The sequence below is a fragment of the Myotis nattereri genome, assembly GCF_964212035.1.
Source record: "Myotis nattereri genome assembly, chromosome: 6".
In the NCBI taxonomy this organism is placed as follows: Eukaryota; Metazoa; Chordata; class Mammalia; order Chiroptera; family Vespertilionidae; genus Myotis; species Myotis nattereri.
In genome coordinates this window covers 2,112,441-2,253,905 of record NC_138081.1, presented here as the reverse complement: position 1 = coordinate 2,253,905, position 141,465 = coordinate 2,112,441, and the positions used below count along the sequence as shown (strand labels likewise).

General features: G+C 49.8%; 4 protein-coding genes across 9 annotated transcripts in view; 2 read left to right on the top strand and 2 right to left on the bottom strand.

The window, feature by feature from the left end:
* Positions 1-8,406, bottom strand: part of MOG (myelin oligodendrocyte glycoprotein) — a 12,940-nt gene extending 4,534 nt beyond the window's left edge. For all 3 annotated transcript variants that reach the window (XR_013996159.1, XM_081094272.1, XM_081094271.1), the window contains exons 1-2: positions 8,148-8,406; positions 6,778-7,125 (exon numbers count right to left, since the gene is read on the bottom strand). Coding sequence is in view for 2 of the 3 variants with exons in the window: in XM_081094272.1 (XP_080950398.1) it covers positions 6,778-7,125; positions 8,148-8,367 (568 nt within the window). In the remaining variant the exon portion in view is untranslated. The remainder of the gene's footprint in view (positions 1-6,777; positions 7,126-8,147) is intronic.
* Positions 8,407-39,595: 31,189 nt separating this feature from the next.
* Positions 39,596-63,841, top strand: GABBR1 (gamma-aminobutyric acid type B receptor subunit 1). 2 transcript variants are annotated; one of them, XM_081094064.1, is made up of 23 exons: positions 39,596-39,776; positions 40,055-40,151; positions 40,616-40,819; positions 41,522-41,707; positions 42,881-42,901; positions 44,063-44,223; positions 47,160-47,294; positions 47,610-47,780; positions 48,789-48,890; positions 49,194-49,259; positions 49,681-49,872; positions 55,567-55,809; positions 56,362-56,425; positions 58,048-58,125; positions 59,226-59,376; positions 59,764-59,896; positions 60,702-60,818; positions 60,892-60,999; positions 61,286-61,379; positions 61,840-61,967; positions 62,415-62,543; positions 62,692-62,835; positions 63,282-63,841. In XM_081094064.1, exons 2-23 carry the CDS (start codon positions 40,055-40,057, stop codon positions 63,453-63,455), a joined length of 2,898 nt encoding a protein of 965 aa, XP_080950190.1. In that variant the 5' UTR covers positions 39,596-39,776; the 3' UTR covers positions 63,456-63,841. The 2 variants fall into 2 exon arrangements, with proteins under 2 accessions (XP_080950190.1, XP_080950191.1); XM_081094065.1 differs by lacking the exon at positions 39,596-39,776 and having other exon boundaries at positions 39,862-40,151.
* Positions 63,842-87,378: 23,537 nt separating this feature from the next.
* LOC308520889 (ubiquitin D-like) lies at positions 87,379-89,940 on the bottom strand. 2 transcript variants are annotated; one of them, XM_081093585.1, is made up of 2 exons: positions 89,785-89,940; positions 87,379-88,384 (listed from the first exon to the last, which is right to left on the bottom strand). In XM_081093585.1, exons 1-2 carry the CDS (start codon positions 89,809-89,811, stop codon positions 87,914-87,916), a joined length of 498 nt encoding a protein of 165 aa, XP_080949711.1. In that variant the 5' UTR covers positions 89,812-89,940; the 3' UTR covers positions 87,379-87,913. The 2 variants fall into 2 exon arrangements, with proteins under 2 accessions (XP_080949711.1, XP_080949712.1); XM_081093586.1 differs by lacking the exon at positions 89,785-89,940 and adding an exon at positions 88,645-88,842.
* Positions 89,941-103,998: 14,058 nt separating this feature from the next.
* On the top strand, positions 103,999-106,560 carry LOC308520790 (ubiquitin D-like). 2 transcript variants are annotated; one of them, XM_081093518.1, is made up of 2 exons: positions 103,999-104,154; positions 105,555-106,560. In XM_081093518.1, the coding sequence occupies exons 1-2, from the start codon at positions 104,128-104,130 to the stop codon at positions 106,023-106,025; spliced, it is 498 nt and encodes a 165-aa protein (XP_080949644.1). In that variant the 5' UTR covers positions 103,999-104,127; the 3' UTR covers positions 106,026-106,560. The 2 variants fall into 2 exon arrangements, with proteins under 2 accessions (XP_080949644.1, XP_080949645.1); XM_081093519.1 differs by lacking the exon at positions 103,999-104,154 and adding an exon at positions 105,097-105,294.
* Positions 106,561-141,465: the final 34,905 nt, after the last annotated feature.

The following is a 141,465-nucleotide window of genomic DNA, read 5'->3' as shown; positions in this document are numbered from 1 at the left end:
GCGTGTGGAGGGGAGCGGAGTGAGGGAGGGACTCAGCGCTCCGGTTCCACCGCTTTCCCATTCTAGAGTCTGCTGGGCAGTGCCCACCCGCCGCCTGTCCAGGCTCCATGTGCCATGCTTCCGCCAGCCCGTACCTTGCTCTCTGCCTTAGAGGGCTGGATAAAGACACTGCCATTCTCGTTAGGAATTAAGTCACAACAAGCAACACTAAACTGGTCAGGAGGGCCCTGGCCCACTAGCCCATCCACATACACCAAGGTTGCGGGTTCGAGATCCGGTCAGGGCATATACAAGAAACAATCAATGAATGCATGACGCAGTGGAGCAACAAATCGATGTTTCTCTTTCTCTTCCTCTCTCTCAAATCAATAATAAAGAAGTTCATCTAAAAAATAAATAAATGGGTCAGGAGGGATTCGTAGGTATAAATACAACCGTAGAAGAAAATACAGCAAAGTCTACTTTGAAGTTCTTATCTGAGTACCGACAGAGCATGGTTGTCAAGCTCACAGTTCAGCGTTTTCTTTGTAACCAAGAGAGAGAACAGGAGGCCTATGGACCTTCTGATGGAAGCAGCAGGGACGGCGCTCCCAGGAGTGTGCCTGACAAGGCGACTGCGCATCTAACCCATCAGCCAACAGGAAGTGCAGGGGACGGAGCACCCTGCTACACAGCAAGGGACGAAATCGGCAAGATCTGGATCGAGGGAAACACTACAGCACAGACCCCATGTGTGGACCTTGTTTGGGTTCAAGTCACACAAACCAGCTGTACAATACACTTACAAAGCGACCAGGAAAATCTGAACACAGACTGGACATTGATGACTTTAAGGAATTTTTGTTAATTTTTAAAAATGTGATCATTGAATTTATTGGGGAGACATTGGTCAATAAAATATAGGTTTTCAGGTGTACAGCTCTCTAATACATCATGTGTATACTGCATTGTGGCTTCACCATCCAAAGTCAAGTCTCCTTCCATCACCATGTTAAAATGTATTGATCGATTTTAGAGAGAAAGGAAGGGAGGAGAGAAGTCCTGGTTTGCTGTTGCACTTGTCCATGCGTCACTGATTGCTTCTTGTATGTGCTCTGACCGGGGACCAAGCCCTTGGCCTTGGCACATCTGGACGACGCTCCAACCAGCTGAGCCACCGGGTCAGGGCTCCTCCCAGAACCGTTTGTCCCGCCTTTACTCTCTTCTACCTCCGCCACCTCCTCAAGCGTTCTTACACTTGAATGACACATCCTTAAGGATGTGAATGAAATGATACTGCACCCTAGGACTTGCCTCGGCCACTCAGTCGGAAGGGGGTAACGAGGGGTCAGGTGAAGCAATTTGCCTTTGGTCATAACTATTGCAGGTAGTGATGGGTCATTGGAGGCTCATTACCGTTATCCTCTCTACCTCTGCATACATTTTAAGGTTTCATAATGATGAGTTTAAAGAAAGGATGAGAGACAACTATTACTAAAATCACAGCAATGACAAGGAAAGAATAAGGTCAGAGAGACAACAAACTGTGGAGGAGGCGAGGGCATCTGAGACCTGCACTGGCATAGCACTGCCTGGAGCCCTAACCTCGCCCAGCTTCCTGGCTCCTGGACTAGGCGGGCGCTGGCTCAGCTGTGCAGACTCGGCAGGAGGAAGAGGTTGGAATGTGGAAACCAATCCAGAGGGAAGCTTCCTTCCCTGGCAGTTTTCATTTTGAGGTTACTTTTTTTTGTACAACAAATGCTGTCTGAAGACCATCCTGTGACACACAGCTATTTCCACCTCCTGCAGCCGCCCCTAGAATAGCGCTTTGTTATCCCGCACACAATGCCATCCCTGGTCCCGGCCTGCAGTGGGCTATTGTCTGGCGGGTTGGCTGGTGTTTCACCACAGGTGGGGAGGAGGAGGGGAGAAAGGAGGCTCCCACCCTCACAACATTTTTGTGCTTCGATTAAATAGCAATTAATTTTCTCCCTGGCCAGCAGCTCAGTGGTTAGAACATTGTCCAGCTACTCTAAGGTTGCAGATTTGATCCTTAGTCAGGAAACATACAAGAAGCAACCAATAAATGCAGAAATAAGTAGAACAACAAATCAATGTTTCTCTCTCCCTTCCTCTCTCTCTCTAAAGATCAATCAATTAAAAAAAAATAATTTTCAAAGCTTCCCTTTCATCCACTTCATCTTGCCCACATCTAACCATCCTGGGCTTTAAAAAAAAAAAAAAGAATGACTTGTCATTCATCACATAAAACATACTGAAAATGAAATTCTGGAGAAGGGAGTAGGGAAGTAAACACTCTAGGTGACATATTCAGACATTTGTTTTGTCGGTTTACTCACTTCAACTATGTTGAAATATATATTTTAACATTTTTATTGATTTCAGGAGGAAGGAAGAGGGGAGAGAAAGATAGAAACATCAATGATGCGAGAGAATCATTGATCAGCTGCCTCCTGCACGCTCCCCCTGGGGATCGAGCCTGCAACCTGGCCATGTGCCCTTGACTGGAATCAAACCCAGGACCCCTCAGTCCGCAGGTTGATGCTCTATCCACTGAGCCAAACCGGCCAGGGCTGGAATATATTTTTCAATAACGTTTCTCACCTAATAAAACACCACAAACACATCAACTTTTCATTGTAATAGGATTTGATCAATTTGACTCTTTTAGGAATGATCCCCTTGTTTATAACAAACAAACAGAAGATAATCCCAAAGCAACAACAAGAAGGAAAAAAGCCCTAACCTGTTTGGCTCAGTGGATAGAGCGTCGGCCTGCGATCTGAAGGGTCCCAGGTTCGATTCCGGTCAAGGGCATGTACCTTGGTTGCAGGCACATCCCCAGTGGGGAGTGTGCAGGAGGCAGCTGATCGATGTTTCTGACTCTCTATCCCTCTCCCTTCCCTCTCCCTTCTTCTCTGTAAAATAATCAATAAAATATATTTAAAAAAAAAAAAGAAGGAAAAAAGTCCCCTTGCACACTTTGATTAACTTTCAGATTATTCATATTATCTCCTAGTATAGTGGTTCTCAACCTTCCCAGTTCCTCATGTTGTGGTGACCCCCAATTTCATTGTTACAAATTGAACATAATTAAAGCATAGTGATTAATCACAAAAACAATATGTAATTATATATGTGTTTTCCGATGGTCTTAGGCGACCCCTGTAAAAGGGTCATTTAACCCCCAAAGGGGTCGCGACCCACAGGTTGAGAACTGCTGTTCTAGTAGCACAAACTAATCAGAAATTGATTATTTCAGATTTTATTGCTTCCATTGATCTCTTTTTTTCTATTTTGATTTTTGTTTCTTACATATCTGTTCTTTATATGTACACAAATGTACATGTTACATTACGTACACAAATGTACACGTACATGTGCTTTTACAGGAAGGTCACATGGGTAATTATGATCTTTTCTTTCATGCTCTGTGGTGGGTCACACCCCATTCTCCTCTCTGCGCCCCCAAAGTGAACCACACTAACTTTCTTACAGATCCCTTTTCATATTTTTCTGAGATATACATAATATATTCACAAACATAAGGTTTAGTTTTTGTTCTCTACATTGTGTCATTGTGTAGCTTGCTTTTTTTAAAAAAACCCTCACCTGAGGGTATTTTCTCCATTGATTTCTAGAGAGAGTGGGAGGGAGGAAGGAAGGGGAGAGAGAGAGAAACATTGTATGAGAGAGACTCATGAATTGGTTGCCGCCCACATGTGCCCCTGCCTAGGCTAGGAACCTGCAGGGAGGTACATGCCCTTGACCTGGGGTGGAACCGGAGAGCCTCTGGTCTGCAGGCCAACGCTCTAACCACTGTGCACCCGGCCAGGCAAGTGTAGCTTGCTTTCATCACTCAGCAGTACTTGTGGAATGCCTCCAAGCCATCTGCCATCGCCCAAACAGCCCTTCACTGGCCGCAGGTGCTCCCGGAGGAGGAGCACCGCTGAGCCAGGCACTTGCATGCTGTGGGCTGGCTGCCCTGAGGACCAGATGCACCTGTGGAAGCGACGCCCGGGAGGGCGAAGTGGGGTTGAAGGTGCTCATCTCTGGCCCGAGGATGAAGAAAGCCACAGGTCCCGGGCTCAACGGCTGAGCCTGGACCAAGGGTCAGGGTTGGATTCCGGTCAGGGCACAAGACAGTTCGGCCAGTGAGGGCACGCAGGAGGCAGCCGATCCACGATTCTCTCATCACGGATGTTTCTCTCTCTCTCCCTCTCCCTTCCTCTCTGACATCAGTGCAAATATATTTTAAAAAGAAAGAAAAGCCAGAGGAGAAACCAAGATGGCGGAATAGGTAAACACTGGAAATTGCTGCCTCACACAACCACTTCAAAAATACAACTAAAGACAAAATGGACATCATCCAGAACCACAGGAAGGCTGGCTGAGTGGAAATTTTACAACTAGAAGGAAAGAGAAAAGCATACCGAGACTCAGAGGAGGCGCGGAAGTAAAGTGCAGAGGTACAGAGGCGCACGTGGAAAGGGCTGGCAACTGAGGATGTGGTTGTCTTTTTCAATCGGGAGGGAGTCACAGGTTCCCGATGGCCCTGACTCCAGTTCCGGGTGAGTCTCTGGGGACCCAGACTCATACGGGGAGAAACTGCACTGTCTGGCATCAGTCAGAATTCCAGGGCGACTTTCTCTCAGAGGTGCTTGCAGTGATTACCGGGACACTGAGACGTGGGGCCTCTTAGGGCAGGTCTGAGGAACAGCCATAGCTGCTTGCTTCGCCCTGTTGATTCCCTGAGACCCTGCCCCACCCAAGCTGTGAGCAGAAGCTTTTGCATATGAAAGGACTGGCCCTTTGCAATCTGAAAATTACTTAACAAACTGCAGCTGGGTCAGAGAGATCCAGAACATCCAAAAGGAGGCCCAAGGCCCCACATCAGCTTGCATTGCTTCACATCTGGGCCTCATCTGGGCACCTCCAAATCCCAAACAAAGAAGAGGAATCTGCAGATATCTCCGTAGCTCCTACTGGGTAGCCTCAGGCAGAGGCTAAATTAGCACCTCCTTAGAGATCCAAGAGCCAGTGTACCCAGTGGTCAGAGTGGGACCATCCAGATTACAACTCCTCACATCAATAAGGGACACACACAGGAGGCAGACTCAGTGAGCACCAAAGCCCCACTGAAGCAAGTCTTGCCCCAGAAGGGTGTCTCCAGCACAGAAGTTCTCCCACTGCAGACACAGCTGATTCTCACAGCCGATTGGCCTGGAGGTCAATTCCTCCCCGTGATACCTACAACAATCAAGGATTAACTGCAACAAGACTGTGCACAAAGCCCACAAAGGGGTGCACTGAGAGTGTCCACCTCAGGTAATTGGGGAGGCTGAGCCACTGGGCCCTATAGGACACCTAGCACACACAGCCACTCTATCAACACAGGGAAGCATAAAAAATGCGGAGACAAAGAAACAGGTCACAAATGACAGAAATGGAGGAAAGCAAAGTACTGGATATAGAGTTCAAAACCACACTGATAAGGTTTGTCAAGAATTTTCTAGAAACCGTTGATAAATTTAGTAACTCCCTCAATAAGTCTAGTCAGACCGCTGATAAGTTTAGTAAGACTCTCAAGAAATCTAGTGAGACCCTTGAGGTTATGAACAAGGACCAACTAGAAATTAAGCATACACTGACTGAAATAAAGAATATTATACAGAGTTCCAACAGCAGACTAGAGGATCACAAGAATCAAGTCAAAGATTTGAAATACAAAGAAGCAAAAATCACCAAACCGGAAAAACAAAAAGAAAAAAGAATCCAAAAATGTGAAGATAGTGTAAGCAGCCTCTGGGACAACTTCAAGCGTACCAACATCCGAATTATGGGGGTGCCAGAAGAAGAGAGAGAGCAAGATATCGAAAACCTATTTGAAGAAATAATGACAGAAAACTTCCCCTACCTGGTGAAAGAAATAGACTTACAAGTCCAGGAAGCGCAGAGAACCCCAAACAAAAGGAATCCAAAGAGTACCACACCAAGACACATCATCATTAAAATGCCAAGTGCAAAAGACAAAGAGAGAATCTTAAAAGCAGCAAGAGAAAAACAGTCAGTTACCTACAAGGGAGTACCCATACGATTGTCAGCTGATTTCTCAACAGAAACTTTGCAGGCCAGAAGGGAGTGGCAAGAAATATTCAAAGTGATGAATACTAAGAACCTACAACCAAGATTACTTTATCCAGCAAAGCTATCATTCAGAATTGAAGGTCAGATAAAGAGCTTCACGGATAAGAATAAGCTAAAGGAGTTCATCACCACCAAACCAGTATTATATGAAATGCTGAAAGGTATCCTTTAGGAAGAGGATGAAGAAGAAAAAGGTAAAGATACAAATTATGAACAACAAATACACCATCTATCAATAAGTGAATCTAAATATCAAGTGAAGAAATAATCTGATGAACAGAATAAACTGATGAATATAATAGAATCAGGGGCATAAAAAGGGATTGGACTATTTTCAGAGCGGGGAAAGGGGTGTGGGAGATGCAGGAAGAGACTGGACAAAAATCGTGCACCTATGGATGAGGACAGTGGATGGGGAGTGAGGGCGGAGGGTGGGGTGGGAACCGGGTAAAGGGGAGCTATGGGGGGAAAAAGAGGAACAACTGTAATAATCTGAACAATAAAGATTTAATTTAAAAGAAAGAAAGAAAGAAAGAAAGAAAGAAAGAAAGAAAGAAAGAAAGAAAAGAAAGAAGGAAGGAAGGAAAAGCCGGAGGGCCCGCCAGGCAGGTGCGTGGCGGGGGCACCCACCTTCCACCTTCAGCTCCAGCGCCGCCTCCTCCTGCTGCCCGTGGTCTCGGAAGAAGCAGGTGAAGCCGCCCTCGTCGGAGAAGCGCACGCGGTGGATGCGCAGCGCCACCTTGCCCTCGGCCACGGCGCCCCGCAGCAGCTCGGTGCGGCCGCGGTACTCGGGCGCCTGCTCCTCCGCCTGGTCCTGGCCGCCGCGGTAGAGGTGCACCACCCGGGAGAACGGGGGCCGGTACCAGCCCACCTCCATGGCGCTGGCGTTCCTCGCGGGAACCAGGCGGCACGGCAGCTCCACGGGGTGCCCCACCAGGGCGCGCACGGGGCGCCCCGGGCCCTCCACTCGGAACGGTCCTGTGCGGGACACCAGCGCGTCAGGGCGGTGAGCCCGGCAGGACCGGCGCTCACAGGGGGTTTGACGGGCGTTTGAGTGGCGTCTGAAACAGGCACGCGCTCCCTTCTTCTTGGACATCCTGGGAGTGAGCGGCCCTGGCTGCGGAGCTGGCGAGGCCCGGCGGGCGGGCCCAGCCTGCGGCCTCAGGGCGGCTGTGTCCCGATCCTCAGCCCCGCCGTCAGCACCGCACTCCAGCTCTCCGTGGGCCTCCCGCTCGGACTGGGCCAGGCTCCCCGCGGGAGGCCCTGCCCGCCCTCCCCGCTGCTGCCGCTGCCCGCAGCCCCCACAGACCTGGCACCGCAGGTGCTGCTTCCAGTCTCCTCGGATCCCAACGGGTGTGGGGGGCGGGGGGCAGGGGGGCGGGCGCCTGGCCTGTTCCCACAGGAAGCGCGTCTCCCCGTTGGAATCGGAGCCGCTGGGAGGTGGGAGCCCTGTTCACGGCAAGGTTCCCGGGAGGACAAGGAGTGGGGCCTCCTGTTTCTTTTCTTTCTCCCCAGGACGTGAGCACAGGGCACCTCGACAGAAACTCACCAGCTCCTGGCCGTGGCGGAGCGCTCAAACCTGATACGATGCTACTCCCACCCGCACTGACCCCGCGATGCTACTCCCACCCGCACTGACTGACGGCGGTGTTTTGGGATCGGGACTACGAAGCTGTCATGGACCTCGTCTCACGCACGGACCCTGACAGCCACTCCAAGAGGCTGTTACTATCAGGTCCCTATTTGTTGGGTGAGAAACCAAAGCTAAGCAGCTGGTAAGCGTGAGGCCACGAGAGTCAGGGTGAAGTTCATGGCAAGGAGGCGGGGCTCTATTCCGAAAACTGTAGGAAAGCACAGATGTTTTCTGAGGAGGGGACCAATGTCGGACATCTGTGTTTCAGAAAGATAACAGTTACTGCGTAGTAACTTGAGGATGAGTGAAAGGCGGCTAGCCTCGGAAACCAGCCTTTCTCTCCGGCAGGGATCAAGATCAGCCTTACCTGCGTGGCTAGAAGGTGACTGGAGGAGCAGCAGGAAGAAGGGGAGGCGGCTGGACAGAGAGGAGCTCCAGAAACTTGCCATCTTCACTCTCCCGGGACACAGAGCCCCAGCAGGGACGGCCCAGCAGAGGCCCTGGCCTGTCCCACCGCTGAAGACGCCTGGGACAGAAGGAGGGCAGCGCTCCGCCTCCCCTCCTCCTGCAGCTGTGCCCCACGTCATCCTTGCCAGGCACTCACACAAAGGGCCACAGACCCAGGCGATGACAGGGTTGGCCTGCCCACCCCCTGAGCTACAGAGAGGAGGCTGCCTGGCACCAGCCTCCCTCCCAGTGACCCAGCCTTTGAAGGGGCTCCTAGGATCTGACCAGCTGGGGTCGGACCGCTCACTCCCTGGACCTCAGGGAGCGCCTTACCATGTCTCTCCTACCCCCTGTCCTCCCAGTATTAGCCAAGGGGGCGGGATCATTGTTGGCCTTTTAAAAAGGAAGGAACCTTGAGCCTTCGTTCCCTCGTTCTGATGCCTCGTGACTAACTGCCGCCGTCCTCCTCCCGGCTAACGTCCTTCCCTCCTCTGCAAACCCAGGTCCAGGCCCCCTGTCCCACGTGGAGCAGCCCCTCCGCTTAGTTAGCTTCCTGCCCCCGAAGGACGGTCAGGAAGGTCGGGACAGCGGTGGCCTTGCAGGGAGGGGACTTCCTCTGCCCCACGGTTCTTCCCACTGGCCCGATGGTCACATAGACATGAAAAGACAGCAAGAGAACATGGCCAACTTAATTACATATGTGTGCACGGGAACCCCGACACATGAGAGCCAGAGGGCCCCAGGCTGGAGGGGCTCAGGACAGAAAGGTAAAACGAGATGCTGCTGACATTCCAAGCTCGGGCTAGGGCTAGGGAGGCCGGGGCGTCCAGGGGTGTGGCAGGGGTCAGTAACTAGCAGCTTGCCCTGCCCTATAGGAAGGTGAAAGGGTTATCTTTGATAATCTGTTAGCATAGACATGGCCCCTAATTTAAAATCTTCTAGGCAGTTAATGAGGACAGAAGTTTCACGAGACCACAGGATCTTGGTTGCCTTTAGGTCAAAACAATCCACATACCACTTGAGGTGCCTCTTTCTGATCCCATGCAAGTTGAACGTCAGGAGTTGATAGCCACCTGTGCTCAGAGAGGCAAGCATGGGAGGTTAGCAAGGTTAGTAGGTGTCAGCATAGCCAAAGCCAGAACAGACACGTCCCACAGCCTGGCCCCCTCACGTGTCCCACAGCCTGGCTCCCTCTCTGAGTCCTCAGTGTCACAGGGAAAGAGATGTGGGATGGGAGTGTTTCCCTTACCCCCTGAGACCAGCCAGGATGAGTGTCAGCATATCGGTGGCACCCTGCGACCACAGGGCTGTGCACACGAGTTAACATGTGCCCCTGGTGAAGCTGCGAGCATGCAGTGAACGGTCGCTTGCGCAGGTGGCTGCCTGGCATCAGTGGTGTATAAGTGCTCCCGAGGCTATGTGAAATATATCACACACAAATGAGAGAGCTCCGTTGTACTCTTAACAATTGGTCCTTTTTTATTTCTTTGCACATTTGCTTGTTTCAAAATCTGAAGGTATAGAATAATATACTTTGAAACATTTCCCTCCCAGCCATGTGGAGCAATTTCGGTTTCCTCTGAACCCTGCACGTGTGTGCACTGGAGGGGCGACAGGAGGCCGTCCTGGGGTGAGAACTGGGACTGCCCCCACCCCTCCTTTTCTGTAAAAACATGGTAACAACATGCATGTTGGATATCTTCACGTATCAGTGTCTCGAGAACATATTTTATACAGCTACACAATCTTTTATTGCATGAATGTATCATACTTATTTAACTAGTTTTTCAAGATATTTAGGTGGTTTAAATTCTTTTAGAGGTTTTTTTTTTGTGTGTGTGTGTTTTTAATTAAATCTTTATTGTTCAGATTATTACAGTTGTTCCTCTTTTTTCCTCCCATAGCTCCCACCCACCTGGTTCCCACCCCACCCTCTGCCCTTACCCCTCCCCTCCCTGTCCTCATCCATAGGTGTACGATTTTTGTCTAGTCTCTTCCCGCATCCCCCAAACCCCTTCCCCCCCGCCCCCGAGAATAGTCAGTCTACTCCCTTTCTATGTCCCTGATTCTATTATATTCACCAGTTTATTCTGTTCATCAGATTATTTATTCACTTGATATTTAGATTCACTTGCTGATAGATGTGTATTTGTTGTTCATAATTTGTATCTTTACCTTTTTCTTCTTCTTCCTCTTCTTAAAGGATCCTTTCAGCATTTCATATAATACTGGTTTAGTGGTGATGAACTCCTTTAGCTTTTTCTTATCTGTGAAGCTCTTTATCTGACCTTCAATTCTGAATGATAGCTTTGCTGGATAAAGTAATCTTGGTTGTAGGTTCTTAGTATTCATCACTTTGAATATTTCTTGCCACTCCCTTCTGGCCTGCAAAGTTTCTGTTGAGAAATCAGCTGACAATCGTATGGGTACTCCCTTGTAGGTAACTGACTGTTTTTCTCTTGCTGCTTTTAAGATTCTCTCTTTGTCTTTTGCACTTGGCATTTTAATGATGATGTGTCTTGGTGTGGTCCTCTTTGGATTCCTTTTGTTTGGGGTTCTCTGCGCTTCCTGGACTTGTAAGTCTATTTCTTTCACCAGGTAGGGGAAGTTTTCTGTCATTATTTCCTCAAATAGGTTTTCGATATCTTGCTATCTCTCTTCTTCTGGCACCCCCATAATTCGGATGTTGGTACGCTTGAAGTTGTCCCAGAGGCTCCTTAAACTGTCTTCATATTTTTGGATTCTTTTTTCTTTTGTTTTTTTCTGGTTTGGTGATTTTTGCTTCTTTGTATTTCAAATCTTTGACTTGATTCTTGCGATCCTCTAGTCTGCTGTTGGAACTCTGTATAATATTCTTTATTTCAGTCAGTGTATGCTTAATTTCTAGTTGGTCCTTGTTCATAACCTCAAGGGTCTCACTAGATTTCTTGAGAGTCTTACTAAACTTATCAGCGGTCTGACTAGACTTATTGAGGGAGTTACTAAATTTATCAACGGTTTCTAGAAAATTCTTGACAAACCTTATCAGTGTGGTTTTGAACTCTATATCCAGTACTTTGCTTTCCTCCATTTCTGTCATTTGTGACCTGTTTCTTTGTCTCCGCATTTTTTATGCTTCCCTGTGTTGATAGAGTGGCTGTGTGTGCTAGGTGTCCTATAGGGCCCAGTGGCTCAGCCTCCCCAATTACCTGAGGTGGACACTCTCAGTGCACCCCTTTGTGGGCTTTGTGCACAGTCTTGTTGCAGTTAATCCTTGATTGTTGTAGGTATCACTGGGAGGAATTGACCTCCAGGCCAATCGGCTATGAGAATCAGCTGTGTCTGCAGTGGGAGAACTTCTGTGCTGGAGACACCCTTCTGGGGCAAGACTTGCTTCAGTGGGGCTTTGGTGCTCACTGAGTCTGCCTCCTGTGTGTGTCCCTTATTGATGTGAGGAGTTGTAATCTGGATGGTCCCACTCTCACCACTGGGTACACTGGCTCTTGGATCTCTAAGGAGGTGCTAATTTAGCCTCTGCCTGAGGCTACCCAGCAGGAGCTACGGAGATATCTGCAGATTCCTCTTCTTTGTTTGGGATTTGGAGGTGCCCAGATGAGGCCCAGCTGTGAAGCAATGCAAGCTGATGTGAGGCATTGGGCCTTCTTTTGGAAGTTCTGGGTCTCTCTGACCCAGCTACATTTTGTTAGGTAATTTTCAGATTGCAAAGGGCCAGGCTTTTCATATCCAAAAGCCTCTGCTCACAGCTTGGGTTGGGCAGGGTCTCAGGGGATCAACAGGGCAGAGCTAGCAGCTATGGCTGTTCCTCAGTCCTACCCTAAGAGGCCCCGGGTCTCAGTGTCCCGGTAATCACTGCAAGCACCTCTGAGAGAAAGCCACCCTCAAGTTTTGACTGATGCCAGACAGTCCAGTTTCTCCCCGTATGAGTCTGGGTCCCTAGAGACTCGCCTGGAACTGGAGATCAGAGCAGTTGGGAGCTTGAGACTCCCTCCCAATTGAAAAAGACAGCCATGTCCTCAGTTGCCAGCCCTTTCCACGTGCGCCTCTGTACCTCTGCACTTTACTTCCGCACCGCACCTCCCGAGTCTCAGTGTGCATTTCTCTTTCCTTCTAGTTGTAGAATGTCCACTCAGCCAGCCTTCCTGTGGTTCTGGATGATGTCTGTTTTGTCTTTTAGTTGTATTTTTGAAGTTGTTGTGCAAGGCAGCAATTTCCAGTTTTACCTATGCTGCCATCTTGGTTTCTCTTCTGTGTGTTTTTTTAAATATATTTTATTGATTTTTTACAGTGAGGAAGGGAGATGGGTAGAGAGTTAAAAACATCGATGAGAGAGGAACATCGATCAGCTGCCTCCTGCACACCCCCCACTGGGGATATGCCCGCAACCAAGGTACATGCTCCTGACTGGAATCGAACCCGGGACCCTTCGTTCCGCAGGCCAATGCTCTATCCACTGAGCCAAACCGGTCAGGGCTAGGTTGTTTAAATTTTTAGGAATCAATTTATTAGGTTGAAATACAAATGTATTCAATTAATTCATATTAATAAATACTTAACAGCAGATGCCATGTATCAAGCTCTACATTAGGCCTTGATTATAAAACCTGCAGCAAGACAGACCAAGCCCCTGCCTTGATGAAGGTAATTCCAGTCTCAGCCGTCCGTGCACCGAGAGCACAAGGGGGGTGGGGGGTGTCAGGACACCCTTTCCCACCTTCTGCCTCACGTGGAACTTGGCAGTGAGCATTGGGCTCCTGGTGGCTGCCTAATCCGAGGACCCAGCACAAAACGAAACGCTGCGCCAACCCCGGAAACAGCCCTCCTCCCCGCAGCAGCGCCACTCGCGGCGTGTCATGGCGACTTTGCTGTTGCTATTCACGTTGCACTTCTGTAGGCACAGCCATACTTAGGGGTGAACACTTGTCCACAGGGCAAGACAAGTGCGCATGCCTGACTGCTCCCGTCCCCACGGGGCCCACGTCCCTGCTGAGAGGCACCAGCAGAGAAGGTGGCATTGCTTCCTTTGTAAAGGGCGGGCAGTGGGGGGGGGGCAGCCTGGAGCCAGTCCAGGGGGCCTCAGAGGTGTGAGGCAAGACCACTCCCACCCTGGCTCCAGGCCCCGCACCTGTGCTACTATGCCACTGGACTTCACTTACAAAGCACTCATGGGAAAATAACGTTACTAAGAATTTCAAGGCTGTGACAAAGGTGATTGAGGACCCCAATACCTGTCTCCTTCTAAGCGTGGGCCCTGTGCACCTGCCTGGTGCGCCCGCCTGGTGAGCCTGCAAAGCTCACCCCGCCTCTACTCGGGAGGAAGGGTCACAAAGAGCATGCGCGCCTGTGGTTTTAACAAGTTCTGATAGATTGCCCTACACACAGTTTGGCACTTTGTGCAAAGACAGGCTCTAGGGAGCCAGGCTTTCTAGCCCCAGGGCTGGCACTTGTAAGGAGGCGCTCGCTCCGCTGGGGCGCTGGGCTGCAGCTCCTCTCTGAAGGGAGGGGCCGGCGCATTGGGCGAGAGTCTCCTGAGGGAGTGCGTGGAGGCTGCCTGTGCAGTGGCCACTCAGAGATGCTGTCATCTCCTCCACGCAGGGCTGTCTCCTGGGACTCCCTCTAGCGACACATTCACGAGGAATTGGACATTATCTTTTCCACCTTGTGGCCCTGTTTTCACAGCAGCTGTGTGTTTAAATGTGTCTGCATATCCCATGAAGACGCAGTGACTGACTGAAAGACGTTCTAGTTTATATCCACGTGGCCAATGTGGCATCAATGGGCTGGGCTGTGCACTCGTGGGCCAAGCCAGGAGAGCCAGGCAGCTCTTCAGGCCGCTGTCCTCATGTCAGTGACAGTGCAGACACCGAGGAACACAGCAGCCAATGACGCCTGCCAGAGGGTGAAGTTTTCCTGTCATTTTTGTACCTTCCTTGTTACTATCCTAAAATTTACCGATATTTTCATCTTTCATAAAGAAAAGCGCTCAGGGAACCAAGATGGTGGCGTAAGGTACAGACCTGTGCGTACTGCCTCCCACAACAACATTGAGACTACCAACTATAAGACAAATAGCTATCATTCAGAACCAGGGGAAAGCTGTCCCAGTGGAAGCTCTACAACTGGAAGGAAAGAAAGAAGAGCATTGAGACTGAGTAGGATGTGCAGAGGCGCCAAGAACGGAGGTACGGAGTCACGCACCAGGCGGGCTGCAACTGGGTACGCGGTTTTTTTCAATCGGAAGGGGCTACAAACTCTCGAATGCACTGAGCTTCTTTGGGGCGGGATTCTGAGGTCCCAGACCCCTACGGGGAGGCGGAACGGCCTTGCAACAGGCCAGAGAGCGAGGGTGGCTGTCTCCTGCAGCTGCTCGCTGGCACTCGTAGCCGAGAGGGGAGGAGTCACGGAGACGCCATTGCCCCTTGCTCCGCCCTGGTGATTCCTGGAGGCCCCGCCCTACTCAATTTACATCCCCACCCAAGCTGTGCAGTGGCACAAAAGGAACCACCTGCGCTTTTGCAGTCCAACCCAACAAACTGCAGATTTCAACTCCTCGCATGCATAAGGGACACACTCAAGAAGCAGAATCAGGTTCGGAGGAAGCCAGAGCCAGACACGACTGGGCCGGCGACATGGAACCGCTGTACCAGCAAATGCACAAGCAGGTCCACCAGATCCAGTCTCACATGGGATGCTGGGAGACGGCAGACAGGCAGTCTGTGCACTGAGTAGAAAATGAAATCCAAGCAAGCATACCAGATACTCAGCCACCAAGAACGCCTGTAGATTTTGTCCAGCAAGGAGCCGCCCAACAAAAGACAGAATGCCAAACTTCGTGTTGCTGAGATGGCCCCTGTGAGCCTGAGACGGCCCCGGGGAGGTTGAGACGGCCCCGGTGAGGTTGAGACGGCCCCGGTGAGGTTGAGACGGCCCCAGTGGGGTTGAGACGGCCCCTGTGGGGTTGAGATGGCCCCAGTGAGGCTGAGACAGCCCCTGGGAAGCCGAGAAAAATACCACATGATCTCACTCATTTATGGATAATAAGGACCATTATAGACTGATGAACAAAAATGGATACAGAGGCAGAGCAGCATTGAGAAGACTGTCAAACTACAGTGGGAAGCCTGGGGAGGGTTGGGGCGGGGGTAGGAGATCAACCGAAGGACTTGTATGCATGCATATGAAAATAACTAATGGACACAAGACACCCGGGGGTGTGGGAAGGCGGGGGAATGTCAAGGGGAGGGGGAAAGGAGACATGTGTAATACTCTTTGTAATACTTTAAGAAATAAAACAAAATTAAATTTAAAAAAAGAAAAGAAAAGCACTCAGGGTCTTGAGGAGAAGCGAGGCCCTGGGACCACAGCCTGGACTGAGGCCGATGTAAATCTGAAGGCCTCCCTCTCGCAATGCCCCCCTCATCGAAAAGATCAGCCTCCTTCGGCAGGCGTGTGACCACAAGCAGCTTCGGAAAGGAGCCAAAGAGGCCGCCAAAACCCTCAGAGGCACCACTGCGTTCCTTGTGATGGCTGCCCACGCAGAGCCCCAGACCCTGCCCCTCCCGCTGCTGCATGAAGACAAGAACGTGCTCTACATGTTGGTGCGCTCCAAGCAGGCGCTGGGGCGGCCTGTGGGGTCCCCAGGCCTGTCCTCACCTGCTCTGTCACCATCAAAGAAGGCTCCCCGCTGAGCAGCAGATCCAGCCCACCCAGCAGCCCACTGAAAGGCTCTGGCCTAACCCGCTGGCCTCTGCCCTGCCCCCGCCCCTGGGTGTGCATCAAATGGTCTGTGTCAGCATGTAGGGCTCCAGCTGCCTTCGATTGTAGTGGCACAGCTGGTTTTTATATTAAACAAACGCACTCAGCTTGTTGTGAATCGGGCACTTAGGTGTTTTTCTTTTTCTCTTCTTCTCGAAACAGGAATGAGCTACTCAGATTTGGACGAAATGCTGATGGTGGGGAGTGCAGTTAGTGCAGCCTCAGAGGCCAAGGTCAGCTCAACACAAGAAGTCTTCCTCCATCAGGGCTGCCCGCTGGCTTTGGAAGCAGCTCAGGCTGGATGTGGCTCCCCACTCACTAGGACGATGCAGGAATACAGTCTCCTTCCCCATCTTTCCCCGCTCTCCCCCACCCCTGTCCATGGCCCTGGCACCTTCACTTCTCGCCAGCATCCCCACAGGATCTTTTTGTTGTTAATCCTCACATGAGGATATTTTTCCATTGCTTGTGGGAGGGAGGGATGGAGGGAGAGAGATGGCAGGGGGCAGGGGAGGGGAGCAAACGCGTAACCCAGGTACGTGCCCTTGACTAGAAATCAAACCTGAGACCCTTTGGTGGGTCTGATGCTCTAACCACTGAGGGCACCCAGTCCCCCCCTGCCAGGGCCAGGAGGTGCTCCTGGTCTGCCCGCAGCCGCTGGCTGTCCTCTGCTTCCCCACTGAGAATTGGTTACCAAGGGCCTTTCCAGGTGGAGAAAAAGGCCGAGGCAACAAGTACGCAAAAGCGGGCACCCCCAATCGCTGGTCCCGCAGACAAATCCTTTCTTGCCATGTTCACTGCACACTCTGCACACTCACTGCTCACTGCTGTGTTCACTGCACACTCTGCACACTCACTGCTCACTGCTGTGTTCACTGCACACTCTGCACACTCAGTGCTCACTGCTGTGTTCACTGCACTCAATGCACACTCTGCCGTGTTCACTGCCGAACTCACTGCTGTGCTCACTGCTGTGTTCACTGCACACTCACTGCCACGCTCATTGCACACTCACTGTTGTGCTAGCTACACACTTTCTGCCATGTTCACCGCACACTCAGTGCACACGCACTGTTGCGCTCACTGCATGCTCATGCCCTGGTTACTTCTTTCCTCCACTGTTTGCCAGAACTATCACTGGGAGAAGGAGGCCCAGGCACTATTCTGCCCCAGGGCAGTCCGGGCGGCACTGCTGGGGGCCGGTAACTAAGTAACTGCTCAGACCGCAGGAAAACGCGGTGGTGGCCATTTTGGAAACAGCAGCTGTCTTTTGACACACCATTTGCGAGCCTGGCAATTAAAGTCTTCCTTCCTTCCTTCCTTCCTCCCTCCCTCCCTCCCTTCTTTCCTTCCTTCCTTCCTTCCTTCCTTCCTTCCTTCCTTCCTTCCTCCCTCCCTCCCTCCCTCCCTTCTTTCCTTCCTTCTTCCTTCCTTCTTCCTTCCTTCCTTCCTCCCTCCCTCCCTTCTTTCCTTTCCTTCCTCCCTCCCTCCCTTCTTTCCTTTCCTTCCTCCCTCCCTCCCTTCTTTCCTTCCTTCCTTCCTTCCTTCCTTCCTTCCTTCCTTCCTTCCTTCCTTCCTTCTCTTTCCCTAGCAGAGAACTCTGCATGGAGGGATAATGATGAGTCCAGAATTACTGGGGCTCTTTCAGGACTCCTAATATCCCTATTCCAAAATATGGAGGACCCTGCATCTTCACATATAAAGGAAGCTCAGATGCAAATTTCAGCTGCACCGCTGCCTGCTGCCCACAGCCTCCGGCTTACTGTCCTGGGGAGACCTGTGACCTTGGGCAGACAGCTTCAGCTTCTCCAACTGTAAACTGGGAGTTATACCACCCATGTCATGGGGTTGACAGAGAGTTACATGAAACAAGGTACCTAAAATGCTTAGGCCTGTTTCTGGCTTTCTCTCAAAATCCATAATAATACCTACTGTGCAGGGCCTGTGCATAGGAGGTCAGGCCCTGAGGGCAGGACTTTGTGCTGCTCTCCCAGTATCCTCCTCGGTGTGCAAAAGCAAGGGCTACATGATAGTATCACTTTGTTAAAAGAATGAGGGACAAAGTGGTACCCCATCTTTAGACCCCCAGCATTTATATAGCCCTCTCTTTCAGGCTGTTGGGTCCCCTATCAAGCACTTTCTTGCATTTCAGTCTCCCTAGGTAATATTTACACTTTCACTTGATCAACCAAATGTACTTCTTTGTTTATTTTTATTGATTTTAGAGAGGAAACCTCGATGAGAGAGAGATGTCCATCCATTGCCTCCTGTATGGGTCCCACCCTGGGATCCAACCCACCGCCCCTTGGTGCACAGGAGGATGCTCCAACCAGCCTGGCTCAACCACGTTAACTCAGGGTGAGAAGTTTGGACTTTTGGTTTGAAATCCTGTGTTAAGGACTTTTGTCCTGATGGGGACCTTCGGGTGCCTGCTGGCCGGGAGGGGCTGCTTGGGGAGTGGGGACGGCCTATGATAAATAGTGCTGATCACTGCTCTGGTTGTGTTTCAGGGCCACTGGTGGATCACCTGCAGCCAGGGTCTTCTCTCCTGTCCCCTCACCTTTCACTTCTCTTAATGTCATTCCACGGCCACTTCTGAGCTTCCACGATGCTCACAACACAGGCCCCAGCCCTTCTCTCTGTGTCGTGCCAGCCTCCCTCTTATCCAGTGAAGTTTTGCCCCAGTGGCAGTTCACCTTCGTGGACATGCCAAGGGACATTGGTGCTCCTGACCCACAGCCCCCGCCCGGCTGCCCAAGGACCCTCCGGTGCCAGATGAGGAAACCGAGGTCCAGAATTTAGAATAATGAGCCCAGCCTCGCCAGTGTGGCTGTCACGGAGCATCAGCTATGAACCAGGCGGTCATGGGGTGGTTGCGGTCTTGATCCCTAGTAGGTGGTGTGCAGGAGGCAGCCGCTTAGACTAGGATGCAATGCTTCTCTCTCATCATTAGCATTTCTATCTCTTCCTCCCTCTTCCTTCATCTCTGAAATCAATTAAAAGTATTTTTAAAAAGTAAACATAAAATGAGTGAATGAATGAATAAAATAAAATAATGAGCCAAATCAAGTTGAATCAAACTCAGGTTTTCTTGTTGAATATATTCTTTGACCAGAGTGTTTGGTTCCCATTTGCCCTTGGTTGTCAGCAGCATTATGAATGGTTGGTGTGGCCACGTCACCATATCCTATATAATAATAAAGGGTAATATGCAAATTGACTGACGGGTGGAATGACTGGTCACTATTACGCGCACTGACCAATGCAGGAGCTGCCCCCTGGTGGTCAGTGTGCTCCAACAGGGGGAGCTCTGCTCAGCCAGAAGCCCTGAGCCGGGCTCAGGCGGGCCTAAGCCATCAGTCAGACATCCCCCGAGGGGTCCTGGACTGCCAGAGGGCACAGGCTGGGCTGAGGGACCCCTCCCCAGTGCACGAATTTTGGGCACCCGGCCTCTAGTATGTATGTATAGTTTTGTTATCAGAGAGGTGCATGGGTGGTCTTTCTCTGTTGCTCCTGGGGTGCTGCTGGAATGAGCACTTCCACGGGAGGATGAGATGCGGTAGAAGCTTTATTTTCACCGAATTATATCCCCGGTTTCCAAGGTCCCGTTTCCCTCAGTCCCGCCTGGCAGCTGAGCGGCTGGGGCTGCAGCAGAGCTCGGAGCCCCGCCAGCGCCCAGAGCTTCTGTCCACCTTGGCACTGGGCGGCATAGTGGACATAGTTGAGCCCATCAGGCCCTTGCGTGGGCCCAAGAGCGCCCCTGCAGAGAGAGCCCCAAGGGTGCGAGAGCTGAGAGGCACCAGCAGCCCGCTCATTCATGGGGGAGATTGACCGGCAGATCTTCCCGCCCTCCCAGTGGCCGCACCTGATCTGGCCCATGGCCTGTTGCCTGGCCCATGGCCTATTGCCTGGCCCATGGCCTGTCCCCTGGCCCATGGCCTGTCGTCTGGCCCGTGGCCTGTCCCCTGGCCCATGGCCTGTCGTCTGGCCTGTGGCCTGTTCCCGGTGACTGACTTACAAGTACCTTCCTTGTCACCCGACTACGGGTGGGCCGGGGACTGCATCTGTGCTCCCCGCCGGTCCCTTCCCCAGTGCCTGTGGGGACCATCCTGGGGGTCACCCTGCAGCCTCCTGGGAAGCTGCTCAGATGGCTGCCCTGCTGTCGCCCCCCCCCCCCCGAGGCCATCCGTTACTCATAACCATCAAATGACAGCAGTATCGGTTCCATGCCAGAAAAATCGTGAGGAAGAAAAACTATTATATTAATACATTTGACTGTAAGCTTCTTAATATGCTTCTTGAAATGGTTAATTCGGTTACTGATTCACCAATACCAGCTCAAGTAGTGGGTTAACGCGATTTCCTCAGAGAAAACCAGGATTTTGGGAGGAGCCAGTAAGCTATACCCCGACGGCACTGCGGAGCTGTGCACATTCAGGGTGAGGGCGGCGTGGGCACAGCGGCTTTGCGGCTACCCCTCCAGGGTGGCCCTGAGACATTGTAGTGATTTCAACCAGCCCAGCAGGTGTGCGCTTGCACGTTAAATGGGCTACACGCTATTGCATTCCAATCAGGGCTAGGAAACCACCGGCAGGCTTCCCAGACACGGGATTCCCTTTTAATGTCATGTACTGTTTGCTATGTTTTCACAGGGAGCATATGGCCTTTATAATAATGATGTCTTACAAAGTTACAAAACAAACAAACCTGGAAAAGTTCCTTGGTCGGGAAAAGTGCTCAATTTCTGAAGGGACCTAAGCTCGCCTTGTCATTAGTGCCATCTAGTGGTCAAACTAAGTCACCGTTCGGCCGCTGAGCACAAAGCAAGGGCCGGGAGGACCAGGCTGGAGTCAGCAGGATGGTCAGAGCACGTGGTGGGGCATGCCACAGGCACTTGCCAAAGCTGCACAGAGTTCACACTCGCTGAACTAGTAATTCATCGCTGAATTCATTCAGGCAGGGTGGTGTGTACATACCAACACTGAATGCCAGTCAATGGAGGAAACACGACTTTTCAGTCATGTGGTGTTCTTAACCTCTTCAAAGTGTTTTCTACCATTGTATTTGTTCATCACAATAGTTAGCGGCATAAGAAGATCAAATAGCTTTAGTTTCTTTTTCAGATGACAAAGGCAAGGCCGGGGGGTGTGAGCAGCCCACGGTCAGCCAGATGAGCATTGTCTGGGCGAGACCTGGAACCCTGGACTGGAGTGACTGGCATTCCGTTCCTGCTGCAGCTGGGTGCGAGGGAATGCAAGCTTGATTTCACATTTAGCTATTTTATTAGAAACCATGACCTAGGGTTCTCTAAGGTTGCTCTACCATTTCTGTAGCTTGTGTTTTGTTTCCTAGCCCTTTTTATTATTTGCCCTACCATAACTCTGTTTGGAGAGCTGATTTTTAGCATCAGAGCTAAATTTATGTATCACTTCTTTTTTTCTTATTAATCAAACACATTTTAACTTCTTCCAGTCTCCTAGTCGCCACCATGTGTACATGTTGAATAATTCTACCCCAGAGTAAGAAAACTTGATATTCTTAAATGAGTGCTCATAACAAATATATGTATCTGTTTTTATATTTTAAACTATTGAAATTCGTGCATGGGGGTGTGTGTCCCTTAGCCCAGCCTGCACCCTCTCCCATCTGGGACCCCTAGAGAAATGTCTGACTGCCAGTGGGATAGGGCATTAACGGGCAGTTGGACATCCCTCTCACAATCCAGGACTGCTGGCTCCCAACCACTTGCCTGCCTGCCAACCTGATCACCCCTAACCACTCCCCCGCCAGCCTGATTGATGCCTAACTGCTCCCCTGCCAGCCCGATTGCCCCTAACTGCCCTCCCCTGCTGGCCTGGTCACCCCTAACTGCCCTCCCCTGCAGGCCTGGTCCCCCCCAACTGCCCTCCCCTGCAGGCCTGGTTCCCCCCAACTGCCCTTCCCTGCCGGCCATCTTGTGGTGGCCATCTTGTGTCCACATGGGGGCACCATCTTGTGTGTTGTAGTGATGGTCAATCTGCATATTACCTCTTTATTAGATAGGACTAGAGGCCTGGTGCACGGATTGTGCACCGGTGGGGTCCCTCGGCCTGGCCTGTGGGGATGGGCCAAAACCGGCTCTCTGACAACCCCTGAGGGGTCCCAGATTTTGAGAGGGTGCTGGCCAGGCTGAGGGACCCCCACCAGTGCACAATCACGGTCAGGGAGGGACTGTGGGAGGGCTCCAGGGCATGTCCGGCCCGTCTCACCCAGTCCCCATTGGCCTAGCAGCAAGCTAACTTACCGGTTGGAGCATCTGCCCCCTGGTGGTCAGTGCATGTCACAGTGATTGGTCGAATGGTCGGACACTTGGCATAGTAGGCTTTTATTATATAGGATAATAAAGCCAGAGCATGGGCTTATTCTGGATGCCAGTTCTTAACTCACCGGACCAGGCCTAAGGACTGTGAAGACTGACACCATGTCTCGGTCATGAGTGTGACCCCCAAGCGCCTGGCTTGTGCCTTACTACCCACAGGCTTACTGACTGAGTGAAAAAGGAAAACCTGTGGCCCAATGAGTTTTCTCTGTACCCTGGTGATGCTTCCAGTGGCAGTTGTAGAAGGTGAAATAAACCAATACTAGTATTTTTTATGAGCCCTTTATGACAATGTCAATACAAGGCAGAAAAACATGCTGAAATCTTTTGTTTTCTCTTTCTGAGCAGACTTCTTGACGATGTTCTTTTTTTTCGGGCACGGGTACCCATTTGCCTGTAGTTTGGTAATTTCTGGCAAAATAACAAATTCACACAGGATTTACCCAATTCTTCTAGGAAATCCTTCTTCACATAAATCCCTACATGTGGGAAAGGACATATGTATAAAGTTATTCAATGTAGCATGGTTTGTAATTGCAAAAGATTATAAACATCTTAAGCTCTATCAAAGGGGGCTTATTGCTGAGAAACAACAGCCATTTCATAGCTGAGAGAGTCCACATGACGACACCCTACTGTTCATGTGTCCTCATGTGTCTGTGTCGCCTCCAAGCAAGAAAACATAATGTTCCACTGTCTTTTTGCTCTTCTCCACCAAAACACACATGTGAAAAAGACTGCTTCTAAATAAACACAACAGCCTGTACGTGTACCTCGCAATATAAAATTAAGATGTTCTTATAAATTATGTTTCATGAATTAAATTTGGTCTAAATTGATTCTATTCTAAATCCTTTTGCAATAAGGTGATTCTATGTCTAATTTATATTTACTGAGCTCAAGCTAAGAAATATATATCCATCCCCTCTGCCCCCCAAATAAAAGGAAGCCAACATCCTGAAAAAAATCCCAGCCTTCTTATTCACTGAGGTTGAAATAACTACAAGACAGAATTTGGAGTGTGCGTGACCCAGAGGCAGTTACAGCCCAGAGGATGGCGGTGGCATGCAGCCTGTTCGAGCTGTGCCTCTATCCAGAGCCTTTTCTCCTCCTCCCTGACCAGGTCACCCGCCCTCAATCCCTCCACGTAAGCTGCCCGTTTACTTTATACGCATCCCTCCGGGGCTCCTGGAGTTGGAAGCCACATGACCTCAAACCGCCTTGGTAAAATGTGAGTGAGGAGCTAAAAGATTCAAGGGCACCTGCTTGGTACATTCCCCCTGCTATTTCCTTTCTTCTTTCTTCTCCCTCCTGCTATTTTATCTTTCCCCCACGATGGCTTCACGTGGGCTGGCGTAGGGACTGGGACGCCCACTGGGCCCTGGCTTCCGGAGAGAAAGCACAGGAGGAAGATGAAGGAAGACACCTGTTCTGCCTGCTGCCTGTTAACCAGCAACCAGGGACCATGGAGTCCCCAATCCTTTCTTAAAGCCTGTCCATCTGGTCTGGGTCTCCTTTTTTCCCGCCCCCTCGCCCATCCTACTTATAATTATCCAGACAAAATGAAAGTCTGTTCCAGGCACAGTTGGAAATTCTCCACTCTTGTCCCAGTTTCATAACAGGATTGTGGGGCAAGACCATGGAGGCTGATGCTTGGAGGGGCATCGCTTTCTTAAGGGAGAATAGCGACCACCTTCCTGGTGACATCTGCTGTAGGCTTGGCAGTGTGCTGTCCCATGGGGAGCACTGGTGCAGGCACTGGAGACGGTACCTGGAGTGTGGGCAGAGGGCCTGCCAGGCCTAACGCTGGAGAGGAAGCTGAAGCTTCAACTTTGCAACCCTAACAGCTACTTAAAAAAAAAAAAGCCAGAATTTATATTTCTATTTAAAAATGTTCAAGGGATTTGAATAAAAAGGCCCAAAGGCTCAAAGATGTCCAGTTTATGAAGATCGTCCTGAGGCGGCGTCTGCTGGCCCCTCCACTGCTACGGCCACACTCGATCCTGGTGTTCACACACTCCGGTAGTTTCTCTAGTTGAGCAGTGATGATTTTCTCGCTACCACAGTCTCTCATAATGACGAAAAATGCAATACCAGAAACAGTCATGGAACGTTTGCCGGGAGGAAAGGGCTCTGGGCACCCGGCACTGTGGATGGCGAAGCATCAGCACCTCAAACGAAGCCAGTGAGCGTAGATGCTGAACAAAGGGAACGCGTCCCTGGGGCTGCTCCATGCCAGGGGAGCCGACCCTAACAGGGATCTTACCACGTAGTGGCCACCCCTGTGGTTTTACCCGCAGCAGCAATGCTGACCCTCAGAGCACTCTCCATGGGTGCTCCCTACAGCTGGCCACCAGGCTGAGCAGGGGCTTGGCATCAGAGAGACAAATGTTCTCATCTTGGCTTATTATGTGGGAGACATTGGCAAATTATTACATTCATTTGAGTTTCAGCTTCTCCATTTACAAAATGGAAATAAAAATATCTACATCAGAGAATGTAATAAGGAGTGGACGAGATAATTAAGCAAATCATACTTCCCCAAACTGGTGGCAGTAAAGCAAACGCTATTACCACGCCACTGTGCTTCACAGGACAGCGGGTTCACGTTGTGGAGAGTGTGTCATGGTTAGGGCCGTGGAAGAGAGCCTCCCATTTCAGCAACACCCAGAAGGTCTTCAACAAACAACAGAGACCACCCAGCAGTGAACGGGCTCGGGAAGCCATGTGATAATTCTGCTCAGCACAGTGACAACCCACCTTCCTGTCAGATGTTCCTGTTTATCTTTTTTTTCTCAAGGTACAAAAATTCCCTTTCTTTCCTTCTTCCTTCCTTCCTTCCTCCCTCCCTCCCTCCCTCCCTCCCTCCCTCCCTCCCTCTCTCTCTCTCTCTCTCTCTTTCTTTCTTTCTTTCTTTCTTTCTTTCTTTCTTTCATTTTTAACTTTATTGTTGAGAGTATTACAGATGTCCTCTTCCCCCACACCATTGCCCTCCTCCAACAGAATCCTGCACCACCCCAGACCTTCACCACCCTATTTATTGTCTGGGTCCATGGGTAATGCATATCCTTTATAATAAAAGCCTAATATGCAAATCAACCAAATGGTACAACAACCGGTTGCTATGACACGCACTGACCACCAGGGGGAAGACGGTCAACACAGGAGCTGTCCCCAGCCAACAGGCCCCAGGCCAGCGCCCTCCCCCATCACCTTGCCAGTCGCCTCACAAAGGGAGGCAACCAGCGGTAGCAGCAGGGCAATTGGGGCTGGGGCCAGCCAGTGAGTGGGCGGCTCCGCTGCCCCAATCTCCCCGCCAGTCACCTCCAAGGCGAGTGCCAGTGGGGGTCCCTGATCGCCCTGCTAGTTGGCCCACAGATTGGCCCTGATCACCCGCCAGGCCTAGGGACCCTACCCATGCACAAATTTCATGCACCGGGCCTCTAGTATGCATATAAGTTCTTTGCTTAATCTCTTTCCTTTCCCTCTACCCCCTTCCCTCTGAGATTTGTCAGTCTGTTTCATGTTTCCATGCCTCTGGTTTTATTTGTTTATTAGATTCCTTGTTTGTTTACATTGATTTTTTTGTGAATGTCCCATGTCCCGTGTGGTTCAGGGTTCAGGCTCTGGAAGAGGGGCCGCACACAAATGAAAGAGATGAGACAAGAAATAATAATTTGGAAACTGGCGGGCCAGGTGAGAGCCCATCCCAAGAGGATGGACTCCACTTTTGCTCAGGCCTTGCCATAGTTTTATTTAGTTTGGGATACACCTATAGCCCTTAGGCAGGCAATTTCCAGTAACAGACAGACTATCTTATCAGTAAGGATTTATTTACATGACTATCTGGTGGGGAAGTTGCTTCAGTTACCATGGTCTGGACTAAATAGTGGGTGCATAGCTCTGACCTTTGCCAGGGCTCAAGGTTCACCAGCATTCTGGGCTCCTTGTCCACACCTCTCTGCTAGAGAAGACAATAGGCGGCTTCCCACAATCTTTAGATTCAATTGTTGATATGTATTTATTGCCATTTTAGTGTTCATATTTTGATCTTTTTCCTCCTCCTCCTCCTCCTCCTCCTCCTCCTCCTCCTCCTCCTTCTTCTCCTCCTTCTGTTCTTAAAGAATACCCTTCAACATGTCATGTAATACTAGTTTGGTGGTGATAAACTCCTTTAGCTTTTTCTTGTCTGGGAAGCTCTTTATCTGACCTTCAATTCTAAATAATAGCTTTGCTGGGTAGAGTAATCTTGGTTGTAGATCCTTGCTTTTCATCACTTTGACTATTTCTTGCCAATCCATTCTGGCCTGCAAAGTTTCTGTTGAGAAATCAGCTGACAGTCGTATGGGCGCTCCCTTATAAGTAACAGGAGGCTTTTCTCTTGCTGCTTTTAAGATTCTCTCTTTGTCTTTAACCTTTTGGCATTTTAATTATGATGTGTCTTGGTGTAGGCCTCTTTGGGTTCCTCTTGTTTGGGACGCTCTGTGCTTCCTCGGACTTGCATGTCTATTTCTTTCACCAGGTAGGGGACGTTTTCTGTCATTTTTTCAAGTAGGTTTTTAATTTATCTTCTCCTTCCAGCACCACCACTATGCAAATGTTGGTACACTTGAGGTTGTCCCAGAGGCTCCTTATACTATCTTCATATTTTTGGATTCTTTTTTCTTCTTGCATTTCTGATTGGGTGCTTTTTGTTTCTTTAAATTCCAAATCGCTGATTTGATTTTTGGCATCCTCTACTCTAATGTTGATTCCTGTATATTATTCTTCATTTCAGTTAGTGTATCCATCATTTCTAACTGCTCTTTTTTTATGTCATTGACATTCTCACTAAGGTTCTTGAAGTCCTCACTAAATTCCTTGAAGTTCTCTTTAAGTTCCTTAAGCATCCTTATAACCATTGTTTTGAATTGTGTATCTGATAGCTTGTTTGCTTCCATTTCATTAGTTCTTTTCTTCTGTTCTTTCATTTGTGACATGTTTGTCTTCACATATTGGTTGCTTCACTGTGTTTGTTTCTATGTATTAGATAGAGCTGCTATGTCTTCCAGTCTTGGCAGAGTGGCCTTGTGTAGTAGGTGTCCAGTAGGGCTCAGCAGCTGAGCCTCCCCAGTCACCTGAGCTGGGCACTCTAGGTGTAGGTTGTGTGCACTGTCCTGTTGCAGTTGAGCCTTGATTGCTGTTGGCATAATTGGGAAGGTTTGACCACCAGGCGAATTGGCTATGCAGACCAGCTGTGACTACAATGGAAGAGCTGTTGTGCAGGGGACCCCACTCCCCCCGAGGAGGACTTGCTTCTGTGGGGCTTTGGTACTTACTGAGTCTGCTCCTTGAGAACGTCATTCATGTACATGGTAGGGTTAGGGTTAGGGCCGGCACAAGCTACAGAGCAATCTGCAGCTTGCTGCTACTTGTGTTGGGTTTGGAGGTGCCCAGGAGAGGACAAGCTATGAACCAAGGCAGGTTGCTGCTAGTGCAGGGCCTGGGACTACTTAGTAAGAGGTATGGGACACACTGAGGCCAGCTGCTGCTTGTTTAAGAGATTTTAGAAAAGTCTGAAGCCTGAGCCAGAACAGGCTACTCATATGGAAAAGCCATTGCAAACAGCTTGGGTGGGGCTGCAAATTGGGTGGGGCGGGGTCTCAGGGAATCACCAGGGCTGGGTGAACAGTGTGGGACAGGTTGGTGGAGACCGAGATATAGCGACTCCCTGTCAGCACTGTGGCAGGGAGATCTTAGCAAGGAACAATGGCCTCTGTCAACACGTTTGTCTGGGAGAAAGCTGCCCCCAGTTCTTGCCCTGATTGCAGACCATTTAGTTCCTCCCCATATGTCCCTGGATCCTTCCAAGCTGCTGCCCCAGTGCTGGAGCTCAGAGGGAGTGAGTCTGAGTAAATCTGTGCACTGGTCCTTTAAGAGGAACTGCCTGGGTCTCCAGCAGCCTGTCATTCAGCCACAATCCCCACTGGTTTGTACAGCCCAAAGTTATGGGGACGTCTCTTCCCGGCTCTGGAACCCTGGGCTGAGGGGTTCAATGTGGGGCTGGGACCCCTTGCTCTTCACAGGGGGCCTCGGTAGCCAAGATATTCCTCCCGATTAAAAACGTGCCACATGTGGGTGTCGGACCAGCCTGTTCCTCACCTCTGCCCCTCCTACCAGTCTCAATGTGCTTCTTCTTTACTTCTCTAGTTGTAGGGCTTCCATTCAACTGGATTTCAGGTGATTCTGAATGATGGCTGTTCTGGGGTCTAGTTGTAATTTTGATGTTGTGGGAGGATGGGAGTATCAATTTACCTACACCACCACCGTGGCCCCTCCCCCTCTTTGGTGACCTTTTATTAAACTTCTCACTAGGTAGCAGGCACTGTTCAGCTCTTACACAGAGAATGCAATGAGCACCACAATAGGAGCCCTGTCTTTGCAGGGTTTAAGTTCTGGTCAGGAAGGCAGATATTAAATAAATAATTCCATAATTATTTTAACTGCCACTGAGTGATGAATACAAGGTGCTATGAGAGTCACCAGCAGGGTGAGGTGTGGGGTTTAGGCTGAGGAATTCAGGGAGGGCCTCCCTCAGGAGGTGACACTTAAGCTGCTAATGAGGTAAAGACGGCATGGGGTGAGGAGGCTGAGGGAGACACTTGCAGGCACAAAGAGCCTGGTGTTATTGGAATGGGACTTGAGAGTATGTGAGCAAGTTAAAGGAATGCCATCCAGCCAGCACGGCTGGACATTGAGTGAGACTTGCCCGTTCTCTTTGTTGGTTGTGTGGCCTCAGGCAGCTGCTTTAAGCCTCCTGAGCTGCAGTTTCCTCATGATGGAGTCATTACCACAGAAATAATTGAAAGCGTTAGGAGCGATGTTAGCTTTTTTGTGGTTACGCACCAATAAGTTCTTATGTTCTGTGCTGACCGAAGTGTGCTAATACTGAAAGCATCTGAAGGGCTCTGCTTGTCATGTTGGCTCCTAGCATTTCAGAATGGCTGCTGGGGAAGACAGGGCAGGAGTTAGGAGACACTTGTGGACTCTATATGCTAAGGAGCTTGCTTCCCGTCAGCTCGACTTACCCTTCTGCAGCAGCAGAATCGGATGTTGGGGCCCCTGGACCAGCTGACCCACTGGGATAGGGGCATGGTTTCCAGAGCGGCCTTTATGGGGGTTCTCGCTGGGGTTTCTATGCTATTTCTGAGTAGAATTTCTATTCTGTTGCCTCATATTTGTTCATTTGACTTCTAGAACATCTATTTGTAAATATTTTCTCATGTTTATACTTTCAGTTCCACACACCCAAAATCCACAATGTAACTCCAAAATCCACAATGCTCTGGAAATCAAAAATTTCGTTTCCAACTCATTTGGTGGAAAACCTGCCCTGATTTGCATTCATTTTGTGGCAAAATCAGATGTGAAGCTATAGTCTTTGTTTACTCCACCTGATGTTAATAATCATGCATTTTTCTGGAGAAACACAACTGTGCTCATTATGGGCATTAGACCTGCATATACATATGAAGTATTGGAGTCTTCAAGCTTCCTGTACTTTCTAATACAAAACTCTGGGAGATGTATTATTTGGGCAGTGTGCTATGTGCTTCGAATAAATGTACAATCATTACAGGTACCTGAATTTGACATAGTGGCAGAGCAATTCTATTGCAGCTAATAAACAGACTAAATCCCTACCAACCATTGCATACACATGTTATGATGCATATGCTTTTCACATTGGTATGAATAATTGTGTATAGATATTCAAATTCCATCTAAATATAGTTATCTATTTCCTTAAACCTAATACTTTATATTTGAAACCCTTTAGAATATAACTCTCCTGTAGTTGTAGGAGCAGAAATGCTCACTAAATTTGTTTGTGAGAACTGAGTCTTTCCTAAGTCTGTTATCCTGACCTCACATACCCTCTAGAGCAGCGGTTCTCAACCTGGGGGTCGAACGACCCTTTCACAGGGGTCGCCTAAGACTATAGGAAAACACATATATAATTACATATTGTTTTTGTGATTAATCACTATGCTTTAATTATGTTCAATTTGTAACAACGAAAATACATCCTGCATATCAGATATTTACATTAGGATTCATGACAGTAGCAACATTACAGTTATGAAGTAGCAATGACTGGTTCTCAACCTCCCTAATGCCGCGACCCTTTAATACAGTTCCTCATGTTGTGGTGACCCCCAACCATAAAATTATTTTCGTTGCTACTTCGTAACTGTAATGTTGCTACTGTTATGAATCGTAATGTAAATATCTGATATGCAGGAGGTATTTTCATTGTTCGCGACCCACAGGTTGAGAACTGCTGTTCTAGAAGAAGGGACAAACAAGCTTACTATTTTCCTTTTGTTGCCTGGTTAGCCTAGCATTTTAGTACACTGTGCTCGTCATTTATTGTAGAAGGGCAACTTTAATTATGGAGGCAACTCACAGAGCCCTTTGTAACCAGTCCTTGGCCTGAGCACCCTGAGCGTCCCTGTGGGGAGGAGGTAAGCCGTGGAGCAGGCATTGACACTGTGACCTTTTATTTCATTGGAATTCTGGGAATTCCAGGTTGGGTCCAATGTGGAGGCAAAACAGAAATAGCTTTGCAACTTTCCTGTTTCCTTTTCCTGGCACAAAGAATCAAGGCCAGAAGTGTCGAGAACGTACAGCTGAATTAGAATTGTGTTTGTGAAACAATTGAGAGGATTTGTTAAAGAGATCCTCCTGCCCTAGATGGTTTAGCATCTCAGTGAATAGTGACGGCCTGTGGACTGAAGGGTCCCGGGTTCGATTCCAGTCAAGGGCACATGCCCAGGTTGTGGGCTCGATCCCCAGTAGAGGCATGCAGGAGACAGACAATCAAAGATTCTCTCTCATCATTGATGTTTCTATCTCTTTCTACCGCTCTGTTCCACTCTGAAATCAATAAGAATATATAAAAAAGGAAAATACATATTAAAAAAAAAAGTAAGACAGAAAGGGTTCAAGCCGTTATTAAAAAGCCAGAGTGGCTGAAACCGGTTTGGCTCAGTGGATAGAGCGTCGGCCTGCGGACTGAAGGGTCCCAGGTTCGATTCCGATCAGGGGCATGTGCCTGGGGTTGCGGGCACGTCCCCAGTAGGAGATGTGCAGGAGGCAGCTGATCGATGTTTCTCTCTCATCGATGTTTCTAACTCTCTATCTCTCTCCCTTCCTCTCTGTAAAACATCAATAAAATATATTTAAAAAAACAAAACAAAGCCAGAGTGAAGCCCAGCATGTAAGTAATTTCACGTTTTAATTTTAAACCTTTGTTCCATACATGCTTCTTTTTTTTTTTTTTTTAGGATTTTGTGATCTCAACTGAAATTTTTAATACAAACCCAGTTTAAATTTAATTGATATTCTTTAAGATAATTATAAAAGGTATAAACAGCTAATGGGATTTCTGCTTGTCTGAATATAATGTTGGCCATCTATCTTTTAGGGATTTGGGTTTGCTCTTCCCTTGTTTATTGTGAGAATAAGGAAATCACCTTTTCTGTCAGAGAACAGTGGAGACAGCCACAACGTTGGGCTGCGTGGCTTGGCAGCCGCCATGTTGGCCACATGGCTCACCCGCCCCTGGGGCCGCCATCTTGGAACAACAAAGGCCCCGCCCTCTGGCTTAGCCAATCACAGAAGGAGTGTCCGCTCACTGAGGCAGGATGGGATTTCAGGGGTGGAGTTTTAAGGCGGAGTTTTACGCAGAAATGCGGATGGGGCAGGAAGTGTGCTTGCCTCTCGGGTTTATTTAATACTAATTTTAAGCTAATCTCTTAAATCTAGAAAACCCTGCTTTCCTTAAACTAAGGACAATTAAAGGTTATATGTTCCCTCCCTCAACAAAAGTTAAGTAGCTTATGTCAAAGTCTTTAAAAGGTTCTGATAACAGTAATACAATTTCTAAAGTGAAGTATGATAAAATTAAGTTGTCATGATATTCTTACATGGTATTATTCTACAAGTTTCATTAATATTTTTTGATGCTTTATCCCAAACTTATAAATTAATTCTTTGAATGTTTGGCAGCAACTTAAGGACATGAAAGGATTTATTCCCTTCCACTGTGTGGAAGGCCCCCTGGGAAGGCACTTAAGCATTCTGTATTGACCTCTCTTGACCTTTTTTTGCCAAGAGGATTCCATTGTCGACAGCTGTTATCTGAGCTCTCCGTTCAAGCTGAGATCATGAAAAGCTGGCACCATGGATCTGTTTCTTGCCCAATGGCATAGGCTGGGCTCTCTCTGGAGAAGAAACCTGGGTTCCCCATGAACAAGGCCGGGCATACATGTTTCTAAACAGCAAGAGCTATGCAGGACAAAGTCCTCCATGAGGACAAGACTTTTATCCCAACATAAAAAACATGCACAACCCTCACATACTGTCGACTGCATCAGACAGGGCAGGGCGTGGGTAGGGGGCGCGCTCGGCGGCTGAGAGGGGCACCCTGACATGAGGTCGGACTGCAGTACAAAGAACTGGGCTCACAGGCCAGAGGTCAAACACGGCTCATCAGTTTTACAGCTGGGCGGCCTCTGAGGTGCTTCTCACTGGCTCCACGTCACAGTTTATTCCGCTCCAAAATGAGGACAGTAATGTGCCCTTTCCTTGTCTGTGTGAGAATTAAAATAGAGAGGCCCTGAAAACACTAGCATCGAGCAGCTCATCATTCAGTTGATGTACTTTGGTGAATGTTTTCAGGGCGTGTGTGATGTTCAGTTCTGGGCTACAGGCTCTCAGGGTTGGGTAGAAGTTGAAGACAAGAGGAAAGAAAGTGGAAGTATGGGAAATAAAATGGACAAGAAAATTAGTAATTCTTTTTTTTAATTACTGGTAAAATATATTTCTATTGATTTTAGAAAGGAAGTGAAAGGAAGAGAGAGAAACATCAATGATGAGAGAACCATTGATCCGCTGCCTCTTGCATGCCCCCAACTGGGGACTGAGTCTGCAACCTGAGCATGTGCTCTGCACTATAATCGAACCCAGGACCCTTCAGTCCGCAGGCCGGCGCTCTCTCCACTGAGCCACGCCGGCCAAGGCAGACTGGTAATTCTTAGTAATCTGAGTAGGAACTCCAAAGCTCTGTGAAAACAGTCAGAAACTGCAAAAGGAGGTGGTGTCACCAAAGGCACAAAGGTTACGTGGGTGGGAGAGAGGCATGGGGTCCAGCACAGTGTTCTCTCAGAGTCCTTCGGGGAGAGGAGCTGTGTGTAAGGGGGAGAGGACTGTGTGTAAGGGGGAGAGGACCTGTATGTAAGGGGGAGAGGAGCTGTGTGTAAGGGGGAGAGGAGCTGTGTGTAAGGGGGAGAGGAGCTGTGTGTAAGGGGGAGAGGAGCTGTGTGTAGGGGGGAGAGGAGCTGTGTGTAGGGGGGAGAGGAGCTGTGTGTAAGGGGGAGAGGAGCTGTGTGTAAGGGGGAGAGGAGCTGTGTGTAGGGGGGAGAGGAGCTGTGTGTAAGGGGGAGAGGAGCTGTGTGTAAGGGGGAGAGGAGCTGTGTGTAAGGGGGGAGAGGAGCTGTGTGTAAGGGGGAGAGGAGCTGTGTGTAAGGGGGAGAGGAGCTGTGTGTAAGGGGGAGAGGACCTGTATGTAAGGGGGAGAGGAGCTGTGTGTAAGGGGGAGAGGAGCTGTGTGTAGGGGGGAGAGGAGCTGTGTGTAAGGGGGAGAGGAGCTGTGTGTAAGGGGGAGAGGAGCTGTGTGTAAGGGGGGAGAGGAGCTGTGTGTAAGGGGGAGAGGAGCTGTGTGTAAGGGGGAGAGGAGCTGTGTGTAAGGGGGAGAGGAGCTGTGTGTAAGGGGGAGAGGAGCTGTGTGTAAGGGGGAGAGGAGCTGTGTGTAGGGGGGAGAGGAGCTGTGTGTAGGGGGGAGAGGAGCTGTGTGTAGGGGGGAGAGGAGCTGTGTGTAAGGGGGAGAGGAGCTGTGTGTAGGGGGGAGAGGAGCTGTGTGTAAGGGGGAGAGGAGCTGTGTGTAAGGGGGAGAGGAGCTGTGTGTAAGGGGGAGAGGAGCTGTGTGTAAGGGGGAGAGGAGCTGTGTGTAGGGGGGAGAGGACCTGTATGTAAGGGGGAGAGGAGCTGTGTGTAAGGGGGAGAGGACCTGTGTGTAAGGGGGAGAGGAGCTGTGTGTAAGGGGGAGAGGACCTGTGTGTAAGGGGGAGAGGAGCTGTGTGTAAGGGGGAGAGGAGCTGTGTGTAAGGGGGAGAGGAGCTGTGTGTAAGGGGGGAGAGGCCCTGTGTGTAAGCGGGGAGAGGACCTGTGTGTAAGGGGGGAGAGGCCCTGTGTGTAAGGGGGAGAGGACCTGTGTGTAAGGGGGAGAGGCCCTGTGTGTAGGGGGGAGAGGCCCTGTGTGTAAGGGGAGAGGACCTGTGTGTAAGGGGAGAGGAGCTGTGTGTAAGGGGGGAGAGGCCCTGTGTGTAGGGGGGACAGGAGCTGTGTGTAAGGGGAGAGGACCTGTGTGTAAGGGGGGAGAGGCCCTGTGTGTAAGGGGAGAGGACCTGTGTGTAAGGGGAGAGGAGCTGTGTGTAAGGGGGGAGAGGCCCTGTGTGTAAGGGGAGAGGACCTGTGTGTAAGGGGAGAGGAGCTGTGTGTAGGGGGGAGAGGAGCTGTGTGCAAGGGGGGAGAGGACCTGTGTGTAAGGGGAAGAGGACCTGTGTGTAAGCGGGGAGTGGACCTTTGTGTAAGGGGAGAAGACCTGTGTGTAAGGGGGAGAGGACCTGTGTGTAGGGGGGAGAGGCCTTGTGTGTAAGGGGTGAGGACTTGTGTATGTAGGGGGGAGAGGCCTTGTGTAGGGGGGAGAGGAGCTGTGTGTAAGGGGAGAGGAGCTGTGTGTAAGGGTGGAGAGGAGCTGTGTGTAAGGGGGAAGAGGACCTGTGTGTAAGGGGGAGAGGACCTGTGTGTAAGGGGTGAGGACCTGTGTGTAGGGGGGAGAGGACCTGTGTGTAGGGGGGAGAGGCCTTGTGTGTAAGGGGTGAGGACTTGTGTATGTAGGGGGGAGAGGCCTTGTGTAGGGGGGAGAGGACCTGTGTGTAGGGGGGAGAGGACCTGTGTGTAGGGGGGAGAGGACCTGTGTGTAAGGGGTGAGGACTTGTGTATGTAGGGGGGAGAGGCCTTGTGTAGGGGGGAGAGGACCTGTGTGTAAGGGGGAGAGGATCTGTGTGTAGGGGGATAGGACCTTGTATGTAAGGGAGGGAATGGTGGGGTGATGATACTGTAACAGTTTTGGGGGAAGGACCTCATTAAATATCCCCGAGGAATATATCAGCCAGGTATCTGGAAAGTGACATTGGAGGATTAAGAGGTGAAAGAGGGAGCTGCAGCGACTGGTGGAGAAGCTGAACATTTGTGAGGTAAATATGATTCGAGCTTCTGTCCAGTGACAGGGGCTGGCATACGATCTCAACATCCTTCAGGGTTTCGGAACCCCAAACTAAAAACTAAAAAAAATAAAAAAAATAGTTGTAAAGGTAAAACTCATAAAACATTTGAACAAAAATTGAACCAATATGACAAAAGAAGTTGCACAATAATTCAGGCTGCAGAGGCAATCCTACTAACATTTTGATGTATTTTCTTCCAGCTTTTTAACTTATGTATGCCACAGCTGTATGAATCTTGAATTTTTTTATTCTCAAATTCTCTTTATTTAAATGTTAATATCATTGGAAGATACTTTTTAAAAAATTTATTTTTGTTACTCCTCGCCCAAGGATATTTTCCTATTGCTTTTCAATAGAGTGGATGGTGGCAGGGAGTAGGGGGGAGAGAGAGGAAGAGGGGGAGAAAGATACATCAATATGAGACACATTGATTTGTTGCTCCCCCCTAACCCCCGGCTGGGGAAGGAACCTGCAACCCAAGTACTTGCCCTTGACTGGGAATCAAACCCATGACCCTTTGGTGCGCTGGCTGACACTCTAACCACTGAGCACATCAGCCAGGGAAGGAAGATACTCTTTTAAACATCTTACCTAATAATAGACAAACATGCTAATTGACTGTACCTTTGCTGCATTCCCAAGCCACGCGCACCAGCCAGAGTGACTGTATACAAATTAACTGAACCAAGATGGCGGCCAGCAGCCACAGAGTTGGGGCAAGCAGGAGGCTTGGTTGCCCCGGCGATGGAAGAAATCAAGCTTCCTGGCCGGCTGCTTCCTCCTCTCAAGGCAACAAATTTTCAATTATAGAAGGTAAATAAACCCCAGATACCTGCTTTCAGTCACCGTGGCCACAGAGCTGGAGCGAATAAAAAAACAAAACAAAAAAAGGAAAGGCTGGGAGCTTCGGTCGCCGTGGGCTTGTTCAGCCTGAAAATGGCCCTCAGCCCCTCACCCAGGCTTGCCAGGAACCCCAGTGGGGACCCCCACCCTGAAGGGGGTGTGGGCAGCCTGAAAATGGCCCTCAGCCCCTCACCCAGGCTGGCCAGGCACCCCAGCGGGGACCCCTACCCTGAAGGGGCTGTGGCCAGCCTGCAAACAGCCATCAGCCCCTCACCCAGGCTGGCCAAACCCCCATGGGGTGAGGGTCCCCAGTGGGGGGCTTGACCAGCCTGCAAACAGCCATCAGACCCTCACCCAGGCTGGCCAGGCACCCCAGCAGGACCCCCACCCTGATCCGAGACACCCTTCAGGGCAAACCAGTCGGCCCTCACCTGTGCACCAGGCCTCTATCCTATATAATAAAAGGGTAATATGCAAACTGACCCTAACAGCAGAATGACTGGGAATGACCGGTCGCTATGACACACACTGACCACCAGGGGGCAGATGCTCAATGCAGGAGCTGCCCTCTGGTGGTCAGTGCGCTTTCACATGGGGAGCTCTGCTCAGCCACAATCCAGGCTGATGGCTGCCAGCACAGCGCTGGTGGCGGGAGCCTACTCTGCCTCCTCAGCAGCGCTAAGGATGTCCGACTGCAGCTTAGGTCTGCTCCCTGCTGGCAAGTGGACATCCCCTGAGGGCTGCCAGGGGATGTCTGCCAGCTTGGGCCCGATCCCCCAGGGAGCGGGCCTAAGCCAGCAGGTGGACATCCTCCAAGGGGTCCCAGATTGCAAGAGGGCATAGGCCGGGCTGAGGGGAACCCCCCCCCCCCCCCCGCTTCCCCGAGTGCACAAATTTTTGTGCACCGGGCCTCTAGTATTTTCATAACTATTCCTTTGAATAGATACATTCCAGTGTACTGAACCAGTGTCTGTGATTTGACAATTCAGGTTGTTTCCTTTTCTGGTGGTAATGAATATCACCAAGATAATTTTCAATTTCCTTGAATATAGTTCCCTCTTTTCTGGGGGCTTCCATCATCCCCTCCCCTCATTTCAGGCAGGAATGCAGGGAAGCCAGACGAGTTGCCAGAACGAAGCACCTTGGGAAGTTGTTTGTAGGCTCCCTGGAGAGCCCCGCTCAGATCTCCCCACAGGGAGGCCCTCTGGTCTGGGAAGGTGTCCCCTGGCACTCCGCCATGCCAGGCCCTGAAGGAGGGTGTCCACTGGCCAGGCCGCTGAGCTCGCCTGTGGACGGGGCACAGAGGCCACAGCCTAGGAAACCTCCCGTCCACAGGACATTCTCCTGGTGCACTTTGGTTCTGCCCTGCCAGGAGGCAGGCCGCTCAGTGACGAGGTGGGTGGTTAGAAACCCCGCCCCACTCTCTACTCCTTTTTTAAAAAATATTTTTTACTGATTTCAGAGAGGAAGGGAGAGGGAGAGCGGGATAGAGACATCAATGATGAGAGAATCATGGATGCACTGCTTCCTGTGTGTCCCCCACTGGGGATGGAGCTCACATTCTGGGCACGTGCCCTGACTGGGAACTGGACCGCCGCCTCCTGGTTCATAGGTGCATGCTCAACCCCTGAGCCACGTGCGGACTCCACTTCTCTTCTGCCCATTTTCTAGCTGAGTGGTCCTCACCCAGCCCCTAGGGAGCGTTTTATAACTGTGTGGGCTTTCCTTTTGTAACTGCAGCCACGGAGGGGTGCACCGGCCCCTGGCTATGGTGGGGTAAGATGTTCCGAGCAGCCTGCACAGGGAAGCACTGCCTGCCCAGGTCCTCAAACGTCCCCTGGGACATTCATGTAGGTGAAAACTGTTTAATTATCTGAGTCTAAAATTTAATACGGTTAAAAAACCGGTTTTAATACACAGTGAACTTTCTAGGAATGCAATTACAGCTGCGTGTGAATGTAGGGGAGGAGGCCGCTGGGAGTGCTCACCACCTCTCACATCTGGGCACCGAGGGGGCAGGCGGCGGCTCCCGTGGGCGGGCAGCAGCGCCACCCCCACTCCACGGAGCTCCACTCCCGCCGCTTCCAGTCAGGCCTCAGCACTCACACAGCAGAATACTGTGCGTGTTATTTTACTACAAATTACGTTTTTCCATCTCCCTTCCTGTTACAGCAGGGCCGCGGGTGGCTCTGACAGTGGTACGTATGGAGTTAGGCGACATTACCGATGGTTGCAGAGCCGCACAGGGACGTGGTCATCATGAAATGTTGGTTATGAAAAACGTGAAGCTTGAGCCCTGGGCGCTGATGGGCCGCACAGTGCTTGGTTCCCGCCCCTCGCGGGCCCATCCGACGCCGAATCCTCTCCCCAGCCCCGCGCAGGGCCCCCGAGGCGCGGCTCCTCTGCTCCCGAGCGGCCGGCGGTTCCTCCGCCGGGAAGCACCGATGGCCCCGCGGGACCCAGAAATGATTCGGGCTGCGGCCCTCCTCCGCAGACTCTTGTCTTTGCTTTTTAAGAACCTCCTGCTGCCTCCTCCCTCCCCTGGTAGCCCCCTCCCGTCTTTGGCTTCCAGTCCGAGCAGCACTGCGGCCCGAATGGCCCGGCTCTCAGTCCCCGCCCCCTCGCGCCCGCTCCGCCGCCGGACCCAGACGTCTTCGTTCCCTCCCCTCCGCCCGGCGCCTGCAGGCCCTTGGCTCTCTCCTCACCCAGCCCGAGCTGCCTCCCTTTGGGCACCACCTTCTCCGCGGCCCGGCTCCCCGGCTCCGCGCCAGCCCCGCTCCCGCGCGCAGGGCCCGCCAGGCGCGCGCCTCCCCGGGGGGGGGGGGGGGGCGGGGCGGGGCGGGGCGCCGGTCCCGGTCGGGCAGTGGGAGGGCCCTCGCCGCTCTCCCCTCTCTTCCCTCCGCCCGGCCTCCCTCCCTCCGAGCCCTCCCTCTTCCCTCCGCCCGAGCTTTCCCGGTCCCTGGCGCCGCCTCCTTCGCTCCGGGCTCCCCGCTCCCACGGCCGCCGCCGCGGGGAAACGGGGGTGGGGTCGGGAACAAGAAGAGGCCGAGAGCCAGGCCGGCGGCGCCCGGGTTCCAGGGCCGGAGGGTCGGGAGGAGGGGAAGGTGGAGAAGAGGAAGGGCGGGGACAGACGAGGGGAGCGGGGAGGAGCGGCCGGGCTGGGGCCTTGAGGCGGGGACCGCGGGGGAGCTGGGCCGCCGCCGAGGTAAGAGCCGGGCCGGGGCGGGGAGGCCGCCGGGGCCGGGCGCGCGGGGCGGGGCGGGGGCGGGGAGGTGGAGCCCCGCGAGGGCGGAGGCCCGGCGCGGGGGCTGCGGGCGGTGGGACGGCGTCCTCCCCTCGCCCCTGGCCACCAGCTCCGCCCCCGCCTCCTCGCGGGGAGCCTCCCGTTCCCGGCGCAGCGGGTCGGAGCCCGGAGGCTACGGGGAGGCCGGCCCGGCGCGCAGTGCCGGCCCCGCGGGGCTCACGCCGCCGCCTCTCGCTCAGATGCCGCCGCCGCCGCTGCTGCTGCTGCTGCTGGCGCCGCTCTTCCTCGGCCCGCAGGACGCGGGCGGGGCGCAGACCCCCAACGCCAGCGCGGAAGGTGCACCCCACCCCCAGCCCTCGGGGTCTTCGTTCCGGCCCCGCCAGCCTGCCCCCCTGTACTCCCGCTGCCCTTCGGCCACCCGGTCGCCCGCTGGGCCCCTCCCTGCGACCCGCGCGAGGCCTCAGCTCCGCCCGCTCCGGCCCCCGTCGCCACCCAGCCCTGCCCTTTCCTGGTCCTCCCAGCCCTCCCAGGTGGCCTCGTGAGAGCTTCTCACATCCTGATTCAACTAGATGTCCTCCCGGCTCACTCGCACATCACACCCCCACGATCTCTCCGTTACTTTTCTCCTTACCGACCGGCTCCTTCCCTCCCCACTTCTGGGTTCTATGAGCAGAGTTCTGCGGGGTACCCTCTCCCTCCCGCCTCCACCCCCATCCCCGTCCTCCCGGCCCGGGGACCGCGCCCTAGCCTCTCCACCCCGCGGCTGACTCGCCTCCCCCCCAACCCTCCACTCCCCTCAGGTTGCCAGATCATACACCCGCCCTGGGAAGGGGGCATCAGGTACCGGGGCCTGACTCGGGACCAGGTGAAGGCTATCAGCTTCCTGCCCGTGGACTACGAGATTGAGTACGTGTGCCGCGGAGAGCGCGAGGTGGTGGGGCCCAAGGTCCGCAAGTGCCTGGCCAACGGCTCCTGGACAGAGATGGACACCCCCAGCCGCTGTGGTGAGTAGCCTCCCAGTGCCCCTCATTGGTCAAGACCATTCCTCTTCCTGCCTCCGACTCTAGCGTTACCGTGGGTGAGCCGGCACCTGGACTCGTGCAACTAGTTCACAAACACTTGCGCTGCAGGAGGGACTTGCTGTGCGCAGTGAGAGGCAGCGGCTAGCAGCCTGCGCCGTGCCGGTCACCTTTCCTCCCCCAGGCCACCGCACATTGATCCCATAACCTGATTACTCATCTTGTGAGTTTATTCTCTTCAAGGACTATTAGTGGCAGATTATGCAAAAACATTCTAAAATGATTTATCACATTTCCGAATACCTGTCTCTAATGCAGAGACTGCACCCCCAAGAAACAGAGTCCCGTCTAGCATGAATACAAGCAGGTAAAACACGAAAGGCAAATGTGATTGCATCTAAAGTCACCTGCCTCCTCCCATCGCGCAGCCAGAACCGCCCACTGAAGAGCGCATTTTCCGTGCTTATAGCTCCACCTTGGGTCCCTACGTGGCAGTGCTTCTTCCTTTTCTCCCTGGGAATGTGTGGGTGCTTCAGGGCGAAGGGGGGCCTGGAAGCCGGAGACCGATCCCTTTTGCGCTGATTTCCTGCACTGTGCGATGCCTGTGGGCCCCAATCCACAGCTCAACCGCCTGCTCTCTAAGGGCAGGAGCCTTTTCACCCTGCCTCTGTTCATGTCTCTCCACAGTCCGAATCTGCTCCAAGTCTTATTTGATGCTGGAAAATGGGAAGGTGTACCTGACGGGCGGGGACCTCCCAGCCCTGGACGGAGCCCGGGTGGATTTTCGGTGTGACCCTGACTTCCACCTGGCGGGGGTGTCCCGCAGCACGTGTAGTCAGGGCCAGTGGAGCAGCCCCAAGCCCCACTGCCAGGGTGAGGGGGCCGCTGCCTGCCTGCCGCCTGAGCTGGGAGTGGGTGGGGGGAAGGAGGGCTCTGGGGAGGCCGAGGCCGAGGCCCAGCTTCTTCCTCACCCACGGGTGCCGGCCCCTCCCGCAGCAGCCGCTCCCCGGGAGCCGGAGTTGGGTGGAGCTTCCTTTATGCACCTTCCTCTTCTGTCTCCTGCTCCCAGTGCTTGGCCTCACCTTTTCTCTTCTCCATTGTGAGCCTCACCCTCCATCACCCTCCTTAAGGTTTAAATACCCCAGTTTTCCTAGCTCCAGTCCCTTTTTCTAAACTTTGAACTTTCTATGCATAAACCTCGTCTAGAACCAACCCCTCCCCATTTATTGCATAACTGGATTATTGTACAGACTCAGAAATAAATCATGTCATACTTAGAGAAGTTGGTAAGATTGGGAAGAATATCTGGGTGGAAAGTTATCAGGATAAAATTAAAAAGGCTTAAAACTGGGGGCAGAACTGTCAGAGCACAAGGAGGAGCCTCTGCCCGGCCCAGACAGCCTCCCGCCCTCGCTCCGGGCACCCTCCTAGCCCTTCCCCGCCCAGGCCTGCAGGCCTCCCCGCATCCCACCTCCCCCGCAGCCTCCTCCCTGGCGGGCAGGCACACCTTCGCTTCCCCTACACTTTCGACTCTTTTCGGATCCTCAGGTTCTCACTCCATTATTCTGCTTGCAGTTTGTCATTCCATTCTGGCAAGTAGGAGTCCCCGAGGCTGGATTAACCACGAAGCGAATGAGGCAAGCTTCGGGATCCTTGTGCTCTAACAATGTGTCCGCATGGCCATAGGTGTTTTGTAAAATGCATAGGATATTTTAACAGCAATGGCTTAAAAGCAACTGTATTTGTAATTGTTTTCTCTTAAAGAGAGACCCCCACAATTTATAATATTTAGGCTCCACCAATCAGGATCTGCCCATGTCTTAGCTGTAGGCATTTCTGTCTCAAATTCTGTCGTCCTACGAAAAATAAAAAAAGCCCAAGTCCTGACCCACAGTCCGCCTCGCTCTCCTCCCCAGGCACCTCCCCTGAGAGGCGGGCTCCCGCTCCCCGCCCCCGGCCCGGACAGGTGTGGGGGGCTGGGGGTGAGGCCGGGGAAGCCGGGCGCCCGTGGTAACTCTTCTCTGATCCCGTCTCTCCCGCTGCCAGTGACCCGACCGCCGCACTCAGGTGAGAGGAAACCCCACGCGCCCACCCCGCCCCCCACCCGCGGCCGGCGGCTTCTGCCGGGACGGGATCCGGGTCCTCCCCCGCCCCCACCGTCCGCAGCCCCTCGTCGCCTACCGGGTCCCGCCTCCAGTCCCGGTTTTCTGCGCGGCCGCCTCCCGCTTGGCTGCACCTCCCGGGCGCCGCCTCCTCCCAGACTGCGCCGCCCGGCAGGGGGCGCGGAGACCCGTCCCGTCCTCCTCGGCTCCCCGGTCCCAGCACCTTCCTGCCCTGCCCTGCCCGCCCTTCCCCGGGATTCACCTGAGGACGCCCGCCCGGCCTCCCCAACCCCCTCCCCGCATCTCGGCGCCTCCCGGCACCTTCACGGCCTTCCCCCCCTCCCCCTCCCCCTCCCCCTCCTTCCCTCCCCACCCCCGCCGCCACTGTCTCGTTTCTTCCCGGCGCGCTCCCTCCCCTCCCCCACAGGCTCCCAGCACCCCCACTCTGTGGCCGGCCCCTTCCAACCCCCTCCTTCCCTCCTCCCCTCCCCTCCCCTCCGCGCTCCTGCCTCCCGGCACCCTCCGCCCTCCTGCACGGCACGCTGCTCCCCTCTTTCCTGCCCCCCACGTCCCCACGTCCGTTTCCTCCTCCCAGGGGGTCTCCTTCTCCCTCCGGCCCCCCCTCCGCTCCGGGGTCCTTCCGTTCGCAGAGCCCGCCTCCTTCCCCGCCCCCTTCTTCCCACCTCACCCCCCCCCCCGCCCCCAGCTCCGTGACGTCAGAGCCCCTCCCAGCCGCGTCCCCCCCGCCCGGGTCGGTCGGTCAGTCAGTCCGCGAGGAGAGTCGGCGGCGGCGGGAGCGGAGCTGGAGCCGGGGGCGTGGGGAGCCCATCTTCCCTGCCTCCCCGAGGCCCTAGTCCCCTCCGCCCCACGCAGCCAGGGATGGAGGCGCCTCCGCGGCACCCCCTCCGCAGCCCTCCCCAGGACCAGGGTCCCCCCTGAGCGCGCTCCCCAGCCGCTGCCTGCCGCCCCCTCCCCGCCATGGGTCCGGGGGGCGCCTCTCCCCGGGCTCGGTGGCCGCTGCCGCTCCTGGTGGCGATGGCGGTGGGGGTGGCTCCGGCGGTGTGGGCCTCCCACTCGCCCCACCTCCCGCGGCCTCATCCGCGGGTCCCCCCGCGCCCCTCCGCAGAACGGCGCGCAGTGTACATCGGGGCGCTGTTTCCCATGAGCGGGGGCTGGCCCGGGGGCCAGGCCTGCCAGCCGGCCGTGGAGATGGCGCTGGAGGACGTGAACAGCCGCAGGGACATCCTGCCGGACTATGAGCTCAAGCTCATCCACCACGACAGCCAGGTAGCCCCGGGCCTGGGGGGCAGGGGTCTGGGGGCCTCAGTCCCGACCACTTGGTTCCGGGCCGACCCCTCCCACGTGACCAGCAAGAGAAGGGCTGGGAGTGCAGCGGCGTGGGAGTCCCGGGGGCTGGGGGTTCAGGATGAGGGTTTAGGGGTTCACAGTAGTTAGCCCTGTTGCAAGGCAGACCCTTCTGCTCCCAGAGACCCACGGACGTGCTTGGGCTTGGGGAAGCTGGACGGATTTAGGGGACCAGCTGATCCAGGTCCTCTGGGGAGTGAGCTGACCCTGGGATGGGCGGGGGGGGGGCGGGGGGGGGGTCGTCAGAGGTAGGAACTGGATGGGGCTCACATTTACCCCGGAAGCAAGGTCCATCTTGGCATCAGGTCGGAGCTGGAAGGAATAGGAACCAAACGAAGAACATTTTGAGGGACTTGGGCTCTGGTGTTCCATTATCACAAAACCCAGAAGGGTCGCTGTGAGTCCCATCTGACTTCCTCCAAGCCCGCCGTGCAGGACTCCCGGGCTGCGGGGCTGAGGAATGTGTGGCTGGGAAGGCTCATTGGTGGTCAGAGGCGCTGGGAGAATGAACTGGATTAGAGGCCCACAAGGGAGCCCCCGCAGTGGCGGGGGTGGGGGGCTGGGGAGCAGGGCACAGCAGCACACAGGGGCTGGCAGGGGGTGGGGGGCGGCCTGAGCGGGGGGCAGGGAGGAGGCGGGGCAGGGAGAGCTGGCAGGTCCTGGGAGCTTGGGTCTGGAGCTAGTCTTCACAGCTTCACAGCATGTGGCTCTAAGATGTGAGCCGGGAAAGGGGATGTGGGGTAAGAGGTGAGGAGAGGGAGCAGGGAAGGGAAGGAAATCTGGGTCCAGGTGTGGTAGGGGTGGCCCTCAGAGACTCAACGGCTGTGGCCCGGGGAGGAGGGAAGCTTGGCGGCTCACACTGATCTCTGACCTGTGCCGGGAGTGAGACAGAGCCCAGAGGGGAGGGTTGGCGACCTCGCCCTGGGGTGTGCTGAGGGTTTCTGTTCCTGCCGTAATCTACACCCAGGCACAGGTAAGTGAGCGAGGAGGGCAGAGTGGGGAGAGCGCAAGGGCTGTCCGCAGCTTGGAGCCAGAACCTGAGGTCCTCTGACAGTGACCCTCCAACTTCAGTATCCGTAAGGATCACCACAGGGCGCGGCTCAATGTGCAGTCTAACTCCTGGGTTAGGGATGAACCCAAGGACCTGCATTTTTACCAAGAAACCCTGCCCTTGCGGGGCCTGTGCAGCGAAGCCCCGATGTGCGTGGGAAGAGCAACAGGGCACAGGGAGAGAGTGCGTGTTGGACTGGGAGCCGCAGGGCGGGAAGAGGGTCAGCTGATGGGAAGGCCCAGCTTCGGAGGACAAGAGAAGCACTTTGCTGTGGGCGGTGGGAGCCCAGGAAGGGTGGGTGTGGGCTTTATGGTAGGGCGCACGGGGAGTGCAGATGCATCCACCAGACCAGCTGAGGCCCTGGAGGTGGGGAGACCTGAGAGAAGGGAGGTGGAGGAGAAAGTAGCAGAGGCAGCAGGGGGAGATGGACAGGCAGACACACGGGTGTATCTGGGTCCTGGCAAGAGCAGAGCAGAGGAGCTGGGTGGGAGGTGTGCTGGGAGGAAGCCTGCGGGCTGCTTTGGGTGTGGAAGGGAGAGGGTGTGAGAAGCAGCAGGGAGGGATGTGGGCACCAAGGAAGAGACATTGAGGAGCACGCGTCGCCCTCTTTGTATGTATCTTCCGTGTTGTATGTCCTCGTTCCTAACCACCTTCCTTCAGACGGGGAGGGGCATGGGGAGGCTGGGGCAGGGGCAGGAGTGACAGCTCCTGGGAGACCCAGTGGGAGGGAAGAAGCTGCTTCAAAAATCAGCCACTGAGTGGACACTGAGCACTGCCCTTGGCATGGGGGCAGGTGGCGCTTCAGACTCTGCCAGCCCCCCACCCCACCCCCCGCCCTGCAGCTCCCACAGTGTCCCCGAGGTCAGGCCTCAGTGGGGAGTGAGCAAGCTTTAGGGGGCCTTTATTTCCTTGCACCTTGCTCCCCATTTCACCCTCCTCTGTCCCCTGAGCCTCCAGTCTGTGTCCCTCTGGCCTGCCTCCCCACTGGCTTCCCTGGGGCTCCAGCAGCTTTTGAAAGGTCATCTGTCAGCAGGAGGCAGCGGGCAGAGAGGCCCCCCCTGCGTTCTTTTCTTTGCAGGCTTTCTGCGTGCTTACTTCCCCATCCCCATGCCCCTCCTCAGGCACCCCTAAAAGTCATCTCGTTGCTTGAGAGTCATTCTATTTATTCTCCCCAGTTCTTCCTCCTCTTTGTTTCTTCCCCCATGGCTGCCCCGAGTGTGTCTTTTTCCGATGGACCCATGAAAGGTCAGGCCCAGCAGGAGGGCTGGATGCTGAGCTGGCCCCCCAGTGCGCCTGCTTCTGCTCTCTGTGTCACTAGCCCAGTGAAGAGAAGAGGGAGGAAAAAGGAAGGTGGAGAGAGGGAGTTTGCAGATGTGAGGGAGGGATTTTCATAAAATGGCTTTGAGGAGGCTGCCTGGGACGCGGGGAGAGTTTATTCATATTCCTTCGGACTCTTCTACGCATACATGTTTGGAGCGTAGAAACGTGGTAGGAAGCAGGAGTGCTGGAGGGAAGGTGGCCAGGGTCTGGGTGAGCTGGAGGAGGGAAGGGGTTTGGACATGGCACTGCAGGTGGAGGAGGGTATAGGTAAGCAGCCGCTGGAAGGCAGCTATTTAACGGGTGAGGGAAACCGAGAAGATAGGAGACTCCGCTCAGAGGGAGAAGAACATGGCAATAATGACAAAAGGGTTTCAGCAGAGGAGTGGGTAGTTGGGGGAAGTAACTCGGTTTTGGGGGGAAATGGAGTAGGAGTTACAGGGATGGAGGATGCTAGGGGAGCCAACCCTCACGGTCTCCCCCCATTTAGTGTGACCCAGGCCAGGCCACCAAGTACCTGTATGAGCTGCTCTACAACGACCCCATCAAGATCATCCTCATGCCGGGCTGCAGCTCCGTCTCCACGCTGGTGGCAGAGGCCGCCAGGATGTGGAATCTCATTGTGGTGAGTGGGGGCGGGCCAGAGGCCAGCCGTTTTTTTGGGTGTATTTGAGAGGATGGCTTCCAAGATTCAGAGCCCTTTGCAGACCTGAACTAATCGGCCTCCTAGCACCAGGCCTGACCCTCCGCAGCCACTAGAAGGCGCTGGCGTCAGACGGTGAGGGTGTGCAGGCCTTTGACCATGGCATTCCTAGGGCGGGGCAGAGGTGCTTGGAGAGAGTGGGCAGGGTTGGAGACGCTCTGGGCAGCTGTTGGCGGAGCCCATGGATGACGTCCCTGTTGAATGACGTCCCTGTCGCCCTATTCCTGTCCCTCGTAGCTTTCCTATGGCTCCAGCTCACCAGCCCTGTCGAACCGGCAGCGCTTCCCTACGTTCTTTCGAACTCACCCGTCAGCCACCTTGCACAATCCTACGCGTGTGAAGCTTTTTGAGAAGTGGGGCTGGAAGAAGATCGCCACCATCCAGCAGACCACCGAAGTCTTCACATCGGTGAGGGGTTACTGGGCAGCGGGCGCCTGCTCCAGCTCCGGGCGGAAAGGGGTGACCTGGGACTCATTCTGGGAGAGACCTGGATTCTTTATCACAAGAGAACACATTCCCGGGGGTTGAATGCATGTACTTTCTATGCCAGAGGAATGAGCACCTTGAATTTTCAGGATCCTTCAACTTTGTGGTTTTAGGGCTCCCCCCTTTGATGCCTTGTTCCCCAGACAGGTAGTCCCCAAGTGACCCCGTTCTACCAAAGTAGGTTCATTCCAAAGTCGGGACATAATAAGGAGAACATGTGCGGTAGGAACCCTGGGAGGCAGCAGGGTCCGCGCACTCCAAGGGCTGGTGTGTGTGTGTGAATGGGAGCAGAGGGTGGAGCTATGAAGATGGCACAGGCACAGTGAGGGAGAGGGAGGGAGAGAAGGATGGAGACAGGGACAGAGAGAGAAGTATGAACATGGGTCAGGTAGCTGACTCAGGGATGCTGACGAGGCCAGGTGGAGTGGAGGGGAGCTCTGAGGGAGAGAAGACAGTCGGTTTCTTCTCCGTTATTATGTTCTTTGAATCCTCTCTTTACTCTCACTTTCATGGCCCTTTACCCCCCTCCCCCCCCCCGCCACCCCCATCTCTTAGTGATTCAGGACGCTCCTTTCTGTCCTTTGACTGTCTGCTCACGTGCCTCTTGAGGTTGACATCGTCCCGCCTGTCCAGGCCCTGCCTTGTCTTTTATGGCTCCTGTTTCCTTCCCCCATGTTTGCTGTCAGTGGTGAGAGGGCGGAGTGGGGTGATCTGTCAGACACAGAGGTGCAGGGGGGCTCGCTGTGCACCTCCTTGCTTGGAAGATCCCTCCTGAGGCTCCAGGGGCCGTCCTCTGACCACTCCCGCCCAGGGCAGAGGATGTTGGCGGGGAAGGTTCACACGCTGTTCCCTGTGGGGTGTGGGATCCCAGCCAGATCTCTGGTCTTCACCTCCTGTGCACCTGTGTTTCTGTTCTCATTCCTGCTGAAGACTCTGGATGATCTGGAGGAGCGCGTGAAGGAGGCTGGAATTGAGATTACTTTCCGCCAGAGTTTCTTCTCAGACCCAGCTGTGCCCGTCAAGAACCTGAAGGTGGGGTGGCCGAGAATGGCCAGGGGCACAGTTTGGGTTGGTGAGAAGAACCGGGTGGGGGGATGTTGGGTTTTTGTTTTTACATTGAGATGTAGCTGACATTGACGGGTGTGAGCCTAAGGTGCCCAGCATGTGGATTTGATACACGTAGAGATTGCAATAGGTGCCCCCGGGCCTTGGCTGACGCCTCCGTCAGGCACCTCACCTCGGTTCTGTGAGACGGGAGCCTCTCCTGGAAGCTTGTCTCCACGCTCCAGGTGACACTCACCCGCTCAGAACTCTGTTTCTCCCTCCTTCCTGCAGCGCCAGGACGCCCGCATCATCGTGGGACTTTTCTATGAGACTGAAGCCCGCAAAGTGTTCTGTGAGGTGGAGTTGGAGTCTGGAGAGGGAGGGCCTGGGCGGGCTCTGGCCCTGGGCATGGCTCTGCTGAAGTTGACAGCAGATGGTCTGAGGTGATGGTTCACGTGATGTCCCCGGCGGTTGGCTCTGACTCCATTTTTGGCTTCTCACACACATGACACTCTCCAGCTCTCATTTTTCCACCACTTCCTGTTTCGGGGGGGGGGGGGGGGGGTCTGTAGCTCCAGTCCTTCCTACGGGCTGGGAGATGCCAGAGACTGGGAGGAGCTTAGGAGGAGGAGGCGAGCCTCTCCTACTCCCCGCCCCAAACCTGTAGATTTCTCTCTTCATTTCTCGGCCCTTCTCTGATTCCCCAGAGGCTGGATAGTGACATACGAGATAGGACCAGAAAACAGTGACAGACCCAGCCCTCCTCCTCTGCATCCAGGTGTACAAGGAGCGGCTCTTCGGGAAGAAGTATGTGTGGTTCCTCATTGGCTGGTACGCGGACAATTGGTTCAAGACCTATGACCCGTCCATCAACTGCACAGTGGACGAGATGACCGAGGCGGTGGAGGGCCACATCACCACTGAGATTGTCATGCTGAACCCTGCCAACACCCGCAGCATTTCCAACATGGTGAGAGTGTGGGGACTTAGCGGCCGGACCTGGGCAGGTGGGGAGCCCCGAGGGAGCCTTGAAGGGGAGGGGAGCAGGTGTGGAGTTTGGAGATACAGGGGCGCAGGGCGCCTGTGCCCACCTTGAACTTGTTTATATCGTTTCCTCTGGATTCCACTTCTGCTCTGACTTCCTTGGGCAAGAAAGAGAGGCAGTGGGGTGGTTCAATGAGGGTGGTCTGATGAGTGGAAGGGCTGTTACCATGGAAACGAGTTGTTGGCAAGAAATGAGATGAGGACTGAACCGGTTTGGCTCAGTGGATGGAGCGTCGGCCTGCAGACTCAAGGGTCCCGGGTTTGATTCCGGTCAAGGGCATGTGCCTTGGTTGTGGGCACGTCCCCACTGGGGGGCGTGCAGGAGGCAGCTGATCAATCTCTCATCGATGTTTCTGACTTTCTATCCCTCTCCCTTCTTCTCTGTAAAAAAATCAATGAAATATATTTAAAAGAAAAAAAAAAGAAGTGAGATGAGGGAGAGGTGTTAATAATAACAGGTGTTGCACATGCAAGCACACCTCTAAGGAGCACCATTCTAGGCGTGAATATAGTTTATTTTCTTGGTGACTTCAAAGCTTTTTCCAGCTGGTGCTCAATTAGCAGTGCTCCTGGTGCTGCTCTGGATAATCCTCCTAGAATTGCAGGTGCAAAGGGGACTTTTGAAGTCACTTAGCCCCAACCCTGCAGGTGAGGGCCACAGGTGAGGGTGTGAGGACAAGAGTCACTACATCTTTTTTTTTTTTTTTTTTAATTTTACTTATTTCAGAGAGGAAGGGAGAGGGGGAGAGAGAGATGGAAACATCAATGATGAGAGAGAATCATTGATCAGCTGCCTCCTGCACATCCCTTACTGGGGATTCCAGGCATGTGCCCTTGACTGGAATTGAACCCGGGATCCTTTAGTCCGCAGGCCAACGCTCTGTCCACTGAGCCACACCAGCCAGGGCAAGGCACTACAGCATAAGGAATACAGAGTCTTGGGTGAGCTGGATAGGACTACCTAAGTGTCTGCTTATTGTGCCCAGGGCGATCCCAGGTCTGGAATGCCTGCTTTGGGCAGCAAGCTGAGGGTGAGTTAATGGTTATAAAACCCCCAAATATCTCATTAAAACAAAGTTCTGGTAGTAATTGCTTTTGTGTAGTAAACCAGGAGCTTGATACATAATTTTAGTGATCCTCACGGCAGTACTCTGATGTTAGTTTTTCATTTCCATTTTATAGGCCAAGAAACTGAGGCTCACAGAGGGTAGTGACATACTTGTCTCAGGTCATGTAACTGTTGGTGGGCAGGCTCGCTCCAAACCCGTGTCCCCATCACCTTCCAGGGAACCAGGAAGTCTGACTAAAAAATTCCTACTTTGATTGGCTAACACTCTTTTTGAGTGAGAGCGAAAGAAGATTCGAGAAGTTTATTCTGGCCGTGGATTGTGCTGAAGGGCCAGTTGTCGTGTGGACTCTGCTATGGACACTGTCCTGGGACAGTCTGAGGGATTCTGTGTGTAAGGCATCTTGGTTGAAAAGTTCCCTGGAAAAATTCTGAAAGGTCACTTGACTGGTGCGTTGTCCATTGGATGGAGGTCTTCTTTCTCTTGTTCTCCAGAGAAAGGTGCTGCCTGCCTTCGAGCTCCCAGGGCTGTAGGGACAGCAGGCCTGCTCCGCAGCCCGCAGCGCCAGGGGAGAAGCAGCCGTAATGCCTGACTAGGGAGGGGATTATAGGCGAGTTAAATGGACAAGGCAGGTGGATCAGAAGCAAGGGTTGGTCTTCGGGGCCCAGAGTCACGGCGACTTAGAAAAGGAGTCGAGTGGGTGGCCTTGAATCTAGGTGAACAGTCCTGAAACGAGCTCCCAGAACCACCTGGAAACTGGTTAGCATGCAGATTATCGGCCTCTTCCCTTGGAAGTTTCTGTTCCGGAGGTCTGGGCAGGCTGCCGGATTTACACCTCTGACAAATCCCCGGGGTGTTGATGCTTCTGGCGTGGGGACGTATTTTGAGTACCATTGGTTAGAGATGTGGTTTTCAACCAGAGGTTGCAATATCTAGGGGTGATTTTGGTTGTCACAACTGCTGTCTAGTGGACAAGCCAGGGATGCTTCCAAAACACCCTACCATGTGCCAGACAGTCCCCTGCAACAAAGAGCTATCCTGCTGCAAAGGCCAGTCGTGCGGCACCGAGAAGCCCCGGCTTCGGAGCCAGCCGTGCGCGGTGGGTGAGAGCGGTTCTGGAGAATGGTGATGGCTCTGGGCTAGAGGGGCAAGTAGGCGGTGGGAGCAAGATTGTGAGTAAAATGAGTAAATTTTTTGTTGTTGTTAACCCTCACCTGAGGATATTTTTCCATTGATTTTTACTGAGAGTGGAAGGGATGTGGGGAGACACAGAGAGAGAAACATCGATGTGAGAGAGACACGTTGATTGGTTGTCTCCCTCACCCACCCTGACCCGGGCCGGGGATCGAGCCTGCAACTGAGGTACACGCCCTTGACAGAAATTGAACCCGGGACCCTTCAATCTGTGGGTGGAGGCTTTATCCACTGAGCCAAAGAGGCTGGGGCTAAATGAGTAAATTCTGACAGCGATAGAGGTGCCATCAGATCTGGAGAAAATACAAAATAAAACTTATCTCATTATATGCATTTTAGGTCACTGTTGAGCATCCACTCTTACATATAGAAACTGCCAGACAGGGCTGTTAGAAAATTAGTTTCATAAATTTGCACTTGGTTACTTCACTAATTTCTATGCGTTATGGAACTTTTGTTCTGTTTTCCTTGAGCTGCCTAGTAACATTTTTATTTGAAAAGTGGCAGCCATACCTTTGCTGGCCCAAGAGGGGCTGTTTCTGGTAACTAGTTATGTGGGCTCAGGGGTGCCAGCAGCGGCGAGCCAGTGGGGGGTGGGGGTGGGGCGAGGGGGCCAGGGCTTGGGCAGGGGCACAGCATGCAGAGCGGGGGGAGTCCCCGCCTGTTGGGGTGACTTTCTGACATAGTGATTACTGTGAACTGCAGATTGGATAGACCTGGAGGCAGAAGGACAGGTTGGAGCTTGTCCCGATACGTAGGCTGTGGGTTCATCTCCGCTCAGGGCACAGGAAGAAGCATCCAAGGACGCATATACAAGTGGAACAGCAGTTGATGTTTCTCTCTCTTGCTCGCTCTGAAAAATCAATTACAATTATTTTTAAAAGCCTCAGCCGCTGTCGTCCTCTCAGCGGCGCTCTGCGAGGCCTGGGCGCCCGGGCAGCACAGGGCTCAGGGACTCGGCACAGGCGCCGGCTGTGGGTCCTGCTGCCACGCACTAGCCGTGCACCTTCAGGCAGCTGAACTTTTCTGTGCCAGTTTCCTTATTTCTAAAAGGGCCACACCTCATTTAAAGGCTAAGTAAGTGACACATGTACCTTAGGAAGGTGCCTGTTACAGACAATGTAAACGTTAGCTATTGTTATTACTATTAACAGTGCTCTGTGTAGGAATGCATGGGAATAATGACACATTTCAACAAAAGAATTAAGAAATTTGGTGATTTGAAGGAGTCTAAGGTGATTTTAAGGATTCAATCTTATGTGCTGAGAAGTGTTAGGGAGTGAGGAAAATTGAGCTTTTAGTCTTAGGTATTATTTTTTTATAGTTTTTTAAAGAAAATATTTTTATTGATTTCAGAGTGGAAGGGAGAGGGAGAGAGAGAGAAACATCAACCATGACAGAGAATCATTGATTGGCTGCCTTTTGCACGTCCCCTACTAGGGATCGAGCCCACAACCAGGGCATGTGCCCTGACCAGTAATCGAACCCTGACCTCCTGGTTCACAGGTCGATGCTCAACCACTGAGCCACACCAGCTGGGCAACAAATACTTTTTCTTTTAAAGCTATTCACTGAGCAGTATCTTTTTTAGAAAAATATATTTTTATTGATTTCAAAGAGGAAGGGAGAGGGAGAGAAAGATAGAAACATCAGTGATGTGAGAGAATCATTGATCGGCCGTCTCTTGCATGTCCTCTACTAGGGATCAAGCCCAAAACCTGGACATGTGCCCTTGACTGGACTCAAACCTAAGACCCTTCAGTCCGCAGGCCGACGCTCTATCTACCGAGCCAAACCAGCTAGGGCCTAACTTTATTTCTTAAAGCAGCTCAAGTTCACAGCAAGATTAGTGGCAGGAGCAGAGATTTTCCACATGTCCCTGCCCTCACACGTGGAACCCTCACTGTCAGCATGCCCGAGTGGTCACTGATGCACCTACATTGACACATCGTTTTCACCCAAAGTCCATAGTTTTATGAGGGCTCACTCTTGGAGTTGTGCATTCTGTATTTCATGCACACACACCCCTCATGAAATCATACAGAGCGTTTTCAGTGCCCTAATTCAGTGGACATCCATCTGGGAGGGCACAGTGCTGGGTTCTGAGGAAGGAGAGAGGGGTGGCGCCTGGTCCTGTCCTCAAGGGCAGGAGAGCCAGCCTGTCTGTCTGCAAAGCCAGGCTGTTCCCACTGCACCACACTGCCTGGCCTTTCTACTCCTTTGTGTCCAGAAAGTTGAATAGAAAGAAAAGTGGGCACCGCATGGGGAATGAAGACTTTTTTTTTAAAATATATTTTATTGATTTTTTACAGAGAGGAAAGGAGGGGGGTAGAGAGTTAGAAATATCGATGAGAGAGAAACATCGATCAGCTGCCTCCTTCACACCTCTTACTGGGGTGGGCAAACTACGGCCCGCGGGCCGGATCTGGCCCGTTTGAAATGAGTAAAACTAAAAAAAAAAAAAAGACCGTACCCTTTTATGTAATGATGTTTACTTTGAATTTATGTTAGTTCACACAAACACTCCATCCATGCTTTTGTTCCGGCCCTCCGGTCCAGTTTAAGAACCCATTGTGGCCCTGGAGTCAAAAAGTTTGCCCACCCCTGGAACCTGTGTCTTGCTCAGAAGTCACCACTGAGTGTGGTTTTAGGAGGTAGGGAAGGGCAGGTGTGATTTTCTCCTTTATGTGGAAGCCATCTCCAAACCCTACGGGAATTCACCTCTGGTCATCTAGCTAAGTGACTGCCAGGTATGGAAACTCAGGTTTCTGACCCATTTCACAACAGAGGTAAAAGAACTGTCATTCTGTTACTTAGCTTTCTTGGAAAAAGATTTCCAAGAAAAAGAGGGCTGGAAGGGTGTGGGTAGGGGTTGAATAATAGACCTTGAAGCTTAGGGGATGTCTGCGAGTCCGTGAACTGCAAGACTGCGGGGCAGGAGTCCGGCCCTGAGAAGGCGCCCTGGGACAGGCCGCGTGAGGAAGCTGGATGCCTCCGCCGCTGGGGCTTTGGGCGTCGGAGGGGCTGTGTGGCCGGGGAGCTCTGTTGGGAAGGTTGGAGCTGAGAGCACAGCCATTCTCTTGCTTTGCCCTCCACATTCTAACCTTCACCATTTATCGTGCGGTGTCAGCTCTGTGTGTCGTTCTGAGCAGCTGTGCACATGAAGGTGTTGGTCCCAGCTGCTCCCTGCCCTAGTCTAGTGGCTTCAGGTGTAAAACAGACACGGGTGTAGCTCAAGGTTTTATGTATACATTTGCTCGACCTGACAACGTGAACGTAAACCATCTCTTCAAGTCGAGATGGAGGAACCAGAAGCGGTGTTACCCCGGCCTCCCATCCTCCAACCCCTTCCTCCCTAGACATCCCAGGAATTTGTGGAAAAACTGACCAAGAGACTGAAAAGACACCCCGAGGAGACGGGGGGCTTCCAGGAGGCCCCGCTGGCTTACGATGCCATCTGGGCCTTGGCCCTGGCCCTGAACAAGACCTCGGGAGGGGGTGGCCGCGCGGGCGTGCGCCTGGAAGACTTCAACTACAACAACCAGACCATCACCGACCAGATCTACCGGGCGATGAACTCCTCGTCCTTCGAGGGCGTCTCCGTGAGTGCCAGTGGCCCCCCACACGCGTGCTCCTGGGAGCCCCTCTGGAAACGCCGCCTCTCGGCTGCCCCCCTGCAGCAGCTGGTCTCAGTCCAAGGAGTAGGGACCCCAAACCCACCTGAGACTAGAAGGGGGAAGGCCGTCCCATTGCTTCAGCCCTCCCCTCATTCCTTTCAGCCCAGATATGTCTGTCAGATAAGAACGATAGGGCTTTGAAAGAGGAAAGAGGTCATTTGCTTATTCCATTAAAGTGGGGAAACCACCCAGGGACTCAGCGACCTGCTCAGGCCCCACACCCAGAAGCCAGGCTCCTGGTGCTCTGTGGGGATTCTTCCATCCAGATCTCATGGTGAAGCTTCTCAAAAGAATAATGTTTCTGAAATCCAGGGTATGGGTATCTGGGGTATGTCCTATATGCAGGCAAATGCCATAAATAGAATTCATTCAGAACCTCAATTAGCTTCAAAAACACCAGGATTCAAAGCCTGAGTCCCGAGATCTCTCACACTTGCTTTTATCATCCTTGTGCCTCTGCCTGTTCCTCTCCCTCAGGGCCACGTGGTGTTTGATGCCAGCGGCTCTCGGATGGCATGGACGCTTATTGAGCAGCTCCAGGGTGAGCCTGGGGGCGGGGGCGGGGAAGCGAGGGGCAGGTGGGCTGGGCTAGGAAACCAGGAGACATCACAAGATGGCCTTGGTGCCTCTCTACCTTCTCTTTTAACTGTTTGTCAAGCTTTTAACTAATACTAGTAACAGTAATAGTGAAAGCAGCTTGTGTGTGGGTGAGTGTCTCTGAGCTGCAGTGGTCGTGTTCTTCAGGGGGTGTGCGCTGTTTCCACGTCGGCTTCCGTTCTGATTTCAGGAGTTTCCCTTTGTTGGCTTGGGGTGAGAAGTTGACCTGTCATTTGCATACCCATGGACTCAAGGATTAAGCTGAATCTAGGAAACGCTATTTTTTTTTCAGCGTTAATTTCATGAGCATATTTTTAAAATTGGTTTTTAGAGAGAGAAAGAGCGAGAGAGAGAGACAGCGATGCGAGGGTCAAACATTGATTGGTTGCCTCCTGCACGCCTCCATTGAACCAGAAATCAAACCCATGAACCTTTGGTCCAAGGGCCGATGCTCTAACCACTGAGCAACTGGCCAGGGCAGAAACCTATTGTTTTTAAAGGGAACTTATAGAATTTTCTTCCTACATACATAAGTAAACATTCTTTTTTGTTGTTAATCCTCACCTGAGGATATTTTTCCATTTTTTTTATGGAGAGTGGAAGAGAGAGGGAAAGACAGAGAGACACATTAGTGTGAGAGAAACACATTGATTGGTTGCCTCCTGCACGAGCCCTGACCAGGGCCTGGGCTGGGGAAGAGCTTGCCACCAAGGTATGTGCCCTTAACCGGACTCGAACCCAGGACCCTTAGATCTGCAGGCTGATGCTCTATCCACTGAGCCAAACTGGCTAGGGCATAAGTAAACATTCTTAATTTTTTTTTTTTAGTATGTGTAGTTTGGTTTTTCCAGGTCATGTTTTCTTATAGCTTGGCCCACTTATGTATTTGCAAAACTCCCATGAGTTAATTTTCCAACCTCTCCCAGCTCGGCCTCTCAGCATGGCCGGGAGAGCCGTTCCTTGGCTCCCTGTGAAAAGTTTCTTCCTGGCTCCCACATTCTCTCAGAGCTTCTTTGTACCAGGAGGAGCGGGAATGGCCGGCGGCCATGGGGAAGGGGGCGCGAGTCAGCCTTTGATGGGAGAGCAGGGTAACTAGGACAGTCTGGAATAGAACCTTAGGAGTGACTGAGTTGCACTCGGCGGCACTTTGAGAGGCAGGTACAACTTATCTGTGGAATTAGAACCCAAGCCAACCAACAAGGGAGGAATTTATAAAACGAAAGTGGAAGCCACTGGGAAAACAGATGCCATGATTCTGTCACGAGAGGGAGGATAAACATGTGTAACGCTTTAAAGCTGGACCCACAGGGAGAGAGATCTTGCTATGAGAGGTGGGCTGTGCGATGAATGGTGGCTTCCCACCTACAGATATTGGTTTGTGGGACCGTTTACACTGCCTTTACGTCAGGTTGCTCATCCACGTGACCGCTCAGGCCCTTCCAAGTCTCTTCAGGGCGCGGGTGAAGGGAATTGGTTGCAACCACAGAAAGCCGCCTTAGGGAAGTGGAAGGCTGGGAGTGCCGGGAGTAGTCTTCCCCACCCCACGGCGCTCCTGTTGTCTGCCAGGTGGCAGCTACAAGAAGATCGGCTACTATGACAGCACCAAGGATGACCTCTCCTGGTCGAAAACAGATAAGTGGATTGGTAAGTGGTCCTACGTATGTTTTCCTTCAATCCCCTGAACAATCGTGAGCAGCGTCGTGCACTTGAATGAAGGTGGGTGGCAGGTGCCATGAGGTTGAAATGCTCCGGGGGGTGGACCAGGATTGGGTGAAGAGAAAGGGAATAGAATGTCCAAGATCTGGGCAGAGGAGGCTGGTGTATCGTGAGGGGGAATAGGCAGTTGGTAGCACGCGCTATTAGAAACAGTCACCGGGGGTTGGAGGCAGGGGCAGGCAGGTGCGGGAGACGGGCACCCATTCGGGTCTCCCCGATGTCTGATGCCTTGATGTACCAGGCCTGGAATTGCCTCTTTATTTGTCAAGAAAGCAGTTGCTTAAACTACAGGAGAGATGAGTGTTGTTTGCTGGAGTGTACCTGTTAAAGACGACAGTAAGCGGTGTTCTCTGAGGGCTTGGTGGCTAAAATAGTAGGAAGTGGGGAAGATACCAAAGGTGGGCATCGTGAGGACGGCGGAGGCACAGCAAGGGGGCCTGCCTGCCACCCCAGGAGGCCCCCCACTGCTACTTCCTGGGATGTAGGGCAGGCCCCGGGCTATAAATGCTGCATGGCCTGAATTACACCTTTCCCAGGCTACACATTGAAATTAGCTTTTTTCCCCTGTGAACTCTGACAAATTTAAGCTTCCTCTCGATACTGGAAACACCTTTGGGGATACCCCAGCCAGGGCTAATAGTCACAGGCCAGCTTTTTCCTCTTTCCTGGAGCTAAGAGGCCAGACCAGATGCTTGGAGGCTCTTAGCTTTATGATTCTACAATCATAAAGCTTTTGATTTGAGTTGTAAGAAACCTCATCATTTTCTCAGCTATCCCCCCTTTCCCTTCCCATTTCCCTTTCCTACAAGAAACACAGGAAAACGGGACAAACAGTAAGAGAAAAGGCTATGAGGCCCGGCTCTGCCAGCCTGTGGACAGCGCAGCCGCCCCTCGGAGCGCATGTCTGCTGGCGCCTGAGAGCCGGGCCCGCAGCGCTGTCCGCCTGCAGCTGCCGCTGCCTCCCCGTCCACCTGCCTCCCTGGGTCCTCCTTCCTCCTTCTTTCCCTCTCTCCCTCCTCCCCCTGTAGGAGGGTCTCCTCCTGCTGACCAGACCCTGGTAATCAAGACATTCCGCTTCCTGTCACAGAAACTCTTTATCTCCGTCTCGGTTCTCTCCAGCTTGGGCATTGTCCTAGCTGTTGTCTGTCTGTCTTTTAACATCTACAACTCCCACGTCCGGTAAGTGTATCTTCTGACGTTTTTGCTGTCCTGTCTGCCTCTCCAAGATGGTGATCATTGAAGGGAGAGAGTCACACCTGTGTCACTGCGGCCATGTGTCAGTTTTCACTGACCTACCGCTCCCCTGGGTCACTGCGCGGAAGGTGAAGCCAGAGAGTTCCCGTCCCTGCAGCTTAGGGGCCGGGCAGGCGGGCAGGGCTCGGGGTGGGGTGAGCTGGTCTGGGCGGGAGGCCCTCCCAGCCCTGCAGCAGCCAGGCCAGTCGGCTTTCTCCCAGCTCTGCTGCCCGCCCAGGCCTGTCTTCCTTGTCCTGTGGCCTTTGGAGACTGACCTCCCTTCAGAAGAGGCTGATTCTGCTTTCCTCTCCCTTGCTCCCGCCTGGGCTCCAGCTACATCCAGAACTCACAGCCCACCCTGAACAACCTGACGGCTGTGGGCTGCTCGCTGGCCTTGGCTGCTGTCTTCCCCCTGGGGCTGGACGGGTACCACATCGGGAGAAACCAGTTCCCCTTTGTCTGCCAGGTGAGGCGCAGCTCCCCTCCGGCCCTGCCTTCTTCCCACCTGTCCTGTGCCTCCAGGTGCGTTCGTTCTGGAGCTCGCCTGTCAGTTCAGTGTGGGCTCCAAGGCTGCCAGGGTCCTGAAGACAAAAGCAGGGTCCCCACGGAGGGACAGCCGTGGCTTGTCTCGGCTTGGGGGCTGAGAACAGGAACTGGATTTCCTGTGGAGCCTTGGGGGATGGGAAGGATGACGACAAAGATCTGGACCCACAGCCGGGACTGGGGAGGCAGCCCTGCTACACGGGTTGGCCCTCGGGATGCAGTGCAGGGAGGAGCCTGGCGCTGTGGGGAAGGGCTGCTGCCCACAGCATCTCTGGTTCTGTGTTGTGCTGGTAGGAAACACCCCGTGTTCCCTGCCCACCTTACTCTCCCCTCTCCTCTGCCTGGTGCCTGTCTCCGGCCCACGCTGTGCACAGGGGTCTGCTCACCTGCACCCAGGCCACCGGCAGGCCGCTTCCAGGGGGAGGAGGCAGCGGGGTGCAGGCTGCTGTGGACACGCAGAGGAGCGGTGTTTGAATATTGAGGGGCTCGGTTTGTCAGCTGGAGGAGTAAAGGGTGGCAGGGCAGTGTCACAGGCCAGAGCGGAGGCCTGGGGAGCAGTCAGAAGTGACTGGCATTAGACCAGAGGTTTTAGGAAGATCCCCTCGTGGCAGAGTGGACGATGGATGGGAGGGGTTTGCTGAAGGTAGGGAGCCCCTTCCTCCACTCTCCCTGGTGCCCCCCCCCCCCCCAGGCTGCCTCCCTGCAGCCCCAGCGCCCTCTCCTTCCAGGCCCGCCTCTGGCTCCTCGGCCTGGGCTTCAGTCTGGGCTACGGCTCCATGTTCACCAAGATCTGGTGGGTCCACACGGTCTTCACCAAGAAGGAGGAGAAGAAGGAGTGGAGGAAGGTGAGTGCTGGCGTCCTCCCCTGTGCCTGGCTGCCAGGCCCAGGGGTGACCCTGTCCTGTGCTCACCCGCCAGACCCTGGAGCCCTGGAAGCTGTATGCCACGGTGGGCCTGCTGGTGGGCACGGACCTCCTCACTCTCGCCGTGTGGCAGATCGTGGACCCCTTACACCGGACCATCGAGGTACCGCGGGGTCAGGTGGCCGAGCGTCAGGGCTGCAGGCTGAGCTGCTAGGCCCAGGGCTCATCTGGAGCGGGGCAGCGGCGCCAGGAGGGCTGTGCGCTCCCCGGGTCGTGGGGAGGGTAGCCATCCCTAAGGTGTGGGGGGCCTGTCCAGGCCTAGAGTGGGATTTGGCCTCAGCACTGGGGTCTCGTAGGAAACGGGGCAGAGCTGGGAGTCAGGCACCAGCAGAGTTGGGGGGGGGGGGCATAGGATGACACCCGTTTTCCTGCGGCCTCATCTCCTTTAGACTTTCGCCAAGGAGGAGCCGAAGGAAGACATCGATGTGTCCATCCTGCCGCAGCTGGAGCACTGCAGCTCCCGCAAGATGAACACGTGGCTCGGTGTGTGGGGGGTGGGGTGTGGAGGTGGGGGTGTGGGCGGGGCTTGGAGGGACGGCAGCCCAGTTTATGACCTTCTGTCTTGGACTGCCCTGAGAGGGGGCAGCGGTGTCGCTGGGAGGAGCGTAGGGTCTGAGGAAGGGCCGCGGCAGAGCTGTGCCCCCCTGCCCCGGGGAGGGAGGGCCCTGGGGATGGGCTCCGTCTTCCGTCACCGGCTGCCCGCGGGCTTCAGTCCCTCCGCCTTCAGCTCACTCCTCTGTGGCCACAAACGGCAGACTCCTCAGTATGCAAAGCTGGGTTCCCAGCCGGAGGGTAAGGGTCATGACCATCACCTTCCCCTGTGACCTGGCACCCAGGCCGGGAAGGTGGGCAGGTGAGGGTGGCGGGGAGGGGCTCCCTGTTCACGGGGAGCTCGGAGCTGGGGCGCGAGGCTTCTGCCCAGTGACCCCCGCCGCTGTCGCAGGCATTTTCTATGGCTACAAGGGGCTGCTGCTGCTGTTGGGTATCTTTCTTGCTTATGAGACCAAGAGTGTGTCCACCGAGAAGATCAATGACCACCGGGCGGTGGGCATGGCCATCTACAATGTGGCGGTGAGCTCCGGCGCTTGGCATGGGCCCAAGGGGCGGCCTGGGAGGATGGGGACCCCGGGTGGAGTGACGGGTGCTGTGACGCCTCGGGGCTGTGGAGCACCCGACATGCACAAGGCCCCGCCTGTCCATGTCCGTGTGCACATTCGCTGGAGGGGTGGGTGTGACTGCCCCGCCGGTGGGGAGGGACCGGAAGCCCGGCCCTGCCTCTGGCTCACAGGGGAGACGGAGGCTAGGTTCCCGCAGGTGTGCTCTGGGGGACCCCAGGGGTGTCTGAGCTCAGGGCTCGGCCTTGCGGGACGGGACTGGAGGGGCTGCTTTGGGGCAGTCTGTGTGCGCGAGTGCGAGTCCTTTTCAATGGGAAGGCCACCAGGAGCCTGAGCGCAGACTCTCCTGGGGGAGGGGCAGCCTGGCTCGGGCCGTCCCCTGAGACGCCCTGCCCGCCCCCAGGTCCTGTGCCTCATCACCGCGCCGGTCACCATGATCCTGTCCAGCCAGCAGGACGCAGCCTTCGCCTTCGCCTCTCTCGCCATCGTCTTCTCCTCCTACATCACGCTGGTGGTGCTGTTTGTGCCCAAGGTGAGCTCGCTGTCTCCCACCAGCCCCTCCCAGACCGCTCCCTGCCGCCTCCCCTCCCCTCCCTTCCTTCCGGTCCCCCCCCCCCCCACCCCCAGCCGGTAGCTCACGGTCTTTGCTTGGCCCTCCCGCGCCCCACACCCGCCCCCAGATGCGCAGGCTGATCACCCGAGGGGAATGGCAGTCGGAGGCTCAGGACACCATGAAGACGGGGTCCTCGACCAACAACCACGAGGAAGAGAAGTCCCGGCTGCTGGAGAAGGAGAACCGGGAGCTGGAGAAGATCATCGCCGAGGTGTGAGGCCCAGGAGTGCGGGAGGCGGGAGGCGGGGAGGTGTGAGGCCCAGGAGTGCGGGAGGCGGGAGGCGGGGAGGGAGGCCCCAGCGAGAGGACTCCCTGCCCTGAGACCCAGGGGAGGAAGGGCTCTGCCGAGCAGGGGGCTCTGCCGGCCCGGAGCCCTCCGCACAGCCTCCTCTAAAGGGGGTGGACGGGCCCAGGGGCCACGCAGTGACAGGTGCTCAGACTGGGCGAGGGGATCTGATTGGACGCTGCGCTGCCCTCCCCTCCCCCTTCTCTCCTGCCTGATTTTGTCCTCATGGTGCCCCAGTTTGGCCTTTGGGCTTTACTTCTCAGTTTCTCATTTTAATTTCTTTTGTCCGCCCGCCCTCTATCCTCTATCCATTTCCCTCTGCCCCCACCCCCCCAACCCCTGACTCCCGGCTCCCACCTATCTTCCTCCAGAAAGAGGAGCGTGTCTCCGAACTGCGCCGCCAGCTCCAGTCTCGGCAGCAGCTCCGCGCACGGCGCCCCCCTCCCACACCCCCGGGCCCCTCTGGGGGCCTGCCCAGGGGCCCCCCTGAGCTCCCCGACCGGCTGAGCTGTGATGGGAGTCGAGTCCATTTGCTTTACAAGTGAGCGGGTGTGGGGAGGACAGGCCCGTAAGGGAGGGAAGTGGAGAAGCCAGGCTCCCACCCTCCTGTAAATACAGCCCCCTGGGCACAGACCTTGCTGTCCTGGTTCGTCCATATGATGCCGTCATCTCTCCCCTCAGCCTCACCACACCCTCTCCCTTCCTGCCCCCTCGGGGAGTCTCCCCGGGCTATGTTCTGGGGTGATTAAGGAGAAGCAGCGTGGGCAGGTTTGGGAGCTGCTTCCAGTGGGTAGTTGGTGAGAATTCTGACCAAGGCAGCATCCCTGGCTGCTGACCTGGATCGATGGGCCATGGGGAGCGGGTGTGTCCCTGCACATGTGTGTCTCGGGGACGACCCCCCTGAGTCTCAATAAACCAGTGAGCACCTGTCCCCACTGTGAGCAGAGTGTGCGCCTTCCGCCGGCCTGGGGCTTCTTGGCGCCGGCAGGGCGTGAAGAGGTGTCTGTTCCGCCTCTGAGGGCTCAGCAGGGCACAGCCCAACACGATTAGGGCTGAGATTCCTGCAAGGACATCAGCGGTTGAGTGTAGATTCCACCTCACGCAGAACTGCAGCCCATGCTACCCGCTAAGCGCTCATTTGTGAAGACAGTGGTGACCACCTTCCCTCGCCAGCCCCCCTGCTGGCAGCATGACGCCCTTCTCCAGCAGCAGGTGAAGGGCCCTTGTGCATCAGATAGCCCTGGCCACGGAGATGCTGGGTAAATGCTGGCCAGGGCCGCTGCTCTCACAGAGGGACACGCATTGGGAGCTGACCTGCAAGGACCATTCCTAGGACTGAGGGGTAGCAACAGCGAGGTGATGCCCGCTGGGAGACAAGTCCTCGCACCTCAGAAGTCTGGCTAAGGGCTCTGGGTGTTTGGACTTGCTATCCGAATGAAAGGAAGTAGCGGGTGGTCAATGGAAAAAACAAACTTGCCTAGGACTTTCATAGTAATTCTTTTATAATAATTCCTGTGGGGAGGTTTTGAGACTTTATAAGTTTATTTGAGTCAAACTGTCAACATATGCCAGGGAGCAAGATCGCGAGTGCTCTACAGAAGTGCTTTTTTGAAGCTCAGCTTCTCTCCCTTTGGCACTGATTTTTTTTAAGCGATTTTTGCAAAAGGGCTGCCAGGTTGGATGGGCCCTGTGGTTTCATTATCGTGTTTCAGAGCCAGGTTCTAAAAGCAACATGGCTACACCTCAGGCCAGGACTGGAAAAGCACTCTGGGGTTATCTGCTGTGGACTGCTTGGACTTACATTCGTCTCCCCTCTTCCCAACATGACACGCTCAGGGAGGCGGAGGCCTCTGGGCTGCAGTGTGGAGAGGGGCCCTGTCTGCAGGAGCTGCATCCCAGCCCGGGCAGAGCCCGAGACCAGAATCGCCACCTGCACTGGCTCTGCACTGAGGTGCAGTGTATGTTCCCGAAGGTCAGACGCTCTCCTGCGGCAGGGGTGAGCTGGACGTTTGCTGACAGGAGTGCAGGACCGGGGCAAGCCGTGGTAGGGCTACTGGGGGGTGGGGCGTGTTGCCCAGTGGGGAGACCACCGCTCAGCGGCTCTGGGAGGAGTCACCCGGCATCTCAGGCCTGCCTCTGCCCCCTGGGCTTCAGACCTCTCTGTCTAGAGCAGGGGTCCTCAAACTACGGCCCGCGGGCCACATGCAAATACAAATATTGTGTTCCCGTTTTGTTTTTTTACTTCAAAATAAGATATATGCAGTGTGCATAGGAATTTGTTCATAGTTTTTTTTAAACTATAGTCCGGCCCTCCAACGGTCGGAGGGACAGTGAACTGGCCCCCTGTTTAAAAAGTTTGAGGACCCCTGGTCTAGAGGGTTGGGGCTCCAGTGCCCACCAGGCCTCCAGCCTCTTGTGCCCTGGTCCCGTCCTCACTTTTGCACACAGTGAGCGCTTGCTTTTGTGAGTTGTGTTTTCAGTCAACATATTTTGGTTGGGACAGTTGCTGAGACAGGCACTCGGGTAGCTCTGAGCAAGATGGCTTTGTGAGGGCACGTTTTCACGTGGGAGATGCCGGTCAGTGAGCAGGTGAATAGGTGGACGAGGTAGATGGGCAGCCAGGACTGGTGGGCATCCGGTCATGGCTCAGATGCTAGGCCAGCCCATGGGGAAGGCGCCTGCTCACCGATTACCTGGCGAGGAGGCTGGCTCGGCGAGGACTCCTGCTGTCCAGGTCCTAGCCAGCAAGGAGTAGAGCCAGCATCCAGCTGAACGTGTTGTGACCTGTGGCTGCCTAACCTGTTACCCCCAAAGAGTGGCCTGAAAAAACAGTAATCATCTCATCATTTCTGTGGATGGGAAACACGGAGCAGCAGGAGACGCCTGGGAGATGGGCAGGCTGTAAATGTAAAAGACAATAGGCTCAGTTACGGTAAAGATTGCCCTTTGCCAAGCAAGCTACAGGCCTAGGACATGACCACCTGCCGTGACTCGCTTTTACTGGGGGAGTTTTAGTTGCAGACGAGCCTATGTGGTTACGGGAGGTCTCAGTTTGTGCCCCTGCCATGCACGCCTCCCCTGAGCTAGCCCCTTCACCCACAGACCATCTCCTAGAGGATGAGCCCAGCACCACTGGCCTATGTGGTGACACGTTGTAGTCGATGTGGGCCGCAAGGTACCAGGACCGACAGTTGAGGGAGAGAGACACACTGAAGCCACACCCTGGGTACAGCACACAGGCACCTTCCCAGGTGCATGCGGGGGGGCGGGGGGGGGGTCGTTTTCCCTTCCACCTGATCCTCCAGCTGGAGCCTGTACACGGGGCTAGCAAAGGCCAGGTCAGCAAGAGAGAAACAGAGACGTGTACTAACGTGTGCCCCCTGCCCCCACACACACATGGGAGCCCCCACTGATGAATAACCCAAAGGGGTCAGAGTGGGGCTGTCCCAGGCTGACCAAAGGAGAAGGGTTGGCATGTACCGGTGGCCAGGAGAAGTGGTGAGCCAGGGTCTGCGCAAGGATGGCTGCGCAGATGTAAGTTGAGGCCTCCCTGCTGCCGGGGAGAGAGGCACCTTTACAGACATCTTTCCCTTCGAGAGGGCGACTTGGGTCTTGCTTTTAGAGCTTTCCTAACCTGCTGGTTCTCAATAGCCTTTCACTCAAAATAATCTGTGGGTCCGAGGGGCCTGTTTGGGGAGTGATGCTGAAACTGGACATAAAAAATTTGGCTGCCTGTCACTACTTGAACCAAATTAAGCAGACAGGGTTGAATAATAATCTGAGCATTTATTCCAGCAATGCCAGCAGCATGGGAGAGCAGCACAGGTCAGCCACAGAAGTCCCGCCCCTCCTGGCGGCTGATTGTGCAGGATAAGGGAGAAAGGCTGTGTGGGGGGGAAGGGGGGACAGGTAAGGGCTGCAGGTCCCTAGCCCGTGTGTCTCTCTGCAGGATCTTGAAGTCTGATAACAAGGTAGTTTTCTATTGTACCCCACGAATCACACAAGGACGCCTCAAGAAATGGAGTTAAGGAGCCACGTTTACTTCCGAGCCGGCGGCTACAAGGGGGCAAATGCTCTCTCAGTCTCGCAGCCCCGAATGGCAGTAACATCAGGCTTACACAGGCAGAGATCACAAAGGCATCAGTTACATCTCTAGGTTTGGAATGAGGAACCTGGTTTGCAAAAGCAGTCTGTTACAGAAGCTAAATTGAGCAAGTTATCTACAAAGATTAATTATAGTTTTAGGTCTTGGAGCCACTCAGTCAACAGAAAACACATTTTCTGGAGCCACTGAAGCAATTAAAGCAATTGTGCTGTCCTGGTCCCCAGGTGCAGAGGAATGTGTTTTGAACATCAGTGATGACAGAGAATCATTGATTGGCTGCCTCCTGCACGCCCCTACTGGGGATTGAGCTTGCAACCAGGGCATGTGCCCTGACCAGGAATCCAACCCAGGATCCTTCAGTCCGCAGGCCAGTGCTCTATCCACTGAACCAAACCAGCCAGGGTCATCATTTATTTTTTAATCTTTTTCAACTACAGTTTAAATTTAATGTTTGTATGAGTTTCAGGTGTACAGCACAGTGGTTAGATATCATATACTTTACAGAGTGTTCTCTGGCATTTTTGTCGCCATCTTAGCTAGTTATTAATAAAGGAGCAGGGGGCGCCATAGGCAGACCTTCCTTGCACCTCCTCCCAGGGCCAGGAGTTGATTTGCAGCCTTTGGTGGAGGGAAGGCAGTGCAGACTGGAGGTGCCAAAGGAGAGGCTGGGGTGGGAAGCATGAGGGGAAAGCAGCAGTGGGAGACCTGCATTTATTTAATCGCACTCCTCCAAAAAGAAGCAGCCATTTTCCAGGAAAAGGAAGAATCCCCGTCCTAGGTGATACAGCACACCCCACCCTCAGGAGCCCTGCCTGCCAGACCTGCATCGACAGCCACAGAGGCCAAACCTACAGTTTTGAACAGCCTCAGGATGGGTCTGACTGCTTGGGGGGAGGGGCCGTCCACCCCACTATCCCAGGAGCCTGACTGGTGCCTCTCCCAGGCGGGAGAGCTGATAGACTCCCCGGTTTCCAGCTGATCCCACAGCCTGCATAGGAGGGTCTCTGCCCAGCTGAGAGCAGAGTCATATTCTGGGCCACTGGCAGAGGAGCAGCTTGTGGACCAGAAACACCCCACCACAGTCCCTGAGATCTGAACAGTACCTCCCCTCACGGGAGACCAGAGGTCTAGACTCCCCATTTCTCCTAAAGCCCTTTCAAAACAGACTTGAGTGATTAAGATTGACAGCTGCCTGGTAAGCTAAGGCGGGACTCTGGAGAAGCTTACTGCCCCAGGCCTGGGCCCCTGTGGCCAACAGACCTGCCTTAGAGGGCAGGTTGGCCCTCCCACGTGCAGTGTGCAGCCAAGGCCTATGGAGACAGACACAAGCTGGATCGCTTGGAGCGTCGAGCCGGTGCTGGAAGCCGAGGGAGGACCGTGTCTGACTGGTTAGCACCCAAGTGCCCCGGGAGCCCAGCACCAGCAGCACAGTCAGCCTCAGTCATTACGTGAGCAGGAGCCAGAGGGAGCTCCAGGAGGCACTAAACTGCTGAGATGAGCACCACTTCACTCTTCCCTTTCTTTTTTTAAATTCATCTCTTTGCATTATTGGCTTATTTATTACGTTAATCTCTATTGTTTCATTCATGTATCTACCTTTTCCTACCCATTTTTTTTTTCTTCTTTTTCTTGTCCTTTCACATCTTTTTTTTTTCGTCCCTATTTTGGGTCTATCTGGTTTCTCTATTTTCCTTTTCAATTTTTTTTCTTCCTCTTTTATTTTAAACTGTCTTCCTTCCCCTATTCATTATTGTTATTTTCTTTATTTCATCTCTGCCCCTTCATATTCCTCCCCCCTCCTTTATTTGTTTGTTTTCTTTCCCCTCATATTTTTTCTTTCTATTCTTCTATCAATTTTGCTCTCTTTTCTCTTTCCTAATTCTCTCTTCTCTGGTGGCTGCTGTTGTTGGTGCTGTAGGGTCTTGTGAATGTTTTTGTTTTGTTGTGTGTCTTGTTCTGTTCTGTCAGCATCTCCACAACAGTTTGCATGATGTGGTCGGGGGTGAGCCTCATAGCCAGCCTAAGAGGAGATTTCATTCGTGAACAGGACAACAACATTCAAGACCAACTACAACAGGAAAACCCAAATAACTCAACTAAGGGGCTTTCCTAGAGCACCCAGCTCAGGAGATCTGAGAGACTGCACCACTGGGTCCCACAGAACCCCTCCTACATAAGATCACCTCACAAAGTCTGGGAGGCATAGCACTTTGATTTAATATGTAGCAACAAATTCAAAGGGTCAGCAAAAATGGGGAGATAAATGACCCCTAAATGAAAGAAAAATAGGAACTGCTAGAAAAGGAACTAAATGAAATGGAGGCAAGCAATTTGCTAGATAAAGAATTCAGAGTAATGGTTTTAAGGGTGCTCAAACAACTTAGAACTACAAGCAACTTAATGAGCATATTATGAAACTTAATGAGAACTAGAGCAGCAAAAAAAAAAGAGGTAGCCCTGCCAGTGTGACTCAGTGGTTAAGCATTGACCAATGAGCCAGGAGGTCATGGTTAAATTCCTGGTCAGGGCATGTTCCTGGGTTACAGGCTCAATTCCCAGTAGGGGATAAGCGGGAGGCAGCCAATTGATTATTCTCTCTCATCATTGATGTTTCCATCTCTCTCTCCATTTCCCTCTCTGAAATCAATAAAAACATAAAAAAAGGCATAGAAACCATCAATAAGAATCAAGTGGAAATGAAGAAAGACATAACTGAAATAAAAAATACCCCGGAAGGAATCAACAGATAGACTAGTAGAAGCAGAGGACTGAATTAGTGAATTAAAAGATAAGGTAGGAAAAATAAAAAAACAACCTTCAGAGCAGCAACTGGAAAAAATTTAAAAAATAGGAAGAAAGTCTAAGGGGGCTTTGGGACAACATGAAACAATATTTGCATCATAGGGGATCCAGAAGGAGAAGAATCTGAACAAGGAATAATGACAGAAAACTTTCCTGTCACTTAAGTTCACAAAACACAGAGAGTCCCAATCAGATGAACCCCAAAAGATACACACCTAAGCACATCATAATTAAAATGGCAAGCATTAAAGACAAAATATATTTTTAAAAAATCTTCATTATTGAGATGTCTCAGTTCCCACCCAGCCCCAGGCCTTCACCACCCTATTACCTATTACTAATATCCATAGGTAATATCTTTGGTTTATCTTTTCCCACCCCTCTTCCTCCATCTCTCTGAGATGTGTTAGTCTGTCAGAGCTGCTGTGCAGGAAACACCCTTATGGAGCAGGACTTGCTTCAGTGAGGCTTTGGTGCTCTCTGAGTCTGCTCCTTGAGTGTGTCACTTGTGGATGTGTATAGTTGTAATTTTCTATGGTCTGAAGCTGTCCACCAGGTGCCCTGGCTCTAGGGCCTCCAGGGAGGTGCAAAGTCAGCCAGTGCCTGGGGCCACCCTGCAGGAGCTATGGAAGAATCTGCAGACGGTTGCTATTTGGTGATGCCCAGCTGTGAAGCAAGGCAGGCTGTGCTAGTGCTGGGTCTTGGACATTTTATTGATAGTTTGGGGGCACAGTCACCAGCTGCTGCTTGTTTGAGAGATATTAGCAAAATCTGAGGCATGAGCCAGGACAGGACAAGGTGCTACAAACAGCTTGAATGGGGTCTCAGGGAATCCCCAGGTGGAGCAAACAGTGTATTCCAGGCTGACAGAGACTCAGCTATGGCTACCAGTCAGTCCTATGACAGGGGAAGTCCAGCCCAGGAACAATGACCCCTGAGAGCACCCCAATTTGGGAGAAAGTTGCTGCTGAGTTCCTGCCCCAGTGCCAGAAACCCAGTTCTTCCCCATATGTGTCTGGGGAAGCCACCAGTGCTGGGAGTCCCAGTAAGGTCATGCGCAGGCTCTTTAAGTGGAACACCTGGGTCTCCAGCAGCCTCCATGTCACTCAGCCACAATCCCTGCTGGTTTTTACAGACCATAGTTGTGGGAATTTCTTTCACTGGGCTGGGGGAACTCATGTGGGACTGGGACCCCTTGCTCCTCACAGGCAGCCTCAGCAGGGACAATCTTCCTCCTGATTAAAAAAATGGCAGCCCTAACCAGTTTGCCTCAGTGGCTAGAGCAACCGTGGGCAAACTACTGCCAGCGGGCCGGATACGGCCTGTTTGAAATGAATAAAACTAAAAAAAAAAAGACCATACCCTTTTATGTAATGATGTTTACTTTGAATTTATATTAGTTCACACAAACACTCCATCCATGCTTTTGTTCCAGCCCTCCAGTCCAGTTTAAGAACCCATTGTGGCCCTCGAGTCAAAAAGTTTGCCCACCCCTGGGCTAGAGCATCCCCTGCGACTGAAGGGTCCCAGGTTCGATTCCGGTCAAGGGCATGTACCTTGGTTGCGGCACACGTTTCTCTCTCATCCATGTTTCTAACTCTCTATCTCTCTCTCTTTCTCTCTGTAAAATATCAATAAAATATTTTTTAAAAAATAAAATAATGGCACACTTGGGTGTCGGACCAGCCTGTTCCACACTTCCACCCCTCCTACCAGTCTCACTGTGCTTTCTTCTTTACTTCTCTATTGTAGGACTTCCATTCAGCATAGTTTCCAGTGGTTCTGAATGATGGTTGTTCTGTTTTAGCTGTAATTTTGATGTGGTTGTGGGAGGTAGCAAGTATAGGCATTTACCTAAGCTGCCATCTTGGTTTTCCTTAAAGAAGGAATCTTTTTTTTTTTTAATTGATTTCAGAGAGGAAGGGAGTGGGAGAGAGATAGAAACATCAATGATGAGAGAGAATCATTGGCTGCCTCTTGCATGCCTCCCACTGAGGATTGAGCCCACAACCCCAGCATGTGCCCTTGACCAGAATCGAACCTGGGACCCTTCAGTCCACAGGCCAGTGCTCTACCCACTGAGTAAAACCTGCTAGGGCAAAAAAGAATCGTGAAAGCTTTCGAAAGAGATAGAAGGTTACCTACCTGGGAGCTTCCTTTAGACTGTGAGCTGATTTCTCAATAGAAAGACTTTGGGCCAGAAGGGAGTGGCATGAAGTATACTAAATGATGAAAAGCACAAAACTCAATCCAAGATTACTCTATCCATCAAGGCTATCATTCGAAATGGAATGTGAAATAAACAGCTTCCCAGACAGCAAAAGACTAAGAGTACATTATCACCAAACCAGCACTGCAAGAATTGCTAAAGGACTGTTGTAAGAAGAATAAGTAGAGAGAGTAACACAAGCATAAAGAAAGAAAATGGGCACAAATAAGTACCTGTCAACAATAACCTTAAATGTAAATGGATTAAATGCTCTAATATAAAAACAGGGTAACTAAATGGGTAAGAAAACATGACCCATATATATGTGGTTTATAAGAGACCTACCACAGAACAAAAGAGTCACAAAGGGTGAGACTGAAGGGATGGGAAAAAAATTTCCGTGCAAATGGAAAAGAAAAAAAAAGGTGAGGTAGCAATACTAATACCTGACAAAATATACATAAAAATGAAGGCCATAACAAGAGACAATGACGGGCACTTCATAATATTAAAGGGATTGATACAAAAGAGGATATAACCCTGGTAAATATATATGCATCCAATATAGGAGCATATATATATATATATATATTTAAAACTTCTGGAGGACTTTAAGGGAGAGATGGACAGCAATACAATCATAGTAGGGGACTTTAACAGCCCATTGACATCACTGGGTAGATCTTTTAGACAACAACAACAACAAAAAAAATCAAGGAAATAATGATCCTAAATGACACACTAGGTCCGATGGAATTAATTGATATTTATAGTACATTTCACCCCAAGGCTACAGAATATATATCCTTCTCAAGTGCACAGGGTAATGTTCAAATATAGACCACATGTTAGGACACAAACTTAGTCTCTACAAGTTCAAAAGGTTGAAATCATATCAAGCATCAGATCACAATGGCATGAAATTAGAAATCAACTGCAATAAAAACACTCAAAAACATTCAAACACATGAAGTCTAAGTAGCATGTTATTAAACAATGAATGGGTTACCAAAGAGATCAAGGAAGAAATAAAAAACTTACCAGAAATAAATGAAAACACATACACACACACACACACACACACGCACGCATGCACACACGCACACACAACAACCTAACATCCATCGGACACAGTGAAAGCAGTACTGAGAGGGAAGTTCATAGCACTAAAGGACCATGTCAGAAAAAAAAAGTCTAATAAACTATCTAACCATACTACCTAAGGAATTAGAAAGAGAACAGCAAGAAAAGCCCAGAGTAAGTAGAAGGAAGGAAATAAAGATTAGAGCAGAAATAAATCACATAGAGGCGAAAAAATAGTACAAAAGATCAATAAAACTAACAGCTTTGATGGTAACGGTCGTTACACCCTGGCTCTTTATTATAGAGATAGTGAACTTACAGAAAGAGAGATTTTTAAAAAAATCCCATTTACCATTGCACCAAAAAAATAAAGATACCTAGGAATACACTTAACTAAGGATGTAAAAAACCTGTACTCGGAAAACTACAGGACACTGAAAAAAGAGATAGAGGAAGATATAAACAGATGGAAGAACATACTGTGTTCATGGACTGATAGAATCAACATCATTAAAATGTCCATACTACCCAAAGTAATCTAGAGATTCAATGCACTCCCCATTAAAATACCAATGGCATATTTCACAGACCTAGAACGAACTCTCCAAAAATTCATCTGGAATAAAAAAAGACCCCGAATTGCTGCAGCAATTCTGAGTAAGAAGAACCAAGAAGGAGGGATCTCAATACCAGATATCAAGCTGTATTACAAAGCTACGGTTCTCAAAATTGACTGGTACTGGCACAAGAATAGACATATAGATCAATGGAATAGAATAGAGAACACAAAAATTGACCCAAACCACTATGCTCAATTAACATTTGACAAAGAAGGCAAAAGCATACAATAGAGTCAAGACAGTCTCTTCAATAAATGGTGCTGGTAAATTTGGACAGATACATGCAAAAAAAAAATTAAACTAGACCACCAACTTACACCATACACAAAAATAAACTCAAAATGGATAAAGGACTTAAACATAAGATGAGAAACGATAAAAATGTTTCCACAGGCAGCAAAATCTCAGACATATGGGAAAGCAATATCTTCACTGATATAGCTCCTTAGGCAATGGAAATAAACAAATGGGACTACATCAAAATGAAAAGCTTCTGCACAGCAAAAGAAACCATCAACAAAACAACAAGAGAGCCCACTGCATGGGAGAACATATTTGCCAATGTTATCTCAGACAAGGGTTTAATCTCCAACATTTACAGGGAACTCATACAACTTAACAAAAGGAAGATAAACAATCCAATCAAAAAATGGGCAAAGGACCTAAATAAATACTTTTTGAAAGAGATCATACAGAAGGCCAAGAGACACATGAAAACATGCTCAAAGTCACTAATCATCCAAGAGATGCAAATCAAAACGACAATAAGGTACCATCTCACACCTGTCAGAATGGCTATCATTAACAAATCAACAAATGACAAATGCTGGCGAGGATGTGGAGAAAAAGCAACCCTTTGCACTACTGGTGGGAATGCAGACTAGTGCAGTCACTGTGAAGAACAGTATTGAGTTTTCTCAAAAAACTAAAAATGGAACTCCCATTTGACCCAGTGAACCCACTTCTAGGAATATATCCTAAAAAACTACAAACACCAATCTGAAAGGATATATGCATCCCTATGTTCATAGCAGCACAATTTATAATAGCTAAGATTTGGAAACAGTCTGAGTGCCCATCAGCAGATGAGTAGATTATAAAACTGTGGTACATCTACACAATGGGATACTATGCTGCTGTCAAAAGGAAGGAACTCCTACCATTTGCAACAGCATGGTTAAACATGGAGAACATTATGCTAAGCAAAATAAGCCAGTCAGAGAAAGATAAATATCACATGATCTCACTCATTTGTGGAATATAATGAACAACATAAACTGATGAACAACAGCAGATCCAGAGACAGAGAAGCATTGATCAAACCATCAAACCTCAGAGGGAGGGCTGGGGAGGGTGGGGGTAAGGGGGAGAGATCAACCAAAGGACTTATGTGCATGCATATAAGCATAACCAATGGACACAGACACTAGACGAGTGAGGGCACAAGCAGAGAGGGTGGGGGGAGGAATAGGGGGATAAGGACACATGTAATACCTTAATCTATAAAGAAAAAATACATTAATTAAATTAATTAAATATTTTTAGAAACACCCAATCAGCCCTAGTTGATTTGGCTCTGTGGATAGAGCATCAGGCTACGGACTGAAGGGTCCCAGGTTTGATTCTGGTCAAGGCCACATGCCCGGGTTGCAGGCTCAATCCCCAGTGGGGGGTGTGCAGGAGGCATCCAATCAATGATTCTCTGTCATTATTGATGTGTCTATCTCACTCTCCCCCTCTCCCTTCCTATCTGAAATCAATAAAAAAACAAAAAACAAACACCCAATCAGAACAGCAAAATAAAAAAGGGTCCAAAAATATGAAAAGAGTGTAAGGAGCCTCTGGGACAACTTCAAGTGTACCAACATTCATACCATGGAGGTGTCAGGAGGAGAAAATATAGAGCAAGGAATTGAAAACCTATATGAAATAATAGTGACAGAAAATTTCCTAGTTGGTAAAAGAAATAGATATACAAGTCCAGGAAGTCCAGAGAGTCCCAAAAAAGGTGAACCCAATGAGGCCCACACTAAGACACATTATAATTAAAATGCAAAAGGTTAAAGACAATCAGAGAATCTTAAAAGCAGCAAGAGAAGAGCAGTCAGTTATCTATAAGGGAGCACCCGTACATCAGCTGATTTCTCAACAGAAACTTCAAAGGCCAGAAGGGAGTGGCAAGAAATAGTCAAAGTGATGAAAAGCAAAGACCTACAACCAAGATTACTCTACCCAGCAAAGCTGTCATTAGAATCAAAGGTCAGACAAAGAACTTCCCACACAAGAAAAAGCTAAAGGAGTTCATCACCATTAAACCCATCCTATCTAATAAAAGAGAAACATGGTAATTGGTGTACGACCGCTACCCTTCCGATTGGCTAATCAGTGAGATATGCAAATTAACTTCCAGCCAAGATGGCGGCCGGCAGACAGGCAGCTTGAAACTAACATGAGCTTGCTTGCTTCAGTGACGGAGGACTCCAATGTTCCCTGCCTGCCTTGCCAGCCTCTGAGCCTGCAGTTTAAGAAACATTGTAACAAATATAGAAGCTAAACAAAACCCCAGAAACCTGCTTTCAGCGAGCTGGGATCTCAGAGCTGGAGTTGATACAGAGTTTCAATTATAGAACGCAAACAAACCAGATACCTTCTTTCAGCAGCGGAGGCCTCAGAGCTGGAGCCAAGCCTCAAAGCTAAAGCTGGACCAGAATAAAAAAAAAACAGAAAAGAAAAAAAGGAGCAGTTGGGAGCTTCAGTCACCCACCAGCCTGAAAACAGCCCTCAGCCCCTCACCCAGACTGGCCACGTACCCCAGTGGGGACCCCCACCCTGAAGGGTGTGTAACCAGCTGCAAACAGCCATCATCCCCTCACCCAGGCTGGCCAGGCACCCCAGTGGCGACCCCACCCTGATCCAGGACACCCTTCAGGGCAAACCAGCCAGCCCCACCCATGCACCAGGCCTCTATCCTATATAGTAAAAGGGTAATATGCCACCCAGCACCGGGATCAGCGGACCCACAAGGCCTCCCAAGCACCGGGATCATCGTGACAGGGGGCAGCGCCCAAACCCCCTGATTGCCCTGTGGCTCTGAGAGTGACAGGGGGCGGGGCCACAACCTCCCTATCCGCCCTGTTCTGTTCGTGACAGCGCCCCAACCCCCTGATCAGCCCTGCTCTGTGCCTGATAGGGGGGAGCTCCCCAACCCCCTGATCACCCTGTGGCTCTCTGTGTGTGACAGGGTGCGGCGCCCCAACCCCCCAAACCCACAGGCCCTTCTTTGTGTGTGACGGGGTAGAGCCATAACCTCCCCATCGGCTCTGCCCTGAGTGTGAGAGTGGCGGCGACCCAACCACCTGATCGGCCCTGCTCTGTGGGTGATAGAGGGCGGCGCTCCAACCCCCTGATCCGCCCTGCCCTGAGTGTGACAGGGGGCGGTGCCCCAATTCCCCTATTGGTCCTACTCTGTGAGTGACAGGGGGGAGCTCCTCAACCCCCTGATCGGCCCTGCTCTGAGTGTGACAGGGGGGAGCTCCCCAAACCCCTGATTGACCCTGCTCTGTGTGTGGCAGGGTACGGAGCACCAACCCCCCTGATGGGCCCTGCTCTGTGCATGACAGGGGGCAGCGCCCCAACCCCCTGATTGGCCCTGCTCTGTGCATGACAGGGTACAGAGCCCCAACCCCCCTGATGGGCCCTGCTCCGTGTGTGGCAGGGGGTGGCGCCACAACCCCCCAATTGGAACTACCCTGAGTGTGACTGAGGGTGGCATCGCAACCTCCCAATCTGCCCTGCTCTGTGCATGACAGTGGCGGTGCCCCAACTCCCCAATTGGCCCTGCTCTGAGCCCGACCAGGGGCTGCACCTAGGGATTGGGCCTGCCCTCTGCCACCCAGGAGCAGGCCTAAGCCAGCAGGTCGTTATCTCCTGAGGGGTCCCAGACTGCGAGAGGGCAAGGCCAGGCTGAGGGACCCCCCCCCCCAAAGAGTGCACAAATTTTTGTGCACTGGGCCTCTAGTATTATATGAAATGTTAACAGGTCTTATTTAAGAAGAAGAAAATAATAAAAAATATGAACAATAAATTGGCAATAAATACATATTTATATTCAATTGAATCTATAAATCAAAATAGACAAGCAGAACAAAAAGAGACACAGATTGCCGTAACCGGTTTGGCTCAGTGGATAGAGCATCGGCCTGAAGACTGAAAGGTCCTGGGTTCGATTCCGGTCAAGGGCATGTACCTTGGTTGCGGGCACATCCCCAGTAGGGAGTGTGCAGGAGGCAGCTGATCGATGTTTCTCTCTCATTGATGTTTCTAACGCTCTCTCCCTCTCCCTTCCTCTCTGTAAAAAATCAATAAAATATCCTTAAAAATAAAAAAGAATGAGTTGTTAACAGTGAATTTCAAAAAAGAGAGAGAGAGACACACACATTCATAGATACAGAGAACATTTTGACACTTGCCAGATTGAGGTGGGGAGAGGTTTTGGGGAGATGGGTGAAAAAAGTGAAGAGACTTAGAAATACAAATTAGTAGTTACAAAATTGTCATGGGGGTGTAAAGTAAAGCATAGGGAATAAAGTCAACAATATTCTAATAACTATGTCTGGAGTCAGATGGGTATGACATTCTTTTTGAATGATCAGTTAGTAAGTTTTATAATGTCTAATCACTGTGCCAGACACCTGAGACTAATATAATCTTTTATGTCAACTATAACTCAAAAACAAAAAAGGGATTTTTTAAAAAGTATCAATGAAACCAAGAGCTGATTCTTTGAAAGGATAAACAAGATTTAGCCAGACTGATCAATAAAAAAGAGGACAAAAATAAGTAAAACCAGAAAAGAAAGAGGCAAAGTAACAACTGACTCCACAGAAACACAAGAGATTGTAACAGAATATTACAAACAACTATATGCCAACAAATTGGACAACCTGGATGAAATGGATAAATTCCTAGAAACATACAACCTTCCAAAACTAAATAAGGACGATTCTGAAAATATGAATACGTGGACTGACTGGTGTGGCTCGGTGGGTTGAATGTTCTCCCATGCACCAGGAGGCTGCTGGTTCAATTCCCAGTTGTAGCACATATCCTATTTGGGGGCTTGATCCCCAGTTGGAGGCATGCGGAGACAGCCAATTGATGTTTCTTTCCATTGATGTTTCTATCTCCCTTTCACTCTCCCTTACTCTCTTTGAAAATCAATAAAAACATGGCTGTCTCTCTACCTACCTATCTCTCTATGTGTATCGATTATAACTAATGAAATCAGAGTTATGGACCGATGGCTTCCACAGTGGATATTACTAAACAAAGAAGAATTAACACCTATACTCCACACATTATTCCAAAACATCCAAGAGGAAAAAAGACTTCCCAGCTCATTTCACAAGGTCAGCATCATCCTAATTCCAAAACCAGGTAAAGACACTACAAAGAATGTAAATTAGAGGCCCCTATTCTTGATGAACATAGATGCTAAAATCCTCAACGAAATATTAGCAAACCAGATCCAGCAATATATTAAAAAAGATCACACACCATGATCAAGTCAGCTTTATTCCAGTATACAAGGTTGGTACATATGTCTCCTCAGGCAAGGGAGACAGAAGAAAAAAAATAAATAAATGGACTACATCAAACTAAAAAGTTTTTGCACAGCGAAGGAAACCAACAACAAAATGAAGAGACAACCCACTAAATGGAAGACCACTTTTGCCAATGATACATCTGATAGGGGTTAATATCCAAAATTTATAAAGAACATATAGGACTAAACACCAGGAAGACAAACAATCCAATTTAAAAAATGGGCAAAGGACCTGAATAGACACTTCTCCAAAGAGGACATACAGGTGGCCAAGAGACATGAAAAAATGCTCAAAGTCACTAACCATCAGAGAGATGCAAATTAAAACCACAATGAGGTACCATCTCCTCCTGTCAGAATGGCTGCCATCAACAAATCAACAAACAATGAGTGCTGGGGAGGATGTGGAGAAAGGGAACCCTCGTGCACTGCTGGCGGGAATGCAGACAGGTGCAGCCACGGTGGAAAACAGTATGGAGTTTCCTCAAAAAACTAAAAATGGAACTCCCATTTGACCCAGCGATTCCATTTCTGAGAAACCGGAAACAATGATTCCAATGAATGCATGCACCCTATGTTCATTCCAGCGTTATTTACAATAGCCAAGATCTGGAAGAGCCTAAGTGTCCACCAGTGATGAGGACATAAAAAAGCTGTGGTCCGTCTACACAATGGAATATTACTCGGCTATAGAAAGGAACTCATCTTTGCAACAGCCTGGATGGACCCGGAGAGCGTTATGCTAAGTGGAATATACCAGTCAGAGAACGACAAATGCCATATGATCTCACTTACAGTGGAATCTAATGAGCAAAATAAAGAAAATAGAAAGAGACTGGTAGATACCGAAAACAGGCCAACAGCTGTTGGGGTGGGGGTTGGGGGGCTGGGTGGAAAAGGTGAAGGGATCAAGCAGAAAAAACAGTCTCATAGATGCAGACAACAGTGTGATTGACGGAGGCGGGGGAGAAGAAGAGGTAAGGGGATAAGTGGTGACAGAAGGACACCACTTGGGTGGTAAACGCACAGTACAGTGTACAGATGATGTGCTATAGGATTGTACCCCTGAAACCTAGGCAATTTTATTGACCAATGTCATCTTAATAAATTCAATAGAAATTTTTTAATTGATTTCAGATAGGAAGGGGGTGGGAGGGGGGGGAGAGAAACATCAACGATGAGAGAGAATCATTGACTGCCTGCCTCCTACTGGGGTGGGGGTGTGCTGGAGGCTAAGTCCAGCGGGTCATGGGTCATAATAAAGGCGAGAAGTCCTCAAAAGGTTGAATGGACTCTTGCAACAGGGCTGAAAAACAGCCCAGGGCAGTTCCCCCAACCTGATGGTCCTTCATTGTTTACCGGACCTTACCTTTGATATGTATATCTGCTTTGCTGGGGGGCAAAAAGTGTGAATAAAAAGCCTGGGTCTGGAGATGGAGATTCAGAGAGCCCACTTCCCTAGAAAGTGGAGCCTCTCCTGGCTCCCCGATTTCTATTTCTAGTCTCTAGTATATCCATTTATGCGCAGCCCTTCTCCAGATTCCTGAACCCTTAATGTGGGAAGACCCTAGCAGGGGTGGGGATCGAGCCCGCAACCGGGCATGTGCCCCCAGCAGACTCGAACCCGGGACCCTTCAGTCCGCAGGCCGACTCTCTATCCACTGAGCCAAACCCGCTAGGGCTCAATAGAAATTTTTTAAAAGGAAAAGGAGCCCTAACTGGTTTGGCTCAGTGGATAGCCTCGGCCTGCGGACTGAAGGGTCCCAGGTTCGATTTCGGTCAAGGGCATGTACCTGGGTTGCGGGCACATCCCCGGTAGGAGGTGTGCAGGAGGCAGCTGATGATGTTTCTAACCCTCTATGCCTCTCCCTTCCTCTCTGTAAAAAAAATCAATAAAATATATTTTAAAAAAATAATAAAAGGAAAAGGGAAAAAGGAACTGAAAAAAATAGGGGGAAAAGGAGAAAATAATGTGATAATTAATAAATAATAATACAAGAATTTTTAAAAAGTCTTTCATGACCTGGCACAAACTCCTTTCATCTCTCTGGCTTTCAGCTTTTTCAATGAGCAGGACGGGGGGCGGGGGTGGGGGCTGAACAAATGAGCTCTAGGTTAGGTCCAAGCTCCACTCTAGGCCCATCTTCCCGAGGACTTTGTGCTTCTTGTGGCTGGTTCCCTTACATAGAGGAGATGAGGGTGAATGCTCCCCGCCAGCGCTGCCAGGGTATTTTGAACTGCATTCATCCCGGCCGAATGCAAGCAGTTCACTTGGTTGCCATGGCAAGCACCAGTCACATCGGCAGCAGGTTCTAAATTCAGAACTAGGACCTGGATCCACAGCGAGCCCAGCAGCCGGGCTTGCGCTCTCATTGCGCGGAGAGGTCCCGCGGAGAGCGGGCAGGCGCGTGCTCCCCAGGAGAGAGGGAGTCGGGAGAGGCCGCCTACTTAGCGGAGGGAGCTGTGGGCGCCCAGCGCCACCTCCCGCAGCCCAGGGGCCCGGAACGAGACGCCCCTGCTCCGGCCCAGGCCGTCCGCCGCGCCCCGCCCTCCCCGCCCCTCCCCGCCTTGTCTGGCCCCCGCATCAGGCGGCCCGGCTGGCGGGGCGGGCAGCTCCGTCCGGTCTACGCGTCCGCAGAGGCGGGGCTTCAGCAGCACCCGCGGCGCCATTCGAAGGCGGCCCCCAGCCGCAGGCGGGGGAACCGGGCGCACCGCCTGCTGACCACCGGCCTGCAGTTGCACTCGGAAGACGCGCCTCGGGAGCCCTTCCCTGGGGATCGCACCTTTTTCCTTCAGTCGTTTCTTAAAAGGTGCAGCACGTGTGTCATCGGTTACAGCTTAAAGGGCAGTTCTAGGAGCAAGTCAGGGCTGCCCCAGACCCCCCACATCAGGAATTCTGTGGGTAAAAACCATCTTAAAGTCTGAAGCTGCTGCCTTAGCGCAAGGGTGTTTGCCTGGGTATTTCAGGACCGGGGTGTGCCCTCCGGGTCCTGGGGAAGATGCAGTTCCCGCTCTCCGCCGCACGGGGGCACGACGAGCGCTGTGAGCTTTGCTAAAGGGAAAGGCCTCTGCCAGATGGTGGTCTCCAGAAAAGTCCAGAAGAATTGGAAAGACAAGGAGAAGGTGTTTGTGAACAATGGCTTTAAGCCGATCTCCAAAGCCAGCCCAGGAACGTGAAGGAGGTCCAGATCATCTAGAAGGAGAAATGCTAGTTTCCACCAACACCTTCAAAATAACTTTTCTTAATCTAATGGACAAAATAAACTGACCAACAAAATAGGTCCAGGGGCATGGAGGCATGCAACGGACTGAGGGCTCTCAGAGGGAGCGGGTGGGGGCGACGGCGAAGGGATGAGATTAACCACAGAACTTACATGCATGTATGCATAGCCCATGGACACTATATATGACAACAGCCTGGGGAAGGTTGGGAGGCGTGGGGGGGGGGGGGGGACAGAGGGGGAGGGGAGAAGGGGGACATCTCTAGTACTGTCAACAATAAAAAGTAAAATTAAAAACCACGAGGAGCCGATACCGGTTTGGCTCAGTGGATAGAGCGTCGGCCTGCGGACTGAAGGGTCCCGGGTTCGATTCCGGTCAAGGGCATGTACCTGGGTTACGGGCACATCCCCAGTAGGAGATGTGCAGGAGGCAGCTGATCGATGTTTCTCTCTCATCGATGTTTCTAACTCTCTATCTCTCTCCCTTCCTCTCTGTAAAAAATCAATAAAATATATTTTTAAAAAAACAAAACACAAGGAGACCCCAAAAAAACAAAGAAAAAAAACCCTTCTTCCAGTGAAAAGGCAGGTTATTCAGAGGGAGGGGCAGGAGGGGGAGGCAGGAGGGGGAGGTAGGAGAGGGTACAGCGGGATAAATGGTGATGGAAGGAGACTTGACTTGGGGTGGTGGCCACACAACATACAACATGCACATGATGTATTACAGAATCGTACAGCTAAAACCTGTATAATTTTATTAACGAATGTCAGCCCAACAAATTCAATGAATTTTTTTAAGAAAAAGAAAAACATAAATTAAATGGTGGGAGAAAAATTCAACTATTTCAAAAATGAAGGCAGATTTGGAAATAGCATGAAGGAGGATAAACCATTGTTAAGGAAAAAACCAAAAATATTTTTAAAAAGTCATGGAATACTTAAGAAAGTTAAATTTAAAAAAGGAAAAGAAAAAAAAAAAAGACTGCTTATTGAAGGGAATAGCTGTGCACAAGCAAACACACAGGCAGCCCTAACCTCCAGCAAGTGAGTCCATCAGGATTTTGTAATAACTTCCACCTTCAAAACTTCTGATTTTCCCTCTGACAGCTGTCAGTTGGAGGGGTTTGCAGGGCAGGGGGAAAAGGGTGACAAGAATAAGGAAGAGAGAAAGAAAGAAAGAAAGAAAGAAAGAAAGAAAGAAAGAAAGAAAGAAGAGGAGAGAGACAGACAAATACACTCAAAAGTAGCTCTAAAATCAGTAAACTGGGCAAACTAAAGAATGATTCTTTAGGTATAGTAGAAGGGAAAGAGAAGGATGAGTGACATTTGCTCACGTGCATAATAGCGATCATGAAAGAAATCCGATATAGTAAAGATATAATATGCAAATTAACCATCACACCCTCACACAAGATGGCCGCACCATGTGGTCACAAGATGGCCTGCAGGGGAGGGCAGTTCTGGGCGACCAGGCCGGCAGGGAGGGCAGTTAGGCGTCAATCGGGCCTGCAGGGGAGCGGTTAGGGGGTGATCAGGCCGGCAGAGGAGCGGTTAGGGAGCGATCAGGCCGGCAGGGGAGTGGTTAGGGGGCGATCAGGCTGGCAGGCAGAAGCATTTGGGAGCCAGAGTCCCGGGTTGTGAGAGGGATGTCTGACTGCCCGTTTAGGCCTGATCTCACACCGGGCAGTCGGACATCCCTCGAGGGTCCCAGATTGGAGAGGGTACAGGTTGGGCTGAGGGACAACCCCTCCCCCTACTCCACCCCCAGTGCACAAATTTCGTGCACCGGGCCTCTAGTAGATTTATAATAACTTTACTCATTTGTGAAAGAGAGATCATTTTTACAATTGGTTGAGTAATAAATGAACTCTCCTTAATGGAAAAAAGTAAAACATATATTTAAATTATTTCCTTTGCAATATTCCGAGTGAGAATTATAATTTATTTAAAGCTTCACCCAATTCAAAATCTTTACACACAAATAGTATACCATATTGCATCCAAACTGGCATTTTCAATATTAGTTTCAATTTTTATTTATATTGTTTTTGGCACTATTTACATTAAATAGAAGTTTTAAGAAACAAAATAGGGCATATTTACTCTTCATCTTATTTCACCTTATTTGTATGTGTGTGAACATAGCCTAGATCCCATTTTAGCTTTCGCTTTCTGTTTAAGGCCCTGAGTTGTTACCTGTTGTTTCTAAAGTATTTTAGAATTGAGAGCAATGCATAATAATATCTATTTTGGAAAATGTCATTTATTTTTATTAATGTAGAGTTGCACGGATAAATTTGTTAATTTTGATGCCAATAACTAGCGCATGCCCATTTGCTTCATTTTCTTTAAAAATTGTAGAATGTAATATTACTCAAGATAAATGCTCTGTGTTTTCCACATTCAAGTAAGTTCAGGTAAGATCTTTTCATCTTTTCCTGCATACACTATTCTCACTGTCCAAAATAATAAGAGCAAATTGCAACTGTCAAAAACAATTTCAGATTTTCCAGGTGGGGGCCTGCGCAAAGATTGGTGTTCCCATCCCCCCCCCCCGCCCCCCTCCTCCCCACCTCTTCCCCTGAAACCCGGAGCTCCAGAGGGGACCTGCTCATCAGCACCAGCACCACTGCTTCCTGGGTTTGACCTCCGCCCTGAGTGCTGGGAGGAACCAGAAGTGTTTGTCTGATGGTTTTCCGATCGCCCAGACTCCCACCGGGTCCTGCCCTGCTGGAGAGCCTGGGCAGGAGGGCCCCCAGTGAGGAAAGGCAGATCTTTCTCCCACCCCATCTCACCTGCCATCTCATGCACATCCCACCCCTGGACCACCAAAGGCCAAAATGTCCTGGCCTCCAAACTGAGCGCTGAGGGCTTGGGCGGGAGAGGGCGGGTTGACTGGCTGATGCACAGGAGGGCACCTGGCTGCACAGCTCACGAGGTCGCTTCGGGTGGCAACAGAGGAGGACACCTCGGAAGGGGGCCGGCTTCTCTGGCGTCTGCAGCGTCGCCCACGAGGGAGACCCGGTGCCCCTCTGAGTCCCTCAGGAGTGGGAGTAAACGCCCTAGAGGACAGGATGGGCCTCTGAGCGGGGATCTTTCTCCCACCCCATCGCACCTGCCATGCTTGCGCCCGGATCACCTACGCCCAGAGAGCTCCCTGGGGACCCAGGCACCAGGGACTAGCACTCCGGTGTTCTCTGGGATCTTCCGCAGGAAAGCGGTGGACAGGTGTGGGTTCCCAGCGGAAGACCGTGTCTGCCTCTTCTACAGCTCGGCCATCTACACCTCCCTGCAGCCCACACACAGCTACAGCCAGAGGCACGGCAAGCGCGTTTCACTTTTCTACAACATAATCTCACCGGCCCTCGACCTACTCACCTGCAACCTGAGGAACAGGGAGTGACAGGGCAGCGAGGGGGCCGTCGGGAAGTCAGTCTGTGGACAGGGCAGGTTGGGCAGTGAGGAGCGGGGTAGGCAGGAGCCTGTGAGCCCAAGGGCCAAGCCTGGGAATGCCCATTGGCAGGTTAGTCAGTTTAGCCTTGAGGCTCTTCATTTCTGTGTGAGAATCTGCAAGAGTTCGCCCTCGGAGTCCAAGGCTAATAGGGAGACCCTTCCCCATTGGGAAGTGCTCATGTGCTTCAGGGAAAACCCCTGCATCCTCTGCAAATAGAGGCCTGGAGGTTGGAAATGGCCCTCGGGGTTCCTCCCAGGCTGAGCAGGAGAGGAAGCATGATTTGGGGAAGACCTTCCGCATGCTCAGCAGGTACTGTGACCTCCCCCATGGTGGTGAGATGAGGCCCGCGATGCTTAGCTTGGCTCTCTCCCAGTCTGGCGGAAGATGCCACGGAACACTCCCTGGCATCGGGAGTCTGCCATCGGGAGTCTTCCAAATGGACGAGGGAATCCTAGCCTCTACCTTGAAGCACACCCCATCCCGAAGAAGGAGCCAGGGCCTCTCACACAGGGAACCAGTTCCATCCAACGCCGCCTGGCCAGGTGACCAGTGCCCACCACAGAGCGCCTGCCCCATCAGTTTAATGAGAAACGCCCACCAGTCTGGTTTGTGCTGGGTGGGGTTACGTTGGGAAACTCTTCTTCAAGGAGGTGGTTCTTGAGCAAGTTTTAAAGATAAGAAGGAACCAGAGTAGTGGATAAGTAGGTGGACATGGCTCAGGTGGTGAGAAAAACATACGTGTGACCAGTAAAGTAACATGAGAGAGGGACAGTAAGATAGAGGATTGAATGAAGGGTGTAAGATGGAGAAAGGGATATGAGATTCCAAGAGAGAACCTGGTGGCGAAGGAAGCAGAAAGGAAAAAGTTCTATCAGCCAGAAGCTGGGCAGAGTGTGGGTGTCAATCCGGGGACCAGCCCCTAGACCAGTGATGGCGAACCTATGACACGCGTGTCAGAGGTGACACGTGAACTCATTTTTTTGGTTGATTTTTCTTTGTTAAATGGCATTTAAATATATAAAATAAATATCAAAAATATAAGTCTTTGTTTTACTATGGTTGCAAAGATCAAAAAATTTCCATATGAGACACGGCACCAGAGTTAAGTTAGGGTTTTTCAAAATGCTGCCACGCCGAGCTCAAAAGGTTCGCCATCACTGCCCTAGACCCTTTACCCAAACTGACACCCCACCGCCAGAGACACGAGCTTTCTAGTCCCCAGCGAAAACATGCCTCCATGTCCGCCTGAATCCCAGAAGTAAGAGCCGTGTGACTGGGTATGGGGCAGAGGGAGCAGGAGGGGCATGGCGCCAGGGTTCATTTGATACCGAACAGCTTTGAATGAAGAGAGGAGAAGCAGTTTAATCGAATTTCTAAATTCTTTATTAATTAAACTGTGATCACGTCAGAGTAATTAATTCACTTCATAAGAAATCATTTCATTGTTCCCTACAAGCAGAAATTCAATGTGGTTCAACAGTCACCTAGTGATATGATAGATAGCGCACTGGCTTACACATGGATGAAAACACAGAAATTAGAACATTGATCCCAGCCTAGAACTGACTATGTTGTTAGATAGGAAAGGAGATGGGGGGTTGTCTATAAATCAGGGAGAGCCACACAGGGTCACACTCACGCTGGCTTTGAATGCTCCCTCATGAGCCTTCACAGTGTTGCCTTGTGCCCTCAGTTGCACACAATCCTGCCACTTAACTACGCGAGAACCAAAGCGTCATGGAGTTAAAAAGCGTTCTGCAGCCTACCACCCCCCTCCAAATCTCCTCTTCCTCCTCATCTGTTTCTCACTAACTGGGAGAAGTCATCAGCGATGTGGTTGGTGAGTAAGAGCTAAGAGGAAATAAGCTCTCTTTTGCTCCTACTATCATCTCTCCCCAGGATGGTCACCCCCCGATGCAGTGGGGTGTCAAGAAGAGTGAGGTGCCCCTCCTGATGCCATAACGTGCCATGGTCTTCCCATCTTCCAGCCTCTTTCCATTGCAAGTCACAATCTGCTTCTCGGGGGGCACTGCGGTCTTGGTCTCGATCATCTCTTTCACCTGGGCCACTGAGCTGGACCTTCGCACCTGGAGGAGGTGCCTCTGCCCCTCGTCACCCGGCTCCACCAGAACTAAGGGCAGCTCCTCGTCACTGGGCTTCACCACCCGCAGGGTGAGGTGGATGGTCGTCTCGTGGTCGATGCCATAAGATGACAGCGTTCTGTGCGGCTTCAGCGGCTTTGAGCCCAGCAGAAGGACCTGGTCCTGCACGGGAACGTGGGTCTTAGACCGGACGTGTTCGCCGATCTTCTTCACTCTGTCCTCCAGGTTGGCAGTGAAGGTCATTGAGCCCCACTCCTCAGAGTGCACATTCACCTGGTCAAGGAAGCCAAGAGACAGTTGCCAGGAGTACCTGCCCTGTGTCCCGCTCCTCCCCCTCCCCAGTGTCTTCGGCCCGTCACTGCTGTTAGGTCCTCCGGCTCCTTCATCACAAGTGGTGTCCTTCCCTGCCTCGAAACGTCTCTTTTGGAATCCCCAGGTTATAACACAAAGACAAACATCAGTTTTATTTCTTATAATAATCACACCTCTTATCCATCCCCAAACTGTCATTAACAATCTCCCACCATACATACCTGCTTCCTATCCAGATAAAGTGTGTCAAATGTCAAGAACTAAATACAGCCCTGGCCAGTGGCTCAGCTGGTTGGAGCATCGTCCCGCACACCAGCAGGCCACAGGTTCCATCCCGGTCAGGCCACAGATGGGAGGCCACCGACCAACGTTTGTCTCTCACACTGGTGTTTCTCTCTCATCAATTTTTGAAGATTATCCTCGGGTGAAGATTAAAGAAAAAAACTAAATACAAGTACAAAGCACCCAAAGGCGTACACCAGACTCTAAAAACAACTTCCAAATGGAAATTCCAAGATTTGGCAGCGTCGTCATCGGGCGCCCACGGGCCTGCCCCGCTTGAGTGCTGTAGGAGGAACCCTGGGGAGGACACAGCCTCTGTGCTGTGGCTTTCTTTTGGAGGCCTTGTTGCTTTATAGTAATAACACATATTACAGCAACACTACATTCGACGCTATTTGTTCGTCGGCGTTTCCTGTGTTTCTCTAGCTACCTGTTGTAGAATATGATCTCTTCCTGTGATTAACACAGGGCCTCACTCACAGAGGGCAGGGCTCTCTACCTGACGTGAGCCCTGTGCTGTGGCTTGAGAGCCTGGTAGCCCTCCCTCATGCTCTGTCCAAAGTAAACATCTTGCCGACTGAGACTCCCGGGGCTCTCTCCCTGCCCCGCTGAGCGAGCGCTGCCCTCGCTGGACCCTCCGGGGCCTCGCCGGAGGGAGCGCGTTCCCACAGAAGGAAGGCAGCAGGTCGCTCACAGCTGAGGGGACGTGAGTTTCTGGACCTCTCTTTTGGGAAGAGAAGGAAACAGGTTTGAGAGCCCTGGGCCCCTAAACAGGATAAGGGAAAGGGCTCGGGCAATATCTCCATCGTTTTCAATGTTGCCAGTCCCATGGGCACAAAGCCCAATGCCACCTCTCACCATGAATCCCTAACCGTGGCCAGCCCAAGGCCTGACACAGAAGGAACTCGGGAGCCAAATGATCAGCTTTTCTTCCCAGAACCTCCCTTCACACCCTCCTTAGAGACGCCTTCCAGCCACCCCTCTCTGAGCACTGCCCTCACCCATTCCTGAGACCCCCATCTCTTGGAGGTGCCTTCCCTCTCCCCGCCCCCCGTCCCCTTTATCAAGGCCCAACTCACACAGAGGCAGGCAGCAGGGGCAGCCATCGCTGCAGCCGAGGGAGCAGCAGAAACAGCCTGAGAGCAGGAGCCGCGCCAGCACCCAGCGTCCACGCAGAGAGCAGGGCAGGAGATCCCCCGGGTGCCTGCTCTCCGTGCCCTTTATTGTGGGCCTCTGGCTCTCTTTCACTTTTGCTGCAGAGTCCACACCCAGAGAGCACTTCCTGACCACGCACCTCCGCAGCCAGCCCACTGCCTCCTTCTTCCAGACCTGGGAGGGGCCTCTCTGCTGAGAATCTCTCCTGATTGACAACACCCCCCCCCACCCCCCCACAGTCCTGACTTATGACTGTCCAGTCTGTAGCCCTGGGCCCTCAATGGCTATAGCCCTTGAACACTTGGTGGTCTGTGGGGAAGCACGGGACTCGGTTAGAAGGTCTGTAAGGAGGATTCTCCGAAAGGTCGGGGAGCCTCTAGGGGGACCTTGCCGAAGGCAGCAGCCCCTGCCTTGACTTTTCAAAACAAGCCCGAGCCCCCGGGTGTTTTGCTGGAATCTGTATGCTGAGTCTTTAGACCCGACCTTAGAGACGCATGTGCCTTCTCAAGGATGCTTGCCCTGCTGATTGTATCTAATAGTTAGTTTTACTTCAAGCTGTTGTGACAATAAAAGCCTGAGGAGGCAGGAGAACGAGGCTGCTTGGTGCCTCCTGCCAAGCAGTCCCTTCGCCTCTCTTTCATAGAAACATGTGTCAGAGTCATCATTCATCCGACGCTCAGGGTCTGCTGGTCAGTCCCGGCAGTGGTCCTCTCCTGCTGCTTTAGGAGCCCCATCAGCTAGGCCCTTTCTGGGAGCAGGGCCCCAGGAGCAGCCTGTCCTCCCTCCAGGCTGGAGGCGCGAGGCGGGAGGCGGGAGGCGGGAGGCCTGCCCCAAGACAGAGGAGACATGGCCCTGGCTCAGTCCTGGGTGCCGCCTGCTACATTACCGTGGGCAGATCTGTTCGCCGCCTTAGAGGCTGGTTTTCTGGCCCATAAAATGAGATGACTGGAGGGAACTCCCAGGTGTCTGCCAGCCTCAGACGACATGTGTATAAAATGTCCTTTCTGCGGCTCCCCAATCCTCCCCGATCCTGTGCCAGAACCTGCGAACCGGATCCTCGACTTGAGAGCAAGCCACAGCCAGCAGTGGAATGCTGACCCGGCTCCCACACGCGGAAGCAGGCCCGCACCCCTCTGAGGGCCGGGGCCTCCACTCCCCCCACCCGCTCCCCACTGCCCTGACCCCAGCGACACCTAAGCATGCGCTGGCTCCCTGGCTCTGCCTCCCTGCCGGGAGCTCACCCAACCACTCCCACCCTCCTCCATGCCCCAGGAGTCACTCCCGTCCCACACTCTCAGGGCGCTGCCACCGAACCCACCTGAAAAGGGCACGGCATCGGGCTCCAGATGTTCCCAAGGAAGTCGGCTGTACAAGGCCAGGTTATCCTTTGTGTCTGCTGTGCTTCCCGCCGCCTTGGACTGCGACTTCATTTCCTGGTAGATCTCAAACCATCTCACTTTATTTCAGGGCTTTTGCCTCGGGAGAGCTGGGACCGGCGGAAGTGCCCACACAGGGCGACGGGGCCCAGGGGCTCCTGCCAACATCCCCCAAAGCGGAACACAGACCGCGTTCTTCCACTGAAGCTCTTGTTGCTCAGCTAACAAAACTGGGAGGACGGACTATGATCGACATGCATTTTGTGGGGTTGGGCACATTCCTTTAAACACACAGGCCCGGTCGGAGGGGGGCCTCGGTGGGAACGCGCTTCCCGCTCTTCTGCGTGCAGAGGCCTCTCCGGGTCCCATGGCTCCGGGTGGAGCGACCGATGCTGTGGCCTCTGGGTCCGCACAGCAGGGCGGGCTGCTCTCCACCCCGTGTGCACTAGGCCCTGGGTTTGCTGAAGCGTCACCCGCCCTCCCGCGGGCAGGCAGAGAGTCTGAGGGCAGCTGCCAGGGACAGAGAACAGAGGCAGAGGCAGGGGCAGGGGCAGAGGCAGGGGCACGGGCAAGGGCAGGGGCAGGGGCACGGGCACGGGCAGGGGCAGGGGCAGGGGCAGGGGCAGGGGCAGGGGCAGAGGCAGGGGCAGGGGCAGAGGCAGGGGCAGGGGCAGGGGCAGGGGCAGGTTCAGGGGCAGAGGCAGGGGCAGGGGCAGGGGCAGGGGCAGAGGCAGGGGCAGAGGCAGGGGCAGGGCCTGCGGGCAGGTTCAGGGGCAGAGGCAGGGGCAGGGCCTGCAGGCAGAGGCAGGGGCAGAGGCAGGGGCAGGGCCTGCAGGCAGGGGCAGGGGCAGAGGCAGGGGCAGAGGCAGGGGCAGGGCCTGCGGGCAGGGGCAGGGGCAGGGGCAGGGGCAGGGGCAGGGCCTGCAGGCAGGGCCTGTGGGCAGGGGCAGGGGCAGGGCCAATGCCAGGGAAGCGCAGTCCCGCTTCCCACTTGTCCGCACCCACTGCCATCTCAGATCCTCAGCCACTTCTGGGAAAGGAAGGTGGAGAGAAAGTGGTCAAGGCTGCTTAACAGCAAACCGCCCTCTTCTCCTTCCCTTTCCTTCTTCACCATTCTCGCCTCTGCAGCCACACCATCTTGGCGCCAATGCCTTCCTTCTCAGGGGACGCGAGGCCCTCAGCCAGAAGCCGCAGGAGGCCTGGGCTGACGCTCCGGGAAGGGCGTCTGCCCGCTGAGGCCTTCGGCCCTGCAGTCCCAGCCTAGGTGGAGCTGCAGTCCGGGTGTGAGCTGCGGTCCGGGTGTGAGCTGCTTGCACACAGGGGTCCCTGCTCCCTGCAAACCCTGCACACGGGCGCCCCCTGCCTCAGGTTACCCAGTGCACCTTTCCCCAACACTGCCCACACCTGAGAGTGTCAGAATGGGCGTCGCAGGCAGCACCTCCTCCAGGGAGCCTTCCCCAACGCCCTGGTCCTGCTCCCCTGTTCCCCTCTGCGGGCTCCGTGCACATTTATGCAGAGGCAGGACCATCCGCTGCTCCTCCTGGGCCCACGGCGCAGAGCAGGCCTTTTGAGGGTCTTGACTATGTCTCTTTTTACTGGTATCTTTATTTACTGAATGAGTGAATGACTAAGTTATGAATAAAAGTGGAAAATATCCACTGAGTATTATATTTCGGGAATTGCACAAGATACTTTTAAATGGTACCTCACTAACCATTTCTCGTACTCTAATGAGGGAAATATTAGTATTCTTATCGGTGAGCAAGGAGCTAACTCACCCACAGACCTATTCTAGTAGCTGGTAAGCCAGGGTTTCAAAGCAAATGTCTGTTTCCGCAGGCCTTGTCCTCTTGCTACATACATTGTGCTTCAGTGGAAAGAAAAGGGGTGCACGCATACGAAGGCCTTGTTTCCACGGGAAAGGTGCACGGGAACAGGCAGGCAAAGGAAAGCCGGGGTGCAAGGGGCCTTGGAAGGAGTGAGAGCAAGGGGAGTTGGGGGGTCTGTGTGTTCGCAGGAGTGTCCCTGGGTGGCACACCCTGCAGGGCCACCCCACACTTCCCTGCTCGGCAGAGGTGAGCAAAGAGGCTGTGAGGGCAGGAGGCAGGGCCTGGAGGAAGGCCACCGCCTCCCACAAAAGCCCTGAGAACCACTCTCCCAGGACGGAGTGCTCCAGGGCTCCGTGAGGCAGCTCCACAGGGCGGGGCGGGCGATGCAGGAACTCCCCTGGAGCTGGGGATTTCCACCACAGAGTCAGGTCTAGGCACCCGAAAGCAAAACTAAGTCGGGGGATGCCCTACCCAGGAAGCATCTGGATTCCGAGAAGCAGTGGCCCTTCAAGTAACAAAAATAACAGCCCTGGACTCTGACCTCTGCCCTTTCCCTCTGCCTGTCCTCTGTGAACATCCCTCCCAGCCCAGAGCCAGGGCAAGGGCTACCCCAGGTCCTGTGCCCTCTGCTCCCCACAGCCAGGCTCTCTCCTGGGGGCCTCACCTCCTCCTGGCTTCTTTTTATTTTATTTTTTTAATTTTTTTTAATTAAATCTTTATTGTTCAGATTATTACATTTGTTCCTCTTTTTTCCCCCCATAACTCCCCTCCTCCCAGTTCCCGCCCCACCCTCCGCCCTCACTCCCCACCCACTGTCCTCATCCATAGGTGCACGATTTTTGTCCAGTCTCTTCCCGCATCTCCCACACCCCTTTCCCCCCAAGAATAGTCAGTCCATTCCCTTTCTATGTCCCTGATTCTATTATGATCACCAGATTATTTATTCACTTGATTCTTAGATTCACTTGTTGATAGATGCATGTTTGTTGTTCATAATTTGTATCTTTACCTTTTTCTTCTTCTTCCTCTTCTTAAAGGATACCTTTCAGCATTTCATATAATCCTGGTTTGGTGGTGATGAACTCCTTTAGCTTTTCCTTATCTGTGAAGCTCTTTATCTGACCTTGAATTCTGAATGATAGCTTTGCTGGATAAAGTAATCTTGGTTGTAGGTTCTTGGTATTCATCACTTTGAATATTTCTTGCCATTCCCTTCTGGCCTGCAAAGTTTCTGTTGAGAAATCAGCTGACAGTCGTATGGGTATTCCCTTGTAGGTAACTGAGTTTCTTTCTCTTGTTGCTTTTAAGATTCTCTCTTTGTCTTTTGCTCTTGGCATTTTAATGATGATGTGTCTTGGTGTGGTCCTCTTTGGATTCCTTTTGTTTGGGGTTCTCTGCGCTTCCTGGACCTGTAAGTCTATTTCTTTCACCAGGTGGGGGAAGTTTTCTGTCATTATTTCTTCAAATAGGTTTTCAATATCTTGCTCTCTCTCATCTTCTGGTACCCCTATAATTCTGATGTTGGTACGCTTGAAGCTGTCCCAGAGGCTCCTTACACTATCTTCGTATTTTCGGATTCTTTTTTCATTTTGCTTTTCTGGTTGGGTGTTTTTTGCTTCTTCGCATTTCAAATCTTTGCCTTGATTCTTGCGCTCCTCTGGTCTGCTGTTGGGAGTCTGTATAGTATTCGTTATTTCAGTCCGTGTATGCTTAATTTCTAGTTGGTTCTTTATCATAACATCGAGGGTCTCATTACATTTCTTGAGGATCTCACTACATTTATCGGCGGCTTCTAGACAGTTCTTAAGAGACCTTAAAAGTGTGGTTCTGAACTCAATATCCTCCATTGACAGTTCTGTCCTGTTTCTTTGTCTCCGCATTTTTTATGCTTTCTTGGTGCACCCCCTAGTGGTCTTTGTGTGCACTCTTGTTGTAGTTAAGCCTTGATTGTTGTTGGCAATACCGGGGGGTGATTTGACCTCCAGGCTAACTGGATATGAGAGTCTGCTCCCTCCTGGCTTCTTACCACACATTCCACCTTGCCTGTCTGTGTCACAGTAGATCGCTTCACAAGCAGAAAGATGTCTTTTGATTTGCCCCTCTAACAGACTCAGAAAACCAGCCGAGGTCAAACACTGTGCTGTGAACAGCCTGCCAGGCTGTAGAACAAAGGCCAGCCATCTGCACACCTCTCCACCTGGCCCTGGCTGGTGGGGCAGCATGGGGCTGCTCGCTGCCCCTGCCGAGCCCTCCCCGGGCCAGCAGCCCTTTCCCATCACTTTACCAACAGCCATGAAAGACTTTGTAAAACTACTTTGAGATCTAGAATATTGGTTCAGAAAGGCACACCAATTTCAATCAAAATGCTACTGTGAATTCTCATTTATTGATGGTTGTTGGGGGGTGGGGGGGAGACTTGTCCACTCTCAGAGCACAATTTTGCAGGACCAATCAAAATTAAAAACAGATATGCCACACTAAAACAACCCAAACGCCTTTAATTATAGGGAAATACAGCCCTGACCAATTTGGCTCAGTGGATAGAGCATCGGCCTGTGGACTGAAGGGTCCCGGGTTCGATTCCGGTCAAGGGCATGTACCGTGGTTGTGGGCACATCCACAGTAAAAAATCAATAAAATATATTTTTAAAATAATTATAGGGAAATACATAACTAAATTGCAGTATATCACTGCAATTGATACAATAGATGGATTATACCTGCAATAGGGATCACTATGCTAGAAACCTATATCCTATGTAATAAGAGAGAAACATGCAAATTAACCGTCCCTTCACCCCAAGATGGCTGCACCCACGGCTGAGGCCTAGTTCCCATAATGAGCCTTAAGGAGCAATCAGTAGGGACCCGCTGCTGCGCCCTCCCACTGAGCAGGGCTTGACGGTGGACCTCAGGCCACACCGCCTGTCCTGTCACCGGGCCAGGGGACCTGAGGCTGTGCCCCCACCCAGTGGGGCTTGACAGGGGTGGGACCAGCCAGGTCTGGATCTAGCCCAATGAGGGGGGACTGGCTGGGTCTGGATCTTGCACGATTTTGAGGCACACATGGGTGGGTGGGGACTTGACTCTGTGTCCCGTGGTGCACCTCAGACTCTGACAGGAGGAAGATTTTCATATACATTTTACTAATTTTCTTTCATCTTTGACACTTCTATTATAGCGAAAGGGCAAATAGCAATATTAAAATATTTCCTCTAATTAATCCCCTTTTAATGTGCACGAATTTCATGCACCGGGCCACTAGTCTATATATAAAAACCAAAGTGACCAACCAGTTGACCAGTCAATCGGTCGCTATGATGTGCACTGACCACCAGAGGGCAGAGGCCCAACACAGGAGCTGCCCCCTGGTGGTCAGGCAGCTCCCACAGTGGGAGTGCCACTCAGCTGACTGGCCTGTCCCAGTGGCCCACCAGCCTGGCAGCAGCCACTCACTCCCTCAGCAGTCCTGCAGGTCCAATCTCCAGAGAAGGAGCCAGGCAGAGGGACCTGGCGCCACCGGCACGATCCGACAGCACTGCCAGCCTGCTGGAAGTCAGCCTTGGCACCAGGGCCACTTCCCCTTTGTAGATGCTCCACAAGGAAGAAAGGATATAAAAGTGTCTGCCAGGTGACTCCTGACAACCAGCGTGAATGTCGGCAGGATGGGTCTGGATCCCAGACCAGTAAAGGTGTCCCACCGCCCACCTGGAGGGCCGATCGCATCCCGCGCCTCTCCCTCCCGCCTTGGGACGGGTGCCAGATGCAGGGTAAGTTATACACAGAGTGAAAAACTAAAAAATAAGAAAATAGGACAAGGCATGTAAAAAAGTATATCTCTCCTGCTTTTGTTCCGTAGGCAGTTCAGTTCCCTCCCCAGAGGCAATGTCTCCTCTCAGAGATATTTCAGTATCTCTGTAGATTTTCTTTTCTTCTAAATATCAGAATATTATACATATACTTTTGCAACTTGATTTTTAAAGTTAATTCCACTCTATATATGTTCATTTATTGAGTTCCTTATCGACATATATTGTTTTCATTTTTTATTATAAGTAATGGCACATGAATATTTCATAATTAGCTTATTTTATACATATATGGATATGTTAATAGGATAAATTCCTAAATTGGAATTTCTGAGTTAGAGGATATGTACATGAACACTTTTAAAAGTATATTTTTATCACAAACTTTGATACCTCAAGTGAATATATGTAACATATATATAACATATGTGTTTTAGTGTGGCATATCTGTTTTTAATTTTGGTCGGTACTGCAAAATGGTCAACTCTAGAGCACGATTGTGTACCTACGACACTCAGGGCTGTACATCTGACAGTAGCTTCATCGCACACGTATACGGTCCTGAACGCTCTGATGCTCAGTTCTGCTAGTGTTTATTTCCCTTTAGAGCGTTTATGTTTCAGGCCATAACATTGCATTTATTTATTTATTTATTTACATTACTTTACTTTTAACAGAGTAAGTCCACATACATCTCTAAGTTGTATAACAAAGTAACATACATTCATGCCACTCGATAAAATACTTTCACCAAATATTAAGTTGCCATTCTTAAACTGTGGACTCTCACTATGTCAAGATGAGAGGCCAGAGGTTCCAAAGGCCTTATTCTCCACGCAATATCTTCAAGTAACTCACGTCAGCATTTACACTGGGCTTTGTCATTTTTTTTTTTTAAATTAGCATGCTTTGAATTTCAAAGTAGCCTATCTCTATCTCTGTCTCTCTGTTAGATTGCTTATTTGTTTGTTTTATTGTATTGATTTCAGAGAGGAAGGGAGAGGTCCCTCTGCCTGGCTCCTTCTCTGGAGATTGGACCTGCAGGACTGCTGAGGGAGTGAGTGGCTGCTGCCAGGCTGGTGGGCCACTGGGACAGGCCAGTCAGCTGAGCGGCACTCCCACTGTGGGAGCTGCCTGACCACCAGGGGGCAGCTCCTGTGTTGAGCCTCTACCCTCTGGTGGTAAGCGCTCATCATAGCGACCAGTCCAGGGTCAACGAATGGACGCTTTAGTTTTTATATATAGATATAGGTTTCTAGCATAGTGATCCCTATTGCAGGTATAATCCATCTATTGTATCAATTGCAGTGATATACTGCAATTTAGTTATGTATTTCCCTATAATTATTTTAAAAATATATTTTATTGATTTTTTACTGTGGATGTGCCCACAACCACGGTACATGCCCTTGACCGGAATCGAACCCGGGACCCTTCAGTCCACAGGCCGATGCTCTATCCACTGAGCCAAATTGGTCAGGGCTGTATTTCCCTATAATTAAAGGCGTTTGGGTTGTTTTAGTGTGGCATATCTGTTTTTAATTTTGATTGGTCCTGCAAAATTGTGCTCTGAGAGTGGACAAGTCTCCCCCCCACCCCCCAACAACCATCAATAAATGAGAATTCACAGTAGCATTTTGATTGAAATTGGTGTGCCTTTCTGAACCAATATTCTAGATCTCAAAGTAGTTTTACAAAGTCTTTCATGGCTGTTGGTAAAGTGATGGGAAAGGGCTGCTGGCCCGGGGAGGGCTCGGCAGGGGCAGCGAGCAGCCCCATGCTGCCCCACCAGCCAGGGCCAGGTGGAGAGGTGTGCAGATGGCTGGCCTTTGTTCTACAGCCTGGCAGGCTGTTCACAGCACAGTGTTTGACCTCGGCTGGTTTTCTGAGTCTGTTAGAGGGGCAAATCAAAAGACATCTTTCTGCTTGTGAAGCGATCTACTGTGACACAGACAGGCAAGGTGGAATGTGTGGTAAGAAGCCAGGAGGGAGCAGACTCTCATATCCAGTTAGCCTGGAGGTCAAATCACCCCCCGGTATTGCCAACAACAATCAAGGCTTAACTACAACAAGAGTGCACACAAAGACCACTAGGGGGTGCACCAAGAAAGCATAAAAAATGCGGAGACAAAGAAACAGGACAGAACTGTCAATGGAGGATATTGAGTTCAGAACCACACTTTTAAGGTCTCTTAAGAACTGTCTAGAAGCCGCCGATAAATGTAGTGAGATCCTCAAGAAATGTAATGAGACCCTCGATGTTATGATAAAGAACCAACTAGAAATTAAGCATACACGGACTGAAATAACGAATACTATACAGACTCCCAACAGCAGACCAGAGGAGCGCAAGAATCAAGGCAAAGATTTGAAATGCGAAGAAGCAAAAAACACCCAACCAGAAAAGCAAAATGAAAAAAGAATCCGAAAATACGAAGATAGTGTAAGGAGCCTCTGGGACAGCTTCAAGCGTACCAACATCAGAATTATAGGGGTACCAGAAGATGAGAGAGAGCAAGATATTGAAAACCTATTTGAAGAAATAATGACAGAAAACTTCCCCCACCTGGTGAAAGAAATAGACTTACAGGTCCAGGAAGCGCAGAGAACCCCAAACAAAAGGAATCCAAAGAGGACCACACCAAGACACATCATCATTAAAATGCCAAGAGCAAAAGACAAAGAGAGAATCTTAAAAGCAACAAGAGAAAGAAACTCAGTTACCTACAAGGGAATACCCATACGACTGTCAGCTGATTTCTCAACAGAAACTTTGCAGGCCAGAAGGGAATGGCAAGAAATATTCAAAGTGATGAATACCAAGAACCTACAACCAAGATTACTTTATCCAGCAAAGCTATCATTCAGAATTCAAGGTCAGATAAAGAGCTTCACAGATAAGGAAAAGCTAAAGGAGTTCATCACCACCAAACCAGGATTATATGAAATGCTGAAAGGTATCCTTTAAGAAGAGGAAGAAGAAGAAAAAGGTAAAGATACAAATTATGAACAACAAACATGCATCTATCAACAAGTGAATCTAAGAATCAAGTGAATAAATAATCTGGTGATCATAATAGAATCAGGGACATAGAAAGGGAATGGACTGACTATTCTTGGGGGGAAAGGGGTGTGGGAGATGCGGGAAGAGACTGGACAAAAATCGTGCACCTATGGATGAGGACAGTGGGTGGGGAGTGAGGGCGGAGGGTGGGGCGGGAACTGGGAGGAGGGGAGTTATGGGGGGAAAAAAGAGGAACAAATGTAATAATCTGAACAATAAAGATTTAATTAAAAAAAATTAAAAAAATAAAATAAAAAGAAGCCAGGAGGAGGTGAGGCCCCCAGGAGAGAGCCTGGCTGTGGGGAGCAGAGGGCACAGGACCTGGGGTAGCCCTTGCCCTGGCTCTGGGCTGGGAGGGATGTTCACAGAGGACAGGCAGAGGGAAAGGGCAGAGGTCAGAGTCCAGGGCTGTTATTTTTGTTACTTGAAGGGCCACTGCTTCTCGGAATCCAGATGCTTCCTGGGTAGGGCATCCCCCGACTTAGTTTTGCTTTCGGGTGCCTAGACCTGACTCTGTGGTGGAAATCCCCAGCTCCAGGGGAGTTCCTGCATCGCCCGCCCCGCCCTGTGGAGCTGCCTCACGGAGCCCTGGAGCACTCCGTCCTGGGAGAGTGGTTCTCAGGACTTTTGTGGGAGGCGGTGGCCTTCCTCCAGGCCCTGCCTCCTGCCCTCACAGCCTCTTTGCTCACCTCTGCCGAGCAGGGAAGTGTGGGGTGGCCCTGCAGGGTGTGCCACCCAGGGACACTCCTGCGAACACACAGACCCCCCAACTCCCCTTGCTCTCACTCCTTCCAAGGCCCCTTGCACCCCGGCTTTCCTTTGCCTGCCTGTTCCCGTGCACCTTTCCCGTGGAAACAAGGCCTTCATATGCGTGCACCCCTTTTCTTTCCACTGAAGCACAATGTATGTAGCAAGAGGACAAGGCCTGCGGAAACAGACATTTGCTTTGAAACCCTGGCTTACCAGCTACTAGAATAGGTCTGTGGGTGAGTTAGCTCCTTGCTCACCGATAAGAATACTAATATTTCCCTCATTAGAGTACGAGAAATGGTTAGTGAGGTACCATTTAAAAGTATCTTGTGCAATTCCCGAAATATAATACTCAGTGGATATTTTCCACTTTTATTCATAACTTAGTCATTCACTCATTCAGTAAATAAAGATACCAGTAAAAAGAGACATAGTCAAGACCCTCAAAAGGCCTGCTCTGCGCCGTGGGCCCAGGAGGAGCAGCGGATGGTCCTGCCTCTGCATAAATGTGCACGGAGCCCGCAGAGGGGAACAGGGGAGCAGGACCAGGGCGTTGGGGAAGGCTCCCTGGAGGAGGTGCTGCCTGCGACGCCCATTCTGACACTCTCAGGTGTGGGCAGTGTTGGGGAAAGGTGCACTGGGTAACCTGAGGCAGGGGGCGCCCGTGTGCAGGGTTTGCAGGGAGCAGGGACCCCTGTGTGCAAGCAGCTCACACCCGGACCGCAGCTCACACCCGGACTGCAGCTCCACCTAGGCTGGGACTGCAGGGCCGAAGGCCTCAGCGGGCAGACGCCCTTCCCGGAGCGTCAGCCCAGGCCTCCTGCGGCTTCTGGCTGAGGGCCTCGCGTCCCCTGAGAAGGAAGGCATTGGCGCCAAGATGGTGTGGCTGCAGAGGCGAGAATGGTGAAGAAGGAAAGGGAAGGAGAAGAGGGCGGTTTGCTGTTAAGCAGCCTTGACCACTTTCTCTCCACCTTCCTTTCCCAGAAGTGGCTGAGGATCTGAGATGGCAGTGGGTGCGGACAAGTGGGAAGCGGGACTGCGCTTCCCTGGCATTGGCCCTGCCCCTGCCCCTGCCCACAGGCCCTGCCTGCAGGCCCTGCCCCTGCCCCTGCCCCTGCCCCTGCCCCTGCCCGCAGGCCCTGCCCCTGCCTCTGCCCCTGCCTCTGCCCCTGCCCCTGCCTGCAGGCCCTGCCCCTGCCTCTGCCCCTGCCTCTGCCTGCAGGCCCTGCCCCTGCCTCTGCCCCTGAACCTGCCCGCAGGCCCTGCCCCTGCCTCTGCCCCTGCCTCTGCCCCTGCCCCTGCCCCTGCCCCTGCCTCTGCCCCTGAACCTGCCCCTGCCCCTGCCCCTGCCCCTGCCTCTGCCCCTGCCCCTGCCTCTGCCCCTGCCCCTGCCCCTGCCCCTGCCCCTGCCCCTGCCCGTGCCCGTGCCCCTGCCCCTGCCCTTGCCCGTGCCCCTGCCTCTGCCCCTGCCCCTGCCTCTGCCTCTGTTCTCTGTCCCTGGCAGCTGCCCTCAGACTCTCTGCCTGCCCGCGGGAGGGCGGGTGACGCTTCAGCAAACCCAGGGCCTAGTGCACACGGGGTGGAGAGCAGCCCGCCCTGCTGTGCGGACCCAGAGGCCACAGCATCGGTCGCTCCACCCGGAGCCATGGGACCCGGAGAGGCCTCTGCACGCAGAAGAGCGGGAAGCGCGTTCCCACCGAGGCCCCCCTCCGACCGGGCCTGTGTGTTTAAAGGAATGTGCCCAACCCCACAAAATGCATGTCGATCATAGTCCGTCCTCCCAGTTTTGTTAGCTGAGCAACAAGAGCTTCAGTGGAAGAACGCGGTCTGTGTTCCGCTTTGGGGGATGTTGGCAGGAGCCCCTGGGCCCCGTCGCCCTGTGTGGGCACTTCCGCCGGTCCCAGCTCTCCCGAGGCAAAAGCCCTGAAATAAAGTGAGATGGTTTGAGATCTACCAGGAAATGAAGTCGCAGTCCAAGGCGGCGGGAAGCACAGCAGACACAAAGGATAACCTGGCCTTGTACAGCCGACTTCCTTGGGAACATCTGGAGCCCGATGCCGTGCCCTTTTCAGGTGGGTTCGGTGGCAGCGCCCTGAGAGTGTGGGACGGGAGTGACTCCTGGGGCATGGAGGAGGGTGGGAGTGGTTGGGTGAGCTCCCGGCAGGGAGGCAGAGCCAGGGAGCCAGCGCATGCTTAGGTGTCGCTGGGGTCAGGGCAGTGGGGAGCGGGTGGGGGGAGTGGAGGCCCCGGCCCTCAGAGGGGTGCGGGCCTGCTTCCGCGTGTGGGAGCCGGGTCAGCATTCCACTGCTGGCTGTGGCTTGCTCTCAAGTCGAGGATCCGGTTCGCAGGTTCTGGCACAGGATCGGGGAGGATTGGGGAGCCGCAGAAAGGACATTTTATACACATGTCGTCTGAGGCTGGCAGACACCTGGGAGTTCCCTCCAGTCATCTCATTTTATGGGCCAGAAAACCAGCCTCTAAGGCGGCGAACAGATCTGCCCACGGTAATGTAGCAGGCGGCACCCAGGACTGAGCCAGGGCCATGTCTCCTCTGTCTTGGGGCAGGCCTCCCGCCTCCCGCCTCCCGCCTCGCGCCTCCAGCCTGGAGGGAGGACAGGCTGCTCCTGGGGCCCTGCTCCCAGAAAGGGCCTAGCTGATGGGGCTCCTAAAGCAGCAGGAGAGGACCACTGCCGGGACTGACCAGCAGACCCTGAGCGTCGGATGAATGATGACTCTGACACATGTTTCTATGAAAGAGAGGCGAAGGGACTGCTTGGCAGGAGGCACCAAGCAGCCTCGTTCTCCTGCCTCCTCAGGCTTTTATTGTCACAACAGCTTGAAGTAAAACTAACTATTAGATACAATCAGCAGGGCAAGCATCCTTGAGAAGGCACATGCGTCTCTAAGGTCGGGTCTAAAGACTCAGCATACAGATTCCAGCAAAACACCCGGGGGCTCGGGCTTGTTTTGAAAAGTCAAGGCAGGGGCTGCTGCCTTCGGCAAGGTCCCCCTAGAGGCTCCCCGACCTTTCGGAGAATCCTCCTTACAGACCTTCTAACCGAGTCCCGTGCTTCCCCACAGACCACCAAGTGTTCAAGGGCTATAGCCATTGAGGGCCCAGGGCTACAGACTGGACAGTCATAAGTCAGGACTGTGGGGGGGTGGGGGGGGGTGTTGTCAATCAGGAGAGATTCTCAGCAGAGAGGCCCCTCCCAGGTCTGGAAGAAGGAGGCAGTGGGCTGGCTGCGGAGGTGCGTGGTCAGGAAGTGCTCTCTGGGTGTGGACTCTGCAGCAAAAGTGAAAGAGAGCCAGAGGCCCACAATAAAGGGCACGGAGAGCAGGCACCCGGGGGATCTCCTGCCCTGCTCTCTGCGTGGACGCTGGGTGCTGGCGCGGCTCCTGCTCTCAGGCTGTTTCTGCTGCTCCCTCGGCTGCAGCGATGGCTGCCCCTGCTGCCTGCCTCTGTGTGAGTTGGGCCTTGATAAAGGGGACGGGGGGCGGGGAGAGGGAAGGCACCTCCAAGAGATGGGGGTCTCAGGAATGGGTGAGGGCAGTGCTCAGAGAGGGGTGGCTGGAAGGCGTCTCTAAGGAGGGTGTGAAGGGAGGTTCTGGGAAGAAAAGCTGATCATTTGGCTCCCGAGTTCCTTCTGTGTCAGGCCTTGGGCTGGCCACGGTTAGGGATTCATGGTGAGAGGTGGCATTGGGCTTTGTGCCCATGGGACTGGCAACATTGAAAACGATGGAGATATTGCCCGAGCCCTTTCCCTTATCCTGTTTAGGGGCCCAGGGCTCTCAAACCTGTTTCCTTCTCTTCCCAAAAGAGAGGTCCAGAAACTCACGTCCCCTCAGCTGTGAGCGACCTGCTGCCTTCCTTCTGTGGGAACGCGCTCCCTCCGGCGAGGCCCCGGAGGGTCCAGCGAGGGCAGCGCTCGCTCAGCGGGGCAGGGAGAGAGCCCCGGGAGTCTCAGTCGGCAAGATGTTTCCTTTGGACAGAGCATGAGGGAGGGCTACCAGGCTCTCAAGCCACAGCACAGGGCTCACGTCAGGTAGAGAGCCCTGCCCTCTGTGAGTGAGGCCCTGTGTTAATCACAGGAAGAGATCATATTCTACAACAGGTAGCTAGAGAAACACAGGAAACGCCGACGAACAAATAGCGTCGAATGTAGTGTTGCTGTAATATGTGTTATTACTATAAAGCAACAAGGCCTCCAAAAGAAAGCCACAGCACAGAGGCTGTGTCTTCCCCAGGGTTCCTCCTACAGCACTCAAGCGGGGCAGGCCCGTGGGCGCCCGATGACGACGCTGCCAAATCTTGGAATTTCCATTTGGAAGTTGTTTTTAGAGTCTGGTGTACGCCTTTGGGTGCTTTGTACTTGTATTTAGTTTTTTTCTTTAATCTTCACCCGAGGATAATCTTCAAAAATTGATGAGAGAGAAACACCAGTGTGAGAGACAAACGTTGGTCGGTGGCCTCCCATCTGTGGCCTGACCGGGATGGAACCTGTGGCCTGCTGGTGTGCGGGACGATGCTCCAACCAGCTGAGCCACTGGCCAGGGCTGTATTTAGTTCTTGACATTTGACACACTTTATCTGGATAGGAAGCAGGTATGTATGGTGGGAGATTGTTAATGACAGTTTGGGGATGGATAAGAGGTGTGATTATTATAAGAAATAAAACTGATGTTTGTCTTTGTGTTATAACCTGGGGATTCCAAAAGAGACGTTTCGAGGCAGGGAAGGACACCACTTGTGATGAAGGAGCCGGAGGACCTAACAGCAGTGACGGGCCGAAGACACTGGGGAGGGGGAGGAGCGGGACACAGGGCAGGTACTCCTGGCAACTGTCTCTTGGCTTCCTTGACCAGGTGAATGTGCACTCTGAGGAGTGGGGCTCAATGACCTTCACTGCCAACCTGGAGGACAGAGTGAAGAAGATCGGCGAACACGTCCGGTCTAAGACCCACGTTCCCGTGCAGGACCAGGTCCTTCTGCTGGGCTCAAAGCCGCTGAAGCCGCACAGAACGCTGTCATCTTATGGCATCGACCACGAGACGACCATCCACCTCACCCTGCGGGTGGTGAAGCCCAGTGACGAGGAGCTGCCCTTAGTTCTGGTGGAGCCGGGTGACGAGGGGCAGAGGCACCTCCTCCAGGTGCGAAGGTCCAGCTCAGTGGCCCAGGTGAAAGAGATGATCGAGACCAAGACCGCAGTGCCCCCCGAGAAGCAGATTGTGACTTGCAATGGAAAGAGGCTGGAAGATGGGAAGACCATGGCACGTTATGGCATCAGGAGGGGCACCTCACTCTTCTTGACACCCCACTGCATCGGGGGGTGACCATCCTGGGGAGAGATGATAGTAGGAGCAAAAGAGAGCTTATTTCCTCTTAGCTCTTACTCACCAACCACATCGCTGATGACTTCTCCCAGTTAGTGAGAAACAGATGAGGAGGAAGAGGAGATTTGGAGGGGGGTGGTAGGCTGCAGAACGCTTTTTAACTCCATGACGCTTTGGTTCTCGCGTAGTTAAGTGGCAGGATTGTGTGCAACTGAGGGCACAAGGCAACACTGTGAAGGCTCATGAGGGAGCATTCAAAGCCAGCGTGAGTGTGACCCTGTGTGGCTCTCCCTGATTTATAGACAACCCCCCATCTCCTTTCCTATCTAACAACATAGTCAGTTCTAGGCTGGGATCAATGTTCTAATTTCTGTGTTTTCATCCATGTGTAAGCCAGTGCGCTATCTATCATATCACTAGGTGACTGTTGAACCACATTGAATTTCTGCTTGTAGGGAACAATGAAATGATTTCTTATGAAGTGAATTAATTACTCTGACGTGATCACAGTTTAATTAATAAAGAATTTAGAAATTCGATTAAACTGCTTCTCCTCTCTTCATTCAAAGCTGTTCGGTATCAAATGAACCCTGGCGCCATGCCCCTCCTGCTCCCTCTGCCCCATACCCAGTCACACGGCTCTTACTTCTGGGATTCAGGCGGACATGGAGGCATGTTTTCGCTGGGGACTAGAAAGCTCGTGTCTCTGGCGGTGGGGTGTCAGTTTGGGTAAAGGGTCTAGGGCAGTGATGGCGAACCTTTTGAGCTCGGCGTGGCAGCATTTTGAAAAACCCTAACTTAACTCTGGTGCCGTGTCTCATATGGAAATTTTTTGATCTTTGCAACCATAGTAAAACAAAGACTTATATTTTTGATATTTATTTTATATATTTAAATGCCATTTAACAAAGAAAAATCAACCAAAAAAATGAGTTCACGTGTCACCTCTGACACGCGTGTCATAGGTTCGCCATCACTGGTCTAGGGGCTGGTCCCCGGATTGACACCCACACTCTGCCCAGCTTCTGGCTGATAGAACTTTTTCCTTTCTGCTTCCTTCGCCACCAGGTTCTCTCTTGGAATCTCATATCCCTTTCTCCATCTTACACCCTTCATTCAATCCTCTATCTTACTGTCCCTCTCTCATGTTACTTTACTGGTCACACGTATGTTTTTCTCACCACCTGAGCCATGTCCACCTACTTATCCACTACTCTGGTTCCTTCTTATCTTTAAAACTTGCTCAAGAACCACCTCCTTGAAGAAGAGTTTCCCAACGTAACCCCACCCAGCACAAACCAGACTGGTGGGCGTTTCTCATTAAACTGATGGGGCAGGCGCTCTGTGGTGGGCACTGGTCACCTGGCCAGGCGGCGTTGGATGGAACTGGTTCCCTGTGTGAGAGGCCCTGGCTCCTTCTTCGGGATGGGGTGTGCTTCAAGGTAGAGGCTAGGATTCCCTCGTCCATTTGGAAGACTCCCGATGGCAGACTCCCGATGCCAGGGAGTGTTCCGTGGCATCTTCCGCCAGACTGGGAGAGAGCCAAGCTAAGCATCGCGGGCCTCATCTCACCACCATGGGGGAGGTCACAGTACCTGCTGAGCATGCGGAAGGTCTTCCCCAAATCATGCTTCCTCTCCTGCTCAGCCTGGGAGGAACCCCGAGGGCCATTTCCAACCTCCAGGCCTCTATTTGCAGAGGATGCAGGGGTTTTCCCTGAAGCACATGAGCACTTCCCAATGGGGAAGGGTCTCCCTATTAGCCTTGGACTCCGAGGGCGAACTCTTGCAGATTCTCACACAGAAATGAAGAGCCTCAAGGCTAAACTGACTAACCTGCCAATGGGCATTCCCAGGCTTGGCCCTTGGGCTCACAGGCTCCTGCCTACCCCGCTCCTCACTGCCCAACCTGCCCTGTCCACAGACTGACTTCCCGACGGCCCCCTCGCTGCCCTGTCACTCCCTGTTCCTCAGGTTGCAGGTGAGTAGGTCGAGGGCCGGTGAGATTATGTTGTAGAAAAGTGAAACGCGCTTGCCGTGCCTCTGGCTGTAGCTGTGTGTGGGCTGCAGGGAGGTGTAGATGGCCGAGCTGTAGAAGAGGCAGACACGGTCTTCCGCTGGGAACCCACACCTGTCCACCGCTTTCCTGCGGAAGATCCCAGAGAACACCGGAGTGCTAGTCCCTGGTGCCTGGGTCCCCAGGGAGCTCTCTGGGCGTAGGTGATCCGGGCGCAAGCATGGCAGGTGCGATGGGGTGGGAGAAAGATCCCCGCTCAGAGGCCCATCCTGTCCTCTAGGGCGTTTACTCCCACTCCTGAGGGACTCAGAGGGGCACCGGGTCTCCCTCGTGGGCGACGCTGCAGACGCCAGAGAAGCCGGCCCCCTTCCGAGGTGTCCTCCTCTGTTGCCACCCGAAGCGACCTCGTGAGCTGTGCAGCCAGGTGCCCTCCTGTGCATCAGCCAGTCAACCCGCCCTCTCCCGCCCAAGCCCTCAGCGCTCAGTTTGGAGGCCAGGACATTTTGGCCTTTGGTGGTCCAGGGGTGGGATGTGCATGAGATGGCAGGTGAGATGGGGTGGGAGAAAGATCTGCCTTTCCTCACTGGGGGCCCTCCTGCCCAGGCTCTCCAGCAGGGCAGGACCCGGTGGGAGTCTGGGCGATCGGAAAACCATCAGACAAACACTTCTGGTTCCTCCCAGCACTCAGGGCGGAGGTCAAACCCAGGAAGCAGTGGTGCTGGTGCTGATGAGCAGGTCCCCTCTGGAGCTCCGGGTTTCAGGGGAAGAGGTGGGGAGGAGGGGGGCGGGGGGGGGGGGGATGGGAACACCAATCTTTGCGCAGGCCCCCACCTGGAAAATCTGAAATTGTTTTTGACAGTTGCAATTTGCTCTTATTATTTTGGACAGTGAGAATAGTGTATGCAGGAAAAGATGAAAAGATCTTACCTGAACTTACTTGAATGTGGAAAACACAGAGCATTTATCTTGAGTAATATTACATTCTACAATTTTTAAAGAAAATGAAGCAAATGGGCATGCGCTAGTTATTGGCATCAAAATTAACAAATTTATCCGTGCAACTCTACATTAATAAAAATAAATGACATTTTCCAAAATAGATATTATTATGCATTGCTCTCAATTCTAAAATACTTTAGAAACAACAGGTAACAACTCAGGGCCTTAAACAGAAAGCGAAAGCTAAAATGGGATCTAGGCTATGTTCACACACATACAAATAAGGTGAAATAAGATGAAGAGTAAATATGCCCTATTTTGTTTCTTAAAACTTCTATTTAATGTAAATAGTGCCAAAAACAATATAAATAAAAATTGAAACTAATATTGAAAATGCCAGTTTGGATGCAATATGGTATACTATTTGTGTGTAAAGATTTTGAATTGGGTGAAGCTTTAAATAAATTATAATTCTCACTCGGAATATTGCAAAGGAAATAATTTAAATATATGTTTTACTTTTTTCCATTAAGGAGAGTTCATTTATTACTCAACCAATTGTAAAAATGATCTCTCTTTCACAAATGAGTAAAGTTATTATAAATCTACTAGAGGCCCGGTGCACGAAATTTGTGCACTGGGGGTGGAGTAGGGGGAGGGGTTGTCCCTCAGCCCAACCTGTACCCTCTCCAATCTGGGACCCTCGAGGGATGTCCGACTGCCCGGTGTGAGATCAGGCCTAAACGGGCAGTCAGACATCCCTCTCACAACCCGGGACTCTGGCTCCCAAATGCTTCTGCCTGCCAGCCTGATCGCCCCCTAACCACTCCCCTGCCGGCCTGATCGCTCCCTAACCGCTCCTCTGCCGGCCTGATCACCCCCTAACCGCTCCCCTGCAGGCCCGATTGACGCCTAACTGCCCTCCCTGCCGGCCTGGTCGCCCAGAACTGCCCTCCCCTGCAGGCCATCTTGTGACCACATGGTGTGGCCATCTTGTGTGAGGGTGTGATGGTTAATTTGCATATTATATCTTTACTATATCGGATTTCTTTCATGATCGCTATTATGCACGTGAGCAAATGTCACTCATCCTTCTCTTTCCCTTCTACTATACCTAAAGAATCATTCTTTAGTTTGCCCAGTTTACTGATTTTAGAGCTACTTTTGAGTGTATTTGTCTGTCTCTCTCCTCTTCTTTCTTTCTTTCTTTCTTTCTTTCTTTCTTTCTTTCTTTCTTTCTTTCTCTCTTCCTTATTCTTGTCACCCTTTTCCCCCTGCCCTGCAAACCCCTCCAACTGACAGCTGTCAGAGGGAAAATCAGAAGTTTTGAAGGTGGAAGTTATTACAAAATCCTGATGGACTCACTTGCTGGAGGTTAGGGCTGCCTGTGTGTTTGCTTGTGCACAGCTATTCCCTTCAATAAGCAGTCTTTTTTTTTTTTTCTTTTCCTTTTTTAAATTTAACTTTCTTAAGTATTCCATGACTTTTTAAAAATATTTTTGGTTTTTTCCTTAACAATGGTTTATCCTCCTTCATGCTATTTCCAAATCTGCCTTCATTTTTGAAATAGTTGAATTTTTCTCCCACCATTTAATTTATGTTTTTCTTTTTCTTAAAAAAATTCATTGAATTTGTTGGGCTGACATTCGTTAATAAAATTATACAGGTTTTAGCTGTACGATTCTGTAATACATCATGTGCATGTTGTATGTTGTGTGGCCACCACCCCAAGTCAAGTCTCCTTCCATCACCATTTATCCCGCTGTACCCTCTCCTACCTCCCCCTCCTGCCTCCCCCTCCTGCCCCTCCCTCTGAATAACCTGCCTTTTCACTGGAAGAAGGGTTTTTTTTCTTTGTTTTTTTGGGGTCTCCTTGTGTTTTGTTTTTTTAAAAATATATTTTATTGATTTTTTACAGAGAGGAAGGGAGAGAGATAGAGAGTTAGAAACATCGATGAGAGAGAAACATCGATCAGCTGCCTCCTGCACATCTCCTACTGGGGATGTGCCCGTAACCCAGGTACATGCCCTTGACCGGAATCGAACCCGGGACCCTTCAGTCCGCAGGCCGACGCTCTATCCACTGAGCCAAACCGGTATCGGCTCCTCGTGGTTTTTAATTTTACTTTTTATTGTTGACAGTACTAGAGATGTCCCCCTTCTCCCCTCCCCCTCTGTCCCCCCCCCCCCCACGCCTCCCAACCTTCCCCAGGCTGTTGTCATATATAGTGTCCATGGGCTATGCATACATGCATGTAAGTTCTGTGGTTAATCTCATCCCTTCGCCGTCGCCCCCACCCGCTCCCTCTGAGAGCCCTCAGTCCGTTGCATGCCTCCATGCCCCTGGACCTATTTTGTTGGTCAGTTTATTTTGTCCATTAGATTAAGAAAAGTTATTTTGAAGGTGTTGGTGGAAACTAGCATTTCTCCTTCTAGATGATCTGGACCTCCTTCACGTTCCTGGGCTGGCTTTGGAGATCGGCTTAAAGCCATTGTTCACAAACACCTTCTCCTTGTCTTTCCAATTCTTCTGGACTTTTCTGGAGACCACCATCTGGCAGAGGCCTTTCCCTTTAGCAAAGCTCACAGCGCTCGTCGTGCCCCCGTGCGGCGGAGAGCGGGAACTGCATCTTCCCCAGGACCCGGAGGGCACACCCCGGTCCTGAAATACCCAGGCAAACACCCTTGCGCTAAGGCAGCAGCTTCAGACTTTAAGATGGTTTTTACCCACAGAATTCCTGATGTGGGGGGTCTGGGGCAGCCCTGACTTGCTCCTAGAACTGCCCTTTAAGCTGTAACCGATGACACACGTGCTGCACCTTTTAAGAAACGACTGAAGGAAAAAGGTGCGATCCCCAGGGAAGGGCTCCCGAGGCGCGTCTTCCGAGTGCAACTGCAGGCCGGTGGTCAGCAGGCGGTGCGCCCGGTTCCCCCGCCTGCGGCTGGGGGCCGCCTTCGAATGGCGCCGCGGGTGCTGCTGAAGCCCCGCCTCTGCGGACGCGTAGACCGGACGGAGCTGCCCGCCCCGCCAGCCGGGCCGCCTGATGCGGGGGCCAGACAAGGCGGGGAGGGGCGGGGAGGGCGGGGCGCGGCGGACGGCCTGGGCCGGAGCAGGGGCGTCTCGTTCCGGGCCCCTGGGCTGCGGGAGGTGGCGCTGGGCGCCCACAGCTCCCTCCGCTAAGTAGGCGGCCTCTCCCGACTCCCTCTCTCCTGGGGAGCACGCGCCTGCCCGCTCTCCGCGGGACCTCTCCGCGCAATGAGAGCGCAAGCCCGGCTGCTGGGCTCGCTGTGGATCCAGGTCCTAGTTCTGAATTTAGAACCTGCTGCCGATGTGACTGGTGCTTGCCATGGCAACCAAGTGAACTGCTTGCATTCGGCCGGGATGAATGCAGTTCAAAATACCCTGGCAGCGCTGGCGGGGAGCATTCACCCTCATCTCCTCTATGTAAGGGAACCAGCCACAAGAAGCACAAAGTCCTCGGGAAGATGGGCCTAGAGTGGAGCTTGGACCTAACCTAGAGCTCATTTGTTCAGCCCCCACCCCCGCCCCCCGTCCTGCTCATTGAAAAAGCTGAAAGCCAGAGAGATGAAAGGAGTTTGTGCCAGGTCATGAAAGACTTTTTAAAAATTCTTGTATTATTATTTATTAATTATCACATTATTTTCTCCTTTTCCCCCTATTTTTTTCAGTTCCTTTTTCCCTTTTCCTTTTATTATTTTTTTAAAATATATTTTATTGATTTTTTTTACAGAGAGGAAGGGAGAGGCATAGAGGGTTAGAAACATCATCAGCTGCCTCCTGCACACCTCCTACCGGGGATGTGCCCGCAACCCAGGTACATGCCCTTGACCGAAATCGAACCTGGGACCCTTCAGTCCGCAGGCCGAGGCTATCCACTGAGCCAAACCAGTTAGGGCTCCTTTTCCTTTTAAAAAATTTCTATTGAGCCCTAGCGGGTTTGGCTCAGTGGATAGAGAGTCGGCCTGCGGACTGAAGGGTCCCGGGTTCGAGTCTGCTGGGGGCACATGCCCGGTTGCGGGCTCGATCCCCACCCCTGCTAGGGTCTTCCCACATTAAGGGTTCAGGAATCTGGAGAAGGGCTGCGCATAAATGGATATACTAGAGACTAGAAATAGAAATCGGGGAGCCAGGAGAGGCTCCACTTTCTAGGGAAGTGGGCTCTCTGAATCTCCATCTCCAGACCCAGGCTTTTTATTCACACTTTTTGCCCCCCAGCAAAGCAGATATACATATCAAAGGTAAGGTCCGGTAAACAATGAAGGACCATCAGGTTGGGGGAACTGCCCTGGGCTGTTTTTCAGCCCTGTTGCAAGAGTCCATTCAACCTTTTGAGGACTTCTCGCCTTTATTATGACCCATGACCCGCTGGACTTAGCCTCCAGCACACCCCCACCCCAGTAGGAGGCAGGCAGTCAATGATTCTCTCTCATCGTTGATGTTTCTCTCCCCCCCCTCCCACCCCCTTCCTATCTGAAATCAATTAAAAAATTTCTATTGAATTTATTAAGATGACATTGGTCAATAAAATTGCCTAGGTTTCAGGGGTACAATCCTATAGCACATCATCTGTACACTGTACTGTGCGTTTACCACCCAAGTGGTGTCCTTCTGTCACCACTTATCCCCTTACCTCTTCTTCTCCCCCGCCTCCGTCAATCACACTGTTGTCTGCATCTATGAGACTGTTTTTTCTGCTTGATCCCTTCACCTTTTCCACCCAGCCCCCCAACCCCCACCCCAACAGCTGTTGGCCTGTTTTCGGTATCTACCAGTCTCTTTCTATTTTCTTTATTTTGCTCATTAGATTCCACTGTAAGTGAGATCATATGGCATTTGTCGTTCTCTGACTGGTATATTCCACTTAGCATAACGCTCTCCGGGTCCATCCAGGCTGTTGCAAAGATGAGTTCCTTTCTATAGCCGAGTAATATTCCATTGTGTAGACGGACCACAGCTTTTTTATGTCCTCATCACTGGTGGACACTTAGGCTCTTCCAGATCTTGGCTATTGTAAATAACGCTGGAATGAACATAGGGTGCATGCATTCATTGGAATCATTGTTTCCGGTTTCTCAGAAATGGAATCGCTGGGTCAAATGGGAGTTCCATTTTTAGTTTTTTGAGGAAACTCCATACTGTTTTCCACCGTGGCTGCACCTGTCTGCATTCCCGCCAGCAGTGCACGAGGGTTCCCTTTCTCCACATCCTCCCCAGCACTCATTGTTTGTTGATTTGTTGATGGCAGCCATTCTGACAGGAGGAGATGGTACCTCATTGTGGTTTTAATTTGCATCTCTCTGATGGTTAGTGACTTTGAGCATTTTTTCATGTCTCTTGGCCACCTGTATGTCCTCTTTGGAGAAGTGTCTATTCAGGTCCTTTGCCCATTTTTTAAATTGGATTGTTTGTCTTCCTGGTGTTTAGTCCTATATGTTCTTTATAAATTTTGGATATTAACCCCTATCAGATGTATCATTGGCAAAAGTGGTCTTCCATTTAGTGGGTTGTCTCTTCATTTTGTTGTTGGTTTCCTTCGCTGTGCAAAAACTTTTTAGTTTGATGTAGTCCATTTATTTATTTTTTTTCTTCTGTCTCCCTTGCCTGAGGAGACATATGTACCAACCTTGTATACTGGAATAAAGCTGACTTGATCATGGTGTGTGATCTTTTTTAATATATTGCTGGATCTGGTTTGCTAATATTTCGTTGAGGATTTTAGCATCTATGTTCATCAAGAATAGGGGCCTCTAATTTACATTCTTTGTAGTGTCTTTACCTGGTTTTGGAATTAGGATGATGCTGACCTTGTGAAATGAGCTGGGAAGTCTTTTTTCCTCTTGGATGTTTTGGAATAATGTGTGGAGTATAGGTGTTAATTCTTCTTTGTTTAGTAATATCCACTGTGGAAGCCATCGGTCCATAACTCTGATTTCATTAGTTATAATCGATACACATAGAGAGATAGGTAGGTAGAGAGACAGCCATGTTTTTATTGATTTTCAAAGAGAGTAAGGGAGAGTGAAAGGGAGATAGAAACATCAATGGAAAGAAACATCAATTGGCTGTCTCCGCATGCCTCCAACTGGGGATCAAGCCCCCAAATAGGATATGTGCTACAACTGGGAATTGAACCAGCAGCCTCCTGGTGCATGGGAGAACATTCAACCCACCGAGCCACACCAGTCAGTCCACGTATTCATATTTTCAGAATCGTCCTTATTTAGTTTTGGAAGGTTGTATGTTTCTAGGAATTTATCCATTTCATCCAGGTTGTCCAATTTGTTGGCATATAGTTGTTTGTAATATTCTGTTACAATCTCTTGTGTTTCTGTGGAGTCAGTTGTTACTTTGCCTCTTTCTTTTCTGGTTTTACTTATTTTTGTCCTCTTTTTTATTGATCAGTCTGGCTAAATCTTGTTTATCCTTTCAAAGAATCAGCTCTTGGTTTCATTGATACTTTTTAAAAAATCCCTTTTTTGTTTTTGAGTTATAGTTGACATAAAAGATTATATTAGTCTCAGGTGTCTGGCACAGTGATTAGACATTATAAAACTTACTAACTGATCATTCAAAAAGAATGTCATACCCATCTGACTCCAGACATAGTTATTAGAATATTGTTGACTTTATTCCCTATGCTTTACTTTACACCCCCATGACAATTTTGTAACTACTAATTTGTATTTCTAAGTCTCTTCACTTTTTTCACCCATCTCCCCAAAACCTCTCCCCACCTCAATCTGGCAAGTGTCAAAATGTTCTCTGTATCTATGAATGTGTGTGTCTCTCTCTCTCTTTTTTGAAATTCACTGTTAACAACTCATTCTTTTTTATTTTTAAGGATATTTTATTGATTTTTTACAGAGAGGAAGGGAGAGGGAGAGAGCGTTAGAAACATCAATGAGAGAGAAACATCGATCAGCGGCCTCCTGCACACTCCCTACTGGGGATGTGCCCGCAACCAAGGTACATGCCCTTGACCGGAATCGAACCCAGGACCTTTCAGTCTTCAGGCCGATGCTCTATCCACTGAGCCAAACCGGTTACGGCAATCTGTGTCTCTTTTTGTTCTGCTTGTCTATTTTGATTTATAGATTCAATAGAATATAAATATGTATTTATTGCCATTTTATTGTTAATATTTTTTATTATTTTCTTCTTAAATAAGACCTGTTAACATTTCATATAATATGGGTTTAATGGTGATGAACTCCTTTAGCTTTTTCTTGTGTGGAAAATTGTTTGTCTGACCTTTGATTCTAATGACAGCTTTGCTGGGTAGAGTAATCTTGGTTGTAGGTCTTTGCTTTTCATCACTTTGACTATTTCTTGCCACTCCCTTCTGGCCTATGAAGTTTCTGTTGAGAAATCAGCTGATGTACGGGTGCTCCCTCATAGATAACTGACTGCTCTTCTCTTGCTGCTTTTAAGATTCTCTGATTGTCTTTAACCTTTTGCATTTTAATTATAATGTGTCTTAGTGTGGGCCTCATTGGGTTCACCTTTTTTGGGACTCTCTGGACTTCCTGGACTTGTATATCTATTTCTTTTACCAACTAGGAAATTTTCTGTCACTATTATTTCATATAGGTTTTCAATTCCTTGCTCTATATTTTCTCCTCCTGACACCTCCATGATATCAATGTTGGTACACTTGAAGTTGTCCCAGAGGCTCCTTACATTTTTTTCATATTTTTGGACCCTTTTTTATTTTGCTGTTCTGATTGGGTGTTTGTTTTTTGTTTTTTTTATTGATTTCAGATAGGAAGGGAGAGGGGGAGAGTGAGATAGAAACATCAATAATGACAGAGAATCATTGATTGGTTGCCTCCTGCACACCCCCCACTGAGGACATGCCCACAACCAAGGTACATGCCCTTGACCAGAATCGAACCCGGGACCCCTGAGTCCACAGGCTGACGCTCCATCCACTGAGCCAAACCAGCCAGGGCAAGGGAGTTCCATTTTTAATTTTTTGAGGAAACTCCATACTGTTCTTCACAGTGGCTGCACCAGTCTGCATTCCCACGAGCAGTGCAAAGGGTTCCCTTTTCTCTGCATCCTCACCAGCATTTATCATTTGTTGATTTGTTAATGATAGCCATTCTGACAGGTGTGAGATGGTATCTTATTGTCGTTTTGATTGGCATCTCTTGGATGATTAGTGACTTTGAGCCTGTTTACATGTCTCTCTTGGCCCTCCGTATGTCCTCTGTCAAAAAGTATTTATATCAGAGGAGAAAACAAGATGGCGGCATAGGTAAACACTGTTAATTGCTGCCTCCCACAACAACTTCAAAAATACAACTAAAAGACAAAACGGACATCATCCAGAACTACAGGAAGGCTGGCTGAGTGGAAATTCTACAACTAGAAGGAAAGAGAAAAGCACAGTGAGACTTAGAGGAGGTGCAGAAGTAAAGTGCAGTGGTACAGAGGTGCACGTGGCAAGGGCTGGCAACTGAGGATGTGACTGTCTTTTTGAATTGGGAGGGAGTCACAAGCCCCCAACTTCTCTGAACTGCAGAGAAGTATGTGGGGATCCAGATTAATACAGGGAGAAACTGGACTGTCTGGCAGAGAGCAGAACTCGGAACTCAAGGGCGGCTTTCTCTCAGAGGTGCCTGCAGCGATTACCGGGACACTGAGACCAGGGGCCTCTTAGGGCAAGGCTGAGGATCAGCCATAGCTGTTTGCTTCCCTGTTGATTCCCTGAGATCCCGCCCTACCCAAGCTGCGGCAAAGGCTTTTACATATGAATGCCGTGGCCCTTTGCAATCTGAAAATTACCTAACAAACTGCAGCTGGGTCAAAGAGACCCAGAACTTCCAAGAGAAGGCTTAAGGCACCACAGCAGCTGGCATTGCTTCACATCTGGACTTCATCTGGGCACCTCCATACCACAAACAAGGAAGGGGTATCTGCAGATCTCTTTGTAGCTCCTGCTGGGTAGCCTCAGGCAGAGGCTAAATTAGCACCTCCTTAGATCCAAGAGCCAGTGTACCCAGTGGTCAGAGTGGGACCATCCAGATTACAACTCCTCAGATCCATAACGGACACACTCAGGGGGCAGACTCAGTGAGCACCAAAGCTCCACTGAAGCAAGTCTTGGCCCAGGAGGGTGTCTTCAGCACAGAAGTTCTCCCACCATAGACATAGCTGATTCTCACAGCCAATTGGCCTGGAGGTCAATTCCTCCTAGTGATACCTACAAAAATCAAGGCTTAACTACAACATGACTGTGCACAAAACCCACAAAGGGGTGTACCAAGAGTGTCCACCTCAGCTAATTGGGGAGGCTGAGCCACTGGGCCCTATAGGACACCTAGCACACAAAGCCACTCTACCAACACAAGGAAGCATAAAAAATGTGGAGATAAAGAAACAGGTCACAAATGACAGAAATGGAGGAAAGCAAACTACTGGATACAGAGTTCAAAACCATGGTTACAAGGTTTTTCAAGAATTTTCTAGAAACTCTCGATAAATTTAGTGAGACCCTGGAGGAAATGAAAAAGACCAACTAGAAATTAAGCATACACTGACTGAAATAAAGAATAATATACAGAGATCCAACAGCAGATAAGAGGATCCGAAGTATCAAGTCTAATATTTGAAATACAAAGAAGCAAAAAATACCCAACCAGAAAAGAAAAAAGAATTCAAAAATGTGGAAGAACCAAGATGGCGGCATAGGTTAACGCCGGAGATTGCTGCCTTGAACAACCAAATCAAAACACACCTAAAAGACGGAATGGACATCATCCAAAACCACAGGAAGGCTGGCTGAGTGGAAATTCTACAACTAGGAGGAAAGAGAATATCATACCCAGACTCAGAGGAGGTGCAGTGCTGAAGTGAAATACTCAGGTACGGAGTGCGCGCAGAGCAGGCTGGCGGCGGAGGGCGCGGTTGGTGCTTTCAATCGGGAGGGAGTCTCAGATTCTGAGCTCCAGATCCGGGCGAGTCTCTAGGGACCCAGACTCAAACGGGAGAAGCGGGACTGTCTGGCTTCAGTCGGAACTCGAAGGCAGCTTTCTCTCCGAGGTTTGCAGCGGTTGCTGGGACTCTGTGAGGCAGAGCCCCTAGGGACGGAACTGAGAGCCGCCATAACTTCTCTCTCCGGCCCACAGTGTTGATCCGGAGCCCGAGCGACCCACCCACCCCGCCCAAGCCCTGCGCAGAGCCATTTGCCAGATAGCCTCAGGCAAAGGCTAGATTAGCACCTCCCTAGAGGACAGAAGTTCTCCCACTGCAGACACAGCTGATTCTCACAGCCAGCTGGCCTGGAGGTCAAATACCCCCAGTATTAACTACAACAATCAAGGCTTAACTACAGGAGGACTGCACACAAAGACCACTAGGGGGTGTACCAAGAAAGCATAAAAAATGCGGAGACAAAGAAACGGGACAGAACTGTCAATGGAGGATATTCAGTTCAGAACCACACTTTTAAAGTCTCTCAAGAACTGTCTAGAAGCCGCTGATAAACTTAATGAGATCCTCGACAAATCTAATGAGACCCTCGATGTTATGATAAATAACCAACTAGAAATTAAACATACACGGACTGAAATAACGAATATTATACAGACTCCCAACAGCAGACCAGAGGACCGCAAGAATCAAGGCAAAGATTTGAAATGCGAAGAAGCTAAAAACACCCAACCGGAAAAGCAAAATGAAAAAAGAATCCAAAAATACGAAGATAGTGTAAGGAGTCTCTGGGACAGCTTCAAACGTACCAACATCAGAATTATAGGGGTGCCAGAAGATGAGAGAGAGCAAGATATTGAAAACCTATTTGAAGAAATAATGACAGAAAACTTCCCCCACCTGGTGAAAGAAATAGACTTACAAGTCCAGGAAGCACGGAGAACCCCAAACAAAAGGAATCCAAAGAGGACCACACCAAGACACATCATCATTAAAATGCCAAGAGCAAAAGACAAAGAGAGAATCTTAAGAGCAGCAAGAGAAAGAAACTCAGTTACCTACAAGAGAGTACCCATACGACTGTCAGCTGATTTCTCAACAGAAACTTTGCAGGCCAGAAGGGAATGGCAAGAAATATTCAAAGTGATGAATACCAAGAACCTATAACCAATATTACTTTATCCAGCAAAGCTATCATTCAGAATTCAAGGTCAGATAAAGAGCTTCACAGATAAGGAAAAGCTAAAGGAGTTCATCACCACCAAACCAGGATTATATGAAATGCTGAAAGGTATTTTTTAAGAAGAGGAAGAAAAAGATAAAGATAAAAATTATGAACAAAAACATATTTATCGCCAAAACTGTTTTGGCTCAGTGGATAGAGTGTCGGCCTGCGGACTGAAGGGTCCCGGGTTCGATTCCGGTCAAGGGCATGTACCTTGGTTGCGGGCACATCCCCAGTGAGAGGTGTGCAGGAGGCAGCTGGTCGATGTTTCTCTCTCATCAATGTTTCTGACTCTCTATCTCACTACCTTCCTCTCTGTAAAAAATTAATGAAAATATATTAAAAAAAAGCAAACATATTTATCAATAAGTGAATCTAAAAATCTAGTGAATAAAAAATCTGATGAACAGAGTGAACTGGTGAATATAATAAAACCAGGGGCATGGAAAGGGAGTGGACTGACAATTCATGGGGGGAAAGGGATGTGGGGGTGCAGGAAGAGACTGGACAAAAATCGTACACCTATGGATGAGGACAGTGGGAGGGGTAAGGGCAGAGGGTGGGGTGGGAACTGGGTGGAGGAGAGCTATCGGGGGAAAAAAAGAGGAACAAGTGTAATAATCTGAACAATAAAGATTTATTTCAGACAACTGGAGAGGAGGAGCAGCGACACGTGTAGCTCACTCCCATCCAAAGAGCAGCAGCCGTGTTAGCAGCCCACCTCATCCGAGGAGCAGCAGACTTGCAATCAACCTATCCAAGTCTAAGGAGCAGTAGCCCCACAAGCATCCCACCACATCAGAGGAACAACAGCAGCATGCAGCCAGCCCCCATTCAAGGAATAGCAGCCACATGAGCAGTCCGCCGCAGTTCAAGGAGTAGCAGCTGCATGTGTAGCCCGCCCCCATCCAAGGAACAGCAGCATCGTGATCAGCACACCCTCTGTCTGAGGAACAGCAGCTGTGTGAGAAGCCTTCCCGCACTAGCCAGAGGAGCCACCACAGCTGTGAACAGCACCCACCAGAGGAGCTGCTGCCAAGTGAAGAGCAACTGCTACCACAACCACCCGAGGAGCAACCGCAGCCCAAGGAGCCGCAGCCACCCAAGGAGCAGCCCCTTAAAGACTCAACATCTAGATCTGTTGGTGAGATCAAACATGGGTAGACAAAGAAACCCCCAAAGGAAAGAAGAGGAGAAGAGGAGGACTCTACAGAAAAGCAGCTAAGTGAAACAGAGGCATGCAACATGTCAGAAAAAGAAATCAGATTAAGTGTCCTAGAGTGCATAAATGAGATGGAGGAAAAAAATCAACAACTTATGCAAGAATCAAGAATAAACAGATGGCTGTAACCGGTTTGGCTCAGTGGGTAGAGCGTCGGCCTGTGGACTGAAAGGTCCCAGGTTCAATTCCAGTCAAGGGCATGTACCTTAGTTGCGGGCACATCCCCAGTGGGGGCTGTGCAGGAGGCAGCTGATGGATGTTTTTCTCTCATCGATGTTTCTGACTCTCTCTCCCTCTCCCTTCCTCTCTGTAAAAAATCAATAAAATATATTTTTTTAAAAGAAGAAGAAACAGATGAAAAAAACCAACAACTTATGTAAGAATCAAAAAAAAATGGATGAAAAAATCAATAACTTATGTAAGAACCAAGAAGAAATGAAGAGTGATATAGCTGAAATAAAAAACACCATTGAAAGTTTCAACAATAGACTAGGAGAAGCGGAGGACTGAATTAGCGAATTAGAAGACAGTGAAACAAAACACACCCAAACTGAACTGCAATTGGAGAAATAAATTAAAAGACAGGAGGAGAGCCTAAGGGAGCTATGGGACAACATGAAACGAAACAACATACGAATAATAGGGGTGCCAGAACAACAGAAAGAGGAACAAGGATTAGAAAACCTATTGTAAGAAATATCAGAAAACTTCCCTGAGGTGGGGAAGAAAATAGTCACACAGCACAGAGAGTCCCAAACAAGATGAGCCCAAAAAGACTCACACCAAGACACATCATAATTACCATGGCAAATGTTCAGTACAAAGAGAGAATCTTAAAGACTGCAAGAGAGAGACGGAAAGTTACATACAAGGGATCTCCCATTAGATTATCAAATGATTTCTCAACAGAAACACATCAGGCCAGAAAAAAATGGACGGAAATTTACAAAGTGATGCAAAGCAAAGGAATGAATCCAAGAATACTGTATCCAGCAAGGCTATCATTCAAAATTGAAGGGGAAATAAGAAGCTTCACAGACAAAAAAAGGCTAAGGGCGTTTATCACCAAGCCAGCAACGCAATAAATGCTAAAGGGACTGGTATAAAAAGAAGAAATAAAAAGCTAAGAAAGAAAGAGGCACAAAACATAGAAATGGCTACAAACAAGTACCTTTTAATAATAACTTTAAACGTAAATGGACTAAATTCTCCAAACAAAAGACATCGAGTGGCTGAATGGATAAGAAAACATGACCCATATATTTGCTGTCTACAAGAAACCCACCTCAGAATAAGGGACTCACACAGACTGAAAGTGAATGGATGGCAAAATATCTTTCAGGCAAATGGAAATGAAAAACAAGCTGGGGTAGAAATACTTATATCAGACAAAATAGACATCAAAGTGAAGGCCATGAGAAGAGATAAGGAAGGCCACTTCATAATACTAAAGGGATCGATACAACGAGAAGATATAACCCTGATAAACATATATGCACCCAATGCAGGAGCACCCAAATACATAAAAAACTCCTGGAATATATCAAGAGAGAGATTGACAACAATAAAATCATAGTAGGGAACTTTAATATACCACTGACATCACCAGATAAATCCTCTAGACAAAAAAATCAGCAAAGAAACAGCAATCTTAAATTACTCACTAGATCAGATGGACTTAATTGACATCTTCAGAACATTTCACCCCAAAGCTACGGAATATACGTTCTTCTCAAGTGCACATGGGACATTTTCAAAAATAGATCACATATTGGGTCACAAGCAAAGTCTCCCCAAATTCAAGAAGATTGAAATCATACCAAACATCTTCTCAGATCACAATGGCATAATATTAGAAATAAACTACAATAAAAACAAACCAAAATACTCAAACACTTGTAAGCTGAATCACATGTTATTAAATATTGATTGGGTTACCAATGAGATCAAAGAAGAAATTAAAAACATCCTAGAAACTAATGACAATGAAAACTCAACAATCCAAGACCCATGGGACACAATGAAAGCAGTCCTGAGAGGGAAGTTTATAGCCCTACAGGCCTACCCCAAAAACAAGAAAAAATGATAGTAAATCATCTAACTCTACATCTCAAAGAATTAGAAAGAGAGCAACAAGAAAAGCCCAGAGTGAGCAGAAGGAAGGAGGTAATAAAGATCAGAGCAGAAATAAATGACATAGAGACCAAAAAAACAATACATAGAATCAACGAAACCAAGAGCTAATTCTTTGAAAGGATAAACAAGATTGATGAACCTCTATCCAGGCTCACCAAGAAGCAAAGAGAGAGGACACAAATAAACAAAATGAGAAATGAAAGAGACAAAATAACAACAGACCCCACAGAAATACAAATGATTGTTAAAAAAAATACTATGGACAACTCTACTCCAACAAACTAGACAACCTGGAGGAAAATAGACATTGGGATTTTTAGATTCTTCCTGATTGAGTTTTGGAAGGTTGTATTATTCTAGGAATATGTCCATTTCCTCTAGGTTGTCTAGTTTGTTGGAATGGAGTTGTTCATAGTATTTTTTTTTATAATCCTTTGTGTTTCTGTGGAGTCTGTTTTTATTTTGCCTCTTTCATTTCTCATTTTGTTTATTTGGGTCCTCTCTCTTTGTTTCTTGGTGAGCTTGGCTAGAGGTTCATCAATCTTGTTCATCCTTTCAAAGAACTAGCTCTTGGTTTCATTGATCTTTTGCATTTTTTTTGTCTCTATGTCATTTATTTTTGTTCTTATCTTTATTATCTCTTTCCTTCTGCTCACTCTGAGCTTTTCTTTTTTTAAAAAAAATCATTTACCCATTCTCAGCTATTTTTTTACATGCAATAAACCTTAATATTTCAAGCAAAACTATCTTAAATATGTTACATGCAATAAACATCAATTAATCAAAAAAAGATCTTACATATAATACTACATGCAATAAGCATTAATATTTCAAGAATAAAAGGATTTTAAGTATAATATTACCAAAACTGTACTAACATAGTATTATATCACAAAATTTGTAGGAAATATTAAAAATCTGCAAATAGCAGAATTACTTCTATTATATTCTAGAATATTTCCCCCCCTCTGGCTCTATTTTTGTTCATCAGTTTATGTTGTTCATTATATTCCACAAATGAGTGAGATCATGTGATATTTATCTTTCTCCAACTGGCTTATTTTGCTCAGCTTCCCCTAATCTGCTGTGTATTCCCTCCAATATGTTCTTTATTTGTGTTATGTCATTCTTTATCTCAGACTGTTCTTTTTTCATAGCTACTATATCTTTTTTCATACTGTTGAGCATTTTTAATATCATTACTCTGAACTCTGTTTCAGATAAATGTCTTATCTCTGCTTCATTTATCTCGTCTTCTGAAGAATTCTCTAGTTTTTTCATTTGGGAGTTGTTTCTTTGTTTCCTCATTTTGTTTGTTTGGGTCTGTGCTATGTATTAGTTAGATCCTTTACACCTCTCAGTCTCTAGTACAGGACAGTGTTAAAGGCTGTTTCTGACTAATTGGATCAGGCAAAGACTCAAAGCCTTCAGAGACGGCCTCTGTCTGTAGACTAATAAGATTCTAACTTGAATTGCCCCCAGGTAATCATCCTCATGTGTGGTGAGTTTTTTTCAACAGGGTGGGGCAGTTGCTTCTGCCTGGAGGCTAATTTTTACTTTTAATCTCTTAAGTGGCCTCAGGGCAAGGTGTTTTCCAATAGGGTGTGTTGACTGCCTTCCCCACAGGCAAGGCAGATGTCTATGTGGGAAAGATGTCCTCCTCTGTGTGAGGGAATGACTCAGCCCAGGAAACTTGGGGTGTCTGCCTTCTGAGCTCTATCCCCCAAATCCCCAGTCCTGGGTCTGCTCTCACAGCTCCAGTTCACTTCACCCTTCCTCTGCCAGAGCACAAGGTGGGTGGCTCCACAGGGAATTTTTGTGCATTGGCCCTTTAAGAGGGTGCCTGAACTTTCAGCTGCCACTCCTTGGAAGACAGCACCCCACTGCTTTTTGCAGCTAGATGTTATGTGGGTACCCTCCTCAGTTTGGTGCTCTTTGCTGGGGAGCCCTGCTTGGGGATTAGATCCCAGAGGTCTCAGTGGTACCCCCCACAGCTTAGATATCTCTCTGGGACTTCAGTTGCCATCTGTGGGTGCCGGGCCAGCACTTTCGCGCCTCCACCTCTCCTACCAGTCTCTTGCTTCTTGCATAAGTTGTTGATTTTTTTCTCCATCCGGTTTCTGCACTCTAGGACCCTTATTCTGAATTCTTTTTCTGTCATGTTGCATGCCTCTGTATCACTTAGCTGCTTTTCTGGCGAGTCCTCCTTTTCTTTCCTTTGGGGGTTTCTTTGTCTACCCATGTTTGATCTCACTGACATATCTAGACGTTGATTCATTCAGTGGCTGCTCCCTGGGTGGCAGTGGCTCCTTGGGCTGTGGTTGCTCCTTGGGCAATTGCGATAGCAGCTGCTCCTCAGTTGGCAGCAGCTCCTCTGGTGGGTTCTGTTCACAGCTGTGGTGGCTCTTCTGGCTGGTGGAGGGAGGCTTCAGATACAGCTACTGTTCCTCAGGCAGAGGGTGTGGTGCTCACGAGGCTGCTGTTGCTTGGATCTGCTTTCCAGGGGAGTTCTGCCCTTCCTGGCTGCAAACCGTCTCACCAGCTGAATAATTTTTCCAATTCGGGGTGGGTGTTATTAGTTTCAGCTGCTTACTCCATTTGCTCCGGGACACGACCTGGGACGCGTCTGCCTATATCGCCTCCATCTTGTCTTCCCTACCAGTCTCTATGCAGTTTCCTCCTTTAGTCCTATCAGGGTTCTCTGGGTTTTTATTGTTGCTCACTTTCTAATTCTTTAAGCTGTAGAGTTAGAGAATTGATTGCCATTTTTTCTTGTTTTTTGAGATAGGCCTGTAGAGCTATAAATTTCACTCTCAGGACTGCTTTTACTCTGTCCCATAGATTTTGGATTGTTGTGTTTTCATTGTCATTAGTTTCCAGGGTGTTTTAAAATTTTTATTTGATCTCTTTGGTAACCCAATCATTGTTTAATAGCATGGTATTCAGCTTCCAAGTGTTTGAATTTTTTATTGTTTTTATTGTAGTTTATTTATAATATTATACCATTGTGGTCTGAGAAGATGCTTGATATAATTTCAATCTTCTTGAATTTGGAGAGACTTTGCCTGTCACCCAATATGTGGTCTATCTTTGAAAATGTCCCATGTGCCCTTGAGAAGAATGTATATTCCGTGACTTTGGGGTGAAATGTTCTGAAGATGTCAATTAAGCCCATCTGATCTCGTGAGTCATTTAGGATTGCTGTTTCTTGCTGATTTCTTGTCTAGAGAATTTATCCAGTGATGTCAGTGGGGTAATTAAAGTCCTCTACTGTTTGTGTTGCTGTCAATCTCTCCCTTCATATCTTCCAGGAGCTTTTTTTTTTATGTATTTGGGTGCTTCTGCATTGGGTATATGTATGTTACCAGGGTTATATCCTCTTGTATTGATCCCTTTAGTATAATGAAGTGGTCTTCCTTATCTCTTATTATGTCCTTCACTTTGAGATCTATTTTGTCAGATATAAGTATTGCTACCCCAGCTTTTTTTTCATTTCCATTTGCCTGAAAGATATTTTTCCATCCATTCACTTTCAGTCTGTGTGAGTTTCTTGTTCTGAGGTAGGTCTCTTGTAGACAGTATATGTATGGGTTGTGTTTTCTTATCCATTCAGCCACTCGATGTCTTTTGATGGAGCATTTAGTCCATTCAGCCACTCGATGTCTTTTGATGGAGCATTTAGTCCATTTACATTTTAAGTTATTATTGATAGGTACTTGTTTGTCACCATTTTTATTTTTTTGCCTGTGTTCCTTCTTCCCTTTTTCTTTTTTCTTTTTACACCAGTCCCTTTAGCATTTCTTGCATTGCTGGCTTGGTAGTGACAAACTTGATTGGGTGTTTTTTGTTTCTTCACATTCCAAATCATTGATTTGATTCTCAGCATCCTGTACTTTACTGTTGATTTCCTGTAAATTATTCTTCACTTCAGTTAGTATATAGTTTATTTCTGACTGGTTCTTTTTTATGGTTCTTTTCATGCTGTTGAAGTTCACACTAAGTTTCTTGAAGTTCTCACTAATTTCCTTGAGCATTCTTATAACCACTGTTTTGAACTCTGTATCTGGTAGTTTGCTTTTCCCCATTTCATTTAATTATTTTTATGGAGATTTCTCCTGTTCTTTCATTTGTGACATGTTTCTTTATCTCCACATTTTGGCTACTTCCCTGTGTTTGTTTCTGTGTATTAGGTAAAGCTAATATGTCTCCTGGAATTGATAGAGTGGCTTGAGTAGTAGGTGTTCTGTAGGGCCCACTGGCTCAGCCTCCTCAGTCACCTGAGCTGGGCACTCTAGGTGCGCCCCTGTGTAGGTTGTGTGCACTGTCCTGTTGAGCCTGCATTGTTGTTGAAGTCACTAGGAGATACTGACCCCCAGGCCCATTGGCTGTGAGGACCATCTGTGACTACAGCAGAAGAGCTGCTGTGTAGGGGATGCCCCTGTGGAGCAGGACTTGCTTCAGTGGAGCTTTGGGGCTCGCCGAGTCTGCCCCTTGAGTGTGTCACTTCTGGATGTGATAGGGTTGTAATGTGGCATTGTCTGAAGCTGTCTACTGGGTGCACTGGCTCAAGGGCCTCCCAGGAGGTGCAAATTCAGCTACTGTCTGGGATCTCCAATCACTAGCTAGAGTGAGTGGCTGCTACTTGAATTGGACTTGGTGGTGTCTAGGAAAGACCAAGCTGTGAATCAACATGGGCTGCTGTTAGTGCCTGGTCTAGGGCAACTTAGCAAGAGGTAGGGGATATGTGAGGCCAGATGCTGCTTGTTAGAGATTTTAGGGAAGTGTAAAGCATGAAGCAAGAGAGACTATTTGTATGGAAATGCCACTGGAAATGGCTTGAATGAGCCTGCAGGTTGTGTGAAGCAGAGTCCCAGGGAATCACCAGGACAGAGTGAAATTGTGTGACAGGTTAATGGAGACTCAGATATGGTGCCTTATCTGTCAACTGCTGGTGGTGGTGGTGGTGGTGGGGCACTCAGCAAAGAAACAATGACCTCAGCCAGGACTTTTTTTATGGCATAAAGCTGATCCCCTGCCAGGCAATTTAGTTCCTTCCTATATGTCCCTGATCCCTTTCAATTGGCTGCCCCACACTGGAGCTCAGAGGGAGTGAGTCTAAGTAAGTCCATGAGTGGGCCCTTTAAGAAGAATTGCCTGGGACACCACCAGCTTCCATGTCACTCAGCCACAATTCCTGCTGGATTTTACAGCCCAAAAATATGAGGACTTCTCTTCTAAGCTCTGAAACCCTTGGCTTGGAGGGAGGGTGGGTATGTGTGGGGATGGGCCCCCTTGCTCTCAGGCGGGAAACTTCCATATGTGAGATGTCCCTCCCGGTTTTAAATGTCACACGTGGGTGTAGAGCCAGCCCATTCCACATGTCTGTCCCTCTTACCAATCTTGATGTGGCTTCTTCTTTAATTCCCTAGTTGTAGCTAGATTTTAGGCAGTTCTGAAAGATGGTTTTTCTGAAGTTTCATTGTATTTTTGATGTGGTTGTGAGAGGATTTGAATACTACTTTTACCTATGCCACCATCTTAACCGGAATGGTTTCATCAATATTTTGTATGCTCTCAAGACTTTATTCTGTGTGTTCTTGCTCTGATATATATTATTTTTTTCAACTCACTTTTGGATTTATTTTTTAAAAATATATTTGTATTGATTTCAGAGAGGAAGAGAGAGGGATAGAGAGATAGATACATGAATGATGAGAGAGAATCATTGATTGGCTGCCTCTTGCATGCCCCACACTGGGGATCGAGCCAGAACCCAGGCATGTGCCCCTACTGGGAATTGAGCCATTATCTCTTGGTTCATAGGTCAACACTCAACCATGGAGCCACACTGGCTGGGCTGGGCTTTGTTTATCATTCTTTTTCTAGTACCTTTAAGTGTAAAGTTAGATTTTTTTTCATGTTTCTTCAGGTAGGCCTGTAATGCTATGAATTTCCCTCTTTGGACTGCTTTCATTGCATCCCATAGATTTGGGGTTGTTGTGCTCTCATTTGCATTAATTTCAAGATATTTTCTGATTTCATCATTGATGTCATTGTTAATCCATTTATTGTTTAGCTTCTATGTATTTCTGTGTTTTTCAGTTTTTTCTGATTTCTAGTGTCATACCATTATGATCATAAAAGGTGTCTGATATGATTTCAATCTTCCTGAATTTGTATAGACTTGTTTTGTGTCCTAACATGTGGTCTATCTTTGACATTGTTCCATGTGCACTTGAGAAGAATGTATATTCTGTCCTTTTGAGGTGAAATATTCTGTAAATATCAGTTAGACCCATCTAACTGATATTTAAGGCCTCTGTGTATCATTTAAGGCCTCTGTTTCCTTGTTGATTTTTTTTTTTCTGGAAGATCTATCCAGTGATGTCACTGGGGTGTGAAAGTCCCCTAATATGACTGTGTTACTGTTAATCTCTCCCCTAAAGTCCATCAAGGGTTTTTAAAAATATATTTGGGTGCTCCCATATTGGGTGCACACATGTTTACAAGGGTTATATTTTCTTGTTAAATCATTCCCTTTAGTATTATGTAGAGGCCTTCTTTGTTTCTTGTTATGGTCTTTGTTTTGAAGTCTTTAACCTTTCTTTTATTGGTCTGGAAAGCTGTTTATTTCACCTTCAATTTTAAATGATAGCCTTGCTGGATACAGTAGTCTTAGATACAGTAGTCTTGCTTTTCATTACTTTGAGTACCTCATGCGGTTTCCTTCTGGCCTGAAGTATTTCTATTGAGAAGGCAGCTGACGTTCTAATGGGAACTCCTTTGTAAGTAATTTTCTTTCCCTCTCCTTCTGTCTTTAATATTCTTTCTTTGTCTTTAATGTTTGCCATTTTAATTACGATGTGTCTAGGTGTGGGTCTCTTTGGGTTCATCTTGTTTGGGACTCTCTGTGCCTTCTGAACTTGAGTGACTTTCTTTCACCAGGTTCTGTTATTATTTCTTCAAAAAGGTTCTCTGTCCCTTGCTAACATTCTTCTCCTTTTGGTATTCCTATAATGTGGATGTTGTTGCATTTCATGTTCTCCCAGAGCTCCCTTAAGCTATCCTCCTGCTTTATAATTCTTTTTTTCTAATTAGGTATTTATTTTACCTTGTCTCCAAATTCACTGATTTGATCCTCCTCCATCCAATTTACTTTTAATTCCTTCCAGTGTGTTCTTGATGTCAGATATATTATTATTCATTTCTGTCTGGTTCTTGTTCATGACCTCTATTTCCTTTTTCATGAAAAATAAAATTTAAAAAAAGAAGAAAAAGAGAGACTAAGGGATTAAGAACCTATTTTAAAAAATGATTGAAAACTTCCCTAACCTGGTGAAGGAAAAAGACACCCAAGTCCAGGAAGCACAGGAAGTTGCAAACAAGATGAAACCACAAAGTCCTACACCAAGACACATCATAGTTGAAATGGCAAAGGTAAAAGTAAAGAAAAATTTAAAAGCACCAAGAGAAAGACAGTTAGTTGCCTACAAAGGCATTCCCATTAGACTGTCAGCTGATTTCTCAACAGAAACACTTCAGGCTGGAAGGATTTGGCATGAAATATTCAAAATGGTGAAAAGTAAGGACCTACAACCAAGAGTACTTTACCCAGCAAGGCTATTATTTAAAGTTGAAGGAAAAATAAAAAACTTCCCAGAAAATAAAAAACTAAAGGAGTTTGTTACTACCAAACTAATATTGCAAGAAATGTTAAAGGGCCTTTTTGCAGAAGGAGGAGGAAAAGAAGAAGGAGAAAGAAGAAGAGAGGAAGAGAGGAACATAGTTATAAAGAAGAAAGTGTCAATAAATGTATACTAATCAATAACCACTTTAATTTTTTATATATTTTTATTGATTTCAGAGAGGAAGGGCAAGGGAAAGATAGAAAAATATCAATTATGAGAGAATTATTTATTGGCTGCCTCCTGCTCGGTTCACACTGAGGACCGAGCCCAAGAGCCGGGCATATGCCCTGACTGGGAATAGAACCACAATCTCTAGATTCATAGGTCAATGCTAAACCCTGTAGCCATGCCAGCCAGGCTCAATAATCACTTTAAATGTAAATGGCCTAAATGCTCCAATCAAAAGGCTTAGGGTAGCTGAACGGATAAGAAATTAAGAGGTCCACCTAGGAATGGGTGATACACACAGACTAAAAGTAAAGGAATGGAAAAAGATATTTCATGCAAATGTAAATTTTAAAAAGCTGGAATAGCAATACTTATATGTGACAAAATTGACTTCGAAATAAAGGCAATAATAAGGGACAAAGAAGGATGCTACATAATGATAAAGGAGTGATACAACAAAAGGGTATAACTCTTATGAACATTCATGCACCCAACATAGGAGAACCTAAATATATAAACCAAATGTTGATTAACATAATGGGAGAGATCAACATTAATATAGTCATATTAGGGGACTTTAACACACCATTAGTACTGATGAATAGATCTTCCATACAGAAAATCAACAAGGAAATAGCAGGCTTAAATGACACATTAGATCAAATGGATTTCATTGACATCTTCAGAGTACTTCACCCTAAAGCAGCAGTATATACATTATTTTCAGGTGCACATGAAACATTTTCTAGGATAGACCACATGTTAGGACACAAAACAAGTCTCAATACATTTAAGAAGATTGAAATCATATCATCTTCTCTGACCAAAATGGTATGAAACTAGAAACCAATAATAAGAGAAAAACTGAAAAACACACAAAGACATGGAGTCTAAATAACATATTACTAAACAATGAATGGGTCAACAATGAGATCAAGAGAACAATCAAAAGATTCTTTGAAACAAATGAAAATGAGAACACAACAACCCAAAATGATGGAACATAGTGAAAGCTGTCCTAAGCGGAAAACTCATAGCATTACAAGCCTACCTCAAGAAACAAGAAAAATCCCAAGTAAACAATCTAACCTTATACTTAAAGGAACTAGAAAAGGAACAAAACAACAACAAAAAGACCAAAGTGGGTAAAAAGAAGGAACTAAACAATGGAGTCAAGACAGTCTCTTCAATAAATGGTGTTGGGAAAATTGGGCAGATACATGCAAAAAGATGAAACTAGACCACTAACTCACACCATACACAAAAATAAACTCAAAATGGATAAAAGACTTAAACATAAGATGGGAAACCATAAAAATACTAGAGGAATCCAAAGGCAGCAAAATCGCAAACATATGCCAAAGGAATTTCTTCTCTCATAATGCTCCTAGGGCAATGGAAACTAAAGAGAAAATAAACAAATGGGACTACATCAAAATAAAAAGCTTTTGCACAGAAAAGGAAACCATAAACAAAACAACAAGAAAGCCCACTGCATGGGAGAACATATTTGCCAATGATATCACCGATAAGGATTTAATTTCCAACATTTACAGGGAACTCATGAAACTTAACAACAGGGAGATAAACAATTCAATCAAAAAATAGGAACAGACCTAGATAGATACTTTTCGAAAGAGGACATATAGAAGGCCACAAGACATATGAAAACATGCTCAAAGTCACTAATTATATGAGAGATGCAAATCAAAACAACAATGCGGTATCATCTCACACCTGTCAGAATGGCTATCATAAACAAACCAACAAACGACAAGTGCTGGAGAGGATGTGGAGAAAAAGGAACCCTTCTGCACTGCTGGTGGGAATGCAGACTGGTGCAGCCACTATGGAGAACAGTATGGAGCTTCCTCAAAAAAACTAAAAATGGAACTCCCATTTGACCCAGTGATCCCATTTCTAGGAATATATCCCAAGAAGCTAGAAACACCAACCAGAAAGGATATATGCACCCCTATGTTCATAGCAGCACAATTCACCATAGCTAAGATTTGGAAACAGTCTAACTGCCCATCAGCAGATGAATGGATTAGAAAACTGTGGTACATCTACACAATGGAATACTACACTGCGGTAAAAAAGAAGGAACTCTTGACTTTTGCAACAGCATGGATGGAACTGGAGAGCATTATGCTAAGTGAAATAAGCCAGTCAGAGAAAGATACATACCACATGATCTCACTCATTTGTGGAATATAGAGAACAACATAGACTGATGAACAGGGACAGATCCAAAGACAGAGAAACAGTGATCAGACTATTAATCCCCAGAGGGAAAGTAGGGGAAGGCGGGGAGGGGAAGGGGAAGAGATCAACCAAAGGACTTGTATGCATGCATATAAGCCAAACCAATGGACATGGACAACAGGGGGATGATAGCATGAGTGTGTGTGTGTGGGGTGGGGGGGGCAATGGGGGTTAATGGTGGGGGATGAGGACACCTTTTTAAAACCTTAACTAATAAAGAATTTAAAGATAAAAAAAGAAGGAACTAAAAAAGTTCAGAGCAAAAATAAACAAAATAGAGTCTATAGATATAGATATAGATATAGATATATAGATAGATATAGATATAGATATATTCAATGTAACCAAGAGCTGGTTCTTTGAAAACATAAACAAGATTGAAAAACCGCCAATTAAATAAAATCAGAAATAAAAGAGAAGTAACAACTAACTTCAAAGAAATACAAGAGATTATGAAAAAATATTATAAACAATTGAACAATTATATGCCAAAAATTAGATAATCTGGATAAAATCGACAAATTTTTAGAAACATAAAATCTTCCAAAACTGAAATAGGATGATTCAGAGAATCTGAGTAGACAGATTACAATTAGTGAAATTAAAGCAGTAATGAAAAAGTCCTGGACTAGATGGCTTCACAAGTGTGTTTTACCAAACATTTAAAGAAGAACCAACACCTACCTCCTCAAACTATTCCAAAAAATTTAAGAGGAAGGGAAATTTCCAAACTCATTTTACAATGACAGCATTATCCTAATTCCAAAACCATATAGATACTAAAAAGAAAGAAAATTATAGGCCAATATCCCTGATAAGTATAGATGCTAAAATCATCAAAATATTAGCAAACCAGATCCAGCAATACATTAAAAAATAATACAACATAATCAGGTGAGATTTATCCTGGGGATACAAGGTTGGTACAATATCTGCAAATCAATAAATGTGATAAACCACATAAACAAAATGAAGAATAAAATCACATGATTATATCAATAGATACAGAAGGGGCATTTGATAAAATCTAGCATCCATTTATGATAAAAACTCTAACCAAAGTGGGAATAGAGGGAAAATACCTCAATATAATAAAGGTCATATATGACAAACCCATAGCCAACACCATACTTCACTGGCAAAAACTAAAAGTACTTCCCATAAGATTAGGAACAAGACAGAGATGTCCACTTTCACCTGTCTTATTCAACATAATACTGGAAATACTAGCCAAAGCAATCAGACAAGAGAAAGAAATAAAAGGCTTCCAAATTGTAAAGGAAGAAATGTACTTGTTATTATCTGAAGATGACATGATATTATATATGGAGAACACTAAAGATTCCACCAAAAAAAACAAACTACTAGAACTGATAAATGAATTCAATAAACCATTATGATACAAAATAAATATCCATAAATCAGTTGAATTGTTACACACCAATAATGAATTATCAGAAAGGGAAACTAAAAGGATTCCAAATTGGGGAAAGATTAAGTGGAAGCTACACTGACACTCTCAGGACCAAACTAGAATTACAACTAAAATATAGGAAAACCATCCTGAATAATCAACTTAAGCCTAGCTGGAGAGAATCCTGATAACCAAGAACAAAAAGTGGAGACTGCACAGACTGGTAGGAAGTGTAGAGGTGCAAAAAGGCTTGCTAGGCTCCCAGACAGCAGCTGAAGTTCTAGAGAGATATCTCAGGTGTGAGGGGCGGGGGTACCACCTGAGAACTTGGGTCTAAACCCCAAGCTGGGCTCCACAGCTCAGAGAACCAGAACTGAGAAAGGTGTCCACATAACATCTGGCTGTGAAAGGCAGCATGGTTGCTGTCTGCCAGGGAGAGACAGCTGGAAATGCAGGCACTCTCTTAAAGGGCCAATGCACAAAATTTTGTGTGCAGCTACTCACCTTGGGGTTCAGTAGAGTGGACTAGAGCTGTGTCAGGAGAAACCAGGGTTGGAGGCACTGGGGAGAGAGCTTGGAGGGCAGATGCCTGGATTCCTGTGCTGAGTCATTCCCGCATATTGCAGAGTAGGCAGACCTTAACCATGCAGGCAGCTTTTGCCTGGGGTGGGTAGGAATAAATTGCCCCACCGTGCTAAAAAAATCTCGCCCCACCCTGTCAAGTTTACATCTTGCAGTGATCTACACCGTGTGGCTCATTAAGAGACTGAGAATAACAACCTGCACGTATAGGAAGATTTCTGAAAGATTTGAGACTTTGTCTGATCTACTTCTGGGCCCAGGGTTAGGAAAGTGGACCTGGATGCCCACCTTGGTCCTTTCAAATGAACCAGCTCCAGTAGAGGGATCCACAAGCTGTGGATTTCTGATAGATCCAAACAGGGTACTCGCAGCCAATTACAAACAGCATCTGACATTGTTCTGCACTTTACTTTCCAAAAAGACTGGTAGTCATAGCTGAACCACCTAATACATAGAAACAAACCCAAACAGGCAGCCAAAATAGGAAGGCAAAAAACAAGCCCCAAATGAAACAACAAGAGAATTCTCCAGAAGAAGAACTAAATGAAATGGAGATGACAAATTTATCAGATATAGAGTTCAGGATAATAATTACAAGGATGCTCAAAAGCATAAGAAAAGATATGGTAACTATGAAAAAATGACCATTCTGAAATGAACAATGACATAGCACTAATAAAGAACACATTGGAGGAATAAACAGCAGATTAGGAGAAGCTATGGATCAGATCAATGAATTAGAAGACAGGGTAGAATAAATCACTCAGTCAGAGAACCAAAAAGAAAAATCAATTTAAAGGCAGGAGGACAGTGAAAGGAAGCTGTGGGATAACATCAAATATAACAATATTTGCATTATAGGAGAACCAAACTGTGAAGAAAAGGAGCAAGGGATAGAGAACCTATTTGAAGAAATAATGGCAGAAAACTTCCCTAACCTGGTAAAGGAAAAAGTTACACAAGTCCAGGAGGCACAGAGAGTCCCAAGCAAGAAGAACCCAAAGAGGCTCATGCTCGAATCATCATAATTTAAATGACAAAAATTAAAGACAAAGGGAGAATCTTAAATGCAGCAAGAGAAAAGCAATTTGTTATCTACATAAAAGTTCCCATAAGTCTGTCAACAGATTTTGCATCAGAAACTCTACAGGCCAGAAGAGAATGGCAAGAAGTATTCAAGGTAATGAAAAGGCAAGATCTGCCTGCCATTGTTGCTCAGTGGTTCTGAATAAACCTATGAACCAGGAGGTCATGGTTCAATTCTCAGTCAGGGCACATGCCTCAGTTGCAAGCTCGATGCCCAGTGGGTGGGCGTTCAGGGGGCAGCCGATTCATAATTCTCTCTCATCATTGCTGTTTCTATCTCTTTCTTCCTCTAACTTCCTCATTCTGAAATCAATAAAAACATATTAAAAAAGAAAAAGAAAAGAAAAGATCTGACACCAAGACTACTATATTCAGCAAGTCTAACATTCAAAATAGATGGTGAAGTAAATAGTTTCCCAGGCAAAAGAAAGACTAAAAGAATTTATCACCAGCAAACCAGCATCACAAGAAATGATAAAGGGACTGCTGTAATAATGAGAAATATATAGAAAGAGAAACATAAGCATAAAAATTAAAATGGCTGCCGAAACCGGTTTGGCTCAGTGGATAGAGCGTCGGCCTGCGGACTGAAAGGTCCCAGGTTCGATTCCGGTCAAGGGCATGTACCTGGGTTGCGGGCATATCCCCTGTAGGAGATGTGCAGGAGGCAGCTGATCGATGTTTCTCTCTCATCGATGTTTCTAACTCTCTATCTCTCTCCCTTCCTCTCTGTAAAAAATCAATAAAATATATAAAAAAAAAAAATTAAAATGGCAATAAATAAGTACTTATCAATAATAACCTTAAATATAAATGGCTTAAATGCTCCAATCAAAACATATAGGGCAGCTGAGTGGATAAGAAAGCATGACCTAAATACATGCTGTCTACAAGAGACCCACCTCAGAACAAAAGGCTCATACAAGATGGGAGTGAACAGATAGAAAAAATATTCCATGCAAATGGAAAGGAAAAAATAACCTGAGATAGCAATACTCATATCTGACAAAATAGACTTCAAAATCAAGGCCATATAAAGGAAAATAAAGGTCACTACAAAATACTAAAGAGATTGGTCCAAAAAAAGGATATAACCCTGGTAAACATATATACACCCAATATAGGAGCATTCAATTATATATATATATGTGTATATATGACTTCTGGGAGAACCAGGATGTGCGTGCTGCCTCCCACAACAACATTGAGACTACCAACTATAAAAGAAACAGTTCTCATTCAGAACCATGGGAAAGCTGGCCCAGTGGAAGCTCTACAACTGGAAGGAAAGAAAGAAGAGCATTGAGACTGAATAGGTTATGCAGAGGCTCCAAGAACGGAGGTACCGAATCACGTGCCAGGCTGGCTGCAACTGGATGCGTGGTTTTTTTCAACCAGAAGGGAATGCAGACTATCAAATCCACTGAGCATGTTTGGGGTGGGATTCTGAGGTCCCAGACCCCTATGGGGAGAAGCGGGATGGCCTTGCAACGGGCTGGAGAGCGAGAGTGGCTGTCTCGCGGAGCTGCTCGCAGGCACTCGGGACACGAGTTGCTGAGTCGAGGAGAGGCGAATAGATGTGGAGACACCATTACCCTTGGCCCCGCCCAACTCAAATTACATCCCCAACCAAGCTGTGCTACTGGCACCAAGAGAACCACCAGCGCTTTTGCAGCCCAGCCGAGCAGAATGCAGATTTCAACTCCTTGCATACATAAGGGACACAACAATGCAGACTGGTGCAGCTACTATGGAAAACAGTATGGAGATTCCTCTAAAAATTAAATATGGAACTGCCATTTGACCCAGTGACCCCACTTCTATGAATATGTCCTAAGAAACCCGAAACACCAACCAGAAAGAATGTGTGCACCCCTATGTTCACAGCAGAACAATTTACAATAGCTAAGATCTGGAAACAGCCCAAGTGCCCATCAGTAGATGAGTGGATAAAAAAGCTGTGGTACATCTACACCATGGAATACTACGCAGCGGTAAAAAAGAAGGAATTATTACCATTTGAGACAGCATGGAGGGACCTGGGAAGCATTATGCTAAGTGGAATAAGCCAGTCAGAGAAAGATAAGTATCATATGATCTCACTCATATGTGGAATATAATGAACAAAATAAACTGATGAACAAAATAGATCCAGAGACACAGAAGCATGCAACAGACAGAGGAATCTCCCAGGACCAATAGATGGAAGAAGGGAGTGGGTGGGGAGAGATTAACCAGAGGACTTACGTGCATATTTGCAGTAACCCATGGACACAGACAATAGTGGGTGCAGGCCTGATGGGGTGGTAGATGTTGGGTGGAAGGGTCAATGGGGGAAAAAGAGGACATCTGTAATACTTTCAACAATAAGGATCAATTTTATGAAAAGAAAGGGAAACGAAGAAAACAATACCATTTACAATTGCACCAAGAAACACCTAGGAAGTAATTGAATCAGGAAGGTAAATATGTGTATCTGAAAAATTATAAGACACTGAAAAAAAAATTTGAAGATACAGATAAGTGAAAGTATATATTGTGTTCATGGATAATTAAGAATTAACATAATTAAAATGTCCATACTACCCAAAGCAGTCTACAGATTCAATGCTATTCCTATCAAGATAACAATGACATATTTCACAGAACTAGAACAAATATTCTAAAAATTTATATTGAACCACAAAAGACCCTAAATAGCCATAGAAATCTTTAGAAAGAAGAACAAAGTTAGAGGAATCACACTACTTGATATCTAAATATACTACAAGGCTATAATAATCAAAACAGCATGGTACTGGCATTAAAAAAGACCTTAAATCAATGGAACAGCATAGAGAGCCTAGAATAAAACCCTCACCAAGCCAGCTGGTGTGGCTCAGTGGTTGAGCATCAACCTATGAACCAGGAGGTCACGGTTTCATTCCTGGTCAGAGCACATGCCTGGGTTGCAGGCTCAATCCCCAGTGTGGGGCATGCAGGAGGCAGCCAATCAATGATTCTCTTTCATTGTTGATGTTTCTACCTCTTTTTCCCTCTCCCTTCCTCTCTGAAATCAATAAAAATATATTTAAAAAAATAACAATAAAGGAGAAAAATGAAACAATGTTGGACTTGAAACCATAAAAATTCATGAAGAAACCATAGACAGTAAAACCTTGGACATTTCGGAGAAACTAAGATGGCGGCATAGATAAACACCGGGAAATAGTCGCCCCACACAACAATTGAAAATTAGCCCAAAGGACGGAGCAAACATCGTCCAAAACAACAGGAAGGCTGGCTGAGTGTAATTTCTACAACTAGAAGAAAAGAAAAGCACGCTGAGAGCCAGAGGAGCTGCGGAGGCTGAGTGCAGAGGTACGCGGCGGCTTGCGCGCGCGGAAAGGGGGTGGCACCTGAGGACGCGGCTGGCTTTTTGAATCACAAGCTCCCGACTGCTCTGATCTCTGGTTCTGGGAAGTCTCTGGGGACTTAGGACTCATACGGGGAGAGGTGGCTCTCTCAGGCGGCAGCGGGCGAACTTGAGGGCCGCTTTCCCTCAGAGGTGCTTGCAGCCGTTACCGGGACACTGAGACGTGCGACTCCGGGCGTGGAGAATCAGCCATTGCTTCTTTCTAAGCCCTTTGACTCCCTGAGACCACGCCCCACCCGGGCTGCGGCAGAGGCTTTTGCATGTGAATGCCCCAGAACTTTGCAACCTGATAATTACCTAACTGCAGCCGGGCCAGCCAGACCCGGAACTTCCAAGAGAAGGCCCAAGGCCCCGCAGCGGCTTGCATTGCTTCACAGCTGAGCCTCTTCATAGTTCCTGCTGTGTGGCCTCAGGCAGGGGCTGAATTAGCACCTCCTTAGATCCAGGAGCCACTGTACCCAGTGGTCAGAGGGGGTCCATTCTCCCACTTCAGACACAGCTGCTTCCCACAGCCAATTGGCCTGGAGGTCAATTCCTCCCAGTGATCCTACAACAACCGAGGCACCAAGAGTGCACCAAGAGTGTCCACCCCAGGTAACTGGGGAGGCTGAGCCACTGGGCCCTACAGGACACCTGGCGCGCAGGCCACTCTATCAACACAGGGAAGCAGCCAAAATGCGGAGACAAAGAAACAGGTCACAATTGGCAGAAATGGAGGAGGCCAGACGACTGGATATAGAGTTCAAGGCCACGTTTATAAGGTTTGTCAAGAATTTTATGGAAACCGCCGATAAATTTAATGAATCCCTCAAGGAGTATGGTGAGACCATGGAGGTCATGAAAAAGGACCAATTAGAAATTATGCATACACTGACTGAAATAAAGAATACTTTACAGAGATCCAACAGCAGACAAGAGGATCCCAAGAATCAAGTCAAAGATTTGAAATGCAAAGAAACAAAAAATACCCAACCGAAAAAGAAAAAAGAAAAGAGATTCAAAAAATATGAAGATAGTGTAAGGAACCTCTGGGACAACTTCAAGCGTACCAACATCAGAATTATAGGGGTACCAGAAGGAGAGAGAGGGCAAGATATTGAAAACCTTTTTGAAGAAATAATGACAGAAAACTTCCCCCACCTGGTGAAAGAAATGGACTTACAAGTCCAGGAAGCGCAGAGAACCCCAAACAAAAGGAATCCAAAGAGGACCACACCAAGACACATCATAATTAAAATGCCAAGAGCAAAAGATAAAGAGAGAATCTTAAAAGCAGCAAGAGAAAGACAGTCAGTTACCTACAAGGGAGTACCCATCCGACTG

Coding starts and splice junctions, on each gene's coding strand:
- GABBR1 (XM_081094064.1), top strand. CDS start 40,055: ATGCCGCCGCCGCCGCTGCTGCTGCTGCTGCTGGCGCCGCTCTTCCTC. Junction 49,873..55,566: donor CCCGCAGCATTTCCAACATG/GTGAGAGTGTGG, acceptor CTTCCTCCCTAG/ACATCCCAGGAATTTGTGGA. Junction 61,000..61,285: donor CCTTACACCGGACCATCGAG/GTACCGCGGGGT, acceptor CATCTCCTTTAG/ACTTTCGCCAAGGAGGAGCC.
- LOC308520889 (XM_081093585.1), bottom strand. CDS start 89,811: ATGGCTGCCCCTGCTGCCTGCCTCTGT. Junction 88,385..89,784: donor CCCCTGCTGCCTGCCTCTGT/GTGAGTTGGGCC, acceptor TTCCTTGACCAG/GTGAATGTGCACTCTGAGGA.
- LOC308520790 (XM_081093518.1), top strand. CDS start 104,128: ATGGCTGCCCCTGCTGCCTGCCTCTGT. Junction 104,155..105,554: donor CCCCTGCTGCCTGCCTCTGT/GTGAGTTGGGCC, acceptor TTCCTTGACCAG/GTGAATGTGCACTCTGAGGA.